The sequence below is a fragment of the Natrix helvetica genome (genome assembly GCF_964273705.1).
Source record: "Natrix helvetica genome assembly, chromosome: 4".
Classification (NCBI taxonomy): domain Eukaryota; kingdom Metazoa; phylum Chordata; class Lepidosauria; order Squamata; family Natricidae; genus Natrix; species Natrix helvetica.
The window spans coordinates 110,033,934-110,178,112 of record NC_138550.1 but is presented as its reverse complement, the minus strand read 5'-3'; the positions used below and the strand labels follow the sequence as shown (position 1 = coordinate 110,178,112).

General features: G+C 39.2%; 1 protein-coding gene across 1 annotated transcript; it reads right to left on the bottom strand.

Annotated features, from left to right (window-relative positions):
* Nucleotides 1–31,635: 31,635 nt before the first annotated feature.
* NETO1 (neuropilin and tolloid like 1) lies at nt 31,636–140,508 on the bottom strand. Its single transcript, XM_081953093.1, has 11 exons — nt 140,101–140,508; nt 128,175–128,228; nt 123,478–123,615; nt 116,625–116,873; nt 76,770–76,811; nt 76,551–76,678; nt 62,045–62,273; nt 48,473–48,586; nt 41,141–41,699; nt 39,208–39,281; nt 31,636–32,404 (listed from the first exon to the last, which is right to left on the bottom strand). Exons 1-10 carry the CDS (start codon nt 140,126–140,128, stop codon nt 39,221–39,223), a joined length of 1,602 nt encoding a protein of 533 aa, XP_081809219.1. The 5' UTR covers nt 140,129–140,508; the 3' UTR covers nt 31,636–32,404; nt 39,208–39,220.
* Between the last annotated feature and the right edge of the window lie 3,671 nt (nt 140,509–144,179).

The following is a 144,179-nucleotide window of genomic DNA, read 5'->3' as shown; positions in this document are numbered from 1 at the left end:
CAACACCTGCAGCACAGCAAGAGGTGAGATCTTTTTTGTTTCATGAGCTTCTGCTTCATTGTTTTCAGGGAAACAAGTTCACGAAAGAAATGCCATGGAGATCTGACCTGGCTTGACGGCGCGCATGCCAGCAGAAAGGGCTGATTGAATATGATAATGGAAATATAATTTTAAAAAGGTTAAAATAGATGGAATATGGACAACTATGAAACTGTTATGTGGAGAATGTAAAGTAGAGGTAGGTGATTCACATTTATACATGATAATGAAACTGAGTTGCTAACTGATTGAATATATCAATGGAAGGACCATTAAGTATAGGTTAAAATATATGAAATCTGGACACATATAGAACTTCTAAGATGATGAACAAAGTGAGATGTGTACTGCTTGTTATTCTATATAGTAGATTAATGGAATTGTAATGAACATTGAACAGTAAGGATTGTTATTTAAAGACAATTAAGGGTAAGCTAAGTCAAGATATAGAAAAATGGAGAGGGAACATAAAATACACTTACAATGGGAAATTATTGAGATTATAAAGACAGAACTACAAATTTGGGGCGTGTAAGGATGCATAACTATATAAATATAATGATGAGAATAGCTGGGAATCTTAACCAGGTCTACATCTCGGCCAAAAATAGGCTGGGGTGGTGGTGTGTGTTTAAAAATACAATTACTATATATGTATACTTTTTTCTCTTTTAAAATAAGAAGGAGAAAGATATATGTTAAAATTAAATATGTATATTGAAATGGAATTATAAATACCACCAACATAAAATGGAGCTCGCTCAGAAGCTGAAATACACCAAGTAAATGAGATGAAGAGTGTGAAGTAGAGGAGAGAGGTAAGGGAAGAAGAGACGGAGAGGGCGGGGGAAGAGGATGAGAGAAAGAAGGAGTGGAAAGGGGATAGATGAGAAGGAGAGAGGAAGGGAAGAGAAGGACAACAGAGGGAAGAAAGGAGGTAGGGAGGAGGAGAAGAGAGGGAGAAGAAAGTGATGGATAGGGTACAAGCATGGTGTATGGAGAGCAGAAGAGCAAATAATTGTTTTGGGGAGTTGATAGTAAGGTGAATTGATGTAAACATTTAACAATATAATATGATGTTGGTTATGTAATAGTATACAAGTGGCTATGTCAGCGTTCCAAATACCATGCAGATATAAATCAAAGTCCGAGGCAGAATCATCCTTAAAGGTACGATTTAATATACAGGTATGTTGGCACATCTGTAGAATTCCAACTCTGATTTACATCCTGAGAGTTCACGCAGTTGAAAGTTCATGATCTATCCCCACACCCATAATCAATCACATGCCCCAATCCTTTTCTTCCACGCTGGCATCTCCATCCAGCTTCTTCCGGTCAAATGTCGAGGTGCGGAGACCTTGGCTTCTAGAAAAGAATCACAACAACACATTCCACAATCCTACTCCTTTCTACTCCCCCCTCCCAATTACTACACTAATGAAACAGCATAGGAAATTATAAGAAAGTGTGGCAGGCCAAAGATTCTTAAAGGAACCTCTGCAGGCCTGACAGGCTATTCGTTATGAAAATGAAATATATATTCATTCACTGTCAAGTTCCCAGACCTGTTTTGCCAACAGGTCTGGGAACCCTAGAATAAGATGGAGTCCATTAAGTGGTTTATTTGACTGACTGACTGACTGACTGACTGATCAATTGTAGTTGCCAGGGTGTAGTAATTATTGCTTTTTATTGTTTTTATATTGGGTTTTTATCTTTGCAAACTGTGTGGAGGCACTGAGAGTGAATTAGGTAGCCATATTAATTTTCTTACACAAATAAACAAATACCGAAAATTGCTAAAACAAAGGAGAAGATACTTTCACATATTCCAGCTACTGCAAAATGCTCTCCTTTTTGTCAGTGGACAAATTTGGAATTTTTAGAGCACATTCTGGGTGCCCTCCCAAAATGGCTACGACTTATTTATTTATATGATTTTTATAGCCACCCATCTCGGGAAATGACACTACCATAGTGGACATGATCAAAAACACCTTTCTAAAAAGTAACATCCCTGTTTTCTATTTATTTTTATTTTTTCCAGCCCACTAGGATACCTTAAAATGTGCACATTTCTGTTTAGATTCTGTCCTTTCAGAGTACATGTTGAATTAACCCCCAACCGAGAATAAGTATTTCTGTTAAACTATAACATTGGTTTAATTCAGGTTTAAAAGTACTGGCCATTAGGACAGAAATCAGAGAAAATAAGTGTTTCTCTTGCTAAAATAAATCCCCATCTCGTTTGGCAAAGTTACATATTTTAGCAAAGTATAACTAAAGCAAGACACACAGCAGCCGATAATTAATCTCAGCCTGTGGCTAGCAAAGGCAAGAGAAGACAATTATTCCTTGGAATAGCACCACAGCAGTTGTTATATAAATGGCAATCAATGCGCTAGTTGCTGAACTTCTGTTGGGAAATTCCAAAGGAACATTTTAGAAATATTTTTTTCAGGGTTTATTAGCAATAGTCGGACCAAGAAGAGAGATAGCAGGCTTTATACTGGAGAAAACGCCCAGCTAGAATTACATGTCCCAAATGCTAAAAAAATGTTACATTTGCTTGCTGAATCATAACATTGCTTATCCAGTAGTTTCCATTTTATCAACCAATGATTCAGCACCTTAAATAAGCTTGAGAGCCAAAAGTTGGAAGTGAGCTCTGATTTTTTTAGATGTTCACTATTCTGCTATGTTCAGAACAGCTGTTTTCATTATCTTACCAGTTAGAGACAAAGCTAGAAATATTGAAGGGCCCTACAAATTTGTCACATTGTTTGAGTCCGGCAGCCTTATAAATATAGTAAATATTTTTCCTGGTGTATGTGTCAAGCATGCTGTGTAATACTTTAACTTTAAAGCAGGGATGTCAATCTCCATTTCATTGAGGGCCGCACCAGGGGTGGGCATGGCCAAGCTTGATGTTACTTGTGTCGGGGACACCTGTGGTGGCCCAAGCACACTGCCAGTGAAAACGGGCTTCCGGTCTCCGTTTTCGGCTGGAAGGGCCTCCTGCAACCCTCTGCCATCAAAAATGGAGCCCTTGAGGGCTGCACGTTTTTGCTGGCAGAGGCACCACTGGCGGTCCTTCATGGTTTCCAGAGCGGCCCTGTGGGCCACATCTAAGCACCCTACAGGCTGGATCTGGCCTGCGGGCCTTGAGTTTGATACCCCTGCTTTGAAGTATTCTTTGAACAAAATCAATCTCTTCTCTCTCTTTTTCTTCCGCTGTATTGAATCCCCTGAAAGCAAACATATTGTGTCAGCATCAGAATCAATATGAAAGTTTTAAGATCAGTAGCTGGCTCTAGAAAAGCATTCAGATAATCAGAGAAGTTATAATGTACATTTCTAGATAAATATGCCAATTAGGAGCATGCAAAAGTTTGAAAGGCTGTTTTTGGCTCAATGAAAGTTTGCACCAAAGTATGTACACCTTTTCAAAGCTGTTTCATGTGCTGACATCACAGCATTAGTTTATGATTCTTTAAACATCTTAAATTGTCTAGTGCTTGTAATATGGTACCATCCAGCAGTCACAAAATTGGCATCAGGATCAACCCTTCTTTGTCTCAACTAGACTCGTGCCAATTGAAGCACGTGTTCAGCACATAGCCATGGAAATATTCCCAGCTGCTCCATTTCCAAAACAGGGGGGGGGGGGGGAAGTATTTTTGTCTTCTACATTCAAAGAAGAATCTGGAAACCTGGGGATAAAATGGAGCTAAAGTAATGGAGCTTCTCTGATTAAAAGTTACTATAAGAATCTGCAAATCGAGGGAAGAAAAGAGGGTTTTTTTTGGCTTCAGGAATTCCATTTGTCTCTAAGCAATCGATAAACAATATCACTTAGAAAACCCAGGATTTTATTTCTTACTAGCTGGATACCCGTGCTTCACGACGAAAGTATGTGATTCACTAGGTTATGCAGGAGAAATTCAGTTCACAATCCATTGGCTCAGTGGTAGCTGTTGATTGAAATACATATGGGAATATTGCTCCCACCGCCTTGAGTCTGGAAGCAGTTCCATAGGTGTAGACATTTTGGTGAGGTACTGACGTTTAGTACTGTAAGGAGCCCAGACCTCTCCTTAGTGAAAGCGTGGAACATCTGCCAGTTTGAACTGAGGTAACAGAAGGACGGTATATATAATGTTATTTATTATTATCAGATCATTTAATCCTATGATCTGTCCCAAGCTTATCTTCTGCGCTATAATTCTATAAAGCAGCTTTCTCTCTAATGCTGCCTATAATTCCTCTGTAATACTGATTTCAACAGTGCCGTGTTTAGTCCAATGTTTTTTTTTTTTGCAGGACCATTTAATGCTAAAAATAAACTTTTATATTTCATCTTTTTTTCTTTTCAAAATATTTACTTTTAATTATCTCTTGTGAGACTGATTCTCAGAAGGAAGGAGAGATGATTTCTTCAGACACCCAGCTCAATTCTCCATAGCCAGTAGATGGCACTATAGCATTTTATGAAAAACTTTTTCTTAAAGTTTATATTCTTCTCAGTAAGGGATTCATTAGATGCAAGGGTTAAGGCATTTCCCTGAGGGTAATTAACTACCAAACAGCTACCGTACATTAAGGCAGGAAAAGTACAATACAATCAACATAAACGGATTCTGCAAAAGGAGACTTATAATCTCAGTCTTGATACTACAATACTATGGTCTGGTTCTTCCTTGGCTTTTAGCAATTCTTCTCAAAACTTCTCATGTCTTCACATCTCCATGCTTCATACTATTAACTGGGCTGTGCAAAGCCTCAGAACCTGAAAGGATATGGTTATGTATTTTCTAGGGATCAAAGAAAATATTATGCAGTTAAGAACGCTTTTTTTTTTTTTGGTCTGCTTTTGCTTTACCAAAAATTCTAGAACAATTACAAGTAGTCTTCAACTTATGACCAGTTATTTTTCAGAGTTACAACAACCTCATGACCCATAAAGCACTTCTGGCTTCTGTGGTTACATCACTGCATTTCAGGCACTTAGCAATCAGTTTCTAACAGATTAACAGAGTTGGAAGAGACCTTGCAGATCATCTAGTCCAGTGATGGCGAACCTATGGCACGCGTGCCACAGGTGGCACGCGGAGCCATTTGTCAGGGCACGCGAGGCGCTGCCCTGTTAGCTGACCAGCGCGCATGTCCACGCTGGCCAGCTGAGTTCACCCTTTTTTAAAGCCATTTTTCCGCTTCCCCAGGCTCCAGAGCCTTTATAGGAGCCTGGGGAGGGCGAAAAGAGCCTCCCCCGCCCCCCCCCCCGGAGGCCCTCCGGAGGCTTCATGAGCTTCCCTGAAGCCTCCGGAGCACAAAAAACCAGCCCTACGGGCAAACCGGAGGTTCGGTAACGGACTTCGGGTTTGCTTGAAGGTTCGTTTTGACTGCTCCGGAGGCTTCAAGGAAGTGTCCTGAAGGTCCCTGAAGCCTCCAGAGGGCTTCCGGGGGGCGGGGAAGACTGTTTTTGCCCTCCCCAGGCTCCTATAAAGCCTCTGGAGCCTGGGAGGGCAAAAAAAGCATGCAAAAAATTGGGGGAGCGTCTGTAGTGCGTGCATGCGCACTGGGGGGGTGTCGCGCATTGCATTATGGGTGTGGCACGCCCGCACACTCCCCCCTGCGCTCCCCCCACTTATGGCACGCTAGCCAAAAAAGGTTCGCCATCGCTGATCTAGTCCAACCCTCTGCCCAGGCAGGAGACCCTACACCATTTCTGACAAATGGCAGTCCAGTCTCTTCTTGAAAGTTTCCAGTGATGAAGTTCCCACAACTTCTGAAGGCAAGCTGTTCCATTGGTTGATTGCTCTGTCAGAAAATTTCTCCTTATTTCTAAGTTGGATCTGTCTTTGATCAGTTTCCATCCATTATTCCTTATCTGGCCTTCGGATGCTTTGGAAAATAGCTTGACATAGTTTGATCCCTCCTCTCTGTGGCAGCCCCTCAAATATTGGAACACTGCTATCATGTCTCTCCTGGTTCTTCTCTTCACTAGATTAGCCATGCCCAGTTCCTGCAACCATTCATCATATGTTTTAGCCTCCAGTCCCCTAATCATCCTGGTTGCTCTCTCCTCTGCACTTTTTCTAGAGTGTCAACACCTTTTATATAGTGTGATGGCCAAAACTGGAGACACTACTCTAGGTGTGGTGTTACTAAGGCTTTCTAGAGTGGTATTAGTACATCCCTTGATCTTGATTATATCCTTCTGTTAATTGGCTTTTTTGGTTGCCACCACACACTGTTGATTCATATTTAATTGTCCACTAAGACTTCAAGATCCCTCTCACAGTTACTGCTGTTTCACCCAGTTTATATGTGTATTTTTGGTTTTTCTTGCCTGTAAGACTTTTCTCTACATTGAATTTCATTTTGTTAGATAGGCCCCAATGTTCAAGTCTGTCAAGATCCATCTGGATCTTGAGCCTATCATCTAGGGCAGTGGTGGGCAACCTTTTTTTTCAACTGAGCCAAATCTCGCCAAAACCACGATTGAAATTTACTTTGAGAGCCACATTTTTAAAACCGAAAATACATAGGATGGTACACTGTTTTTAGTTTCAATAAGTTTTTATTGAGAATATTCTGCATGCAAGTATCCACATAGGTCGGGAGGATACAAATAACACAACTAATAAAACAAAAACTTTAGAACGATATTATTTATTGATAACGTTAAATTCCGTAAAATTTGCCTTACAATGTAGAGAAAATTACATCCTGACATTGACTGACAAAGTCACAACCACTAATGTGAACATTGGCCTTGCATTTCCTTGGATAGTTTGAGTAAGTCAGGTTTGTATGTTGTTGTTTTTAATTTCATCTCTCTCTCCCACTTTCTTTCTTTTTTTCTTTTTCTTTCTCTCTCTCTCTCTCTGGCTCTTTGTCTCTCTCTCCCTCCCTCCCCCATCTCTGTCACTCTGTGTGTGTCTGTCTGTCTGTCTGTCTCTCACTCACTCTGTGTGTGTGTGTGTCTGTCTCTGTCTCTCCCTCTGTCTCTCTCCCCTCCCTTCCTCTCTCTCTGTCACTCTGTGTATGTGGGTGTGTCTGTCTCTCACTCATTCACTTAATCACTCACTGTGTGTGTCTCTCTCTCTGTCTGTCTATCTTTCTCTCCCTCCCTCCCCCTCTCTGTCTCTGTCTGTGTGTGTCTGTCTGTCTGTCAGTCTCTCTCTGATTCCCTCCCTCACTCCCTCTCTCTGTTCCTCTCTCTGTCTTACTCACACACACACACACACACTGTGGTCACCTTGTTGAATGTTCCAATCACATTTGAAACACTCAACAACTGGCCTGCATTTATGGTATTTTGCAGCATTCTGCAGTCATAGGACCAAAATTGGTTGTCACTTGCCCGGGCTTTTGCAGAAGCTTCCCTCCGAAGCCCGAGAGGAGGGAGGGGAGCGGGCACCCGGCACACAGAAGAGCCGCATTAAAGGGTGTAAAGAGCCGCATGTGGCTCCCGAGCAGCGGGTTGCCCACCACTGATCTAGGGTGTTGGCTATTCCTGCCAGTTTAGTATCATCCACAAATCTGATAAGCTCCCCTTCTATTCGCTCATAAAGTTTCCCTTTATGACATGTGGCTGTATTCCATAATCACATAATTTGTCATTGTGGCTGGTTTCTGGTTTAAAATGTCATTGATTCACTTAAATGGCCAGATTGTTCTCTTAAAGACCTTGTGATTTGCTTAACAACTGAAATCATTCACTTAATGACTGCCATGAATAATATTTAAAAAAATTGAGTCTTATCGTAAAAGTTTCCTCAACTTTTGAGTGCAATTACATACAACCAGATGGCATTACAAATAATAACAACCCCTGCCAAGTGAAGTTCATCACAGGATGGGTATTTTCTTTCCATCAGAGGTGGGCTGCACTTAGCTTAACAACTGGTTCGCTGGTTGTGAGCATGCATGCTTCGCTGTCATGCGCTTTACTCATACGCGCCTCTTCGGGGCTGAAACGGAACTTCAAACTTGCAGCTAATCAACTCATGCAGCTCCAGTGAGTACAGCACTTGTGGTACAGAATTCAGCTGGGCAGGAGGAACGAGTCAGAAAGTTAGTTATAAATGGAAAGAATAGTGCAGGGGCAGGTGGGCGAGCCCAGCCAGCAATCAAAACTACCGGTTCGCCCGAACTGGTCCGATCAGGCAGCAGCCCCTCACAGCTTCCCATCTATACTTCTGTAAAGATTCTTAAAGAATTAATGGAGAAAAAAGTGAACTTTATTAGCATGCGTGACATTCATTTCAGCTGCTTTTTTTCCAGCTGCTTTTGTTGATTTGGATTGTCATGTAGGTCTTCTGCACAGTTTTATTTTTTCCGAGTAGTGAGAATTTTAAATTTAGGGAGAACTGCTATTTTTAACCTAAAGAAAGTCCATTCAGAAGCAGCTTCTTATCTATTAGAGCTAAAGAGACCCTTTCTAGTCAAGCTTGGCTCCTGGCATCTTCATTCAATTTTCTTTTCAACAATAGAGAAGCAACACTACCCTCTTCCCCCAGCCCCCCACATATGCCGACATGCTATTTGGAATATTTGTTTTACTGATGCAGCCAAAGGACCATTTTTATGGAAGAAAAATGAATATAGGCTAATGTTCTAGATACTGTTTGAGAAAGCTGTTACTGCCATCTAGTGGAAGATTATGTGGTTATTAACAAAGTTTCTTCCTTCCTCCCTCCCTATCCCCGCCCCTCTCCTTCTTTCAATATCAGTTTGCCTAATTGAGACAGGGAATTAAGATAGGGTGATGAATAATATGAAAGGTCTTTGGTGCTCTGTGAAGTGGGTTGTTTTCTTGCAGATGTTTCATTATCCAAACTATGAAAAGATATGAAGAAGGGTTGCAGGAATTGGGTATATCAGTTTAATGAAAAGAAGGGCTAGGGAGTGACATGATAGCAGTGTTCCAACATCTAAGGGGATGCCACAAAGAAGAGGGGGGCAAGCTATCCTCCAAAGCACCTGAAGGCAGGACAAGAAGCAATGGATGATAACTATTAATTATTAATTCAATTTATAGGCCGTACCCTCTCCAATCAAACTAATCAAAGAGAGAACCAACCTAAAATGAAGGAGAAATTTCCTGACAGAATTATTCAGTTAAACAAGGTGCCCCAGAAGTTGTGCATACTCCAACACTGGAGGATTTTAAGAAGAGATTGGACAACCATTTGTCTGAAATAGTATAGGGTTTCCTGCTTGAGCAGACCATTGGATCAGAAGACCTCCAAGGTCCCCTCCAACTGTGTTATTCCATTAAACTAGTAACATCATCAGTGATCGTGAGCAGTGGGGTTTGTTCTTAGTGCCCTGCAATTCATGTAATCTCCATTTGCAATCTTCGCTGCCAGCTTTCTCAGACAGTCAATGAAGAAGCTGGCACAGAAGATTGCATGGGGAGTGGATGTTGGATTTGAGGTCCATCCCCCAGAAATCACTGAGGGATTTCCAATCCCCTCCATGAAGGGAGGGGAAATCCTCCCGCACACTTTAGGAATGAAGTTCAAATCTGGCAAAAACACTAATGGAGGCTGTGATTTGAGCCTTTCAGAAAGATGGTTTTGCCTCTTTTTCCCATCCAAAGGGAAAAGTACAAAGCTCAGCATTTTGAGCCTTTCAGAATGCTGCGTTTGGTAGGGTTTTTTACTCCAAAGGGAAGGAGAAAATGCTACTGAAGGTAAATATTCTGAACATGCCACAATGATGGTGCTCCCTAGCATTTTCACCAGAGGTTCATTCTTCCAGTACACTAAAACAATTTCCCACAAATTCCTCAGCATTCCTCAGGTGGAGGAACTAACCTCAAATCTGGCAAAAATACTTGCCAATGCCACAGTTCTCAGAATTGTTCTTCCTGGTGCAGTGGGGAGAGGCCTAGACCTCCTGGGTGTGATAGGAGGCACATGCCGTCTCCTCAACCTATTAGACCCTGGACCTTCTCCCTAGCACTCTGCTTAATGACAACTGGGAGAGCTGGTTTTCTGGTCCTTCAGCAAAGCAGTCACCTGGTGTATTGCTCAATGAATGCTTCACTCAATGACCAAGATTTTGGAGCCAGTTGTGGTATCAGTAGAGGACTACACGTATGTGCAGATTTTGCTACATAATATGCCCATTTATTTCAAATGGCAAGAACTAGCCAATGTTTATGTTTATGTACATATACACATATACACATACATACACACATACACTAGGTGTGTCAAATTGGTGGCCCATAGGCCGGATGTGTCACCCGCCCAAGCTCCACAAAGGGAAAAAACGTGATACATCATGTGATGGCAATGTGACATTGCAAGTTTGACACCCATGGCCTATGCAATCTTTCCTTAAATTTATTGTAAATATATATTTTAAAAAAATAATCCAACACTATAAATAAATCCTTAAAATGTCTGGTGCTGCCAACTTAAGTTATGATAGAACTAGAAATAAAGAAAGAGAAAAAATGTGGCAAACTGCTATCACTTTTCTCAACAAAATAATTTGCTCAGAATTTTTGATTCTGAATGAATTAAGTGTAGTCTCTTCTTTGCCTTTAGATGTCTCTGTTCTGCTTCAGAAAGAGGAGTTTTATCCCACCTGCATAGCTATACTGAGTCTTCTTAAATACAGCTTTTATTTAATTTTGAAATCCATTGAGAAATAGCTTGTGCTAATACTTTATGCACACACACACACACACACACACACACACACACACACACACACACAGAGAGACAGAGAGACAGAGAGAGACACACACAGAGAGAGAGAGTGAGTCGGGGAGAGAGAGAGAGAGAGAGAGAGAGAGAGAGAGACAGAGACAGAGACAGAGACAGAGACAGAGACACAGAGAGAGAGAGAGTTTAAAGTTTATATGTATGCATGACACAAATAAAGTTTAATCTTCAGTTTGGTCATTAGCTTCATTTTTACCTAAATAAGACCAGACTAAAGAAACAATAGAAACAAACAAAGATTTAAGTTTCCAACCTGGAGCTAATTGAATAAAAATGTAGTGCCTGCATAACTGTTATGAGAGTGAAGATGAGAAAATATATACAGATGTGTGTATGTGTGTGTATACACTGTGTGAATGTATATGAATATATATGTATGTATGTATGTGGTATGTATACTGTATGTATACTATACTAATAACATACCATACCATACCTATACCTATACTATAGATATGTGATATGACATATGATATATTGCGTATTACACACACACACACACACACACTTGATAATTCAATTAATCAATGCAATAGTTTTCCTTCTGGGGTTGTGGGTGATCCATCTCTGGAGGTTTTCCAAAATATACTACACAACCACTTAACTGGGTTGGTGCAAGGCTTCTGCCTTGAACAGAAGTTGTCCTTTTGGAGAGACAGGCGACATACATTAAAATAAATAAATGAACTGAACAATTTATTTTAGTTGTTCAAAGTTGCAGTTATAATTATACATGAATTATTTGAGCTAATAACCATATCCCCATGCTTTACATATAAATAAACCCTAAACATTCTGCTTTTGCTTTTATTTCCATTGCAATATTCGTGCAAGTTCCAGCCAGCTTCAAAACTGTTCCTCATGACAACTTAACAATATTCCCTCCATTATTCCAGTTTTTAATCCCCAAACCCAAATTGAAATAATTTAACAATGCTATGAAACAAAGTAAAGCCATTGTTTTCAGGAAGCATCTGAGTATTACCCAGGCATTTATCTTCAGAAAAGTAGAGTCAAACTCAATTAGCCATGCAGACCAGTGAAATATATATGCATTATTTTTTTTAGGAGTCTCCATAGAAAAATAATTATGGCTATATAACTCTGTTTCCTTTTCAACACATTGCAGTTGGGTCTATGGATTTTCTGACACATATTGTTTCTTAAGGTTAGCAGTCCATTGTGGCAAAAATATGTTCTACTAGTTTTAAAATCTTTAATACTTGGTACTCAAAACTAATGATTTGAAAAATTGGTTTACTTTTTTCCTTCTTTCAAAAGTATAAGGTTTACACAAAGACTAAGAAGAGCTTCATTAGACAAAGAGAATTAGGATTTTTATGAAGAGAATTATTGACGTGTGATAAAGGCCTCTGACCTTTGAAGCTGCCGCTATCTTAAGTAATAGTTCTATTCTGTTTTTCACAGCACAGATCTCACCTCAAGTATGACATTCAGTTATATTACCCATTAATTTATATTGGATCATTTGCATCATTTTGTGTGTCATTTTCAATAACCAAAGATGTTCAGAATATGCTGTTCCAGACCAGTAAGCAGATTTGCATGCAAAAAAATCCTGCTCATAAAAATGACAAAATCATATTTCCCCTGAAAGCACAGCATATTGAAACTTAGCTCTTTATTCACACATTTGTGTGTCAAAGCAATTAAGAGAAGCTTCTTTTTAAAAAAAACCTGCTTTTACTCATATGGACTTATCCACTCTGCCTGGATGTCCTGTCACCAGAATGACCGAAGAAGCATTTCTGGAGAACAGGAATGGATGAAGTTGCTGTGTATTTGAATCCCTCCCACTGCACATGTGATTCTGAGGTATTTTATAGCTGTGGTTTTCTCCCTTATGTCACGTCACTCCCAGTTTCTCATCTTGGCTGGTGCACTGAACTTCAATAAAAGCTAATCCCAGCATTTTACTGGTTACCTCAGAGAGACAGGAACAGGATCCTATTGCAGCCTGAAGTTCAGCTGCTGGTTCTGGGCTCCAAGAATCCAGTTCACTAGAGTTGTAGCTTGCTGCCATCTTGGTCCCTACTGAAGCTGCCTGCCACATTCGTCCAGACTCTATTGGTTGGTTGGTTTGTGGGTTTAAAACTAAAGACTGAACTGACCAAGATGCCTAAGCTGGCAGGCCCCAAAGTGGTCACTATTTCTGCCTGAGTATATAGGCAGTTCTGAGTAGGGTATTTTTTTGCATGTTGTTGTTATTGTTGTTACATTATTAAGTAGCATCTAAGAATATAGGCAGTTCCCAATAAACTGTTTTAAACTCAAGAGTTGGGTGATTAGACCAAGACCCAATATCAAATCTGAAAAGGCCCAATAGTTCCATCCATGACACCCATTTATACTCCTTTGGCATATTTTTCTTTTCCCCACCCCCCTCTACCCTTCCCCCAGAAAGACAAGACAAGGAGCCAATTCTCCCTTGATGGGCAAAGTGCAGACCAAATGAAATTGGCAAGAAAGCCAATTTGAAAGGTCAAATCTCATTGATCATGAACTAAATCTTTATGACTAATGGAGACTGTAAAGCTCATGAGATGACCTTCATAGTTTGTTTCCAAGCCTCCCTATTTTCTTTTACTAATTTATTAAAAGTCCTGGTCTTCATTTCAAAACCCATTGCCGATTCGTATAGCCTTCTGTACCCTAATTTAGCATACTGAGCACTACAAATAGACAGTGCCAATCTAGGCAAGACTGAATAAAGAAGAAGAAGAAGAAGAAGAAGAAGAAGAAGAAGAAGAAGAAGAAGAAGAAGAAGAAGAAGAAGAAGAAGAAGAAGAAGAAGAAGAAGAAGAAGAAGAAGAAGAAGAGTAGTAGTAGTAGTAGTAGTAGTAGTAGTAGTAGTAGTAGTAGTAGTTTGGTTCATTGACATTGCAATACCTGGTGATGCATGAATTGAAGATAAGCAGCAAGAAAAAAATCACAAAGTACCGGGACTTGCAAATTGAAGTTGAGCGACTGTAGAAAAAGAAATCATGTGTTGTCCCAATTGTAAATGGAGCCCTTGTAGCAATAGCCAAAGGGCTACCTCACTATTTGGAAATTCTAAATTTATCAGATTTGAACATTCTGATTCTACAAAAAAACATCCTACTTGGAACATCTTATATCCCCCGACATTACCTTAATAGTTCCTAGGTCCTTGGTTAGGACTCGAGCTGTTGAGCTACCAATCAGCCCCAAAGGCTGTGAATCTCACCAAAGATTAACCACATAATAATAATGTTGTGGAGGCCAAAACGTACAATTTATTGACATCACGGTACCAGGAGATGCCAGAGTCAAAGAAAAAGAACTGGGAAAAAATCACAAAATACTGTGACCTGGCCATCGAAACTACCTGATTATGGATGAAACATGTAACAGTGATACCCATTGTCATGGGGGCACTTGGTACCATATCCAAGAATTTTACAAGATACATCAACAAATTGCAGCTTCCTGCAATAACACCAGCAGAACTGCAAAAACCTGCGCTACTTGGAACATCTTATATTTTAAGAAGGTACTTGGTTGATACCTAGGATACCTGGCAGCAATCTGTATCAATCATTAGCACCAGTCAATGGTATTTGTGATGCATTTTTGAATGTTCAGTTGACTGAGTTTAATGTTTAATGAATAAAGTATAATAATAATGCCACCAGTGAAACTGCAAAAAACTGTGCTACTAGAAACATTATATATTTTAAGATACTTGGTTGATACCTAGGATGCTGGCAGCAACCCTTAGCACCAGTCAATGGTATTTGTGACACATCTTTAAATGTTCAGTTGACTGAGTTTCATGTTTAATGAATAAAAGAAATAACAACAACAACAACATTACCTTTTGCAGTTATAGTGCTCATCTATCATCTGTGGTTGATATCTTTTTCTGACTGAAATGGAAGTGAAGATAGAGCAACTGTTGAACATTTCATCACTTCTTTAAGTAACAATGTATGGCAAACATTGTAGGTTGTAATCTGTCTCTCACTTTGTCAATGTATATGCACATGGATATACACATAGATAGAAGATTAATAGAAGATAGATAGATAGATAGATAGATAGATAGATAGATAGATAGATAGATAGATGATAGATAGATGATAGATAGATAGATAGATAGATAGATAGATAGATAGATAGATAGATAGATAAAAAGGTGGTCACTACTGACCAAATGACTATCAGTTTTTCAAAGAAGAAACCACACATTCATAAAAGATGTTACGAAACGATTTTTTCTTCATAAGCTGAACACAGAATAAAACAACCTAGCATCTTAGGCATTGGGTAAGACTGGATAACCTGCAGTCTATAGGCTAAGGTAATCTGGTTTTATTTTCTGCTGTTACAGTTTCAGGTATTGTAGAAATTGTATTACTGAAATTGAAGGGAAATTTGACACTTTTCAAAAGAAAGGTTAATCTTTAAATAGATTTAATAAACCTTTCCAAATTGTGAAAATCAACCCTCTCCCAAAAATAACTGAACAGAATGCATAAAGATGAACAGAAATGTGTAAAGATCCTGAAAAACTACAAGGATGATCATTAGAGATTTATTTAAGCAACTTGTAGAATAGCTTTTAGCTCCAGGTCCCAGATCTAAAGGTTCATATATTTTTGGGTAGGCATATACATTTTTACAGTAGCAACTCTTCTAAGTGTGTACTCCATGGACAAAATAAACAGAAAAGTAGGATAACTTCAAAAGATGCCAAATGTTCATGGGTATCCCATATATTTTATTTTCTCTGTCATTTATCTGTGACATCATATGTATTCATTCACATCTCTATCCTGAACAAATTTCAAATGAAACTAGCAAAGGAAGAAACTCTTACAACATTCCAGGACAAAAGCTAAAACCTTAATTTCCTTCAAGAAATGTTAGTTTCCAAAAAAGCCGTGATCTAAATAATAGTATAGGCTGATGTGCTTCTTGTAAGTGCATCTACTACTACTATTAGTATTAATAGAGAATCAATATCAATTATAGCTGAATGGGTATTTAATACAGAACACAAATATAATTATCCTCATAACTTTTCTTAACATATATTTTCTCTCAGACTAATTATTCCATAATCAAATCAGCATTATAGCTATAATACAGCCAGATACAGTAAAGCAACTAAACGTAGAATATCTATCTATCTATCATCTATCTATCTATCTATCTATCTATCTATCTATCTATCTATCTATCTATCTATCTATCTATCATCTATCTATCTATCATCTATCTATCTATCTATCTATCTCTATCTATCTATCTATCTATCTATCTATCTATCTATCTATCTATCATCTATCTATCTATCTATCCATCATCTATCTTGGCCTGTTCCCTTCACTGCGGTCTTACCATCTAGTGGAGCCTCAGAAGTATGTCTTTTCCATGGATCATCCCACACCCCAGTAATCTGACAGGCTCTCACAAATATAAATCTCTAGCACCATTTTCCTGTGATGTGGGTGCTTTTTAGAGCAGGGATCCACGGGGTAATATATTACTTTCAAACCTCCCAAATTCTATTTTTAATGTGCTAAAGAGGGAAATACCTACAAGGATACAAACCCTTTTAACTGCATCAATTTAATTAGATCCAATTTAAATATTATTAAAATGTAAAATGATTTAGATGTAGCTTTTGTTCTGCCCTATTTTTTATGGACATTTTGAAGATCAGCTCATAGCCACCCTCTCAATATGCAAGGAAAGCTTTCAGTTTGAGAACATTTGTGCAGAGACTGGTTTAGAAAATGGAAACTAAATAAGTCTGCATGCATGCTTTTATTTATTTTTTGCTGGCATTCCAGCTTTGAAGTGTCAAGACAGGTGTAACTGATGACAATGAAACGTTTATTCTGATTTTACATAGCAAGATGTTGTCAAAGAGCTTGGGGCACAAAGAGGAAGCATTTAAAATGAAATTTGTTTTGTTCACAGAAAATAGGCAGAACACAGCAAGAATCTATTTCATTGTCATGTACAACAACGATAGCTCATGGTGGCTTTCTCTTCCAATTGTTTGTCTTTTGATTGCTACACAGAAGCTATGAAACATTCTTTTTCATAAAGGATTCTTATCCTTGAACCTGATTTCTTATGCCATCCTTTTATATGCTTGATTATATGTATATTTGGCTCCCAAAGAATCTTCACTGATGTTTTCACTCTCTCACTCCTATTCATTCACCATGCCTTGATCCTTTCTGATATTAGTTTATTCCAGTGTAGAAGGGGTTTGGAATTTTAACACAAAAGTTGTATTGTGAGTCTTTAACCCAGCCAGTTCATTCGACATGTAGACGGAGTCATAAGAACAGCCATTCTATGCATTTCAAGCCCCATGTGGTCATTGCCACTCCAACTGCAAAATGTATTGTAGCTTCTCTCTGCTGTTCCAAGTGCTCTGTTGCTAAATCTTCCAATGGTAATCAGATTGTTTGAATGCCCCATTGATGTAGAAAAACAGAATAGAGTTAAAACACTACAAATTTTAAATAGAATTAGCTGTTCTGTTGGTGTATTCTAAACTTTTTAGAAGACCAATATCATTGTCAGGCATGAAATATTGTCCTTTACATATCACAACCTGTAAGAATATAATTCATATATTAATGTACGCAAAGCTGAAGTACATCTCTCACAGTGTTGTCGAACCAACATCATCAGGAGGTTTCTACATTATGTGGCACAAATAAGCAGCACAGATCATATTTGGCTTTTGAAATTTTCCTGTGGTTTCTTATTTGCCTGATTAATTAGCTAGGAAGAAATAAAGAATAAGAGTTCACAAATGGGCAAACATTCTAATCTAATTTCCTAACCATTCCCCTTTAAAAAAATGTTCCTGATCATCAGTGCAGGATAAGGAGTGTCTCTATTCAAAACAATTTAACTTATTTTGGAATTTCTAAAACGTACTTCATCATTCCCATCTGCATCTTTGAGTAATGTGTATTGAATGCCTCTTTTGAGTTTCCGCACTTTTAATCATACAATAACCTATTTACTTTATAAAGCTTGTATTGTGTAGTTGTTGAAGCTTTGACCTACAACTGGGAAATTCAAATCTTCCTTAAGCCATGAAAAATCAAAATATGATTTTGATCCAGTCACTATCACAACCTATGACAAAGGATTATTAGGGGGAAAGAGAAACATGCTATATATACTGCTATGAAGGAAGGTAATATAAAATAAAGCAGGGTATAAATATAACTAATGATCTTTATCATCAACAAAGATAGACAACTTTTCTAAGTGGTAGCTTGATGATGAAAAATGTCAATAGGAAATACAGAACAATCAGGACTTTCGAAGTTCTTCTGAGACTCCTTGAAAGTTTTTGTCTTTTAATTCACTGAATGTTCTTTTTGTGTGTGTCGAAATACATATATCATTATTCCCAATGAGATCAAAATAATGTAGCAAAAATTGTCAATTATATTCCAGGATTTATCTTAGCTCATTAAAGGTTTCCTATGTACTGATCTTCTAGGAAATATAAAGAAGTAGGTTTTAACTGTACCCTTTATGCTGAGATCTCATCTTGGAATTGCATTGTTCATTCATCTATCATTTTGTTCTCTTTAAAATACAATTTTGTTCACATCTGTCACTTCCCTTTCCACTTTTCATTTGAGAATACGGATAAGAATTCCTAGTTTAAAACAAAAAATTACTAGTGGTTTTTTTTTTTAAAGATCTATATAAATTGTATGAAGCAAAGATTTGTCAGAACTACTTTATAGTTAATTGGTAACTCTCAATACCTTCTTTTTGGTGTAGAAGTCCTTTGAGTCCTATTTTTCAGCTCTGATCAAATGGTTTCACCTTTGAGAATTCATTAGCTCTATATAAATTATCTGTCAGGAAGAGAAAATGACCCTAGAAGGAATTCAGGTGGAAATAGAGCTCTACTGAAATAGACATCTCCTTAATACTGCTGATCAATATTAATAATTAGCTTCCTTATTAACATTCATATTGCACAAATCCTTGAACCTATTCTAGGCCGACCTTACGGGTGACTCAGAAAGAGAAGAAATTCAAATAGACATCAACTGTAGGAAAACTAGATTTGAGTGAATGTAATCAATGTGTCATTTTTGTTATCTCTTTGGACCTCAAAGTGAAATTTGGTATCTATCTTTTCTTTCCTACAAAATTCCCACCAGTGGAGTTTTTATTTAGATGTCAGAATTATATGTAAGAGAATCTCCTATTGCTAAGAAAGCAGCTTTGTACAAGGGAATAGGGAATCCAATTTCACAGTTCAGCTTCCCATAGCTTCTCCTGGTATTAATTTAGTTTGGTCTAATTGAAATAATTAAACAATTAAGCATAGGATGTAGTGTAAATTATTAAACAAAGTAAACTATTCAAATGAAGCAGTAAAACCATTGTAAATATCAGTGTATTAATTCAGGTTTTCAAAGTCTTTGCTCCCTTCAGATATCTCTGATAAATGTGAATTTACACCAGCTTTCAATTTCAGGGTCAGATTTAAAGCCTACTAATGCCCTAAACTTAGCCCAACAGTGGTGCCCCTTGACCCTTCCATTTCTTAAACTGACATTAAGATTCAATAAGTGCTGAAAGTGAAATAAGAGATTAAAAATTCAATTTCCTTAATGCTATCCCCCACATTAGATCTCTATATTACACATTAAAAAGCATTTTAAACTATACTTATTTTTAAAAAAATATTTAACACTAAATAGCAATATATACATATGTGTGTGTGTGTGTGTGTGTATGTTGTATTTGTGCTGATAAATAAATAAAGGGAGACTAGTATGGATCCATTTCAAGCTATTTAGCTCTCATCAGCTAGCCATACCCTTACTGGGATTTGAACCTGAGCATACCATTATAAAATAAATAAAAATTATTTATTATAAATAGGGCAACATAAAAATGCACATTTTAAAATTTGTTAAAATTTGGTAATTAAAATTTTAAAGTAAATTTAATATTTTATTTAAAATATTGTAATCATGCCCCATAAAGATTATATGATAACACAAGATTCAATATTATATTTCTTGAAATTACATGATCTAGAGAACATTGTTTTCAATTCTGAAAAGCCTTTAAACCAAACTTAATCTTTTGTTACTCACAGTAATCTTTTGTTACTATACTTCTTTTAAAGAAGTTATATCAACTTCTTTAAAAAAAAACAAATTAAAATTGAACATTGTCCTGCTTCTGGTTTCAAATACTGACTCATACACAGTTGCTATAGTATCTGACAGTTTACTCAAGATCAAGAGGTAATAACAGTCAAAGCACACAAACCAAATGGTCTCAGATGTTTTCCATAATTTTTTTCTTTTAAAATAGGAGCGTGCAAAAGAAAAATCCAAAATCATTCCAAAGTTCCGTGACTTGACTCAGAATTGTCACTCTGTTCAGAGATTGAAGGTTTCTTATACAACATTATTCATAGGAACATTGTTGAAGAGCCAGGTATGAGGTAGTTGTTTCTAGCAAAGGAACATGTCAGAACTGCCTCTCAAATCAGGCTGCAACCAGCTTCAATAATCACTTGAAATTTCAGAGAATTGCTGTGCTCTGCTCGCCTTTCTACTCACTGGTTATAGGATCTGGAAGGCATTATATCATCCTTATCTGACTGTTCCAGCTATCCAGGTGATGATGTTTTGATCATCCAGCCTTGTGTGACTCTTGGTTGGTGTCCGGTGACATCCCACAGATTTCAGTTGGAGCAGTTTCTTCAGGTTCAGAAATTGATTCCTGAGACTGAGTCATGACAAACATGATAAATAAGGACAATTGAAAACAATTCAACTAGAGTATGGAAGAGCTAAAGGCATAATTGCTAGGAAAGAAAATTCCGTGGTGCTCCTCTATTCCCTTGGATTCTTAAACACATGCTTATTTTGCTTAATGATTAATCTAGGACTGGGTGAGTAAGACAGAATATTGGCAAGCATGATAACACATAATGGCAATCATAATCACAGAATACTGACTTAAGCATCAATTTGGACGAATCTTTTTCAAAAAATGGAATACAGTTGGAACTTTAGCTTTTCTGTTGTTGACCAATAACTTTGGGCTGCTTAGCTAATGACCTCTAAGAACACTTCTAACTCCATACCAGCTTCATACAGGTTTGCCTTTATTCATCATGCACAGCTCTGCCCTTCAAATATTAGCATTCTAGATGCATAACAAATATTTCTGAAACAAAACAATTTCCAATATATAATTAAATAATAATCAACACAAAAAACCACTGGATACACATATAGTAGTGCCATAACTACATAACGCCGTAGTAGTTTGAATGATTATAATAGTACCTAACATATAGAAGACTCACCCTTTCATCTTCAGTATCACTGCAAGGATTGTAGGAGAGAAAGAATAGAATGGATAAATGTTCAAAATATTGTTGACTATATTTTGAACCATATTGTTAAAAAGCATATTCATGCATTGGTTTTTTAAATTGTTATTGCTTGCATAAGAAACTGTTTTCCAAAACTTCCAAATAATTTTAATAAATCTCAATTTCCCCTCACCGAATATTTTCAAACAGCACATTGTGGTTGGAAATCATTTGTATATGCTGAACATCAAAGGACTTTCTGTTTAGATTCCTTTCTTTCATTTCATCATCAAGTGATGAACTAACATTTCTTGGCTTACTCAAGTATCATTTCATTTGTTCCCTCTTTAGTCTCTTGTATACCTTAACTACACCTTATTGAAAAAATTCCTTCTGGGAAAAATGTGAATTAAGTTATGGGATTATGCTCTAATGTCCAAAGTAATCTCCTATTTAATAAGTAAATTTGATGTAGAATTCAAATCTAATTGGAAACCAGTCTTGGATCACACTTTATGCTGTGTATTGTACCACATTTTAAATCTGAGTTTTTCTAGGTTTACCACTTACACTTGAATTTTATAAATTGGATTACTACTGTGTTAATTGATAATTTGTTTGAAGCTTTATCTGTAACTTTTGGACTCTAATAAGTAATATAGCATATCATGACTATATAAACAGTGAAGAGTATATTGAAAACCTATAACCTATGACATTTTAGATTCACGTTTAGTTACGGAGGAGGAGAAAGCAGAGGGGGAGGATTAGTACTAGTTTAGGAACAGGTAAAGAATCCTCAAATAAATAGTCTTAATTTTAACACTTTTAATTTATAAAGTGGATGACTAAATGAAACAGGATTTTGATTTCACCATATATCATCAGCAATATCTACTTTTAAAACTGAGGAAATGAATACAATGCATCTCCAGCAAACGCAAGAATAAAATAGATTTAGGTCAAGTACTAAGTTAGCAGATACATTTAAAGAAAGGGTTGAATAAAGTGGAATCATTGGCTGACCACATTGTCCATTAAATATATGCTTGTTAAGAACTGGCTGCCTTATTCCTTATTATATTCAAGTCAGATAACATAAAAGACTTTAAATTTGTCTTTTATTCAATAATTTATTATGGAATTATTCTGAAAATAATTCAGAATAAAAAGGTTCTTGTAGTGGCATAAAGATATATGTTTCGTGTCTTTAAACATGGAATTTTCCACTTTAGTCTCCCAATCACCCATTATATTGACTGTTAGATAATACATATTATATATATATTTTATTTTGAGAACCATACCATTTTCCTTTAACTGGCAACATGGATATTTTTGCTTTGTTAACTGAAATTGCTTGCTCAACTACTGCCCAACATCTCTTCTCGCTACTTTTGATTCTCAGTATAGGTTATAGTTTAGGTAACATCAGGAGAGATAAAAATTCAAATTAGCCATTTTCTTGGGCCAGACAGAAGGCATACTAAAAAAACAAAAACAAAAAAAACCTTATAATCAGCCAGAGATGAGCTGTCACTTGGTAGGGGAATAGCATAAGATGTATTGCTGATTCTTGGGTATTGCAGTAGATCAGGTTTTTTTCCACCAAATTCAAGAATTCCAAGAACGAACCTGGATACAAAGCCACTCTATTCCTTTAAGGCAGAGGTCTCTAAACTTAGCAGCTTTAAGACTTGTGAACTTCAGGTCACAGAATTCTTCAGTCAACTATTCTTTAAGGGTCAGTGGAAAGTGACAGTAGGTGGGAAGAAGGAATCAAAGCCATATTCTATTGTTCAAATTTGGGCCTCTGTCTTTAAAAAGAAGATAAGTACAGTAATCTTACTGCCTTCTAAATATTCACATCAAGCTTTCTGTTTGGGTTTCTAATATTTCTGAAAGAAATTTTAAACCATTATCATTTTGCAGTTTTATTTTCAGAGCACAACTTACTAGTCTACTCTATCCCCCACTTAGTCTTTTTTTTTTTTTTCATTGCTGTCTTGGTACGATTCTTACAGAAGACTGAAATCACATTAAAAAGCACTTTAAACTTCCATACTGCATGCTAATATGGATAAATGATTTTTAGACCAATAGCAGAGTTTTGAGTGCATTATTATGTGCTAATGGGTATGCTAATGAACATTTAAAAAATAAGTGTTTTTTGAAGTGCTAGTTCTGAACAATGTTGTGCCTAATCACCGTGCTATATTTTTTATTAAAAAAGCCGATATTTCCCTATTCCAATCACTGCCCATTCCAAAAAGTACTATTCCAAACAGTGCAATTTTATCAGGTGCAACTCACCATTAAATACAGCTAGGAATGAATTGAACAACAAAAGACACATTGTTTTTTTTTACTTTTTAAAGAATTAGATTATATTATCTATAATCGAGAAGAAAAAGACAATCACAATAAAGTTGTGGATAAATATATTTACTTTGTAAAATGCAAAATTAGGAAAAGAAACAGGTTGTTTAAAGAATCTGAATTTGAATTTAGAAAGATGGATAGGAGAAAAAAGGATGTTTTAAAATTTGTTGGGCTTGAATTTAAAAAACTAATCAGAACTGACAGATTTATCAACATGAACAACAAAATGAACAATCAGTACTGAAAGATATACACAAAAAGGTAATTTTCTTGAACAAAACATACACATGGAGTTTCCATATAGATGGTGAATACAAGGTAATGCCACTTGTCTAGTTTATGGATTATCAGGAAAACTTACCTTGGTAGCAAATATTGTCAAATATAGTTGTTATTTCTGTTATTTCCAAATTTTGAAAACTATTTCAAAATATTTAGAAATGATTCATTTATGACCAATTGGTCCAAAATATGACCAATCATATCCTGCCCCAGACATCCCTTCGGCCGATTCGCTCACACAGAGAGGGACTCCTCCGGGTGCTGTCCACTAGGCTGTGCCAGCGGGCGATGCCCAGGGGAAGGGCCTTCTCTGTGATGGGCCCGACCCTCTGGAATGATCTTCCCCCTGATATTAGAACAACCACGGACCTCCGCTCCTTCCGTAAGAAGCTCAAAACTCACCTGTTTAATCTAGCCGGCTTGGCCTAATTCCAGCTCTCCCACCCCAGTCTGTATTTTTAAATTTTGGTCTTAGGCTTAGTTTTTAATTTTTATAAATTTGTACAGGGGTTTAAAGTTTAATTCGTTTTTAACTATATTTATGATTATTTGTAAGGTTTTTTTAATTTGGTACCTGTGCACCGCCCCGAGTCCCTTCAGGGAGAGGGGGCGGTCTAGAAATCAAATAAAATAATAATAAATAAATAATAAATAAATTTTGGTCCCAAGTCATTATGCTTGCAACCTTAATCATCATGTGACTAGACTTGATTTTTTTTTACTATTGTGATAGTTGTAAAATAAGTCACTGTGGTTATTAAACAAGTCATTGGATTGTTAAGTGAATCCAAAATATCCAATGGGTTCCCCCCCTTATTTTCAGCCAGTAAATAACAAAAAGACAGTTGTGTATCATGGATCACAGAGCTTTGCAACCAGTCATAAATGTGATCCAGTTACCTGGTGCCCAAAATTTAATCACATCGCCGCAGGGAGTGAGGATAGTTGTACTTTATAGCTTTGAAAACTCGTGACATTATTTCAAATGGTTACTAAACAACCGGTTGTAAGTTGTAGATTACCTGCTCTTATATAAAGTTGAAAAAAAATCCATCCATGAGGCACTTGTATATCTAGCCAGTGAAAGATGCTTTATTGCCATATGAAGGCAAATTTGCAGATGGTTTCACATAGCTCAGAAATAAAAGATTGTCTCTAGAACAGGGGTGTCACGCTCACAACCGGTGTGCTAGTTACATCATGTGTGCCCCCGCCCCACCCAGTTTAGTGAAGGGGGGGAAAAGTCCCGATACGTTATGTGACAATGCTGTGACGACATACATTTGACACTTGTTCTAGAATAACTCTTCCTGAAAATACCTATTAATAGCTAACCCTGTTCTGATTGTGTAGTGGGGAGATTTATAGCCCAAAGAAGTACTTCTAGCCTGACTGACATATTTTCTACTTTTTCAGGGGAGCTACAGACACTGCATTAGTGTCCAAGGGCTGGTTTGTTCTTTTACCATTTTAGTATGTCTTCAAGTGCTACCTTCATATGTGGGACCCTGCAGAAGGATTTGTTTCCTACTATATAGTAACGTCAAAGGATTATAAAGCAGAAATCCATACCATCTTATTTCTGCAAAAGGAAATGCTATCAGGAAAGGAACGGGCCTTTCTTATGACAACATACTTTTTTTGAACATCTATGGCAATTCTCAGTCATCCAGGTCATGGTTGTCCCAAAGGTGCTTTTCTCAAGAGGCAACTAGACTTTCGGATTTTTCTTTGAAGATGTTTCGCTTCTCATCCAAGAAGCTTCTTTATCTTCCTTTAAACATTGTTGAACAAAACCAGTAAGTAATTGTGTTGCAGCACTATCATACAGCTTATCCAAGAACTTGGTGTGTTCTATTCAACCATCAGAACTCTGACTTCCTTATTTATTTGTTAGGTTTATATCTCATCTTATACTTAATGTCGGAATATCATTTGAGAAGATTCAAAAACAAATGTTCCTTGTTGAAGATGTGAGAATAAGGAATTACTGCTGTAATTGATGCTTTTTGCAAAAGGCAGCTGGACTTTCTTGTTTTTTTTTGTTTGAAAACATTTTGCTTTTTATCCAAGAAGCTTCTTTAGTTCATGAGAACATTGGCTTTTAGAAAAAGCATGACCTAGGTGATTGAGAATCTTCATAGATACTATGGTAATTGCATTTCAAGAATACTTGTAATAACGCATGGGGTACAAAAAAGATACACATGAACCCAAAAAAGAACAGCCCTGAATTTTTGCAAGTGAATATTTAAATGGCAAAAAAAGCTTATGTAAAGCTCATCATATTTATAGTTCACAGTTATGATGTCAGTTCTTCCTTGAATTCTTCTGGATCCTTGTGACAATTTGTGGATCAACCAACAAATGAGTTCATAATCCATGAGAATTGGCATGTGTAGCATTAGCACTCAGGATAAAGCATTGTACATTATAGGTTGTGTAAAGTTTTGCAATGAAGAGTATGCAACAAATAATCTTGTGTCTTCGTGGTTTGCAATGCCATATTTATGCCACTGGTTTTTATGCCAAGTCAACATATGTATATTATATTGAAACATAAAACAATTAAACAATTAAAAATAATGGATAACGTTTCTTTGGTTTTCATTTTCATATGACCTAGAATAATTGCACGAGCTAATACAAAACCTGAAATTTAATTGTCCTTCGCTGTTTTTCACCTGTCTACTGCTGTGATGTTGGGAGAAACCTTAGAGTATTTTTTTAAAGTAAATATTGAAAGAATTTATGTGCAGAATAAATACAATTTTTGTGAGCACTTTAAAAATTCATACTGACTGAAAATGAGATAGAACGTGATATGATAAGTATAAAAGTCTAATTTGCCCTTCCCTTAAAACAAAAATTAATATGAAATGCATGAGAAAACCACCAATAAACATTTGTGATATAGGGAAGAATGAAGTCTCTGTAGCATGTAACACACTGGCATCTATCACATAAGGATTTACATCAGCCTGATTAGTTGCACAGTCAAAATTTACCTTTAAACTGGATTTGGCTATGATTAATATTTAAGCTAAGCCAACACGCTTGGATAATATAACTGCAATAAAAATAATTAATTTTAGTTTTATTAATTTCCTGACTCTTAAATACATAGGTGTTTATGAATTTGGTAATGGCAAAGTCAGACAGTTGGATGTTATAGGAAAACAAAATTAAAACTGCTGCTGCAAAACAACAGCATGCTTAGACAAAACTTGAGGTACTTTGAAATATCAAACATTATAACCATTTTCGTTTTTCCAAGCAATAGCAATATCACTTCACAGTGCTTTGCACCCCTCGCTAAGCAGTTTACATAGTCAGCATATTGTCACCAACAATCTGGCTCCTCATTTTACCCATCCAGCGAGCGAGCGAGGCAGCGAGATCTTCGGTCACTCGTCCACTGGACTGCCTCAGCGCCATTCTGGCTACCTCCGTCCGGCCGCGCCCGGGAGCCGCGGAGGCAGAAATGTTATCGGCCTCCCGATGACGAAAGCAAGCGACTGGTTCGTCATCCGGAGGCGCCGACAACATTTCTGCCTCCACAGCTCCCGGGCGCGGATGGACGGAGGTAGCCAGAATGGCGCCGAAGCAGTCCGGTGAGCGAGCGAGCGACGCAGCCTGATCTTCGGTCGCTTCCAGAGCCGGAGCGGGATGGAACAGCCACCGCCTTGGAAGTGAGTCGCGCGGACGGAGCTTTGGGGCTGAGGAGAGAGGAAGGGACGGAGGGAGTGGGGGGAGAGGAGCCGCCCCCCCTCACCCCCCAGGCAATGGGGAAAGCTTTCCCGAAATTTATTTTATTTATTTATTTTATTATTCGTATTTATAGACCACCCCCTCTCCCGAAAGGGACTCTTAAATGCGTTATAAAATACATACATAAAACAGTTAAATAATTAAATACGTAGGTGGAGGAGGTTGCAAGACTGTATATAGAATAATAAATATAGTACATTAAAAACTCTAATAACCCAGGAGTTAAAATATTACCCAAAATTACCCATTAAAATATATCCACCGGGAGGTAAAAAACTAAGAATGTGCCAGGCCAGCTAATCGAAACAGGTGAGTCTTTAATTTTTGACGGAAGGAACGGAAGTCAGTGGTAGTTCTAATGTCGGGGGGGAGGTCATTCCAGAGGGTTGGGCCCGTCACAGAGAAGGTCCTACCCCTAGGCGTCGCCCACTGGCACTGCCTAGTGGACGGCACCAGTAGTAGTCCCTCCCTGTGAGAGCGGATTGGTCGTAGGGATGTGTGCGGGAGGATACGATCCCGCAGGTAACTGGGTCCTGTGCCATGGAGCGCTTTAAAGATGGTAATCAATACCTTGAAACGCACCTGAAAAACCACAGGTAGCCAGTGCAGCAGTGCAGAAATGGGGGGGTGTCGCGGGAAATAAAAAGGGCGCACGCTGGGGGGGGGACGAAGGAGGCTTTGGCGTGCCTTAGAGGCGGGCGGGCAAGCAACGAAAGGGGCAGCGAGGGGGGGCGGTGGCTTCAGGCGGCAAGGCTTGAGCGGGGTGAAAGCGCAGCCCCTTTCATTGCTTTCCCATTCACCCCACTCAAACCTTGCCCGAGGGAGCTGGGGATCGGGCTTTGGGTTGGTGGGAGACCTTGAAGGAGTGGGGGGCGGAAGGGACTGGTGCCGGTGGAGGAAGCAATGCTACGCCGCGGTCCCCTTAATGTTCACTCAGGAAGGCGGAGAATGAGACCACGTGTGCTGCACACGTGGTCCCATTCCCCGCCTTCCTGATGACGTCACCAGCCTCCCCAGCCATAACCCTCACCGCACATCACTGACCTTGAGCCAATGAGAATCAGACTCCTGGCAGTTGGTAAAAATAGCCTGCAATAGTGCATTCTAACCGCTGCGCCACCATGGCTCAGCTAAATAAGGTTGTGATTATCATGCTAACTCGGACTTTCAAAACTACATAGAGGGGAGTCAGTTCTGAGAGATAGCTAAACCACTGCTTCTACAGACATCTTTACATGTGGAATTGGAATGGCCAGACTGCAAGTTTAGGCATTTCAATCTCCTCCCCCCTATGCCTGTGCAAACTGAAGGGGAGAGTAAACCGTAACCTAAGTCTATATCCACAATTCTCCATTGCAGGTCAGTATGGTTCTACTTCCAGCCAAGGCTGGAAGCCAAGTGCCAAACCAGGGCAAGTTTAGTTAAACCGAAAGGTATGGTTACAGGGTTTTCAGCAGCTTCCAAAAGTCGTAGAAAGTTCTATGGAAATGAGAAGTAGAAAACTCAGAAGATGGATGCAGAAAAACTGATCTGTGTGAGATACCATCCCACAGGACAATATGGCTGGCTGCTTTAATATTATCCTAACTGATAACAAAGAAGAGGTTCTTCTTATATTTACAGATGGTTCGTCTGTTTATGCAGTTTTAACCAATGATCAGCAACTAGTTAACCATAGAAGGCTTTTGTTTATATAAAGGTATTTTTAATCTGAGTTACTGTTGGCATGTAAATGCATCATAATGAAAACATGTTTTCTCCAGACAGTTACATGACATTATTTTTTTCTCAAATAAAATCAAAGTTTTTGTAAACAATTCCATGGGGTTTAAACATTCATTGTCAAGTTAGCCCTCACCACAAAAAAGTGCACAAACATGCATGAGCATGGATGAAACTACTTACCATACTTAAACATCTTCATTTAAATTCTTGACTAGGCTACCCAGCAGTCCAAGAGACAATAGACTTTCTCTTTCTTTAATTGATTAAAGGATAACCCATCTGGCTCCTTTTTCTCAAAGTCTTCTTGTTGCTTTGCCTTGGCAATGTTCTGAATGATTAAAAAGTTCCTGTTTTTTGAGAAGCCAGAGCGAACTAGAGGAGCATTGATGAAATGAGTTTGTTGTTTCTTCTTGTTATGAGAGCTTGGTTTAATCAAATCAAACTTAAGGAAACTTCTCTTCACATTGTAGCCATCTTTCATGATATGACATAGCATCAAAGACTTGTAATACATGACACCATACATTTTAAACACTGAATAGTGATCACCAGAGTCCATCAGAAATATAAAGTGCACTTCAGTATTATTCCAAGATTACCAGCAATTCCATAACTCCCAACTTCACCGATCTATGCAATATTCAGTTTAAATGCAAGCAAATTGACTATTTAAAAGAGGGGTTTCTTTGCAGTAGAAGCTTCAAAACTTAAGTCAATGTTACTGCTAATAAAATTTACATAAATACACACAAATATATCCATTCTTTCCTCCTCCAGTGTAATTCCTACTCTATACTGGAAGTGTAATCACATGTCACAGACTTTGAGATTAAGTGCCAATGAATATCATGAGATTTGTTTGTGAATATATATTTTTAAAGTTATTTTGAATGCCTTCTGTTCTTTGAGGCCAATGAGGGAAACACTTTTTAGTCAACTGCTTTGTTTATAAAAGTAGTTACTCCAAAGTACACATTAAAAAATATGCTATTCGAGGTAATAGAAATTTACTTTAAAAAATTACAAATATTAAATAATTGCAATCAATCTATAATAACTTTCAACACTGGACTACATTTAGCAATTTACAATACTTGATAGTTTACCATCAGTTTTAATTTGAATCTGACAGCTGTCACCCATCTGTGTGCACCCTTCAACGCCACGATGATTCTGAAATTTCAACATCTGTGAACTTCAGCTTTTGAGCTTTCAATATTTCAGATAATATGTCACATTGATAAAGTGAATAAAGAGCTTCTTATGTGACATTTGGGGTGGTTAAATAAAAGTCCTAGCAACATTGTTCTTCAACACTGAGATAATGAGATAGAAATGTTTAGCAAATGACATGTGACTTCTGTAATTAATAAGGAACAAGGCTTACGGTATTTGACATTATACATCATTCCTAATGTAATCTATCAGAAAGTACTAAGTGCAATAGTCTTTAAAATAACAAGCAAACAAACAAATATACTGCAGAAATCTCATCTAACTTGGTTTTTGGGAGAAATTAAAGATAAAGTTTAGTACAGTGATGGCGAAACTTTTTTGGCTCGCGTGCCAGAAGTGGGGGGACCGCAGGGGGGTCGTGTGTGGGAGTGCTGTACCCATAATGCAATGCGTGACCCCCCAGTGGGCATGCACGCACAACGCGCGACCCCCCCTATTTTACATGCTTTTTTCACCCTCCCCAGGCTCCAGAGGCTTTATAGGAGCATGGGGAGGGTGAAAAGAGCCCCCCCCGGAGGCCCTCCAGAGGCTTCAGGGACTGTCCAGAGGCTTCCCTGAAGCCTTCAGAGCGCTCAAAAGGATCCTCCGAGCAAACCGGAAGTGACTTCCGGGTTGCTCAGAGGGTTGTTTTAAGCACTCCAAAGGCCTCAGGGAAGCCTCCGGACAGTCCTTGAAGCCTTAGGAACGCTTAAAACGACCCTCCGAGCAAACCGGAAGTCACTTCTGGTTTGCTCGGAGGGTCGTTTTAAGCATTCCGAAGGCTTCAGGGAAGCCTCCGGACTGTCCCTGAAGCCTCCAGAGGCCCTCTGGGAGGCTGGGGGAGGCTCTTTTCACCCTCCCCAGGCTCCTATAAAGCCTCTGGAGCCTGGGGAGGGCGAAAAATGGCTTTTAAAAAGGTGAACTCAGTTGGCCAGTGCACGCATGCGCTCTGGCCAGCTGACAGGGCAGCGCCTCGCGTGCCCTGACAAATGGCTCCGCGTGCCATAGGTTCGCCATCACTGGTTTAGTATTTATTCACACTTGTTTCATTCCCTTCTTAGGTGAGGGGTATTCAAACATGGCAACTTTGAGACTTGTATGCTGACTGGGGAATTCTGGGAGTAGAAATCCACAAGTCTTAAAGTTGGCAAGTTTGGAGACCCCTGTTCTAGATGACTTTCAGAATTTCAGCTACTAAAAACGATTCATCATTGAGATGTGATCCAGCGAATGTACTATAAATCCTTACTTAACTGCTAGAGTAAATAAAAGACTACTGCAAAACTCAGTTTAAGAAATTATTATACATTGTTTTATATATCATTATATAAAAACTTACAATTAGCAAGCATATGACACAAAGAAATGGATTGGAATAGCAGTAAGTATGAATGCATGCTTTTTACAATGAATCTCAAACATTTTTTTTTTTACTGATTGAAATATTCAGCAACATACATGCAGATCAATTTCTCAGCGTGACCTTCTGCCACATCATTAGATATGTTTTCAACTGATACTTCTGTTGAAATGGTTATGAATTCATAAATACCTGATTTAATCATTTGTTCCTGAAAGTGGATAACTTTTTTGTAATCAAATAGCAAAATAAATAACAATATAAAAGAAAAATATGATTACAATAAATCATAGTAATAAGGGTCTTATTGCCATTCATTAATTTTGATTATTATTGACTGATGATTCCCTCCCCCAACCCAGAAATCGTAGTAGTTCGTTGGAGTCCAGAATATCTCTAGCTTGTAGTTCCAGAGTTGATACTTTCGTAAGTCACTGTTGTATATTCAAAATCATCCCGGATGCACTATTCTGAAGCAATCTACATAATGAAAACAACGAACATATAACGTTAAATGGAAAGAATCTTATATGACACAATATGTAAAATATTGTAACATAAGAAGGATATTATATAGATAAGATACCATGGATTCAACCATGAAAAGAAATGGTTTATTTGGAAGTTCTGTGCAAAATGATGAAAATTGCTCAGATGGGTGTGTTTTTGTACCTTAGGTCCAAAAATCCATAACTCCAACCATCCATCCACTCACTGATAGGGATTTAATGAAATTCCATGGAAAAGATAGAGCAAAGGTTTTTGTCCATTGGAAGAGTTGGGAATTTTTTTAAGGGTTTAAGCACCGAAACTACTTGTGATTGGCTGTATGATACACTCCTCCCAGGTGTGTGTGGGTGTGCGCGTGCGCGTACACACACACACAAATTCACATATAAAAACTGGATCATATAGATGCAGACAAACTAACAAAATATTTAAAATATTGGTTTAGCTACCATTATTAATCAATTTCCAAGTAAATTCTACTTCAAATAAGAATAAATCACATATAAACAAATTTCATTTCAGCCACGTTTTAAAAAAATAATGGAAATATGAAAGTATCTTCTTTAGGAAAGATCTTTTCACAATCATCAGCAGCATTAAAATTAAACATTTTTCATTTTGGCATGCATGAAACAATGGCCTTTGCCCCTTCCTTTCCCGAAATAAGCCTCTAGGTGTATCTTACTAATCAGTGATAACCACAACGTTAAACTTCACTTAAATCACATAGTTTGAAACTGCCTACAAATTCTGTGCCGTATATGCTACCTCTGAAGTGTATGGTGATCTCCTTGATTTATTATCAGTAATAGGAGAAATTAAGTGTATAGAATTCTCCTGATAGCTTAAAATAATTGACTGTGTCACCATTTCAGGTATAGTTTTGAACACAAAGTCAATAGGCAATTGTGGAAAAATTAAATGACAAAATATAAACCTTTTTTGAACTCTTAAAAAAAAGTATTTTAGGAAGGAGGAGCCAACGTCACGACGAAACAACGTGCGGTCTCGACTGTCAGAGACCACCGTTGATACTTTTACCGCTGTGTGGTCCATATGGACCTAAATCATCCCGCAGAGATGGTGAACAGGGAGACAAATCCTTGCTGGTCTCAGGTACATCGCAAAGTCCCTGATTGACCCAAGGGAAGCTCTCCAAGCCGGCGGTAAACAGACAGCCCCAAGCTGACGAAGTCGGAGAAGGCTCCGGAAAGAAGGAAGTGAAAGTGAGTCCATCTGGTGAGGTTTTTTTCTTTGAGAATGACTGTCCAAAGAAACTTTTTTTTAAAAGATAAATTAGTCCCTTAAGTAAAAGAATAAAGCGGCGAAATTTATCTTTATTGGACTGCCTTAGATAGCTTCCTCCCCTTTCTTTGTAATGATGTTTTGTGGATTGAAGTGATTGTAACGCTTCCTGTTTCTCCTCTTAAGTGAACAAATTGATTTTTTTCCCTATTCCTTGCTACCTTATTTTTTGGCTTGAACTAAAACCTTTTTTTTTATTATTTTAACAATTCTTCCTACTATTTCTTATTAAATTCTATTAAAGACATTTAAAGACCTTTGTTTTCCATACGTTTGTGAAAAATAGGTGAAAGTCAAATCTGCCACTCGGAAGTCAGAATTTGGTGTTGTTGTTTTTTGAAACAATGTATTCTTTGTTCGCTTTTCTTGGATTTCACTGACTTTGTAACTGAAGGGTTTGCAACTTGTTTATAGAAACTGATAAAGAGCCAAGGGCACGGATTGTTTTCACAGGTGCCTTTGTGAAATCTCTTGTCAAGGGAAGGAAAAGAAAAGAAAAGACAGATCCCTTCCTTTTTGAAGAGTATAAAAGAACTTGTGCTTATGTCAACTTAAAATAAATATATTTATATACAAAAAAGAGACTTTGACGGCTAGAGTGGCAGTGGATATTTGACTCTTTTTTTCTTTTTCCCCCTTCTTTCTTTTCTTCTTGGAAACATGTATCAATATGCAGATGAGGAATGGCTGGAATTCAAAATATATTGGAAGGATTTGGGAGATTTGAGAGGAAGTTGGATAGACTATTATTTCCCACAACAAATGACGGGGTTGGAGCCCCAAAAATTAAAGAAGAGAATGAAGATATAGAAGACAAAGATAAGATAACAGATGAACTTACTAATGGAGCAAACATTTTATTTTATTTATTTATTTATTTATTTATATTTGGTGCTTCTAGACCGCCCCCTCTCCCAAAAGGGACCCGGGGCAATGTACAGTCCATAGAAATATCAGAAAATACAGTAAAAAAGTTAAATATGTACAGTTTGGAGGAGGTTAAAATGCAATTAAAAGAACTGTACAAAGCTATATAAAGACAAATTTTAAATCCCTAAAACAGACACAACGAATTAAAAAAACCCTAAGATAACCAGATAATAATACATTTGCCAGGAGGGACAGTTGTAATTATGCCAGGCCTGCTAATCGGAACAGGTGAGTCTTCAATTTTTGCCGGAAGGAGCGGAGGTCAGAAGTGGTTCTAATGTCGGGGGGGAGGTCATTCCAGAGGGTTGGGCCCATCACAGAGAAGGCCCTACTCCTTGGTGTTGCCCGTTGGCATTGCCTAGTGGACGGCACCAGGAGAAGTCCCTCCCTGTGTGAGCGAATTGGCCGCAGGGATGTATGTGGGAGGATGCGATCCCGCAAGTAACTAGGTCCCGTGCCATGGAGCGCTTTAAAGATGGTAATCAGCACCTTGAAACGCACCCGAAAAACCACAGGCAGCCAGTGCAGCTCGCGCAGGAGAAGTGTTACGTGGGAGTACCTCGTACTCCCCATCACAGCCCGAGCGGCTGCCTTCTGAACTAACTGCAGTCTCCGGGCGCGTCCCAAGGGCAGCCCCATGTAGAGAGCGTTGCAGTAATCCAGGCGGGACGTCACCAGCGCATGAGTGACTGTGCGTAGGGCATCCCGGTCCAGTAGGGGGCGCAATTGGCGCACCAGGCGAACCTGGTGGAACGCCCCCCTCACCACGGCTGCCACATGGTCATCCACTGACAGCCGGGCATCAAGGAGGACGTCCAAATTGCGCGCCCGTTCCACAGGGGGCAATTGTTCGCCCCCTATGGCCAGCAATGGAATCAGCTGGCTGAACCGAGGTGCCGGTAGCCACAGCCACTCAGTCTTGGAGGGGTTGAGTTTAAGTCTGTTGTCCCCCATCCAGACCCCGTCGGCTTCCAAGCACCGGGACATCACTTCGACAGCCTCGTTGGGGTGGTTTGGGGTTGAAATATACAGCTGAGTATCATCAGCATAGAGGTGATACTCAACCCCAAAACCACGGATGATCTCACCCAGCGGCTTCACATATGTGTTGAACAGGAGAGGCGAGAGGACCGACCCCTGTGGCACTCCACAAGTGAGTGGCCTCGGGGTCGACCTCTGTCCCCCTGTCAACACACATTGCCTCCGGTCGGAGAGGTAGGAGCCGAACCACCGCAAAACGGTACCTCCGACTCCTATCCCCTCCAACCGGCGCAATAGGATACCATGGTCGATGGTATCAAAAGCCGCCGAGAGGTCTAATAGGACCAGGATAGAGGAACAACCTCTATCTCTGGCCCTCCAGAGATCATCAACCAACGCGACCAAGGCTGTCTCTGTGCTGTGCCCGGGTCGGAAGCCGGACTGGCGTGAGTCTAGATACTCGGATTCGTCAAGGTGTCGTGGGAACTGCTGCGCCACCACATTCTCAACAACCTTCGCTAGAAACGGAAGGTTGGAGACTGGACGATAGTTAGCTAGCTCCATTGGGTCGAGTGAAGGCCTCTTAAGTAAGGGCCTCACCACCGCCTCCTTCAAGGCGGTTGGTAAGGATCCCTCACCCAATGAGGCATTCACCAGGCCCAGAAGCCAGCCTCGGGTCACCTCCCAAGATGCCCGTACCAACCAGGAGGGACACGGGTCCATTAAACATGTGGTGGGTCGTAGCATGGGTGAAAGTGGAAAGAAAGGAATACGGAAAAGGGAATTTGACAATCTGGAGCTCTATCCCTCTCTTCAGGATATAGGAGGGAAAAAAAGGCTGATGATGATGGAGATAAGAAGAGAAACAGTTTCAGAAATACATCTGATAATCAAAGATATACTAATTTTAATACCAGTTCAAGGAAAATGAGATTACCTGAGAGATTTTTTAAGCAATAAAGTGCGGAGAGAAGTTTATAAAAACCTTATAAAGGAGTTAATAAGAGAAGTGACACAACAGCTGGCAAAAGAGATAAGACTGTTTTGTTACTGGAAAGATACAGGCTGACAATGAATGTTGATAATAAAAAAAATAGTTAATTTTTGGTGATTAACAAGTAGGAACTTTAGTACTTTGTAGATTCTTTTAGATTGTTCTTAAATGTTTATTCGTTAACAAGTAATTCATTACGATAGTAATTCATTACGAAATAATAATCTCAACTAATAAAAGCAACTTGGATATAAATTGCAAATTTATCTGGGAAAAAGACTTATACATTTTATTAATAAATTTTTGTTTAGACTTTGTTATAAAGATGTAATCTTTTTTGAGTCTGATGAGAGGAGATGTGATATAAATAGTAAATAATTTTTACTAACCACAATAACAAGGAAATGTTAATGGATAATGTTCAATGATATCTATATCTGTTTGTTTGTGTGTGTGTGTGTGTGTGTGTGTGTGTGTGTTGGTATTGGTAAAAGCAAATTAGATATAAGCTCTAAATAATGAGTTGGAGAAAAAAAGGGGGGAAATGCTTAGATATTTTATTAATTGATTTTTATCAATAAGTAGGAACTTTAGTACTTTGTAGATTCTTTTAGATTGTTCTTAAATGTTTATTCATTAACAAGTAATTCATTACGATAATAATAATAAAATAATAATTTTAACTAGTAAAAGCAACTTGAAAATAAATTGAACCTGGGAAAAAGACATAAATTTTATTAACAAATTTTTATTTAGATTTTGTTATAAAGATGTAATCTTTTTGGGGCCTGATGAGAGGAGGTGTGATATAAATAATAAATAATTTTTACTAACCACAATAACAAGGAAATGTTAATGGATAATGTTCAATGATATCTACATGTATTGGTATTGGTAAAAGCAATTAGATACAAGCTCTAAATAGTGAGTTGGGGGGGAAAGGGGGGGAAATGCTTAGATATTTTATTGATTTCTTTTTCATATGTTATAAAGGTGTAATGTTATTGGACATTTATTGAAATTGCTAATGAATTCCAGTAGGTGGTTGTGTCTTTAAATACAAATGATTTCAGATAAAAGCATGTTTAAATAATTTTAGTTAAATGAGAATGGTGGTACATTGATAGTAAAATACATAAAGATTTTTGATTTAAAATGTACAATTCAATATGAATGAAGTATAAGTAATGATTGTGGTAGAAATGCACGAAATCCATTTGTAACCAATCGACACGCTTTCTACAAGATGTAACGAAGGATGAATCTTTTTTTGTGTTTTTGTTTAATTAAAGCATTAAAAAAAATTAAAAAAATATAAACCCTTTTTGAACTCTTCAAGAAAAAGTATTTTAAACTGCAAGTTTGTATAAATGGAATAGGTGAGTTACATTTTCACATGGCAACTGCTTCCTACGTCATTCTCTGATATCATTAAGTACTTGCTGAAAACACAGTAAAATGTATCCATACCTTAATCTGACAATACATTTAATTGGTATTAACCAAACAGACTGATTGATACCTGTGTACAGCATAGTGAGAAGTAGGATACATTCAAGATGGGATGTTTTTCCTGCTGAGTCTCAGAAATTAATTTTCTGCACTTCCTTTGTAGTTCATTATCCAAGTCAGACATTTAGTTACAGATTCTTGTTTTCTTCATCTTTTCAACAATCATGAATCATGTGTTTAGAACCTGAACTCTGGGGTCACATGCAGCCACCAAATCCTTGGATATGGGCCAAACATTTGTGCTTTGCAAAGTGACATATGACAAAAATATTACATTTATAGGGACAAGGAATTTATTAAATCTATTATATTAATTTATTGTAATGAGATTAAATAAAATAAACTTTGTTTTTGGCCTAACGATCTTGGACTACAGCCAAATGTGGTTGTATATTGTTGGGAGAGGACATTCACTGTAGTTTATCAGTAAGTGCCACTCATAATACTCAAAATATCAAAGATATAATGGAGAATGGAAAAATGAATAAGAGTGCTAGGATTTAAATAAGAAACAAGTTCAAACTCCTACTTCATGAAGATGCCCAATAGGCCTTGCTTCAGTGAATTATAAGGATAAATAAGAAATCATCTGCATATTAACTCAACTTCCCTAAAATAAGCATGCCATCAATCATGACTATGCATAGATCAAAAAGATAGGTTCTCTATTATCCTATAGTGGGATAAACTGCAGGCTGGAAGTCATTACCTTTTGAAACATTTTAAAAACTGGAATTTAAAAGAATAACAAAGTGAATGGCCATGCCAAACCTCTGCTTAAAAATCAAGCTTAAAATTCAGAATCATATTTTGCAGGATGTTATAATGGAACAGAGGAAAGTGACTGCATAAGTTATACGTGATATTAAAATTACAGCATACCTTTTTTAAATCTTTGTTTTTCAGGGAATAGCAACATTTTTCAAACAAGCCAAAACATACAATCACAAAAACCAAATCATAAAAAGATCTCAGATTTTTTTTCCCCAAAGAAAGCAAATGAAATGCAAGGATGGTGAATTGGGAACAATATATTCAGTTGTTCACTTACCTTCAGTTGTCTGTTACACCCTAGTTGTGTTGTACTCAGATTCATGTTTGTTTAGCGACCCAATGAGGCAGAACCTGGAATATTATGGCTGTTTCATTCAACATAATAATGTTTGCATAGAAAAAAAAGAAATACATGCATATACATTCTTTACTGAAGCATATCTAAAGATTCAGGCAATTTAAGATACCTGAAAAAACGGTAGGCTGGTAGGCAAAAATAATGCTCTTGCAAACTTTGTCAAACCTTTAAAATTAGTCCACTAAAATGGATTGGTGCAACTAATTGACAAACTGTTCTGAGTTTTGGATTGGGGTGTTTGCATTGAGGAGGAGTATTTGCAGAAAAAAGATAATAATGGGGGCTCCGATCACATGGCTGTATCCACCAATTTAACTTGTTTTATTCCTCCTGTGTCTTGTAGACACCCTGGATTTGGCTAGCTTTTATGTAGATGGAAAAGACTGAATATATGAACATAATATGGAGAATAATAAAATACATGTGTAAAGCCTAAACCTATTACAAAGCTTCTGGCAGTTTCCAAGTACATTGTAAATATTTTTCACTTCCTATTTACCCATAATGTTTTAAGCATTTTTATTAACAAGCATGCAGGGTGCATTTCACAGCAAAAGAGTCCCCATAATTTCCGTTGAAACAGTAATTCTGCCAGATTTGATTTAGAAAGCTTTTGCTGTGCTACTTTTTTTTCATAAGCAAATCTAAAAGAATATCAAGCTAAAGCATAAAAATTATCCCCTAGCCTAAATTGCAAATAAACAAGACAAGTAATGATATATCAAGTACAGAAATCACCATATCATATTTCAAAATATTGTGTTTTGCTGTATAAAAGAAACATGATCAATGAGGGGAAGGGGAAGGGATTTTTTTCATTGGTTTATCCCTCCCTACAATCTGGAAGGAGAAAATATTACATTCATGCTCTCTAGGAAATCAGCTCTGCATGCTGATTTTTCAAAGAAAACTGCCCTTAATTAAATCAAAAGTATCTTTGGTAGGTAAACTTCTATCTACCCTTTCATACATTTTTATATTTAATGAAATTTAAATAATAAGACACCATACCCCACTCTTGAAAACATTAGAGACAAGCAAACAAACAAAGAAAAAAACGAAGTCAGACAGGTAATGGAATATTTGCAATTAGAATTTTCCACAAAATAAGTATATCTACTGTACATTGAAAACCTAACTTAATTATAATCAACAGTGTTCTTTAGCCGCTTTAAAAATTAAATAAGCCTCCCTAGGAATAGCTGCTTAACTTTTTCCTTGTTTGACCTTTCTGCTATAAATTCCTCCATACAATTTGCTCTTGAGTACGTCAATGTATGGAAAGGCTGCACTTCAAAACTAAAACTATTTTAGAGCCTAGATTAGTGATCGGTTTCATTTAAACTTCATTATTTCTTCATTATCAAAGCCAGACAGTAAAGCCTGACACTGTAATGGTCTCCTTGGCTACTTTATGCCAAATAGCAGGTAAATATAAATAGAAAGAACCTATTTTCATCTGCAAAAAATTGCCAGGGAATACTGCCATGGATTGTATTGTGTTAGAAGTTGTAGTAAATGCCTAAAAATATAAATAAGGGAAATTTTGGAATCTTAGGAAGCAGCATCACTGACTTGCTAAGTGATTCTTGACTATTTTCATGGGATGGTACCAAAAGCACCTTCTCTTCCTCCACTCCCTTTTCATCAAAACAAAAACATAAACAAAAAAACAACCCTCTTTAGAATACTTATCCACCATGCATAAATGCATCCTGGAAAAAGAAGAATGTTAGCTCACAAACAATGGCAGGACTGTAAACGGATATGCATATTAGAAAAAATAAATAGAAAATAGAGCTGAACCCAGTCTTCATGCAAAAGTCCTCATCAAAAATCTATTGCTACTGACCGCTGAACAGCTTTATCATGTCTGGAAAGCCTGTGACTCGTAGTTGGCACCTCTTCAATTTCATCTATCTCACACACATCTGTAGCTTCCTGTGAGTAGCTATGCTTCATGACAAGGATGTTTCTTCTGTTCATAGGCTGGATTAGGGGCTTTGCAGGCTGGGGTTGAATTTCTGTCAAGATAGGTGTATCTCTTGTGCTAAGATTACTATGGCTGCCCTTAGTGCTAGATAGTTGTGATCCACAGTGGTGGTCATGAATGCATTTCGAAGATGATCTACGGAGTTTATGATAATTTTCAAAGTCATCTGCAATATCTGCAAGGTCCACTGAAGTTCCTGTCCCTCTGAGAGTACATAACTCATAATGAGGAGGTTCAAAGACCTCTTGGAACACTGTTTGATCAAAGTCTGCTTTCTTCTGGACAAATCTTTTACGAGGCTGTTTGATCTGGACTATAACAGAGATAATGAGAAGGAGGATCACAATGCAAGAAGTCACCCCAATGATTGTCCCACTGGTATTTGTAAGCTGGTCCCACAGGCTGGCTTTTGTCTTTTCTGTGAGATGAGGAAGGGAAATAAACAAATAAAACAGAAAATTAAAATCCACCATTTTTTTAAAAAAAAATGACCATTAGTTTTATGATTGTTACCATGATTATTATTTCTCAATCTTTCTAAACAGGATACTGTCCAGATGTGTTGCAACTGCATGTTTCAATAGATTTCATGGCTATACACCTTTGTTAATTATGTCCCTAATACATCTGCAGACTATAGAACTGATATAAGAAAGAATGCAAAAAACACAGAATTCTATAGCAGGACAGCATTTTGCTGATCAGGGACTGATTTCAATTCCCTGGAATTGCTCCAGCCTTATAAACCTCAACTAGTTAAATAGTTGGATATAAAGTCATTCTACAGTCAGAAGTCAATTATAATATGCATTTCTGTAAAGTACAAATCAAGCATTTTAAAATACATACAAAATAACAAAATTGGTGGTATAATAATATTTTGTGAAATGTGATGAAAACTAAGATTTTTTAAAAATCTATTTAACCAAATCGTTGAAAGTGCTATGAGTGATTTTCCAAACTTTTCCATTATGTTCTCCAACATCCCTAACAGAGGATAGCTAGTCTTTTATCATGAATTCCCTAAAATAATAACCTGGTTCTCTGAGTGAAAAGTTAATTTGTTAACTTTTCCTTGTTGGGGATTGGAATGTTCATATCCATGGACAAATCTTTTTTTTAAGCTGGTCCTGGAATCTGAAAGTAGATCAAATAATTTACTTTCATTGATATCTTAAGAGTGAAAATGAAACTAAGCACAGAGTGAAAATGAAATGAAGTGCATGTGCATTCAGCTCAATGGACAGTTGAGTCCAAATCCAAATCCAATTGAACAAAACCCTCCTGATAAAGCTAAAGCAATTGCTATGGATTTAATTGTTTTATTGCTAATTGGATTAGATCAAGAGTCAATCTAGATAAACCACAATTTACAGCCATGGTCATTCAGATGCTTCAACACATTTAATAACCAAGTCGCTCTCATATGCCTTCCACCTATAGTATGAAATGGGTGCTTCTTTCTAATTCCATTCTACTAATTATCAACATAAGTATTCATGTCCCGATATGATTTTAGACTAAACCTCTAGAAAGCTTAGGAAATAATCTTGTATCTCATTGGAAGCTGGGCCTTACAAAAGGTAGGATTAAAACTCCAGCTTAATGTCCACCTTCCTCTAGAACAGGGGTGTAAAACTCAAGGTCCAGGGGCCAGATCTGGCCCATGGGATGCTTAGATTTGACCTGCAGGGCCACCCTGGAAACAGTCCATTTTCATTGGCAGAGCTTTCGGGCCACCACAGGCACCCCTGACATGAGTGACATATAGCTGGCCACCGCCTCCCAAGGTCAAACACAATGCTGATGTGGCCCTCAATGAAATCGAGTTTGACACCCTTGCCCTAGAAGAAGTGTGAAATATAAATAAATACATATTTTTTTAGGATCGTATCCATTAAAAAGAAACTTGTTCAGAATATGTTTTGACAAAAGTTAAAGTCAATCACTTTGCTGACCCTAAAGCAACTTTTTAACTATTTCAAATACTTTTAAGAGGCCAGCCATTTACTGGGGGGTTGGGGAAGGATCAAGATTCATTAAGCAACTTGAAACTAGGATATAGTAAAACTATATGTTATACTATCGGAGAATTTAAAGGGAGAAAAGTTTGGAATATATTATTGTTTTTGTATATTTTATTATTGTTTTTGTTGTATTTTTATATTATACTTCATTCTAAAAGAAAATTATGAACACGTGTTGTTGTTAGATGTTTCTATTGTGGATCTGTAATTGTTCGTATAAATTGTTCTTATACCAAGAATGTATATAATATGGACAGATTATTTTTTAATGTTTAATAAAACATCTAATAATAGGAAACCACTTTTGCCTATACAACGGTTACATTTTCAATTGATGACTGCAATTACTGTATGAATAATATGATGGGATAAATGGTCTGAATCAATGCTTGTGTTTAAATATAATACAGTACATGATAGATTATCTTATATATTCCCATCATTATAGCTTCAATATTTTACTAGCAAAGAAATGCATCTTTCATTTGAAAATTGAAGGCTTTCCAGACCGCTTGTAATCAAGCCTTTGTGCAATAAATTGAAATGGTAAAGATTTTCTATTCATTGAAGTCACCTTGTGACATGATAATATATACCACAAAAATGTTTTCAATTTAAGAAAAATAGCAAGCCTCAAAATGCCAGGAAAATTTTCTTTTCCTTCCAGGAGGGATAAAATCAATTGTTTGCCACAGGGCAATTTATTACTCAAAAGTTAGGGGGAAGAGAGATAATGTAGTTCAAAGTGGACTGAGATAAATCATGTCTATCAATGTACTTAGCATATATGAAAATCCACCAGATTTTCAAATATGGAGCATGTGTGAAAATTAAAGCACATCCTGAGAAAGTTGAGAATACATACTATAAAGAAATTAAAAAGGATGGGTTAGCCCCGGAATGGTGAACCTATTGCACGCGTGCCACTGGTGGCACACGGAGCCATTTGTCAGGGCACACGAGGCTTTGGCCTTCTTTTGAGGCCATTTTTTGCCTCCCCAGGCTCCAGAGGCTTTATAGGAGCCTGGGGAGGTGAAAAAAGCTCCCATCCCCGGAGACTCTCTGGAGGCTTCAGGAGCTTTCCTGATGCCTCCGGAGTGCAAAAAACTGGCCCTACGGGTAAACCAGAAGTTGGGGAACGGACTTCCGGTTTGTCTGTAGGGCTGGTTTTAGTCCTCTGAATCCTTCAGGAAGTCCCTGAAGGCTCCAGAGGACTAAAACAAGCCCTACGAGCAAACCAGAAGTCCGCTTCCCAACTTCCGGTTGTTTTTTGCGCGTCGGAGGCTTCAGGGAAGCTCATAAAGCCTTCAGAGGCCTCTAGGGGGGCAGGGGAGGCTGTTTTCTCCTTCCCCAGGCTCCTATAAAGCTTCTGGAGCCTGGGGAGGGCAAAAAAAGCATGCCAAAATGGGGGGAGTGCTGGTCGTGTGCGCATGCGTACTAGGATTGTGTGCAATGCATTATGGGTGTGGCACACCTGCGCACGACCCCCTTGCGCTACCCTGCTTTTGGCACGAGCCAAAAAAAGGTTCACCATCACTGGCTTAGCCTATCCTTTCCTCACACATTTTTTTCTGATTCCCATGGGAGATGAGCTTATAATAACTGTTACAATAAAATACAAAATACAACAGCAAAAAGAGAGGGATTATTTCACTGGTGTTAACAAGATGATAAATTCTTGTACTGATTTTAAAGAGTTAAAATGAAATCTGAGATTATAATCATTCAAACATCCACAATCTACTTTTAGGGCAAAGTAACCCACCCTTACTTCAGTTATTATTATTATTGTACGCCTGTAGAAATTGCCAATTTTTTTTCCTGAACTAGGGCAATGAAAAGAAACAGTTATGAGTTTATGGAATTAGATGAAATAAAGTATAGAGATTATCCAAGTTATTTTAGTAGTGAGATAATGTGTTCCTTACATCTTTACCAGTGTAAAAGATTAAGCAATCCTGTGCAGGTTATAAAACATTTGCTTTCATAAATGAAAGACCACACCTACTGGACCTACTTGTGACACCTGAATGAATATTCAGTGACATTGTCTAGTTTTGGATCTTTGCCTAGTTTTAGATTATTTTCTCTTGCTGTAGAAGAAGAAGCACTTGCATTAGTTGTTTCTCTTTTTGGTTAATAAATGTCAGGATGGTCTTCAAGAATATTCAGAAACTACAACTGGTGCAGAATTTGGCAGCCCTTATGCAATTAATCAACTGTATTACTCCATTTCATATTGAATCAATTTTCCTCTAAATTATTTCTGAGTTAGGACTCAAGATCTTACTTTCTCTAATATTTAGAAAAAGGAAGAGGCTAATTTATCAAACGGTGTTGAGTGGATATTTCTCACAACATAAAGCAAATCCACCTTTTAATATTAATAGCCAAAGAAGAGATATACAGATAGTCCTTGATTTATGACCACCATTGGGATGGAAACTTCTAAGTTGCTAAGCAGTGCATTTGTTAAATGAGTCATCAAATTAACATGCCTTATGTTATGACTTTTCTTGTCATCGTTATTAAGCAAATCACCATGGTCATTAAGCAAAGTTGGCTTCTTCCTCTTGTGGAGAAGCCAGTTGGGAGGGTTGAAATGGGGGGTTGTTTGCTGAAAGCCATCTGGGAAGTTTGAAAAGGTGGTCATGTCATAAATATATGCCAGTTGTCAAGTGCCAAAATTTTGATCACATGACTGTGGGGACTGTGGTCATAGGTGTGAGGGCCAGTTGTTAGTCACTTTTTCTTAGCACCATTGTAACTTCAAACAATCATTAGACAAGTGGCTCTATGTTGAGAAATGCCTGCATTACAATAGTTGCTGAGGTGGAAAGAAGTGACATCTGAGAAGAAATTGCGTGTTTCTATGCCTTGTTTGTAACTTTCTTAGATGCATCTGACTGGCCAATATAAAATAAATTCTGGGTAACATGAGTATTAGTCAGATATAAGTGTGCTTGTCTTTTCTATTAATTCTAAATTCAGAACCATAGTTTTATTCTTACGTTCACTACAGAGATTAATAGAGACAATTTCCCATAATGTGAAGATAAGCAAGCAATACCACCAAGCACTGGAAGGTTTCAGGGTTAATTGGGAAAAGCAAAATCTATTTATTTCTTATTTTTATTAGAAGTAGCCAACTTTCCTCCATTGCGGGCAATAGGTCCATTTAGAGGTAACAGCTTCTTAAAAGGGTTTTGCTTGTGTCGTCCTGCATTGTTGTCAGCACTGCTCAATCTTGTGGAGAATAATTCACCTGTTCTTTGACATTTTATGAAACATTTTTGTTTCCAAAAGAACTCTTCCATAAAAGCCATCCCTCTCAAATCTTCTCTAAATGCAACTAGTTATAGAACTAATATAGTTCAAAAACAATCCAGGATCAAGATTCAAATCTCTTTAATGAAATTTTTTTCCTCTTCCCTTTATATACACTTCTTGATTAAAATTAGTAATACGCTGATGATTTGTCACTTGTCCTGGCATGCTATGAATATGTGTTGAGGTTTTATTCAGCTTGGTATCCCAAGGAGACAGAGAGAAAGCTTTGAAATAAAATTAGTATTCAGAATAAATACTGATCGCTTCTCACTTGCTAGCAGGGACTTCTGCTTCTGATCAGTGCCATATTTAGAAATGCTCTTCATAATCTAGTAGCCTACAGCATTTGGTGGTAAAAATTAATCTGCTTTTATTTCAACTGTTTCATAAGACTATAGAAATATTGTTGCCACCACTTTTGAAAAGATGAAGGTAAAAAGTCAAGGCTTGATTGGCAATTCTTCACTCATTAATTGCCTAAGGAAACTCACATGTTGAAAAGGACAATAAAACTGTATATTTATTCCAACGTTTGAAACACATGTTTGCCCAGACCTGCGCCTTATCTATTCATTGAATCAAACATTTGAGTCAAATTCACAATCATGCATAGATAGGTACTTTATGTAGAATTCAAAATGTGTAGGCCACCCATACTTTCTGGGAAGATATTGGTAGAACAGACCTAACAAACCACACCAGACATTGATGTCTTTCTCATAACATTAATATTGAACAGTTAGGCATGGAAAAAAGCTATCTAATAGAACTGCCTCACCACAATCATTCTGGCACTTAAAACTATCAATTAGTGGACAGATTATTTGCATTTACAACAAAGAAAACATAAAATTATAACTCTTTTTTTCTGAGAGATTATTTGCTATTTTAAAATCCTCTGTTAGAATTACACTTCAATTTCTTCTGCTTGGCTCATTATGCTGGCTATGAATTAAGGCTAAGCATTTTGCAAGCTTTTTCCATTTCTTCCTAAATGAATGATGCCCTATGTTCTTTACCCTTCTCCAAAAAGCTTTCAAAGGCATAATAACCATGGAAGCTGTTGCTGAAATAAATTATCACTCTTGTTCTTTATAATGAAGACAAATGCAGATACAGAAATCTCCAAATCTAGAGGGCTATGGCAAAACAATTGTTATCAAACTGTACTATAAAGCTTGCGTTTGAAATTCGAGTTTGGATTTCTATTTTTCACAATAGAAACCAATGAATTATAGAAAATTTCATTTAAACATGGTATCATTAATTATACAGTTAGTTGTCATTGGAAGTTGGATTTTTATCTTAAGAAATATTTGGCTTTATTTCCCATAACAATGCAAAGAAATGAGTTGTTCTGCTGTTTTTGAGTTATTTCCTCATGAAACCAAGTCAGGTTTACACAAGGGCAAGTGCATACATTTTATTATTCACATTCAAGACACACAGAAGTATGTATGTTTTTACTTTTCATACATATACATTCTTCATTGAATGTTTTCTAATGCTATTGTGTTATATATTTTATTTTTAACATATCAATGCTCTGGTTTTGTCCCATATAGCCATGAATAGATCAAAACATTGCAATTTCACAAATCAACCCTTGTATCTCATTATAACTGTAAGTTTATATTGCAAAAATATACAACTTTTTCACTCAAGCCATTAAACACTCTATTTATTTTGTAATAACTTTTGAAACAAGTTCTAACAAATTTTATAGCGAGGTGATAAGCAGCCTTATGTATTCATTGAAAAGCATGAGAATAATTATTCTGTGAGTTTCAAATAATTAAACTAAAACTATTGTGGCATTAATTTGAAGCATTACCTTTGCAGTGGTTTTCATCCCATGGATATACACAGTTCTGGAGTCCATTGCAGACCAATGTATTATTAATACACATATTACTATGGCAAAAAAATGCATTGGCTTCACAGGGGGCTAGAAAGAGAAGGAAAGAATGCATTAGAAGGACTGCACAATAAATTTACTCTTCTCCTACTCAGTAGCAATAGAGCTATTAGTAAATCTAATACAAAACCAAGCAAAGGAGTCTGCAATATTGGATCTAAAAAACTTTATATTTTGAATGTAGGCCAGATGGCTGCAATTCTATGTAATCAGCATAATTGCTTCACTGTTTATTGTATAAACAAAATTTAGGATTTAAAGTGCAGTTTTCACACCTGCAGTCAAAGACATTCATGTCTTCATTACAAATCACTGCAATGTGTGTATCTAAATGTAAGAGAGAGATACAGGAAGATGGCATTATCTAACATAGTTAATATGCATTTTTTAAAAAGCCATCAGCTTCAGTACAACGATGCTTATAGATATAAATGAGGGTTGGTAATGAAGAAAATTTCAGTGATATGTTCAAGCACATATACTTTTTAAAAAATAAGTAGGTAAGGAATTGCAGAAACCCTTGCCTTTCTGATATTGAATTTTCAGAGTCCCTGAACAGGAGGTAAAGTGTAATTGCCTAAGGCTCACAAACTAGTAAAATCAAGTTGCTAATATTACTAAAGCCCCAGAATGAAAGTGTAACTGGAGGCTATATATTCTATATCAGGCTTCACAGGGAAATCCAAAATCCTCAAGAAGTTTACAACCCGGTGGAGATTATTCAGTCACTGAACATTTCTAAATTCAACTCAATAATGATATATTTTTATGTTCCCACAACTAGATGGCTATCTGTATAATTATCCCAACACTGCTATTCGAATATATAAGTGGCACTAAGACAAAAAATGATGTATTTTAAAGCTATATTAACCTCTCTGAAGACTTTAACATATATCTGCAAGTACCCTTGTACTGGATTGAAGGACAGTGAACTCCCTATGATCGTTTCTGTTTTTATTTAGTCATACAGTGTAGAGGCTGCCTGATTTCAGATGATTCTGGGAGATTTGCACTTTAAAAGCAAGAACAAGTAAATTCAAAACTCACAGGTCATATGCATGCAGAAGAAAAACCATGCACAACAACAAAAACCGTACAGGAGTCAACAACCATTGAATCTCAAGGCATGAGAGAGTAACTTTGTCAACACCAATGGAAAAGGGAGAGGAGACATATGAATATCTGGAAGAATGCTATCCCAAATATAGATAGCATTTTTAAAGCAGTGTTTGCGTTTAAGATTGAGATAGGAGAATAGAGATAGATAGATAGATGATTTTGCTGTCTGAAATAAATGGCATTTCTCTATAATCTTTCATAGATAACCTATTATCATAGATCCTGATATGAAAGTTTGTTGTTAAGAATAACATCAAAGCAATAATAATAATTTTAACTTTTAGTGAGGTCAGGCTCTTCATGTAATGAAATTGGGGGGAAAAGCACTAATACATCTGCTGCAATGCTCCTTTTCAGTTCCTACTGGACATCCCAGTAGTTGAGGACTATGGAATTGTATTATTAGTACTTGTAAAAACAACATGGGAAGAATAGTAAAGCGAGTTCTAAAAGCAGTCTTGCGTCCTACATTTGAACAAAATAACTCCCACCCACATCCACACACCACCAAGACTCAAAAATCAGGAATGGGAGTTGAGGTTCCTCTACACCTTTTCCTGAAAGTAAATCCTACTAAAGGGCATTTAACAAATAGACATGCTTAGAAAGGTGCTCTGCACATGCCAACAATTTTCATGTTTAGTTTGTTTAGTTTAAAGGGAATATCTGCCATCTCCCATGTTTCTTCAGCCTGCTGCTCACTCATTTTCTATACCTGTGTTTCCTGCTGTCAATACAGGACCATCTATCAAAAGCTACTGCCTTGCCAGCTTCACTTCAATCTTCTTCTTTTGCAAATTGGACAAAATAAATAATGGAGACGTAACAACATCTAATGAGAAAAACAGGGATCAAAGCTATTTTTCTGGACAATGGCAGGAGTGCCCACGCAAGGAAAGTGAGATTATGATAATAATTCCTAGCAGGCCTGCAAGTTTAGAAAAAACCAAGTAGAATCAAAGTAAGAGAAGGAAAAATACTGTAGCAAAAAAGTGATAAATTCAGGAAATTTTGTAGATTCTTTTCATTTGAAAAAAAGATCTGAACGTGTCCCACTGTGTCTAGAAATAGAGCAGCAGTTCAAAGGCAAGCAATATTCTAATAAGAAAATGCTTATTCCACGGGGAATTGTAGGTGATTATTTGAAATGTTCAGAGCTCATGAGAAAAATCTAATAGATCAGGGTAATCTGATCTAATGCAACAATAAAAATTATGATTTTCTGTTGCAAACACTGGTCACAAGGTGGCAACCTAAGTCTAAAGGAGCTAGGCGTATGATTTAAACCCAAGGATATGAATTAATTTTACTATCAGGTTTCAAGGAAAACAGCAGATGTTTCCTGTTTAAATCATGGTAAATGATTGAGGACAAGAATATAGAACCACCACTCAAATATATAAGGATGTGTGTAAAAAAAAAATTAGAAAGTCAGAATATTGTTGCATACCAACAACTAACTTTAGGTTCCAAAATCACTGATTCCAAAAGTTCCTGAAATAATTATCTTCATGTCATTTGCTTTGCTTCCTCAAAAGTTCTCTGGGACCACAAGGCCTTATTTAAGGATGTAAATTCTTAAGTTGCATGAAGTAGTTAAAGAGAGGAATACCATATGAAGGATTTTTTCTCATCTTTTATGCAACTCACCTTGTGATGTGGCAATGAAGTACTTGAAATAAGAAACCAACCCAGCTTTTACTGGTGTTGTGAATGGCAAATTGTGCTGCAAACTTATCTTTTTCAGGCATGTATGTGATAGTGTGATATATATAGAAAAAGGGTGGGACAAGTGTTACAACCCAACTCTATTTTCATTAGTCTGACCTCTTTTGCCCTTCTGCAGACAGCACTTATCCAAAATCACCCAATGGTGATACTGCCATTTTAACAGTTCATTAAAATTATTAATAAAATATATATAGTTGTGTTGTTGCCACAAGATATAACGCAATAATGTTAAGTTTTAAAAAATCAACTTAAAATTATAATTAAAATTAACTTGATGATAAATGTTTGTGCCATTGCAGAAGATTGCAGATATAATTTTGATCAAGATATGCAGGAGCATTTAAGGCAAAACAAAACACATCCGACAATGGGGAAGACATGATGAGAAAGACATAAAAGTAAAAGCCTTGGTTCTGTAGGGTGTAAGATGCAAAGAAGAAAATTCTGACAGATATTCAAGATGTTGTCAGTCTATATATCAATGAAGTAGCAGTCCTGTAATCTTTGTGATATACTATTATATATAATATAGTCAAGAGCGTTGTATCATTAGTTTTAAGACATACTATCTTTATTTTCAAAATATTCTGGGTGGAAATTGTGACAATTAAAAAAGCAATTAAAGAGAATTATTAGAAAGTCTGTATAACTATGATAAAAAAAACCTGCTGTGATGTCACCCTCATTAGTTTGGATAGAATACGACAGGAAATATGAACAAATAAAATGCAATAACATCTATTTCTAGCTTGTAATCGAAGAACAATGATTAGATAGAGCTTGAAGCCACTGTTTGTTTGTTTATTTGTTGGATTTATGTGCCTCCCATCTCATCTGGAGGCAACTCTGAGCAGCTTACTAACCTTAAAACCAGAAACGTTGAAAGAAAAAAAGCAGTGATAACAAAAATCATAGTTATATTAAAATTTATCATTAAAAGATTAAAAGATGAGGTTGGGAAAGGGACATGAAGAACATGGTGTGATATGGAGTCTTCTCTCAATCTACTAACCACCTACAGAGTGATACACTACCCACCCACCCCATTCCCATTGGTGGCCCACGGCCCACTAGCAGAGCCAAGTCTTGAAGTCCCTTATGGAAGATCAGGAGGGTTGGTGCAGATCTCATCTGGGGAATTTGGTATGATGTTCCAAAGGAGAAGGATTAAAAAACTGTTTAACATTTGCAAAAGAAAATTGTCCTAGTCTTTTCCAATTTGTTACTATCCAAAGTATCAGAAGGAAAATTTAGCTTCTTTAACAATGAAAAGCTGTATAAAGAAGAAATATTTTAAAGTAAATATAGACATTTATTTTTAAAAAAATATGCAATTGAGTAATTATATGCCCTCAAGTCAATGCTAATTCTTAGTTAAGAAGTAGCTAGATTTTCTCTAGAAGGATCTGCTCCAAGTTTGATTTTTCAGGTCTTACAACAGTACACTCCTTCCCATTGGAACGGAGTCGATCCACCTTATTGCTAGTTATCTCCTTCTCATATTTCCTTCCAGCTTTCCCAACCTTAAATACTTTTCCAAATAGTTAAGTCTTCACATAATGTATCAAAAATATGATAATGTGAACCTGGTCATGTGTGTCCTACTGAGCTCCCGTGTTTGTTTTCCTAGCTATTCAGTTAATTCTCCTCCAACATCAAAGTTTCTTTCCTGTTTCTTCAAAATCCAAATTTCACTTCCATGGAATACCTCAGAGAAAGCCATCAGTTATACTATTTTAATCTGTACCTTTGTAGGTGTAGTCATACTCCTTGGCTAATCCAGGGCCACTATGTTTCATTATGCTCTTTCCATACTGTGGATTCCTGACCTGTAGATAGGTTTTCCATGAGGATAATGAGATGTTCCTGGATTCCCCCCTTTCTAAGCATATTCCATAGTTTGACATGATTGACACAACCAAAGGATTATTAAAAAAATAATCAGTGAAGTACATTTTGATTTAGTGATATTATGTAGTCATATTTCCCCCCTAATATTTGCCCATGTAATTCATATTTTTAAAGCTTTGAAAGCTTAATTTTTTTCCTACACAATGATTCTCCAAAAATCATAGTTTTATAACCCCTTGCGGGTCCCTTGGGCAACGGTGATGTCATTCTAACCCAGAAGTGCCTAGGTAGGTGCTTCCGACACGAGCATAGTAGTATAAAATTATTATATCTATCTAAACCAGTGTTTCTCAAACTTGGCGACTTTAAGTCCTGTGGACTTCAACTCCCAGAATCCCCCAGCCAGCATAGCTGGCTGGGGAATTCTGGGAGTTGAAGTCCACAGGACTTAAAGTCGCCAAGTTTGAGAAACACTGATCTAAACATACAGCATCCATATACTAGAATGAAATGAAATGAACAATGAGTTCAAGAAGAACATAAACATCTTTTAGGAACCAACTTACCCGCAAGAATAATATAAAACCGCCATATACAAACATTGTTGCTGCAATGCTCATCATTAGTAAACTCATTCTAATGTATTATTTTGACAAATGCAGCTATGAAATGAAATTACAATGATTCAATAACTCAGAAATTCTCTAACTGTATAATATTGCATTTCCCTAAAATGTAAAATCAATTTGTATATTTCTCTGCAATGCCCACCTAATGATTTCAATACAGACTGATTTGAGAAAGAAATAAAATCACTGCATATACCAATCATTTCAATAGCGGCCTTTAATATATGTATCAAGTAAAAGAGTGTAGATCCTTACAGTTTTATAAAATAAAATATGGACATAGATATGATAAAGTTTTACACTGATATATACATGTCTACAAAGACTCGACAGATTACAATACACTACTTATAGGTAGACCTCGGTTAACCATTCATTCAGCAACTAGTCAAAGTTACAATGAGACGACTTATAGCCAGTCCTCAGTTTCAGCTGTCCCAGCACCCCTGCAATTATGTGATCACAATTTGGATGCTTGGCAACCAATTCATAATTATGACAGTCATAGCATCTGTAGTCACGTGATCATCATTTGCGACCTTCGTTGCTTTTTTCCAACAAGCAAAGTCAATGTGGAAGCCAGCAAAGGGTTGCAAATAGCAATCATATGATTTCATGTGTAACAACAAGTGGAACTGCCTTTGCAAGATGGCATGGTCATGTGATATCACACTTTAAACTAAATTGTTTGATGACAAAGTTCCCAGTCCAAATTACCATTGTTAACCAAGGATTACTTGCATATGGTATACTGGTGGTAATGATTCCAAAGAAACACAAATACAGTGGGGCAAAAAAGTATTTAGTCAGCCACCAATTGTGCAAGTTCTCCCACTTAAAAAGATGAGAGAGGCCTGTAATTGGCATCATAGGTAGACCTCAACTATGAGAGACAAAATGTAAAAAAAAACACCAAACAATCACATCGGCTGATTTGGAAAGAATTTATTTGCAAATTATGGTGGAAAATAAGTATTTGGTCACCTACAAACAAGCAAGATTTTTGGCTCTCACAGACCTGTACCTTCTTCTTTAAGAGGCTCCTCTGTCCTGCACTCATTACCTGTATCAATGGCACCTATTTGAATTTGTTATCAGTATAAAAGACACCTGTCCACAACCTCAAACAGGCACACTCCAAACTGCACTATGGTGAAGACCAAAGAGCTGTCAAAGGACACCAGAAACAAAATTGTAGACCTGCACCAGGCTGGGAAGACTGAATCTGCAATAGGCAAGCAGCTTGGTGTGAATAAATCAACTGTGGGAGCAATAATTAGAAAATGGAAGACATACAAGACCACTGATAATCTCCCTTGATCTGGGGCTCTCACCCCATGGAGTCAAAATGATCACAAGAACGGTGAGCAAAAATCCCAGGACCACATGGGGGGACCTAGTGAATGACCTGCAGAGAGCTGGGACCAACGTAACAAAGGCTACCATCAGTAACACACTATGTCGCCAGGGACTCAGATCCTGCAGTGCCAGACATGTCCCCCTGCTTAAGCCAGTACATATCCAGGCCCATCTGAAGTTTGCTAGAGAGCATTTGGATGATCCAGAAGAGGATTGGGAGAATATCATATGGTCAGATGAAACCAAAATAGAACCGTTTGGTAGAAACACAACTTGTCGTGTTTGGAGGAGAGAGAATGCTGAGTTGCATCCAAAGAACACCATACCTACTGTGAAGCATGGGGGTTGCAACATCATTCTTTGGGGCTGTTTCTCTGCAAAGGGACCAGGACGACTGATCCATGTACAAGACAGAATGAATGGGGCCATGTATCGTGAGATTTTGAGTGCAAACCTCCTTCCATCAGCAAGGGCATTGAAGATGAAAAGTGGCTGGGTCTGTTAACATGATAATGATCCCAAAAATACCACCCGGGCAACGAAGGAGTGGTTTCGTAAGAAGCATTTCAAGGTCCTGGAGTGGCCTAGCCAGTCTCCAGATCTCAACCCCATAGAAAACCTTTGGAGGGAGTTGAAAGTCCGTGTTGCCCAGAGACAGCTCCAAAACATCCCTGCTCTAGAGGAGATCTACATGGAGGAATGGGCCAACATATCAGCAACAGTGTGTGCCAACCTTGTGAAGACTTACAGGAAATGTTTGACCTCTGTCATTGCCAACAAAGGATATATAACGAAGTATTGAGATGAACTTTTGATATTGACCAAATACTTATTTTCCACCATAATTTGCAAATAAATTATTTCCAAATCAGCCAATGTGATTGTTTTTTTTTTTTTTACATTTTGTCTCTCATAGTTGAGGTCTACCTATGATACCAATTACAGGCCTCTCTCATCTTTTTAAGTGGGATAACTTGCACAATTGGTGGCTGACTAAATACTTTTTTGCCTCACTGTATATACAAGAGAGTCTAAACCCAGTTACTAGTGGTCAGAGCAACAGATTACCATTATCCAATAATAATCATATTATTATAGATGCCCCTTGCTGCACATGAGAAAAATGAGAAGATATGGGCAAATGGATGGCATATTAAGTTGGATGGATGGATGGATGGATGGATGGATGGATGGATGGATGGATGGATAGATAGATAGATAGATAGATAGATAGATAGATAGATACATACATACATAGATACATCCTTGACTTATGACCACACTGAGTCCAAAATTTCTGCTGCTAAGCAAGACAGTTGTTAAGTGAGTTTTGCCCCATTTTACCACCTTTCTTGTCACATTGCTAAGTAAATCCCTGCAGTTTTTAAATTTGTAACACGGGCGTTAGGTGAATCTGGCTTCCCCATTGACTAGACTTGTCAGAAAGTCACAAAAGATGATCACATAAATACATACCAGTTGCCAAGCATTTGAATTTTGATCACCTGACCATGGGGATGTTGGGTTGTAAGTGTGAAAAATGATCATAGGTCACGTGTTTCAGTCCCATTGTAATTTCAGATCATAATTAAACAATGGTTGTAAATCAAGGATTACTTGTAAATAAATAAATACATGCAACAGCATGATACAACCCTACTTTCATCATTCTGTCCTTTCCTCTTTCCCACTGTGGAGGAGCTTCTGTATACATGTATGTATATCATTTCTCAGTTGTAGTAAAAGAAAAAAAACCTACATTAGATAAGTTGTGAAAATTCTTGTGATGCGGAATTTTGTTAATTCATTACAGCAGTTTGGTGTAGTGGTTAAGGCACCAGGCTAGAAACCAAGAAACTAGAAGTTCTAGTCCTACTTTGGGCCGCTGGGCCTATCATTCTCTCTCAGTCCAACTTAACTTACAAGGTTGGTGTGGGGGAACAGAAGGAATATTAAATACTTTAGCTGCCCCAAGTTATTTATCAAGGTAGTCAAGGCAATACATAAATAATAAAATATTTTCTTTAAAAACAGAACAAAATGAATTTTGTTTAAATCATGTTAATAAGGACATATAGGGATGAGGAGCATCAAGACTAATGGCCATGATCTAATTTGGTAACCTGACATTTTGCCAGTATTGTCAGTGTTGAAAGTCTTTTTGGTAGCTCACCAGCAACTGAGCAGGAATCAACAGAATTCTTGCTTCTTTTAATAGGGCTATTTAGACTATGTCATTGGATTTTTGGAAAGTCTGCATTGATATATTAATGACAATTTTCAGTTTCATAACTAACCTGTGAAAATTTGATTGAATCTCTTATTACACACAGTAAAACAACTTCTTTGTGTGTGTTATGTACATTGATATCTTAATGTTGTGCACTCTTGCTGTCTGTTGAATAGAATAGAATAGAATAGAATTCTTTATTGGCCAAGTGTGATTGGACACACAAGGAATTTGTCTTTAGTGCATGGTTTAGCTGGCCAACAACGGTAGACGTAGAAGTCTTTAACTAACAGAACCTCCATCCTACTTCACTTGTAAATTATTTTTCTCTTTTAACACTAGATTCTTGTTACGTGCCAAAAAACTGTTTCTTCGCATTAAGGTTCACAATTCAATACTATCTTCTGATACAAAATATCTGGGCACAAAATTCCAATTCTTGTCTCTTTGGTTTCATTATTAAGCTCCAATTAAAAGTAATATGTAAAAAGTGCAGCCCATAGCTGAATAAATGTCACTGCTTCACTCCTATACATTGTAGATTTTTTACACATGGACACTTCACATTACCTCTATTTTGTTTCTGTTGGGCTCAAAAAACTTAAAGATGGACATAAAGCCTTCTGTAGTAGAGGAGAGCAGGGCCTGATGTGCTATGGTTCTTCAAATTACTTTCATTAACATTACCAGAGTGTTAAAATTAGTAGGATAAAGGCAGGTTGCCATCTATTTTAAAATAACAATAGAAACAGCTTTCCCTGCCATCCTGTCATAATATATAGTTCCTTCTTTTCTAGCAAAATGAACTTGCTAAATGTAGTGATTTATGAATATGATGTACAACACAGTGAAATGCCATCTGTCTATGCTGTTGAATTTTCATTTAATGTTCTGTTTGTTTAGACCAACTACATATACATTTCTCAAAATGTTGATATAATATTCTTCAGTGATATAATATTCTTCAGAACAGTCTATAGTTTGGGAAGTAAAAAATCCCACCATATCTTTAACCCATTGTAATTATTACCATATTTTTCATAAGTAATTTAATGTGTCACTGCATTATATGCCATTACTATTTTTATCTACCATATTTAATGTAACTAGTGTGGAATGGATAAGCAATTCATAGCCTAGTTCAAAACTTGCCTTAGAATTTAAACTATGCTTCAAGGTTGTAGAATAAATGAATATCTTAACTATCTTAAACTCCAAAATTTGGCTTGGTAAACATCCAGCAAAGTACCTCAGAAACATCTTAAGATTCCCTGAACAGAAATCACAAAAATACATCTGGCAGATCCTTAGGTAAACAGAAAGCTTCCTTGCATTAGTTGTTACACAGCCTATAATGTAGCTGAAAAATAAACCCAATCACTCAGACAATATGGTTGTAAAAGGCAGAAAGAATGGTGTCATTTTTTTGAACTATACTTCTAGAAAATACTGAATCCTCAATGTTTTCAGTTGTTTCTAAGGTAACAAGACACAATGTCTTTGATTTAAATAAATAAAACTGAATATTAAACAATGTTTTGATCATAGAAAAAATATTTAGGAACAGCATCAGAGTTATGCAGAGATAAAGGTCAGCTTGATTTATGAACTTGGGAACTGTAATTTATCATTTAAGCTTTATCATGTAAACTAACAATCTCTTCTCGGAATGCATCAAAATTTTGTTAACCTAACCGAAATTATACAGAAAACTTTTCTCCATACATTTTCAGAGTTCTACTCTAAATGGCATCTTCTGTATCACAAGACAGTATGTCAAATAATTATTGGGTTTTTTTTCAGAAATAAGCAGCTTTCCTAGCACATTCCTAACTGCTGATTCTTCATTTTCTTTTTATCAATCTCTTCCAGAAAAACATTTACCCCTTTCCATTCTGTAATATGCACTCAGTTGTATTAGTAGATTTTAAAAAGATGAGTAGAGATTTGCATTTGAAAAAAAGGGATGGGGAACTTTAAACCATATACATTTAATTTCACTTGATAAATCACTTTCTGTTAATCAATTGTTTTCTTCCAGTCTTTGGCAATCAATACCTCGGAAGGGAATTCTTCCTGACTATTTGTCTTCTATAAATCAGGTTTATTCGATGTATGTACAATTACATTAATAAATCTTACCATGTGAATATTGGTTATTTCTAGTTATTTGGTACTGACATTTCAATAATTTTGATTGTAGAGACTTAAGTGCATTTAATTAGCTTGTAAACATCACGTTGATATATGCAATTCAATATGCAAAAGAAAACAGCTTTCTCAAGATTGCATGAGGAGGATTTCAGAGTTTTTACCCATTCCTCAGTAAAGATCACTGAGTCTTACCTACTGCTTAGTAAAGAAATACAATTTAAATTACCCATGACAAGCAGTCATTCTCCTTCTGCTTACCCTATCAACTGAAAGAGATCCCACATCCTCTTTGAATAACAACACTAGCTCCAATGTCATAATAAAAGCTTTAAGGGCTTTTTTTTTTTTTTGAAATAAAATGGAATCTGTCTTTCTAGCGCTTACATCCATTAATCTGTGCCCTGAAGACTAAAAAACAAATTTGATTTTCAATGAAGTTCCTTCTTTGTTATTTGGCGAGTACTATCATCTAGTATTCTTCTTGTCTTCTTGTTTTGAAGACTAGACATTCCAAATTCCTTCATTTTCTTTTCATGGGAATATGCATAACTCCATATTCTGGCTTTTCTGGAGGTCCTCCAGAACTTAAGTTATCACAGGGATGTTCTACAATTTTCTCGTATGATTTAGAATTTCTAGCCTGATGAACGCCTCATTGGGTGAGGGATACTTACCTACCGCCTTGAAAGAGGCGGTGGTGAGACCCTTGCTCAAGAGACCTTCGCTCGACCCAATGGAGCTAGCTAATTATCGTCCAGTCTCCAACCTCCCCTTCTTGGCGAAGGTTGTTGAGAATGTGGTGGCGCAGCAATTTCCACGACACCTAGACGAATCCGACTATCTAGACCCACGCCAGTCCGGCTTCCGACCCGGGCACAGCACTGAGACAGCCTTGGTCGCGTTGGTTGATGATCTCTGGAGGGCCAGAGATAGGGGTTGTTCCTCTATCCTGGTCCTATTAGACCTCTCGGCGGCTTTCGATACCATCGACCATGGTATCCTATTGCGCCGGTTGGAGGGGATGGGAGTCGGAGGCACCGTTTTGCGGTGGTTCGGCTCCTACCTCTCCGACCGGAAGCAATGTGTGTTGACAGGGGGGCAGAGGTCGTCCCTGAGGCCACTCACTTGTGGGGTGCCACAGGGGTCGGTCCTCTCGCCTCTCCTGTTCAACGCATATGTGAAGCCGCTGGGCGAGATCATCCGTGGTTTTGGGGTTGAGTACCATCTTTACGCTGATGATACTCAGCTGTATATTTCAACCCCAAACCACCCCAACGAGGCTGTCGAAGTGATGTCCCGGTGTTTGGAAGCCGTCGGGGTCTGGATGGGGGACAACAGACTTAAACTCAACCCCTCCAAGACTGAGTGGCTGTGGGTACCGGCACCTCGGTTCAGCCAGCTGACTCCATCGCTGGCCATAGGGGGCGAACAGCTGTCCCCTGTGGAGCGGGCGCGCAATTTGGGTGTCCTCCTCGATGCCCGGCTGTCAATGGAGGACCATGTGGCAGCCGTGGCAAGGGGGGCGTTCCACCAGGTTCGCCTGGTGCGCCAATTGCGCCCCCTACTGGACCGGAGTGCCCTGCGCACGGTCACTCATGCGCTGGTGACGTCTCGCCTGGACTACTGCAATGCTCTCTACATGGGGCTTCCCTTGGGACGCATCCGGAGACTGCAGCTAGTTCAGAACGCAGCCGCGCGGGTTATTATGGGAAGTACTCGTTACTCCCACGTAACACCTCTCCTGCGCGAGCTGCACTGGCTACCTGTGGCCTTTCGGGTGCGTTTCAAGGTACTGATTACCATCTTTAAAGCGCTCCATGGCATAGGACCTAGGTATCTGCAGGATCGCATCCTACCACACACGTCCCTGCGACCTATCCGCTCACACAGAGAGGGGCTCCTCTTGGTGCCGTCTGCTAGGCAATGCCAGCGGGCGACACCTAGGAGTAGATCCTTCTCTGTGATGGGCCCAACCCTCTGGAATGACCTCCCCCCAGACATTCGAACTACCACCGACCTCCGTTCCTTCCGGCAAAAGTTAAAGACTCACCTATTTCAATCAGCTGGCCTGGCACTTTCTTAGTTTTACCTCCCGGGGATTTATTCATTTTAATTGGGTTTGGGGTTTTAATAAGCTTTTAATGTACTATATTTATTATTCTATATACAGTCTTGCAACCTCCTCCACCTACGTATTTAATTATTTAACTGTTTTATGTATGTATTTTATAACGTATTTTAGTGACTGTACACCGCCCCGAGTCCCTTTCGGGAGAAGGGGCGGTCTATAAATATGAATAATAAATAAATAAATAAATAAAAATAAACATAAAGTATCAACATATTTATTTGGTATGAAAGAAAACACCATTAAATGTTAGATGGCAATGGAATTCTTATTAAGTATCTTACGTTCTTGGAAAGATGTGAAGAGCATCTGGAATCGGCTATTTCGACTGCCTTCATCTGCCCACATGCGAATTACTCCAAGACCTGTTCGCAGCATCACATCATTAGCAACAGTACTGCAAAACTTTGCTTTTAAGTCCTCCACTGAGCTACTTCCATCATAGACAGCCACAAAGTTCCTTTTGCATTCATTAGAATTCTGCATTTCATAGTCCAAGAATCGTAAATATATCTATAAAAAAGAGAACAGGGAACATGACGGCATAGACCAACACTTGCATTTCCACATCAGTTTTTTGCTTTTCAAAGAATTCCAATGCTCTACAGCAAAACAGTGAACAATGATCACATTTATGTTCCTGAATGGTAGCATGAACAAGAAAACAGGATCATGAACGGAACTGAGAATCCTTTTTCTAACAATTTATTTGTCCTTGGAAGAATTTTCTCGGGTATGCTTATCACAAACTCATTATGATCAAGTCTATGTATGCACATAGCAATAATCAAAGGTCTTTATATTACTCAGAACAGAATAGAAAATGAGTATGCTTCTTCATATAGTTTCACCACGCCACATTATTTACAGAAAAGGGAAAAGCATAAGAAATATTTTGTCCTTTTTTCTTCTGTTTGTCCTCTCTTTTCTGACTGTCTCAAAACGAGTAGATCAGTTGTTTTAAAATCCGGGAATGTTTAAGAGCAAAAAAGGTTTTGGCATTCTTCTCTTATTTCTTTAAGTAGTGAGAACAAAACCCGCTTATTTTTAAATAATAAAATAAAACCATCTAGAATTTGTTAACTTTTCTATAGTTTAATTGTGAAATATCAAAATTCCTCAACAGGTGTTATCTCTCTCTGCACTTCAAACTTTAATGGTCCAGAGCAATGCATAGCAGAATCGATCAATGCCTAATGAAACCTAAGGCAGGATCATCAATTAAAATAATGAATCCAAAATAATGTAATAAAATTCATGTCCAAACGACAATAGGCCCGTGATGATGAACCTATGGCACGCATGCCCAAAGTGGCACACTGAGCCATGTCTCCTGGCATGTGTGGCGTCGCCCATTCCTCTTCCGGGTTTCTGGCACGTATGTGCGCGTGATGATCAGCTGGCCTCCTATTGCTGGAAACTGGAAGAGCTAGATCAGCCAGCCAGCTGATCGTCACACGTACATGTGCCCCAGTAACTGGAAGACTAGTTTGCTGGCGTGCATGCATGCATTGGAAATCGGAAGTTCATTTTTCGGCATGTGCATTTTTCGGCATGGGCAGCTCCTCTTCCCCTGACAAACGAGAGCATTCGGCATTTGGTGCCGAAAAGGTTCACCACCACTGTAATAGGACATAGGACATTGAAGTTTGAGAAATGAGACATTCTACCATTGGAGGGAAAAAAAATTACTGCCTTCCCATTTAATTTCTTTATAATTACAATAATGACAAATAGTGTCTAACATGCTGGATAAAACACAAAAAAAGGACAAAGAGTTATCTTATTTTGCTCATCTTCTTGATTATACTCAAAAATGTTTAGGATGATAGGAAGACAAAGAAATATACAAACTGATAGGGCAGAAGCAAAGGAGGTACAGCCCAACAGAACAATGGAAGGAAAATATTTTTCGCTTATGCAACATTGTAAATATCAAAATTTCATACCCAAGGATCTAATTATTTCTAAAAAGTTCTTCTGCTGCAGAAATAAATGTTTCTTTAAAAAACAAAAACACAAATTAAGCATATCAATCTTTGCTGCAACCTTTATGCATCAAAGCATCGAATAGCTTTTGATATACATTTGGTTTGCAATGTATTTGGAAACTAGATCTTAAAATTTGTGTTGGACCATTTCCAAAAGAACAATTTTATAGTACTTTATAAACTGGGTCTAACAACTGAGCAAGGTCTTTAGCTTCGAATAACCTTAAATCTTCAAGAAAATACTGTGCATTTCTAATTGAAAAGGAGCTTTTCTGAATACTAAGTTGAGGTTATGGGGCCACATATTCAGTTTTATTTTTGGCTCCAAAAAAGATGAAAAATGACCCACAGCTATTTGAGGTGAATGTTCTTCTCAAGCCAAAACAAATAGCAACATCATCAAAATAAAACAGTATAATTTGCTGGACAATCAGATGTTTTAGGTGAATGGAAATGTTGTAAAGTTTATTTTCTAATCAGTTAAGAAATTCAAAAGTGATGGAAACAAAATGTATTTTATTTCAGTCTTCTTAAACTAGGAATTGTTGCTATCCACTGTGAATGTTGTATGTATAGCCTTGATGTTAATAAAGCAAGACTGAAATTTTCTTCAGGTGGTCGAAACAATCATCTGCTGGCTGAATTCAGTGTTTACTAATAGGTGAGTCCTTCTTCTCACAAAAAAAGCAGAAAAGAGATACAGAGAGAACATGATACTCCATATTCAAACTTGACAAACAGACAGCAGACAGACAACAGACAGACAGACATATAAAAAGAGGTGTAGCTTTGATCATCCCATTATGCTTACCTGTAGATTATATTTCAGTAAATGCAGACTTTTATTGTGAATCTCACATACGATCAATCTACTACAACTAACTCAAGCATTGTGGCATTTCTAGTAATTTCATTCTCCTAATACATATAGTACTTTTCAAAGTAATCTAAATCACTTCTGACATTTCTGCAACAAACTCATTATACTCACAGTTACCTGTCATAATTACAACAGCCGTAACAACATTTAGCAAGGTTCAAAAACTTACAGAACTAAAAAAGGAAACAGAAAATATCTAAGCTAATTGATTGTCACTAATTAACTTCACTTTTAATCAAGTATATCTCCTTTATGTTTTAAAGTCATACATGGTATGATTTTTTTAAAAAAAACTACCTCATCATGAAACACCATCCTGTCAACTTAAGAAACTACCTCACTTCTGAGTTGATAAGCTCTAAATTTGGCTATTTTAGCACTTATAATAAGATGAAAATTAATTATCCAAATCAAAAATATTACTTTCTGGAAAGAGACCTAAAAGCAGTGGTTTTCGTCTATAAATTGAATCAGGGTTAAATAACGGTTGACCTAGTAATGCATGTGATATAAAACAGCTTGCTAAAAGAGTTCAGTCTGGATTACTATCTTTAAAAAACCCAATCCTTCCTTTGGGCTCCTCTTATTTTGCTGAAGCCTATAGAAGCCTGTAGAGGCCCGAAATGGAATGTTTTAAATATCAATACTTTTTCATTGGAGTTCTTCAGTGGGTTCTTAAGATTTTTTTTTTCAGTCTTGATTTTATTTTCCAATTCCTTAGATACAGACCATTTATCGCTTACAAATAGAAAACAGGGCTTTAGGGAGTTTTAACCTGGTTTTACTCAAATACTAACGGGTTGTAGTGGGGCTCTTTAACTTTCCAATCAAATAATTATTAGCTACTACTTGAAAGCACTCTTTGTTATATCCTATACAGCAGAAAAGGAAAAAAAGATATTTTACCGTTATTGTTTCTCTGTCAATAAGTCAGTTTTTAAAAAGAAATATTTTGTGTTTCATCTTATTATTTTTTTAAATAGGAAAATAGCAAGATTTAAGTTGAAGTTCTTTGTATATGTTTTGTGATCAAAGTTCTTTGATCATTATGATCAAGTTCCAGAAACTTAGAGAACTGATAAAGAAAATTTCCCACTGGACAAGAAATGTAGAGAGTATGCTTTTCCTCACACATGTTAGTCAGAGAAAAGAAAGAGACTAAGGATGCATGTTTTGCTATCATTTGAAATGAAACCGAACAATGGAGACCCATTTGTTTCTTTTTTATTTTGTTTATTTGTATCCTGCCTTTCTTATTTTACAAATAACTCAAGGCTGCAAACATATCCAACACACCCTTTGTCCTCCTTTCTTCCCCACAACAACATCTCACAGAGATGGGAGTCAGACTTGGTCTGCGACCTAAAGGCAAGGGTGATAGTCAAACGGAACCAACGATGAAAGGTGGAAGAAGTGACTCATTCACCTAGCAACGAAGGCTGAAAAGACAAAACCAAAAATCTCTGACCTCCAGAGGCTCGCTGTCTGTTTCAAGAACAGACGTAGGGCCTGTCTCACGCCTGGATGGTGCCACCCACGTCCCGTTCCCCAACCGAGATCGGACCGAATCCAGAAGGATCGTCCCTGGAAATGGTGAAAAATGGGATTTTCTTCAGGCAAACCCCTGGTTCCAACGAAGCTCAACCCTGTTGCTGTGAAACACCCCAAACTATCCTGGGAGGCAGGGCCTCCGAGTCCAACACGTGCCTCGCTGAAGTGACTGCTACTAAAACACCACCGTGAAGTTGAGAAGCCTCAGACTGGCCATTCTCAATGATTCAACGGGCTCTGACATAGGGACCTGCAACACTGTGCAGAGGTTCCATGTGGGAACCATGGACCACAGGGGGACGTAAGTCGAGACCCCCCTAAAAAACCCCTTAACCACTGGCAACCAGGATAAAGAAGCAGAGCTTCTGCAGCTGGAAGAACTGTGTCAAGCGCAGTAAGCTGCCGCATCATTGTATCATGGGAAAAAAGCCCTAGCTAACCCCTTCTGGACGAAGTCTAGGACCCATGGGAATGAAGGCCTAGTGGGCACTACCTGGACAGATCAACACCAGGTACCGAAGGAGGACCAGGTGGAACCACTAAACCCCGTTGTGGACTGCCTATGAGAAACCCCAATGGACCTGACCACCCGGTGAGACAAATGAGCTCCCATCAGGTGCTCCCGCTCGATCTCCACATGGCTAGCTGCAGCCAGAGTGGCTCTGTGGGTACCAGGTACCCCTGATGCAACTCTATCTCCTCCATGGGGGCGGAACCAACAGGTCCATGAGGTCCGAAAACCAGGATGATCTCCGCCTGTTCCCTGACTACCCTCTGAATGACCCCAGGAGTGAGGGAAAGGGGAGGAAAAGCATACAGGTGTCCGTCTGGCCATCTCATGTGAAGGGCATTGACCCCCTCCGTTCCCCGAGCTGGGAACCGAGTAGTACCGGGGAAGCTGCGCGTTGGACGGAGTGATGACAGGTCCACCACCAGTCTCCTGGGCCTCTGACATATACTCCGGAACAGCTCCTGGGAGGAAATTCCACTCCTTATTGGTCACCGTCCCTCGACTCAACCAGTCGGCCTGATGATTGTCGATGCCGGTAATGTGCTTCACCCGAATGGAACACAGATGCCTCTCCGCCCAGGATCCCAGCGACCTCATCTCAATGAGCATTGCCTTGGAATGCGTGCCGCCTGCCGACTTATGTGGCCACTGCCACAATGTTGACACAATGTTGACGGTCAAGACCAGGATATGATGAACCTCGGCAGCACTCCAGAAGTGCCGTAGGCCCCTGAGCTCCAGCCCATTCACGTTGTGCCAGAGGGCCATGACCACTGGCCTTGTGCCAAATGAGAATCCAGGGAGCCTCCCAGCCGAACCAACTAGCGTCCGTGTGAGGACAAGGCGTTCCTGTACCCAGAAGTCGAAAACCTTGAACAAGGTTGGGGACAACCACCGCTAGAAGGGAACCAGTACCTGTAAAGAGGCCGGGATCCTGGACATCCAGTTGCTGATGTTGGATCTCTTTATGGGCAGAGCTGCCAACGAAGGGTCCTGGCATGTAGCCGCGCCCACAGCACCACCTCAGCGCAATGATGGGCATCACAAACAATCTGGCAAAAGAGTTATGGGAACAAAATAGCCCCTACGGACCTGCTTGACCATGTTAACCAGCCGGATCCATGGTCCGGGGGAAGGAAAACCTTACCCGACGGAAAACTATAACCACCCCCAAAGGAAGAATTTAAGTTGACGGGAGAGGAACTATCCTTGAAATGAACATAAAACGAAACCTCAAACGCTGAAAGGTGTCTATGACCCATAAGATGTCCACCCTCGTGTGGCGAGGCTATGCCCTCCGGACGAGGAAGCCATCCAGGTAGCAGTGTGGACTAATGGAAACCTCCCTCAGGTAGGCTGCTATCCCTGCCAGCCCCTTGGAGAAAAACCTGGGTACTAAGGTCAAATCAAACGCCAGGCCCTGGACTGGTAATAGACTCCCAGGTAAAGGAACCAGAAAAAACGCCTATGCTTTGGGAGAAAGGAAATATGAAGGCAGGTCTCTGTTAGGTCAATGGAACCATGTAGTCACCCTCCCGTACGTCCACCAAATGGATCTAAGGGAGGCCATCCTGAATCTTCCACAAACTAAAACTGGTGCGAGATCTTCAGCCAGAATAGCTCTCCAAGCCCGCAAGCCTGCATCATAAGGACAGGTTTGAAGAAGTCCCGGCCTGCTTGGACCGGGGAAACCATCTCTACTGCTGCCATAACAAGCAGGTGTTGGAGAACCTGACGCATTAGCCTGCGTTTCCCAATACACTTGGCCGAGGGCCTAAATGGAAGGAGTCCGGGGGGAGAGAAGGAACACTAACGAAGCCCAGATGAAACCATGTGAAGCACCCAAGCATCCTACGACATCTTCGCCAACCAGGCGACCACCAATGTGCGGGTGGTTGAAGCCGACCTACCTGTCCCGGTGAAAAAGGGAGACCACCTTTCCTTCTAAAAGGACACATACACTGCGATTGGAAACGGGGCCTATCCCAGTTGCAATTCCTCCCAGGTCGCCCCAACCAGGCGAAAGAATACCTGCCTTGCTGGGCCCACAGTTTCTCCACCCTCGAATGACTTGTGAGGCCTTATGCCTCCTCAGTCGTCCCTCTGGAAGGCACAAGAGGAACGAAAGGCAGCAGATGCCCTTAAGCCTCCTAGAGGAGGCTGCAGGGCGCTGCCTTGGGGAGGGGCCCTACCAGGGCAAAACGGAGGGGAAGGGAATCTCCAGCACCCCCCCCCCGCCAGCTTGACCATGCGCTCGCTTCTACTTACAATCCTCCTTGCCGCCGCCTCCACTTGCCAATAACAAAGGGAGAAGCCTTCCTGAACTTCGCAGGCAGCCCCAATGCGAACGAGTCAGAAGGATGGAGCACAGAGTCAGGGCTTCAGCTTCATCCCAGTCTTGAGGCCAATTGGGCGTGATGTATTCTACTGGACAATCCAGCCTCTCACTCCGGAAAAAAAACTGGTTCTGTTCCCAGGCCCTGGAGTTGAGTATTTGGTAGATCCCTGTTGGGCAGGGGTGAGCAACTATGGCCACTTTATGACCTGTAGACTTCAACTCCTGGAGTTGACTAAGGAATTCTAGGAGTTCAAGTTCACAGGTTGTAAAGTGGCCACTGATACCTACCCCTCCTGTTGGTTGTTCTGTGTAGTATATATGGAGTGTGCTAAGTCTGGACATACATGGTTTCTTTTATCCATTTTTAAAAATATTTTATAATGTGAGCCACAAAAAAATATCCGTCCTTAAGTCAAATAAAAAAATGAATCCAAAAAGCATTTTTGTTTATTTGATATTACTTCAAATGGAGCAAGATGGTATCTTCTTATATTAGAAAACCTCACTTGTATGTCCTGCATTGTAAGTACTTTTTTATGAAACATTGTTATGTGTTTGAGGAAAGCAAAAACACCCTGTTCTACATTTTTGTTTTAAAATGTTAGAAAAATCCACTTTTTGAACCATTTGATCTTATTATAATTTTGACCGAAATAAAGGACAGCATTTCAGAGGTGTTTCAGCTTTGGAATGTCACTACAAAATGGCAGGGCTGTTACCAACAAGAATAAAATAACCTCACCGCAGCTCTGACATATGTAATTAATAGCCCTGATTGTATTACAGTTTTAAATTACTGTCTTGCCACTTTTAAAGTTGGTATTTTTAAATAATAAAAAAGCAATGCAGATTGAACTGAAAGGGGTTTTTTTTTAAGTTTTAATTTGAACACAATAACCCTTGATGACATATATTAATTAAGAAAAAAATAATTAGTCCAAATTCTGAATAACATATAACTTCAAAAAAAGCTCTCTCATAAGCTCTTCCTAGTGAATCATTTTTGATAAATCCTGTTTCATCAGTCACTGTACATTTGTTTTGACAAGATTGATTGGGCAAGTCAGAAAGCCATCATAAGAGCCTGTCTGTATTCAAGCAAAGTTCACCACAGTTTTGCACTTTTCATTTGTAGGCAAAAAGAGAGAGAAAAATCACATTGAAGCTAGCAAAAGCGTATCTATTGGAAAAGTAATAAATCTCCCCTCAAATATATTAAAAGACTTTGAAATCTGACAAAAACAAAACCCCACAGTTAAGAAGGAGAAATTGTTTATTTGTTTCTAAGTGAAGAGAGGCTTATATACTCATAAAGAATTTGTTCCTGGTCTGGATGACCTGCCCACCTTTCTTATATGTTATGACATGAGCAATAGATTTTGTACAACCCCTATGGTGCTCTTGACATGACATACTGTTAGAAAATGCATCAGTTATGTTAAGTCAGTTTATTTATTAAATTTATATGTTTCCAAGGAATGGGAGAAGAACATTATTTCCCTTTTACCTTCCTTTTCCATTCCAGCTTTGGAGCAGCAGCATTAAAAGTGGAAACGTGAAAAAAAATCTCTGGGTGGCTTCCTTCTCATATTCATAACCTTAATCTTGGGGGGGGGGGCGCTCCTGGTATTCATCCTCTTTGTTATCCGAAGTCGTATTTGCTAACTCAGGGTCTTAAAGGATTATATGTAGTCCACCCCAATATTTCTTATTGTACTAATATAGTTGCATATTCACCTCCATCTTTTACATAATTAGAATTCCACGTCTTCATAATTATTTTGCTTGGTCATCTACTACTAGAAAGAAAAAAAATGTGTATATAACTAACTCTTTTAGGTTAGATCAGGGTGTCCAAACTTGGGAACTTTAAGACTTGTGGACTTCAACTCCCAGAATTCCCCAGCCGACTGGCTGGGGAATTCTGGGAGTTGAAGTCCACAAGTCTTAAAGTTCCCAAGTTTGGACACCCCTGGGTTAGATAATCCAATCTGATGAAAAATTATGTCTGAACAAACACGATTGCAATAAGGTATATGGCATGCCAGCCTTGCCTATTCCAACCACAATCTTTGCACACTCAAAGCAGTGTCTACTGGGCAAATCACACCGTATTTTTTAATAGTAAAGGATGCATGAAAACAAATGAAGTTCTATGTTTGATTAAAAAAAAAGTTCTCAAAGAAATAGGGAATGTCTGGAACTCTCTTTATCCATACTTTTAAAATAAGTTCCTATTATATATTTTAGTCCTGTATCATCATTTTTAGATTGACAAATAAAAGAAAATTTCCTCCAAATCAGCTGACTACCCTTAAATCTGTTTTATCTTAACTTTATTAAATTACACATATTATTTTAAAAATCAATATCTTCATAATAATTAAAACTAGAGTTTACATATATGTAAAATATCAATAAAAATAAAGGCAACATACTATAGAAGAAGAAATATATTAGAATAATTATTCACGGAATCCCATCTTCACATGTACATACATTATATATGACTAATGTGATATCCTATTGTTGGTATGTAGAGAATATGAATTTGTATGTCACATTATCAAAGTATAGTTTCATGGTTCCAGAATCATACATGGTATCTGCATCTTTTCGTTATGGCCAATAATCAACAGCAACTATGTAAATATTTTTAAAACAGCAAAAATACCTGCTCCATAACAACTTACTCAAACCTGGGGAAAAACAAATTATCCTGATCCTGCCAATAATACTATATCTGGACCCAATGTGCCCCTTAATCCTACTCTCTACAACAAAGGACAACAATGTCATCAACAATGTCAATTTAATAAGGTAACTATTTGCAGGCCTCACTCAAAATGTCTAATGAGAGTGCATAAGTGCAACATTTATGTCATTACATCACACATCATTTGTCATCATTTGTCTTCCTCATCACTCCCAATGTCTACCCTTGGAAACATAAGAACCGCTTCTCAAAATCTCTCCATCATACATTCAGTAAAGAAAATCAGGAAACCATGGGTACATTAATTGCCTCCTGAATCAACAGCACTAACTATATAGGGAATCTAAACCATCTTATCTAAAGTACTTAATTAATGTAAAATGTGCTTACTCTTTTTGTACAACTTAGGCAAGAAAATGTATATAACATACTGTAGTTCATATATATGTACATTTCAAACTATTTTAAATGCAATTTACTTCCGTCTGGATTCAAGCACTTGTTGGTATTTTTACTAACTTAAAGACAAACACATTTTTCTTTGGGACTCAAATGTATTATTTTTATTTTTAAGTTAAAAAGGAGAACCTGTTAATAATTGATTCATCTTGTGCAATATACTGTAATTGAAGTTGTAAAGTTTAAACAAAGTGTTTCTTTTTTGCTTTCTGTTAAAAAATTGGTTACAGTGTTTATTTCAATTTTAATTACTAAATTATTTATTATTAGTTGCTAGACAAATGTGTATGTGAGATAGGCAGCCATATACATAAATAAATAAATGTCAACAACAGAATTTTAAAAATATTTTCCTCCAATATACCAGGGGTATCAAACTCAAGGTCTGGAGGCCGAATCTGGCCCACGAGGTGCTTAGATCTGAGCTGTAGGGCTACCCTGGAAACAACAAAGGCCCGCAGTTGCCTCTGCCAGCGAAAACGGAGCTCCAGAGGGCTGCCTGTGGCTCTTGTGAGCTCCATTTTTGCTGGCAGATGGTTGCAGAAGGCCATTGCAGCCAAAAATGGAGCCTCAGAGCTCCATTTTCGCTGGCAGAGGGTTGCAGGAGGCCATCACAGCCAAAAATGGAGCTCAGAACCCGTTTTCGTTGGCAGAGTGCTCAGGCCACCACAGATTCCCCCCAACATGAGTGATGTTGAGCTGGCCATGTCCATCCTGGTAACACGCACCCTGGCCCCTCAACATCAAACACAACTTTGATGAGGCCCTCAATGAAATTGAGTTTGACACCCTGACATACACACATTTTGCAGTTTATTCTCCAATTGCCTTTACCTGTTTTATTGATGATTAAAACCTCTGATGCTGTAATGGAAGCCTCAGAGTGCAGCTTCATTTTCCTCTCACATTGTAAGGACCTATGATCATTGGGGACTTGTAGGGATGAGGTCTTTCAGAAAATTAGCACAGGAAGCATTAGGAAAGTGGAGAAACAATGGGGGAGGGGATATTTCCTTCTCTAGCAGTCCCATTGTATCAGCATTGATTCTTCTATCACTCTACCCAGCTATAAGGGGAAAAAAGCTGTAATTGAAAAGGGATATGCTTTATATGTGCATGCTTGATGTTATGTGGGAATGACCTTGGAAGACAGAAGGAAGACCCGCAGCCAAGTCAACAATCAGATCAGGCAGTTCAGTACACAAGCGGGGGAAGCATTTCAGAAGAGACCATTCCTAGTTTTTCAAAGACTAAAAATAAAGAAGGGGAAGAATACTTTCAGATTCTATTTAATGTCACTTCCAATAAAGACGTTCCTGGGTTGTGTTTCTTGTCTGAATTGCCATGAAGTAATTTATAATGTAGTTTATAGCATGACATTGTATAGTGGATTATAATTATGCATATGGGTATGCATGAACATAGGTATCCATCTGGTGGCATGGCTGCCTCAGGTCCCTAATACATCCGTCTGAATTTCAGAAGCCTACTTCAGCTCTGTAAATGTACTGGAAGTATATTGTGTGTGTGAGTATATATGCATGGATTGTGTTCTTAATTGGGGTTTATTCTACAGAAAGAGACAGAGAAGTGCAAGTATGGGCATGGCCAACTTCATCTTTATATATTAGTCTCAAAATCCACTATCATTGTCAGGCAAAAACTGGGTTCAGAAAGAAATGGAAAATTAACATAAATAGAATTTTCGGATAGCTACAGAAGGTGACATCTGATGACATCAGTATAGACACTTCCTAAACTGCTGAAAAGTTATTATGGATAGGAAGGATAGTGTAGAAGATGACTAAGCTGAGCCCAAGGGAAAGGTCAAATGTGTCATCAGTCTTGAGTCCTTTTGTGCTCACAAGAGATCTAAGTCCAGCCACCTTAAATTCTGTTGACTCTTATATACCCCTAATTTGCTTTGGATCCTTGTAGAGCACTTTAGCATGCAATAAACTTTTATTTATTTGAACTGTCTAGATTCCTTATTTCCTACACTTGACAGACAGAATTGCAACAAAATAATGAGAGAAAGAAGGATCAGTAAGGACCAGGTGAGAATGGCTGAAGCAGAGAATGAACTGAGGTTTGCAAGAAATGCCCAAGGAATAAAAAAACATTTCAGATATCTCTGAAAAAAAGGAAAAGAAACAAAAAAAACACAATGTACTGTAGGTCTGTTGAAGAAACAAAGCAAGGGACAGGTTATGGATGACGGCAGAAGCCAGAATGTTTTATTGTGTTTTTTAGGTCTGTCTCCTCTCTGAAGAGAAATGAAGCTCTAGCTAGCCATGGTACTACTGGTAGAAGGTGGGAAATGCATCTCAGGCCAAACAAGATCACTCAGCTAATTTAAGTTGCTTGACTTTTTTTGGAGCCAAATGAACTTCCAAAGGAAGTTTTAGAGGTGATAGCAGAACCATTAATTGTAATCCTAGAAAACTCCCAGGGAACTGTTAAGTTTTAGAAGGTTGAACAAGCATAAACAATGTCTATTTTCAGAAAAGAGAAGAACCTGCAAAATTACAGACCTCTCAGCTTGATATCTACACCAAGCAAGATCCCTTAGCAGATAATTGAACAGAATATCTGGGAGTCTTTGAATAAGCATGCAACAGTTAAAAGGAGTCATTGTGGATCTGTCATAAACAAGTCATGCAATGCTACTGTCATCTCTTTTTTTGACAGAGTGACTAACTTAATATTGACCTCAGCAAAAAGTTCAACAAAGTTTCTAATGATGTCCTCATTAATAAAATGATAATGTAAGTAGAAAATGATACAAGTGTAGACATTTATAATTGTCTGAGATATGGTAAAGGGAATACTCTTAAATGGCTCCATATCAAATTAGCTACTAGTACCGAATGGAGTGGTAAAGGTCCCAAACAGAGTTCTGTGCTGTGCTGTTCAACATTTTAATCATCACATCTGAAGATGACACAAAATTAGGAGGATGGACCTACACTTAAAAAAAAAAAGATTCAAAAAGCTCCACAGATAAGACTTGAACAATGGGATGAAATGGACAAAATATATTTAATAGGGAGAAATATGAAGCTCTACATCTGGGTAAAAATATGAAATAGCAAAACCTGGCTGTACATATGAAAAGATTCTGGGTGGGTAAGTAGATCACAGGTTGAATATGAACCAATAGCATGATGCAGTTGCTAAAAAAAGGCATGCAATTTTACAATGTGTTAATAGGAACACAGATTGAAGACCATGGAAAGTAATTGTCCCATCTACTCCATCCTGATCAGGTACCCATCTGAATTCCATATCCAATTCTGGACATCACTAAAATGAAAGTTGACAAATTGGAATGTCTGCAGAGGACAGTGAAAGTTGCATTTTAGCATACTGGGGATAATTAGAAGATGGAAGGTCAATTAGAAAGTGTGGATCTGCCCTTTCTTCCAAAACATTGCTTTTTGATTCTGGAAAAGTGATGCTTATACTACTGAATTACTAATTGAAAGTTTTGGAGTCCTTGAAAATATTCAACAACGATATGTTTGCTATAATATAAGCTAATACATAGAAAAGGGCCCAAACCTAAAAATTGCCTAGGCACCAAATTCAGGGGTGGGTTCTTGCCAGTTCTAACCTCTTCTATAGAAGGGGTTCCATAAATCTACCGTGCCATTTAGAACCGGTCCCAGCTCTCTCCCCGCCCATCTGCACCACGCTTGCCCCGCCCGCCGCTCACTGTTTGGCTGGCTCACCAATCACCCCACCCGCCTCAAAGAGTCCTATCTAAACCTTAAAGTTTTAAAGCTGTCAAGTTTGAACACCCCTGGGTTTTTTTCTAAAGGATTAGGGGTGCAAAGGTCTTGTAACTTGTTAGATTTAAGATTTGCATGCATCAAATGTCAGAGTTTCTAAGCCAATATTTTGGTTGCTAAGCAAGAGTGTTGTTAAGTGAGTTTCACAACATTTTACAAGTTGGCCATGCCCACCCAGTCACATGACTGCCAAGCCACTCCCACTCGGTCACATGGCTGGCAGCCACTCCCACCCGGTCACATGGCCAGCAAGCCACTCCCACCCAGTCACATGGCTGGCAAGCCACTCCCACAAAGCAGGCCACATCTACAGAAGAGGTTCTAAAAAAATTTGAAACCCACCACTGACCAAATTGCTCTAAATCTACCATACTATTCAAAATATTTAGACTGATAATTACTTTTTCCACATAGCAAATGTAAGTTTACAGGTTACATAGATAATGCTTATTAAACAAAAGCTATTTGCAGAAAGCAATACATTGCTGTATTAATGTAGTCACTTGCTTAAATGATGACCCCCCAAATCAAAGAATGGAACAGAACTGACCTTGGATCGTGGTGGTGCTCGGATGTACCATTTACAATCAACAGCCTCGGAATCAGAAGCTTTCCCTTCTTTTCCAATCTGCACCGATTCCACAATTCCTTCAGATCCTCCCATTTGAAACTCACAAACTGAATAACAACAAAACATAAGATCAAGCAAGAAGAAAATCAGATCAAATACAAAGGTTTTGAAGTGCTATGGAAAACTGAACATACCGACCTGGCAATGGTTTCAAAACCCCGAGATCCTTGAATTCGGGATCTGAAAGTGAAACCAAGGAAAAAACAAATTAGCCTGTTTGCCCAACACTCTTAGAAATATTATAATGTAGCTTAATCTTAATTATGGGGATCTGAAGAGAACAATTAAGTTGAATTTTTAAAATGATATTTGTTCTTTTAAAAAGCAAAGTTACCCTCAGGTGGTTAATTTGCTAATTTACTGAATTTCTACTCTGCTTTTCCAACAAAGGGTAATGACTAACAAAAGCAAATACATTTAAGCACACAAGAAAAACTCAATTAAAACGACGCCCATAATACAGACTAAATTCAACTAATTATAACTCATCTGAACCAACCCAGCGGCTGCAGCTAAGGTCTACCCAACTATATAATAGCTACCTGCTGGCACAAGAAAGTAACAAAGAAACGAGCTTCATTTCCTTTTTCACTAAAAATGCATATTATCTGCACTCTTTAAAAAAGTCAGGGCTAATATAAAAATTAAATGAGATTTAACTGCTGTATACATTTTATTAAATGAAAAAGACTTTAAATTGTTAATTTAAATGATTGTCCTCCTTGAATATAATTATTTTGTCCTTCTGTCATGTTAAAACATTGCAATTTAGATGCCAGGGCTCTGGAGGCTTCATTCAACTCTCAAGGGAATCACAATTTAACCAGGACTGGTGTAAAGAATATGAAGTCAGATTCTCTTTAAATGTTCTACCAATATCACTCTAGCTCAGTGATGGCTAACCTCTTTGTTGTCGTGTGCCGAAATTGCACATGTGCGTGACATCAAGCTCGTGTGCATGGCCTCACCCACAATGCAATGTGCCCTGCCCCCCTGTGCATGTGCGCATGACTCCCCCATGCCCCGCACATGCACGGGACCCTATGTCACGCGTGCAACCCTCCATGCCCTGTTTTGGGCCTAGCAGGCCTCCCTGAAGCTTCCTGGGATCAAAAGTGGGCCATATGAAGGGTGCACCCCAGTCCCCTGGGGCCAGGTTTGGGCCTAGCAGGCCTCCCTGAAGCCTCCTGAAAGCAAAAACAGGGTGTGTGTGGGTACACCACGGTAGAGCTGACCTGGGCAACAGCTCACGTGCCTACAGAGAGGGCTCTGCGTGCCACCTGTGGCATGCATGCTATAGGTTCACCATCACAGCTCTAGCTCCTTCATTCATTTTATTCCCTTGAATATTCCCTTGAAAAATAGTTCTAATACTTAAGACTCTTCCCTCTTTCCTATTCCAAAAGATTTTGAAGAATTGTCTGCCTTGATGCCTTTCAGTTCCAAGAACCATCAAGAAACTATTCAAATCTATCAGCCTGAACATGTAACAAAGAGTTGTCAAAACAAGTAGAATTATATAGCATTTGTTCACAGTTCACTAAACAACTAAGGGTTTACTACATCAAATGGAGGATCCTTCTGCCTTTCTATCTTCAAGAAAACTAAATAATCAGACATAAATGAATAACACATCAGCACCCCTCTAGATTTACAAACCTTGAGCATGCTGCAAGTGCTACTTTTCTTGTGTCAAAAATATTCCATATATTTTATGATTAAGGCAAGAATTAGTTTGGGTTGGTAGTTAAGGCATCAGATTAGAAACCTTACGCGCAAAGCCAGCTGGGTGATCTAGGAAGGCAGTGATGGCAAATCATTTCTGAAAAACTTTACCAAGAACACTACAGGGACCAGTCAATCAATTGCCAGGAGTCAATTGCTGGAAGCACAGTCTTCCAAAACAACAAATGACATAAAATGTATTGAGTTCAGAGGAAATAAACTAAGATTTTAACCAACTGTGTTATTATGACTACTTTGAGTATCTAATACTCAATGGTCATTTTATCCTTGAATCTTTGAAATTGTTAGAAAATGTACCATCAGGATATGGTACAATTAAAAAATAGAAGGAAATGGAAAATATACACTGAAATATTTACAAATAACATACAATATCCTTCTATTTTGTACATATGCTAAAACTGGGTTTAATACCATGTTTAATGTTGTATATGATCTTCTGTTTTATAGAAGAACACAGTGCTTGGACCAAAAGACTGAGAGGAAACTGGGAACCAATAGGAGAAAGAAGGTTAAGAAGTTTTCTCTCAGTCTAATGGACCAATCAGGCTGTGTTAAACCTGCACGTGACCCCCTCCCTCTACTCTACTGGAAAACTGGAAATTGTAATGTATTATTTTTGTTATAAAATTATTTTAGTATTTCTTGTTTTCTTTTTAGTTTGCATTTTTTTAGCTTTTTAAATGTATAATTTTTTATTCAATGGTTTTACATAAAATTTAAATAAGTTTTTCTTAATTATATTACTGAAACAATTTTGGCTGAATATTTTTTTAATTATTACATTTTAAAAATGGCCCACTAATTTCATTTGCACCTTTCTCTTCCAACAATGGACTCAGCTATTCACACATGAAATAATGTCACTTTATACTCCCAAAACATTATTATGTGGCTTGGACTTGACCTGTATGATACTATCCAGACAAAGTAACAAGTGTACATAAAGGAAAATAATGGCAACCACTACAGAGCAAATAACATGAGTGGTTAGGTTCTGACTATATCATTCTACTCAATATTTGCAACATCGCCTTGTTGAAATTATCATTACTAACTATTCTTCCAGAACAACCACATGTTGAATTTGTAATATCAATAAGATTTGGACATGATCAACTGTAACCAAGGTATGTCATTGTCATGTTTAATTTGGCTACAACAAAGTTAAATTGATAACTCTTTACATATTTTTGTACTTTGCTTATCTTTGATGTTGATCAAAGCTTCTTATAGATCAGATACAATCATATTGTAATAGTTACATATGCTATAATAAATATAGTTATATGTTACACTAAAAGAAAAACTGGGGATAATTGACCAATTTCAAGGAAAGCCTTTCAATCTCAAGATAATTATTTTCCAGTTCAAAAGATACAATAATGAGTACCAGTACACTTTGCTTACCGAATGCCTCATGCATAAATAATTCAAAGTTAAAATTGTTCTGAAAACATAACTTTGCAACCAGCCTCTTTCTTTCTCTAAGTTAAATGTTCACAATTACAGTCATCACAGTCAGTTAGTAAGTACTATTCTGTGCCTGACCTGGTGTCTTACATCTTGCCCAGCTGAGATATTGGAGAGAAAGGGATTACAAGAGGATAAGCAGGCATATAATGGGAAATACACATCAAAAGGAATTTGCTAGCAATGGCTATTTGCCTGGTGTGTATAGACCTGGAAGACAACCCGAACAATAACAATCAAGCTCAAAGAGCACCAATGACTCCATGGTTCAAATCTGAACTACATATATTACCTTCTATTAAAATTGCCCAGAGGTTTAGCTGGGGAGGACTGAATCTAGCACAGTCAAGAAGTGATGTGGACTGTATCATACAGCATGAGACCCAACTCAGAAAAAAAGATCAAGTTTCAGAAAGACGGAGAAAAAAAAACTTTATGTGAGACTTCCATAACCAGTTGTGGCTTTGCACATTTTGCTTGGAAAAGGAAAGAGATGATTCAATATGTTCTGTAATTTGTTAATTATATTTGTGTCATGACCCATAGAAGTTGTTCCATTGATATCCCATAGCTCAAAAATGAAGGTATTTCAACCCAGGGGTAATGTGGAATTCAAATGAGATCCCCTCACCACTAACTGTATTGCTTTTTGAGTTAGATACAGGTCACCTTCAAGAGTTGGCTGACAAAGAGCACACTGCAAGTCTTGAATCACTGGTCTGTTTCCTCCCAGATGGGACACACTGCTGTATCAACTGAGTCTAATAAATGACTATCTCCTTCACTGAAATTATATGGCTGTTGAGCTGGAGAATCCACAGACTGCAGAGATGTTCCTCGGGGATGCAGTCCCATCCAGAAAAGGTGCATCTCACATATCCTGACATTCAGCTCCTAGAATCAATAAAAGTGTAGTCTTTGCTCTAAACACAGCTTCACCTTATTTTATTTTACAGTCCTTTATGTTCAGGGTAGCTCAAGCACCATCTAGCTGAGTTCTCAGAAAGAATAATTATAGCTAAGTGTCATTAGCATAGTAATGGAACTAGTCCTAGACAGGAAATTTCATTTCCAATAACTTCATGTCGATATCAATATTGAGGGAAACAAATCAGAATCTTGTGGGACAATCTACTTCCCCTCCAGCAGAAGTCTCTCAATATTACTTTGTAACCCAAACAGAAAGGAATGGAAACAACACATTTCTGATACTATAATTGTGTCCACCTGCCTATTGCCCCCTCCCTTCTTATTTCAAATGCAGATGATGGCATTTACCACATTGGAAGATGAACATATGAGTTAAGGAGTTGTGGATGAAAATGGAAGGCCATGAAATATATTCCAGATATGTTCACACATTGGGCATTTGTGTCTGTCACATTCTAGTTGTGAGTCTGTATCTGTTTCTTACTGGCAAATAGCAATTTTCAATTAGAACTTGATAAGCAAGATATAAACGCCTATATCAAAATCTATGAATTTTATCAACCCAAGTAAGTCATGGGAACTCAATTCTATGTTTTAATAATGCTATTACTACAATTCCAAGTTAATAAGAAGCACGGCATTTTCTGTTTCAATTCTCTCATTCCTGGGTCTCAGACTGTGCTTCATTATTATTTTCACTTTTCTGTGAATGCTGTAGGCTGATAAATATTTTTCAGTCTATGTTATGACCCAGGTGGGCAAAACTAGGCAAGCCTTTTATTTCTCCTCAAAAGGGTTAAACAATTGATCCTCCATACTGACACTCAGAGGCTCCACCCTCAGTCCCCCCAAAACAGCCCATAAATTACCCAACCAGTCTACAAAGCAAAAGTCCAGACAGAAAGCAAGGGTAAGGCTCAGAGCAAGGAAAAGGTCCAAGACAAGGAACAGTTTTCCCAAAGGGCACAGTGAAACAACAGGCCAACGCAGTTCACAAATAAGGACACAGTTCAAACCAAAAGGCCAAGAGCACTTCTCACAACAGGATGGGAAAGGCAGGTCTAAAAGGAGAATCTTCAGGGCTTGGGCAAGCCAAGAACAGTCCTCAAAAAAGGGCAAAAGCAATCTTTGAAACAAAGCAGTTTGAGTCACCGCCGAGGGAGTGTAATCTGAAACCAAACACTTGTTCCTGGCAAAAGCCCCTCCTCATGGCATCTCCTTAAGTGTTACACTCCAGTGAACCTCGTGAGGAGGGGTGGGGTGCCCTCCTACCGAGTAGTCTGATCGCCCTGTGCGCCCTGTTCTCTCCATTCTTCACACTTGGGGATCAGGCAAGGAAAGTATTTGCTCATCTGCAGAGCTCTGTCACTCCTCTGCCCCAGTGCCTTCCCTTTTCATCTCCTCCTACCCCTTCCTTGATCAGCCTGAGCCCTCTCTTCCTCCCTGCCTACTTTTCTGAGGCCTGATGGACCTGGGACTGCCTTGTCCTAATTCTCAGGTCGTTCCTCCTGAGCTATAGGGACTGCACCATCCTCTGAGCCGGCCCCAGACCCATCTCCTCTTCCTCAGACCCAAGCTCCGAAGGTGGCCATGACAGTGTGATAAGTGGGAGCAGATATACAGACCTTGGTTTCAGAGAACACAATTAGTCTCCTGGAACCTGGCATGGCCACTGGAATCAGGAAGTGATGGTGACAGAAGAGTTTTAATACCCTGCATTCCACAACGGCAGTAATGGGCTGTTTCTCTGTGTCAGTTTTGGAGAAAGTTTTAATCATAAAGTCCACCTAGCTCCTCTCCAAATGAATAGTTTTTAAAACTATTTGATCCAAATACTTCTTTTCCCAATCTAAAATAATGTCATTATCCCTCTGGCTTCGAGAAATCAGACCTTGTTGTTTTACACAAGCACTTCAAAAGAGGCAATCCCAAATTGGATCCTCAACTCACAAACAATGAATTCTCCCATTTCTCTCAGGATATGCCCAAAATACCATCTTTGAGATGATTACTTCCAGTTTAATAACCACCATTTCTGAAAGATGGGGGAAACAAGTGGATTAAACAAGAGGGTGGAAGGACTAATATAACACCTAAAAGGGAGGAAAACTGTAATTATCTATTGAAAAGAAGGTCAAAAGTGATTCGTATATTTATTAACTTTAGGGGATATTTTTTTCTCTTTTTTTGTTTCTGGCGGATTTCCATTTTTCTTCAATTTGTTTTTATTCTATGAAAACATCTTAATATAAATAAATAAAAACATTACTCCAGGAAAAGGGAGTAATAGAAGGAGAACATTCTGCTCTTCTTGGGCCATCCCTGTAGCATTTCTTGATCTCACCAAACTGTAACGCAGAGAGTGACATAAAAAGCCCCATACAATAAGTACCCCTTTGTATGGAATGTAGTCTAATGAAAGCAATGCAGGATTTCCCTTTTCTACATTTGACATAATATCACCATCATATCTAAAAGGTCTCTTTTGACAAAAGCATCCAGAGCAGTGGATGCTTGTGGCCCTGTGGCCTTTTGGAACTAAAGATTGTCAAAGCTCTGGATTAGTTCAGTCCTTTGTAAAGATATCTTTCTATAGCTTATACAGCAGGAAGTGCTGTGAATCATTTATGCTCCTCTTTCCTGCTCAGTGGTATCTTCCTTGTTACAATTGGTATCAATTATTCTACAATGACATAATTTGTAATATTTTTAGTTGTCTCCACCTGCCTAGCTTTACCTTTATTTGTCTGACTGAACCTGACATATCCCAACTGCTTCTGCTTGATTCAGCTTCTTTCTCCCCTTGTGGGCCTTACAGAAAGGACTGGGGTGAGCTTAGGAAAATAATTGAAGGGGAAAGTATAGAACAAACCTGAGGCAAAATAATTAAATGACACAAGACCCAGGAGACCTAAAGCCCATCTGCAGTGCTGCAGGATTCCAGGTAAATATTTGAGCAGATACAAGAATAGACCAAAAGAAGAGTCTCGAGAATCTTTTAGCAGGTAGCTGAGGCTAGAAACTGATACCATGCCAGCAGTGATAGGCAGTTAAGTTGGAAGATCAGGCCAGCTGCAAAAGGAAGAAGGAACTATGCTATCCAAGAGAGATCAATTCAACATGGATATCAATATTATCAGCAACATCAGCAGCATTATGTATTTGCATATGATATCTACAAACTATCCCAGTCATACAATTCTGGGTAGTAGAAATGGTTTTTCACTGTATTCCTTAATGACTATTTTTAGACTTGCTTTTTTACTCTAAGCCTTGGCATTCTCTGGAGGTCTCATTTCTATATAACTAACAACACTGACTGTTTGACTTCCTAGTTCAGAGAAGGTTGGTCAGATGCAACTACATAAAGGAAATATGTACCCCACAAAAATCTAAGTCTTATTTTACATGCCAGTCACACTTGTAGATCTAATCCTATCAGCAACTAAAGTACATGTTACATTGCATATTGCTGCCCTTTTTTCCTGCTTTTAGTCTTTTTTCTGGTGGAAAGACTGGAATCTTAACCCAGATCTTAACACACGTATTGATCGTGGGGCCTAATCATTCCTACTTCTTATTTTAAATAAAGTAGAACAGTACATTTGTATTGATTAGGTTGGAATCCATATAATGATAGCAGTAACAAGCAGTGAAACCCTGGTTCATCACTCTCCACCATAATGTAACTAGACATCATGAGGTGTTTGGATACCAATAATCAATAGCAGCATAAAATAGATTTATAGTCACTTTCCACCAAGAGTGTCCTTACTATGCCAGTCTTTAGCATCCTAAACATGATGAGGGCTGATAGTATAGAGAACATTAACATGGAATTAATCAATTGTGCTACATCTAAATTGTATCAACTGAAATGTACATTCTTTGACCCCTTCCTATTCCATTCTGTAAATTAAAGTACAGAGCTAATGCTGGTAGCATAGGTCAGGGAAGATTAAGTGACAAGGAAAGCAAAATTATTTTCAAATGTCTAAAATCAGAGGGCGAAAAAAAAATCAAAGAGAAGAAACCAAGTACACAAAGGAAGAAGGCTTTGAGATCACAAAAACATCCCTGACTTCTTTCAAAAGCAAAGCTTTCTTGTAGATTCATTGAAAGATGAAAGTGCTTGAAGAAGTATGAAACATCTTAAACTATTAATGAAATAACCAAACCAACCTTGTAAAGAGCTACTAACTTAGATTTTATAATAATACAAGTAGATTAATTTATCTACTTAGTGTTTTTCAATGATTTTTTTTTAAAAAAACCTCTTTGTTATACACAAAACCAATCTCCTAAGAATTAATTTGCATTCAGTCATAACTACAAATAATTAGAAATAATTGCTACTGTTAAGGCCATTTCTGTCCCCATCTGTTCCCTAAAAAAAAATATCCCTTTGCAGTGAAGCTATATATTTAGATTTGTACTTGGTATTGCTCTCTTCCTCCTGTTCAATTCTGATATAAAATATTACTAAGTTTACCAGTGACAACCATCTCTTGATTGTCAGTCCTCTAGATTTTGCAGACCTCACATGATCTAATCTAAGCTCCTTGCCTTGCTTATTGTTTCACAGCTTTCTGACCACAAAAATATCTGATAGAATAAGAGGAATCAATCACTGTCAATGTTTTGCTACTCCAGATAAATATTCTCTGTTTATTTTTGATCACTCAATGGATTCCAAAAACAAGACTCATGAGTCTTGCAAAATACAGATTTGACTAGCAGCATGCAACACAAAATATACCTCACCATGGATATTCGGTTTTGGTTCACTTCCCTCCAAGAAATGATAAAATATTCAAGGGTTGAAAAATCAACACAAGTATAGGTGAGCCTTGAAATGATAAATTATTATCGCAGCAGAACATTCAGAATGACAGAATATTCTAGTCTAGCTATTACAAATCTTCTTGAATAAGGAATAATACTCTTTTTTTTCCTGAAGCCTGAGAAATTCTGCAGACAGGTGCTTATCTCATCAATAGTGTGCGTGCCTGTCACAGATTACACTAAGAAGTTAAAGCAAAGGAAGACATGGCAAGATCAACCTGCAAGAAACTACTCTGTCCTTGAAGTCACAAAACACACATCTCTCCTTACATACTTTGCAAGCAGATCAAACACTTACAAAAAATTCAGATAAATCACTCCAAACTAAACTGCTCAGCGTAATGGCAGCTTTCAACCATTCATAAATCATTCCTTCTTTAAGCTACAAAGGCAGTGTCCTACCAGAAAATTCTACCCTCAATCAGAAACTGAATATTGTAGTACCAATGTTTTGTATTTTGTATTGTAGTAGTATTGTTGTAATACCAACAATTTAGAATTGAACTGATTTTGTTAATTAAAATTATTGAATGCTGTTTTATTTACATCTATATTGTATGTGTAAATAAATGTATTTACAATACATTTATTTACACATACCTGAATCAACTTTCAGGGCAGCTAATAGTAGGCAAAGGTATGTAACAATAAATTGCACCGGGGAATTTTATACTTTGCCAAATATGATATAGCTACTCAGAAATCTCTCAAATTTTACTCCATAAAAACTGCTGATTAGAGTAATTTCCTCTATGCCAGACAAGATCATCATTACATCTACCATATATACTGACAGGTATGCTGAAAAATGTAGGCCAAACTCAGTGGTGGTTTCCGGATCCCGTTCCAACCGGTATGGTTGGAATGGGCCCGGTGGCGTCCACATAGATGCATGCAGCATGCACGCACATGTGCACAGCGCACACATGTATCTTAGTGCCTCTGCGATGCTCCAGCTGCTCTGCGTAGCATTGTGCAGGCATTGTATGCACCATGCACATGCACGGAAGCGCAGAAGCCTTAAAAGACAGGTAAGGAGCTCGGGCGGGCGGGTAGACCCTCTGGAGCACTGTATCAGAACGGTATCCAGTGCTCCAGGCAGGCTCCGGTATGCCTGTACCGGGGCATACCGCTTGCAACCCACCACTGGTCAAACTGCAACCCAAAAATTGGGTTCATCTTATCTACAGAAGGGCTTGTCCTACGGTATATACAGTAATTTCTTTCCTTCAGCTTTATAAAAGTACCAGCATAACCTATATATCTGCTTGTTGATAAGCCCATCCATGGGTAAGCAGTTTTTAATCACAATATTATGAAAAACTGCCACTTCTGGACAAGCCAATTGTGAAAATTAAAGAGATATGAACATTTTGAAGCCCAGCTTATCCGTAGAAACTAATTGAATTTGGTACTCAGAATTTTGATGAAAACATTTTGCCCCATCGTTCTTTGGTACTCAATGCACAAGGTAGAACTTGTTGGTTTTATCTGCTTTGTAACTCACTACATTATTCCATATGAGAAAAAATTGTTTGGTACTCATCATTTTTGTTACTCATCATGCTTCCCAGAACCAATTAACCATGAGTAGTGAGGTACTACTATATACTTACATTATTTACTCCAAGGCAGATATTTTTGTGTCTTTTTACTTATTAAAGGTACATATAGCATCCTCTCTAGGATAATATTTTTGCTGAAACCTCTGAAATCTAAACAATAATACATAATAAATATTTTTTGATAAAGATGCCACACAGGGCATCTTTAATGACCCTGGCATCCAGCCAAACATACTTTATTCCTTTGCATATATTACATATTTGTTTCTAGCCATGTTTAGTTTAAACTATTGCTTGGATTTCTTATGGATAAACTAATAGTAAAATAAAATCCCAGGAACAATGAAGATAGAAGCTAAGAAAGCTTTTGTAGGAGTGGCAGAACCTAGGGGTAGGTTAAAAGAAGAATCTGCCTAGAGTCTCTATGTAGCAACAAACAGACTAAATCGAACCCCTTTTGAATTTCACTGATCCTTGTCTAACACCAACGTAGAGAGGAAATCTTGTACACTACACTGGAGGAACGAAGCTCAAATCTGATGAAAATGCTGGCAAACACCATCATATTCATGATCAAACTCTCCAATTGGTGAGAAAAGGGCTTGTGCCTCCTGGGTATGGTTGAAGGCCCATGTCCTCGCCCCTACTCCACCATAGGAGGCATGCATAGCTGCTTAATGATCACAACTGTGAGAAGTAGGATACCAGTCATTGAATCATATTGCTTAATCACTGCTTTGCTTAACGATCAAGATTCAAGGTCCAATTGTCATAAGTGGAAGATTCTTTATGTGAAAACAACTGATAGTTAAATGTAGCTGCAGCCTGATTACATTCTAGCATCATTAAAACAACATTTATAATTTTTAGAGATAGTCTCAATGGATCTGAGAAAATCAGCAAATTTCTCCACAAACACAATATCAAGACAGCCTTCAACATTGACCAAAAAATAGCCAACGTCTTAAGAAACCCCAAAGACAAAATCCAGCTAGAAAACCAAGGAGTCTACAAAATACCATGCAAAATCTGTCCTGCAACATATATAGGACAAACTAATAGGAGAATAAATGCACGCATCACAGAACACAAGAACGCAGTAAGAAATGCGCACTCCACAGATGCCATTTCTTCTGCATAAGGATTTATACTTATCCCTGAGCTTAACAAATGGGGCCCAGAAAACCACCACCGGGGAAGGCAGCCTTGGCGCCTGCCTCCTCTGCATCTAGCCCAACGACCCAACAGACAAAAGCTTTATCATTCTTACAACAAGAAGTAGCTGGAGAGAGCACAAAGGACTTATCAGTTGCCCAAATGTTTCAGGCTATTATGAAGGGACAGGAAGAACTGAAAAAAGAACTGACAGATTTTAAAGAGCAGCTCAGAGATGCACAGCAGCAAACAATAGAAAATAAGCAGAGGGTTGGAGTACTGGAGGAGGGCGTGGTTGGGCTGAGGGAGGAAGTGAAGACAACTCAGAAGGGGAATAGAGAACTGGAAAACTTCATGGTAAAAATGGAACTTGAAAGATTGTCCCTTTTTCTCTGATTCCAGAACCTACCCGAGACAGAAGATGAAGACCTTAAGGATATTATGTGTACAATCTTAGCAGAATACATTAAGAGAGATAAAGAACAGTTGTGGTGGGATATGGACCTGGTTTATAGAATCAATTCAGAATATGCCAGAACACATAATGTTCCAAGGGAAGTCCATGTTAAATTTTTTAGGAAGACCACGAGGGATGAGGTTTTGGGAGCCCAAAGGGTGGGGGGGGGAACCATTAAAATATAAAGATAAAGAAATTGCCATTCTTAAACAAATTCCGAAAAAAATAAGAGAAAAGAGGAGGAAGTATTCCTCCTTATCAAAGAAATTATATAATAAAGGAATTTGGTTTAGATGGTTATTGCCAGAAGGAATGTTGGGTTTCTGGGAGGGAAATAGAATTAGAATTAATTCAGTTATGGAGGCACAGGCCTTCATGAAAAAACACAGTTCTCTCCTAGAGGATGAAACTATAAGAGGTAGCGAAAAAGGTGATAATATACAAGATATGAGGGAGGGAGGGGCTGCGGCTCCGACAGGGGCCAGACGGGAGGGAGCAATATTGAAAAGACTCAGGTCACAAAAATAAATGTATTTGAAATATTATTGTAATTGTTGATATATTAGAAAGTGGTAAAAGAGATGATTGAACATATGGTTGATGCAATGTATAATAAGATGCTGTTTTTGCTTATCTTTTATCTTTTGTTTTTCTTCTTGTAAAAGTTGTGAGATTTAGAGATTTCTACTTTCAGCACGATGTAGCTGCCAAAACTTTTTGTATATCGACCTACCCTTCCCTATAAATGTTTAAAAACCAATAAAATCGTTTTTTAAAAAAGAAGGCAGTACGAAAAAAAGAAAAAACATCCTCCCTTTTCCAGCACCTTAAAGCTACAGGACATGAAATAGATTTTGAAGGAACCAAATTAATCTCCAAATCTGAACACTTCAACAAGAGAATAATTATGGAAGCTATCGAAATAGAGAAACACCCCACAACATGAATAAATGTGACGATACCTCCCGCCTACCAGACATCTGGAAACCAGCCCTAGTCAATGAGCTCCACCCACCACCTAGGCCATTACAACACAAAACAACAACAGACACACAGCCAGCACCAATCAGCACCAATCTACCAATCATGATACAACTACACAGCCAATCAATCCACTTACTGAAACAAAGCCAGCACTCCACACCCCACCACTAAGATTTATAGAAAGACGGCAGCTCCAACCACACTTTATTCACACAAACACGAAGCCGAAAACACAAGCCTGAAGATGGCAAGTGAGACCTCACCGAAACGTTGCCAAGACAATCTCAATCTTACATGGGAAAAGAACCGAACACAAGACCAGCATGCATGCGTGCACACACACACACACACACACACACGCAAATTACAGCAAAAGACTAATTTATTAGAAGTAAAATCAAAATAATACAGTGAAGTGTTGGGAAAAGAAAAATATTATCGGCCCAGACTTATGATGTAATGTCATTCTAGTTGGACAAATTTCATTTCTGGGCTCTGAATTTTGAATTCAGACCTTTTACTAATCAAATAAACCAGATCAGATCCAAATTTTATTAAGATCAGGAGCCATTTTACTATTCCTTACATTTGGCCATAATAGCAAGATCTATTAGGTATTATCATTCAAAAGTCAGACAATATAATGATACATACTGAATAACGCACTGTATATATTTGTTTTCAGCTTGTCAACTTCACCCTTGAGTCAAAAGGGATGAAAGAAATAATGAGCAATATAACCATCTTGTTAGCATGGAAACAATTTCAATTACGATATAAATAAACTCAGTCTTCAGAATCTGGATAAGTACAAAATGAATAGAACTGCAAACAAGAGCAAATATTTGCTGGATTGCTATCGAGAAACATGTTAATCATAGAAAAAATATGTTGCCTCTGCTTTCTAAGCTCAAGAATAGTTCCACTGACAGCAATATTACAACATATGTTTGTACGTACCTCTAATACTTCTGAATGAAGCCATATGGATAGCCCTGTGCATTATAGACTGCCAACCAGCACAGAAATATTTCTGACAGGCAAGAATAGATGAGCATTTAACACATGAATGGGCTCACAGATAAAATGAAAGCACATACACCACATGGAAGGTCTTTTTCATTCATTCTTTATATGCTCCCCACCCCCCACCCCATTCTAAAAATAAAAATTTACTGGAGTCAAATTCATTACTGGAAACGCTACTGCAGTGATACATTGCCCAATGGAATTGAACCCACTCGTGATAGTATACAACTTGTTTGACTCATGTTTTGTGTCATAATGATTCATGGAAAAATTCAAAAAATGAAAGGGCCTACCTCATTTCTTTATAACAGCCCGATGATTCAAACGCTTCTAAAGCTAGGCTAAGAAACTAAGTATGCATGTATTCACAATAATAGGAGTCATAGAAACGAGAATGATAATTATATATGCTGAAGAGAAGTTATTTATAAGAGAAGATAAATTAGTTATAAAGCCTAATTCCTGATTTATGTTGGCATTGTAACTTTTGGTTAGACAATTCCTCCAAAGGAGGATAAATTCTCCAGTAAGAGTTTCCTTTGCTAAAACCACTGAATTAATAATGTGAACAGAAGATCCATATAGAAGAAGAAAGTTGAGGAGGTCAGTCTTTCTTCTTTAGAACAAACTTCACACAGTTCAGACCTTTTAATGTACAATTATCTTCTTTTGTCACCAAGGAGAAATCTGTTTAAATATTACATGCTGAATCAAGGGTTCTAGAGATTTTGCTTTGGCTGTGGCATACCAATATATCACAGTAATAAAATACTTGTTCTGTACAATTATCACGTTTAATAAACTTTTTATCTTATCATAGACATATAATGATTCTTTGATTTATTTCCCTGACACAGCAAACTTGCTACTGTATTCAGGAGACTGCTGGTCTTGGAAGCAGAACAGAAACAATAATATTAAAATTTCTTACCCACATTTAAGTAGTATAAGAATCAGGAAAAACAAGACTGCATTTTCTAGTAGCAGTTGTTTGAAAAAACTAGCAGTGCTTTTTCAGTACACAATGGCGGATGGTATGGTTCCCGTCCTGTCATATATAACCTATGAAAGTCCAATGCTAGTTGCACACCATGTAATTACCAAGCATTAGAAATAGATACAATTTAATCTAACTTAGTCTTCTGATAAGGTGGACCATCAAGAGATTGACCATTGGCTTACCTGAAGGGTCCTTTTCTGTACACCGCGGGAGAGTCCAAGCAATGGGTTAATTCAGTCTGCTTGCCCTTAGGACTGAGGAACTTTTTTTCCTTTAGCCACACCTCCTGGTGTAGTCACTCCCCAGAATTATTTCATAGAGTCAGTACGTGAGGATGGAGCGAAGCGTCCAAGATGATATTCTGATGACACGAAGAACCCGAATCCCGGCAAAAAAACATCCAGGGCGGGTGGGACTCTCCCGCGGTGTACAGAAAAGGACGCTTCAGGTAAGCCAATGGTCATTTTCCTGTACACCGCTTGGAGAGTCCAAGCAATGGGACATACCCAAGTTATTGTCCATCCGAGTGGGCAGAAGAAGACTCCCAGGATTCGGTCGCTGACACAAACGCCTGGAGCACACGTCTGCCAAAAGACGCCTCAGCCGAGGCAAAAACTTCCAATTTGTAATGTCGCACGAAGGGCGATGGAGAAGACCACGTAGCGGCCCTGCAGATGTCCAGTATCGAGGCCTGAGTGGCCCAGGCCGCAGAGGTGGCCGCGCTCCGAGTGGAGTGCGTGGTGATGCCGCGCGGAACCGACTTGGACTGGCACTCATAAGCTGATGTTATGCAGGCTCGAAGCCACCTGCCAACTGTGGATGAAGAAACCTTCTTCCCCAAGGAGCCTGGTTGAAACGAAAGGAAGAGGGCCTCCGATTTCCGGAACTCTGCAGTCCGAGCGATGTAGACCTTCAGGGTATCCTAACATCGAGAGTGTGCCAGGAGCGCTACCTGGGGTGTGACGGGCGGGGACAGAAATTAGGCAAGACGATGTCCTGCGCCCTGTGGAACCACGAATTTATCTTCGGGGTGAAGGTTGGGTCCAGCCTCAATATAACCCTGTCGGGATGGATGACACATAGGTCCTGGCGAACTGACAGGGCCGCCAGCTCGGAAATCCGACAGGCGGTCGTAATGGCGACAAGGAAGGCTGTCTTCAGCGTCAGATGGTGGGGGGACGCCGTGCGTAGAGGCTCAAAGGGCGGGGCAGAGAGAGCCCGCAGGACCATAGACAGCTGCCAAGTAGGGTAGTGATGAACAGTGGGAGGACGGAGGTTAGAGGCACCCTTGAGGAAGAGACGCACCCTCGGAATCTTGCTAAGTGGCAAAATGGGGTCACCTGACCAGACGGTGGACAGGGCCGCCACCTGGCGCCGAAGTGTATTTGGAGCCAGAGCCTTGTTGAGTCCACCTTGCAGGAAATCTAAAACCCGGGAAACAGGTGCGGTCGTCGGTTCGATGTGCAGCTTCTCACACCACTTTGCGAAGGCGGCCCAGGACGCATCGTAAATTCTCGTGGTAGAAGGGCGTCTAGCCGCCTGTATGGTACGCACCACCTCATCTGACAAACCTTCGCCCTTCAGTTGGTCCTCCTCAAGTGCCAGGCGGCCAACTGAAGCCACTGGGGCTCCGGATGAACAACGGCCCCCTGGCTGAGGGAGATCTGGTCCGGCGGGATGCGCCATGGATGAGACACCGACAGGTGAACCAGGTCGGTGAACCACGACCTGCGGGGCCAGTGGGGAGCTATTAGAAGGACTTCTGCCCCTTCCGCGATGACCTTGGTGATGAATTGAGGAAGGAGAGGTAGAGGAGGAAAGGCATACAGCAGCTCGCGAGGCCACCTGCAACGCAGGGCATCCGTCCCTTCCGCCCCCGGGGTGAAGAACCGGGTGTAGAAGCGCCTGAGCTGCGCGTTGTCCTTGGACGCGAAGAGGTCGACTGCAGGGGCGCCCGAATCTGCTGGACAGCTGATGAAACAGACGAGGGTCCAGTTTCCACTCCGCGGGATCTATGGTTGTCCTGCTCAACCAGTCCGCCTGGGTGTTGTCCACTCCGGAGATGTGGACGGAGCGGAGGAATTCCAGGTGAGACTCCGCCCAGCGGCCCAGGGACTCCGCCTCTCTCATCAGTGTTCTGGACCTGGTGCCACCCTGGCGATTGATGTGTGCCTTGGTGGCCACATTGTCCGTCATCAGGAGCACATGGCGTCGATGGACAGACTGGTGGAAATGGCGCAGGGCCAGGCGGGCGGCCCGCAGCTCCAGCAGGTTGATGCTGTAGCTGGTTTCTACTTGGGACCACTTGCCTTGTACTACCAGGTGACTTATGTGGGCCCCCCAGCTGGTGAGGCTGGCGTCTGTGGTGATGATCAGCCTCTCGGACTCCTTGAAGAGGTGGCCCTTGAGGATCGCTGGAGACACCCACCAACGGAGAGACCTCTTCACCTCTGGTGGGACGCGGATCAGCATGGGCGAGTTGCTCCTGGAGGCCCTCTGATGTGGTAACAGCAGCCACTGCAGCGCCCTGGAGTGTAGGCGGCCCCACGGGACGATGGAGATGCAGGAAATCATCTTCCCCAGCAGCTGCGACAGAAGGACCACTGGAGCTTGCCTCGTGTGCATCACCTTGTGGGTCATGGACTTTAGGCCTTCCAACCTGTCCTGGGAGAGGAAAACCCTGCACAAGGTGGTATCTATCACCGCCCCCAGGTGGACCAGTCTGGTGATTGGGACGAGGTGGCTCTTCTCTATGTTGAGAGAGAAGCCATGACTTCTGAGGGACCTCATGGTGACCTGGAGATCCCGTAAGGCCTGCTGTCTGGACGACGACTGGATAAGAATGTCGTCCAGATAGCACTGCAGCCTTACAGGTCTGCGTCTTAGCTGGGCCGCCACAACCGCCAGAACTTTGGTGAACGTCCGAGGAGCGGATGAGAGGCCGAATGGAAGGGCTCTGTACTGGAAGTGGCGGCCAGCATAGAAGAAGCGCAGGAACTTCCTGTGCTGGAGATGGATAGGAATATGGAGATATGCCTCCTTTAGGTCTATAGAGGTGAGGAGGTCTCCCTGACGGATCCCCGCCAGAATGGTCTGGAGGGACTGCATCTTGAACCTCCGATAGGCGATGTGCCTGTTGAGGTTCTTGAGGTCCAAGATGGCCCTCCACCACCACCCCGAGCTTTTGGGTACCAGGAAGAGGATGGAGTAAAAACCCCTACCCTCCTCGTCCCATGGGACGGGTTCCACGGCCCTGATGTCTAAGAGGTGCCTGACCTCCTGGTCCATACGCTCCCTTTTTTGAGGGCAGGTTGGGGTGGGGCACCGGATGAAGTTAGGATAGGGGGCAGCCTTGCGGTCCTGTTTTTTGTTTAGAGAAAGAAGGACCTTCCTCTTGTCTTTGGACTCTATGAGGAGAGGGTCCAGAGACTTGCCAAACAATTTAGACCCCTTAAAGGGGGCGGAAGCCAATTTCCATTTATTTTTCTGGTCCGCCTGCCAATGCCTGAGCCAGATTAAGCGGCGAGATGTGACATTGGACGCCAGGGCCCTGGGGGCAAACTTAGTGGTGTTGAGAGATGCGTCCGCGGCGTATTGGGAGGCCGCTATTATTTTAGACACATCCTGGTGGAGACGGACGTCCCCCGCCGGGAGTTTAGCTAGCAGCTCGCGCAGCCAGATTACAGAGGCCCTGTTGAAGAAGGACGCGGACGAAGAAGCCCTAATGGCCCAGGCGGCCACAAGATGGGTTTTGTGGCACGCCTTCTCCGCCTTCTTGTCCTCTGCCTTGAGGCCTTCCAGGAGGTCAGCCGGTAGGGAGGAGTTAGAAGTGAGGGCTGCTATGGGCGGATCGACAGTAGGCAGGACCAGAAGGTCCTCCAGTACCGGCTCCATAGTGTAAAGCTTTTTGTCCACTCCGCTGGACTGCGTGGCTGGCTGAGCCCACTGGCGCTGGATAAGATCGAGGAACAACCCAGGGACAGGAACCAACTCCTGTTGAGGAGTGGGCACGTCAAACATGACCGCGTTGGGGTTGACCGGGGTCGATTCCGCCATTGGCGCGGCCGGTTTGGGCTTGATCCCCACCCTGGTGGCAGCCTTGACTTTATGGAGGACTGACTTGAAGAGGCTGGGTTTGAAGAGACCCGCAAAGGCGGGTGCCTCGGGAGGGAGGTCCTCGTCTTCTGACAACCCTAGGGCCTCCGGGTCAGGGTCCTCAAGGGCTGAGGTCTCACTGACCACAGAAGATTCCAGTGAAGGGTGTCGAGCTCGCTTAGCCGGAGGGGGAGAGGCCTGGTCGGATCTGGAGCCCTTAGGGGCCACTGCAGGGGGATCCTTAAATTTCATGGCCTCGGTAATGCCCTTGGCAATGGCACATGCCATCAGCTCTTGCATTCGGGGGGAGAGCTCATCTTGATCTGAATCAGGATCTAGGGCCTCCTCTAGAGGAGGGTGAGCTTCTCCTGGCATGTCATCTATGCTAGCATCCCCAGGGGGAGGGGCTTGTTCGCAGGCCCAGGAGGGGGCTGGGGAAGCCGGCTCCGTGAGTGACCTGTTTGGGGACAGGTCCTGGGACTCCACCTCCTCGGAAAGGACCCTTTGGAGATCTTCCCGGGATGAAGGAAATTCGGAGTGGGATGGTTCCCTGCCTGCCTGGCGTCTGGCCTTTTCAAATTGCTTGTCAAGGGCACGCTGGCGTCTTAATAATAATAATAATAATAATATATTTATTTCTTAGCCGCACCCTCTCCCGAAGGACTCGGGGCGGCGTACAACAAAACATACGAAATAAATATGTACACAAAACAAACATAAAGCAAAAACATACACTGAGACATACACAAGGAGGAGGTCGATTGATAAAAACAATTAAAATACAAAATATAAAACCCCTAAAAATTAAATATAATTAAAATACCCGGTTAAAAACCCGTCAGGAGCGATATGGTTAGATCAAAGTTGAGCCAGGCCAGCTGCTTGGAATAGGTGGGTCTTTCAGCATCCTTGGCCTCTGCCACTGATGGGGTCCTGGAACGATGTTTCCCAGATCCTCCCCCACCACTCTTGCCCGCACCCCCACTCCCCGAAGAGGAGGAACCCTTGCTAGGGGCCTGAGAGAGGCCTGGCCTAGTATCTTGGGAATAAGGGGGACTGGGCAGCTCCATAGTCAATGACAACATGGTGCAAGGCTATGACAAGGCAGTGGAAGTAGAAGCGAAACTGGTCTGCTGCAAAGGGGAAAAAAGAAAAAATCAAGGATTAGTGAATGAACAGTGTAGAAATCATTCGAGTTATAAAAATATCCAACCATAACAAAAACCCTTGCATAAAGACCAGTAGGATGGCCTAGGAGTAGGATCGAGGCCTGCACCCAGGTGCAAGGCCCCGCAGGAGAGACAGGGAGGAGAATGACTAAGCAAAAAAATGGTCTCGGCCTGCACCTTACAGAGGCCTCCTCCCTGAGCCGGTATGGTGACCGTTGCACGGCCCAGGAACCAGCACCGCTCGGAAAAAAGGGAAAATGGAGGCTGGTGGGCTGGCCTGGAGACCCTTGCCAGGTCCCCCCAACCTCCAGCGGTCTCCTGTATAGCGTGGCTGAAGCGCAATGGCAGCCAGAAAAGAGCGCGAACTTTTCGCGCCTAAAATGGCTGCCGCAACAGCGTGGGGGCAGAGGGAGACTGGAGGGGCGACCGCGCCTCAGTGGCAACCATCGCCCACTCCTCCCTGCGGCAGAGGTCCTCTAGCAGGCCGGGGACACGAAAAAACTCTGTCTAAAACAACAAACGAGGGGCCTGGGGGATCAGGGACCTCGCTGCTGCAGCCGCGTCGTTTTAAAGACAAGCGGCAGGCCTCCGAAGCCGTCCCTTTTCGGATCGGCTGAGGAGCACACACCCCCCACCTTCCGACTTACCTCCTGGCCTTCTAGAGCGAAGATCTGCTGGGAAATACACAGCAACGAAGAGAGGAAAAGCACACAATAATAGGGGAGACTTTAGGAAAAAAGAAAAGTAAAAATAGAGAGTCCAAGCCAAAAAAAGGATTAATTCAGCTGGGAGCTCAAGCTAATTGCATCCAAATTGGGCTGACTGAGGAATAATTCTGGGGAGTGACTACACCAGGAGGTGTGGCTAAAGGGAAAAAAGTTCCTCAGTCCTAAGGGCAAGCAGACTGAATTAACACATTGCTTGGACTCTCCAAGCGGTGTACAGGAAAATCCAGTGATACAGGCCAGATTGGGAAGTTAGAAAAATAAAATAAAACACAGATGAAAGCAACAGCAAATCCTTCAATATTGTTGCCAGAAAATGAAGAAGCACATAATGTGATCATACCATGTCATGTTCAACTTGAGGGAGATGTTATATCTTTTATACAAACTAAGTAGATACAAGCCTTTAGGAAGCAATTAGGGCAGAAGGTTAACTCATCTACTTGCAGCTTGTACTTACCCTGAGGGTCAACATAGCTAGAAAGTTATGTACGGTGACGGATCCTTTTAAATCCAATTGTATAAAGTTCTGACACCAAAACCTGCTTCCAGTTCAGGTTTGGATTCATTGCTAAAACTAGTGATTGCTTTATTAGATTAGTGGATAGCACAGAAAAGTTCCTGTATAGGATTTTAAAGAATTCTCCACTAAACTAAATCACAAGAAAGGAGGTGATGAAAGCACAGTCTCAGGTAGAAAAAAATTGTACATTAGGAACTAAGTCAGTAGAAGGCAAGAAAGGATCATGGGAAATTCCCAACACATTGATAGGGAGATCAGCAAATAGTAATATGTCCGGATGCCAACACTGGGCATCACATATGATCTGATGAATACAGGTAGTTCTCCACTTATGACAACTGAAACAAGAACTCTAAGCGATGGACTCAGTAAGGGAGTTGCGCCCTATTTTACAATCTTTTTGCTGCAATTGTTAAAGCAAATCACCATTAAATGGTCATTAAATGAATCTGTTTTGTCCCATTGATTTTGCTTGTCTGAAATTCCTTGAAAATGATCCCAGTGTCATGGTGATCACATGACACTGGGATGCTGAATCGTCATAAATACATGCTAATCACCCCAATTTTGATCATGTGATTGTGAGGATGCTGCCATGGTTGTAAAGGTGAGAACTAGTTATAAGTCTCTTTTCCAGTATTGTCATAACATTGAAAAGTCATTAAATTAATGGTTGTAAGTTGAGGACTATTTGTATCATAGAATGAGTCGGGACTAAAACACCAAATCCAAATGGATGGATTTTTTAAAAAAGTGGAGTTAATGTAGCACTAAATATCAAAAGACCCTACATCTATGAAGAAATCTATAAATATAGTAACCTTTTTAAAAGCATGGGGATAAAAAAAATCAATACCATTGTTCAGCTCACTATATGTTACTAAACCAATTGCTGGAAATCCTCCTAGGTGTATTTTCCTATATTAACTCACCCAATTCTCCAAAGAGCAAGCTATACTAATAGGAGACTTCGATACTTGCCAAGTTTTTCTTTTTCCCAATAGAAGTAGAAAGTCTAACAGATTTCTGATCACTCTGCCAATTTCATTTTTCAAAATATGCTATAAAAAACAAGGATAAAGTTATCCTGGACATGGTCAAACATCATGTCTGTGACCACTTAGACAATATCAGTACAATTTCCAGGTACCAGCAATGTTTTATCAAGAGCAAGTCTTTTCAGACTAACCTCATTTATTTTTATGACTGAATGAATACTTGGTAGGTTAAGGAATACAATAAAGGATGTGAGAAAGTTTCTTATGGTATTTTTGGAGAGACTATGAATAAATGTGCATTAGAGGATAATTTGATTCAATCGATTAACAACTGGTTGAACAATTGGATCCATATGATGGTTGAAATTTAGTTCTGGGCTGACCCACAGAAAAGAATCAAATCTTCTGGCATTCAATAACTTTGTATGAAGAGATGGCCATATGACAGGAAGCTTTTCAAAATAATTTCAACATGATCTGGACAGAATTAATCATTGGGGCAACTCCAAGGTGTTCGTATTCAGTGTGCAAGAGTCTGCAATTAGTAAGAAAAACAAAATGCATAGTTTGAAGTCCATAGTTTGTCAATGGTTCACATGAGCAGAATCTAGAGATCTTTGTGGGCAAACAGCAGGTAAAAGAGCAACAACTAAAAATGTCAATAAAATTTTGAATTACTTTACCAAAGAGTTGCACCTAGATCAGTAAAGGTGTTGTGTTCTGTGTTACCCAGATTGAGTAAATTTATTTTTCTAAATGCTACATTTTAAAAAGGAGAAGCTGGATCAACACAGAAAAAAAGGAACCCAGTAACCAAACTCTATGACAAACAATTAAAAGGATAGGGTATCTGCAGCTTGCAAAAGGAAAGACGAAGGGAAGATACCCCAACAGTTGACAGATATCTAAGGTACAGATATTCTCTTTGTGACTGAGGGCAGGATGATGTCCAAAGAGATGAAATATAAGAAATGAGATTTGGGTTCAATATTAGCACAAATTCCCTAGTATTAAGCAAAGAAACTCTCTTCCTTGAATCTATAATTTGGATCTTTTAGAACAGAGCAAGATGGGCCATCTGTCAGGGATGCTTCATTGGATTCCTGCACCGAGCAGGGAGTTGGTACAATCCCTGCAACTTTCCTTCCAACTCATGCATTCAGTAATTCTATCATTCTAATCTAGGCCTGAAATCAAGATGTGAATCATTAACAATGGAGGTGCCATAGATATAAATGATGTCTTTTTCTTATAATGTCAGCCCTTAATAATGGTCACTTCCAAATTACATAGAAGATATGGCATAATTCAGTAATAAAATGGCTGAGGATGTATTTCTCACAGGAGAAATATTTTATTATTCAATAAAGCTTCTGCATTTTAGTTTATAAACAAACAAATGTTGCCAGTTTGGACAGTGGTGAAATTCAAATTCTTTTGCTACCAGTTCTGTGGGCGTTGCTTGGTGAGCATGGCAGAAGGATACTGCAAAATCCCCATTCCCACCCCACTCTGGGGCCAGCCAGAGGTGGTATTTGCCGGTTCTCCAAACTACTCAAAATTTCTGCTACTGGTTCTCCAGAACATGCAGAACATGCTGAATTTCATCCCTCAGTTTGGATGATTAGATGGAAAAAGAAAGGCAAATATCTTTATAGTATTTTTTGAGGCATAATTTGCACTGGAGTAGCATGCACACACACACAAAGAGGGAGGGTGTCACAGGGAGACGAGAAGTGTTCTGAAACAGTACATGAATTAATACAGAATTCAGGTGCTAATGACATCCTTTAAATGTCACTGTATTTGTGTTTGAGAAACTTCAGTTATATGCATTGATTAAAATAGTTCAATAAAGCTATCATACAAATTAACAGATGAACATTTCTGAAGATATAATCACATTTGTACTTTCAGCAAGCATATTTCTTGGAGTTTGACCCAATTCAAGAGCCAATCTCATTAGGATGAATGAGGCTTAATTCCCAATAATTATGCTTAGGTTGGAAGCCCCAGCTACAGTGATTTAAAATGAATTTATCTGTAGAAAATCAAGCTCATATTTAAATGTTTTCTGGAATCAAATTCCATGTTGCATTTGTTGTACCTTTTACATTGCCAATACAAGGATTATATTAGAGGTTTCTCAGTTGCAGATGTTTGCGCTGAGAACACAAAGGCCTTTTTAAAAAAGGATGTGGCTGGAGCAAAATGATAAGAGAGGCAGGCTTATGCATCTGTAAACAGAGTTACTGATTCTACTGAACTATTATTGCATGGCCTGGGAAAATTACAAGCTTTTCAAAAAAAATCATCCTGAAATTTCAGCTTTTTTTTCTTACAGAATTTCATTCTCCAAACTGCAGAAACAAAACAAACCATATTCTGATATTACTAATATGCCAGAGGTCTAATCATTGATATTATTATCTACACAAATATATGAAAATGCAGCTATCACTTCTTTAGCTGTTGTTGGCTTTCATATGCATTGGCTTCTTCACAAGAACCTAGATTGTTGTAATATATCGGCAGTAATATAGCATCGTCAGTAATATAGAATCAGCAGATCCAAACAGTGGGGTCTTTTGGAATTGACAGATGGAAAATGTGTCACTACCATTATTACTCTCTATGCCTACCAGATAGTGTTGACTCCTGGCAACTGCCTCGGCAAGTCCCTGAAGTTTTCTTGACAATATTTCAGAAGTGATTTGCTACTGTTTCTTTTAGGACGACGAGAGAGTGATTGACCAAAGGACACCCAACTGACTTTTTGCCCAAGATGGAATTAAAACTAGTCTCCCAATTTCTAGCCTGATGCCTTAACCATTACACCAAATAGCTCCACTACCCTACACCACTACACCAAACGTATGCCAATCTAGACCTGACCCAGTCCTTCATATATTCTAATGGTATACCTATCATCGATGTAATTGAATCCATCTTGACGGGTTCTTGGTGCTCTCTGAGCTTGGTTGTTTTCTTGCAGATGTTTCCAAACTATGTAACATCATTTGGGTAATGAAACATCTGCAAGAAAGCAACCAAGTTCAGAGAGCATCAAGGAGCCCTCATTTCAACTCTGAGCTACAAATATTCCCCTTTATTGAAGCTGTCCTTTTCTCATCTTTCTTTCCATCTTTCCCAGCATTGTAACCTTCTCTAGAGACCCAGTTTTCACATAATGTGCCCAAAGTGGCATAATTTGAGGCTGATCATGTGTGTGTGTAGTGATTTGTGTGTCGATCTGCTGAATGATCCATTGGTTTCTTTTCTTGGCTGTCAATGGTATTCTCCATAGCAGAGTTAAGTTCCACATTTAATTTAAATTTAATTTAATTAGCACTTCTAGACCGCCCCCTCTCCCAAAGGGACTCGGGGCGGTGTACAGTCCATATCAAAAACATCATACATAATAACAATTAAAAATTATTAAATGGATAAATACATAAATAAGAGGAGGATAAAATAGACAGAACTGTAATTGCTAAATAAATAATTTAAAATATACAAAATTTAAAACCCCAGTGTCCAATAAAATTAAGTCCCCTAAGAAACCAGTAGGAAATATATATGCCAGGAGGTAGACGTTAAGAATTATGCCAGACCAGCCAGTCGGAACAGGTGTGTCTTCAGTTTCTGCCGGAAGGAGTGGAAGTCAGTGGTGGTTCTAATGTCGGGGGGGGAGGTCATTCCAGAGGGTTGGGCCCATCACAGAGAAGGCCCTACTCCTTGGTGTCGCCCGTTGGCATTGCCTAGTGGACGGCACCAGGAGAAGCCCCTCCCTGTGAGAGCGAATTGGCCGCAGGGATGTATGTGGGAGGATGCGATCCCGCAGGTAACTAGGCCCTATACCATGGAGCGCTTTAAAGATGGTGGTCAAAACCTTGAAACGCACCCGAAAGACCACAGGTAGCCAGTGCAGCTCGCACAGGAGCGGTGTTACGTGGGAGTACCTAGTACTCCCCATGACTGCCCGCGCGGCTGCGTTCTGGACTAGCTGCAGTCTTCGTGCACGTCCCAAGGGAAGCCCCATGTAGAGAGCATTACAGTAGTCCAGGCGAGACGTCACCAGTGCATGAGTGACCGTGCGTAGGGCATCCCGGTCCAGAAGGGGGCGCAATTGGCGCACCAGGCGGACCTGGTGGAACGCCCCCCTAGCCACGGCTGCCACATGGTCATCCATTGACAGCCAGGCATCTAGGAGGACGCCCAAATTGCGCGCCCGTTCCACAGGGGGCAGTTGTTCGCTCCCTATGGCCAGCGTTGGAGTCAGCTGACTGAACCGAGGTGCCAGTAGCCACAGCCACTCAGTCTTGGAGGGGTTGAGTTTGAGTCCGTTGTCCCCCATCCAGACCCCGACGGCTTCCAAACACCGGGACATCACTTCGACAGCCTCGCTGGGGTGATTTGGGGTTGAAACGTACAGCTGAGTAGCATCAGCGTACAGATGGTATTCAACCCCAAAACCACGGATGATCTCTCCCAGCGGCTTCACATATGTGTTGAACAGGAGGGGCGAGAGGACCGACCCCTGTGGCACCCCACAAGTGAGTGACCTCAGGGTCGACCTCTGCCCCCGTCAACACACATTGCGACCGGTCGGAGAGGTAGGAGCCGAACCACCGTAAAACGGTGCCTCCGACTCCCATCTGGACTGGCGTGGGTCTAGATATTCGGATTCGTCAAGGTGTCGTGGAAATTGCTGTGCCACCACATTCTCAACAACCTTCGCTAAAAAGGGAAGGTTGGAGACTGGACGATAATTAGCCAGCTCCATTGGGTCCAGTGAAGGCCTCTTGAGCAAGGGCCTCACCACCGCCTCTTTCAAGGCAGTTGGTAGGAAGCCCTCACCCAATGAGGCGTTCACCAGGCCCAGAAGCCAGCCTCGTGTCACCTCCCAGGATGCCAGTACCAGCCAGGAGGGACACGGGTCCATTGAACATGTGGTGGGTCGCAGCCGTCCACGCAACCTGTCCAAATCCTCGGGGGCAACAGAGTCAAACTCCTCCCAGAATGGTCTCACAAGACTCACTGTTGACGGCTTGTCCGGCCCACTGGAGGGGGCCCATCCGCTCCGGATCTGAGCGACTTTATTCTGCAGATATTCTCCAAACTCCTCTGCTCTACCCTGCAAGGGTGCCCCCCGCGTCCCCTGTGACAGGAGAGAGCGGGTCACCCTAAACAGGGCAGCAGGGCGGTTATCCGCGGACGCAATAAGAGTGGCACAGTGTCTACGTTTGGCCGCTCTCAATGCCACAAGGTAGGTCCGTAAATAGGCTCTTACCTGTGTTCGGTCAGACTCGGAGCGTGAGGATCTCCACCTGCTCTCTAGACGTCTCCTATGGCGCTTCATCACCCTCAGCTCCTCGGTATACCAAGGAGCTCGTGTGGATCGCTGCCGTAGGAGAGGTCGCAAAGGCGCAACCCGGTCCAAGGCCCCAGCCACCTCCGTATTCCAGGCGGCCACTAGGTCCTCCGACCGAGCGCGGGTCAGGGCTACAGGTAGTGGCCCAAGTTCCGTCTGGAACCTATCCGGTTCCATCAGGTGCTTGGGGCGGTACCAGCTTGGACAGGCTGGCTCCGCCTCCTCGCGGTGGGGGGTAGCGGAAGGGAAGTCGAGCCGGAGACATGAGTGATCTGACCATGACAGGGGAGTAATGACTAAGTCCCCTATTCCCAGATCACTCGTCCACTGTTCAGATACAAAAATAAGGTCCAGTGTGTGACCACCCTCGTGTGTGGGGCCCTGAATTAATTGGGTCAGGCCCATGGCTGTCATGGAAGCCATGAACTCCCGAGCCACCTCAGATGCTGCTCCCGTCGACGGCAGGTTGAAGTCCCCCATGACCAAAAGCCTGGGGATCTCAACCGCCGTCTCTGAGATCAGCTCGAGGAGCTCAGGCAGGGCCGCTGATGTATAGCGAGGAGCCAAGTATACAATCAGCAGGCCCAACTACCTCCCTGGGCCCCATTTCACACCTAGGGACTCACAACCGGGTATCTGAGGAACAGTGAACTCTCTCGGTTCCAGACCATCCCGTATAACTACCGCCACCCCACCACCCTTACCCAGGGCCCGAGGCTGATGGAATGCATGGAAACCCGGTGGGCACATTTCCACGAGGGGTAAACCACCCTCGTGGCCCAACCAGGTCTCCGTTATCCCTGCAAGATCCAGCTCCCCCTCCGAGATCAGCTCGCTAATGAGGGGGGCCTTGTTGGTTATGGACCTTGCATTGCAAAGCATCAGCCGCAGGCCCTGGCTCTGTAGTTCCTGACCACCTAGGCTGCGGGGGTTGGTACAAATGACCGGGCGTAGCCAACAGCCACGGTCTCCCAACCGACCTTGTGATCTCCTCCTGTCCTCGCATCCCCCCCTCCCCGCGACCGATGTAATAAAACAACCCTCTACCGGAATAATTTGTTCCCTTTCCCCCCCCACCCCGCTCACTTCCCTCCTGGACTCACCTGTTCGACTGGTGCTGGCTTCCCTCCCGGCCTGGTTAACCCACCCCCCCTCCCTGGAACCCCCTAAAAACAATGTAAAACATTTGACTAAAAATCCCCTCAGCTTCCGTTTCTTCCACCTCTCGGGGTTCACAAACCCGTCATCAAGGCAGGCCCTTGTAAGAGCCAAGGGCCATACCTGCGAGAGAGGGGCCTCCCGCAGGCGGAGCAGGTCTAACCTTGAATAAATTGATAGAATATTAAAGCCCAATTGGGTAAGGGTGCTGGTAGTAAAAGTCAATAGCCGGTGCTGGTAGTAAAAGTCAATAGCCGGAGGGCTAAGGTCTTAATGGTAGTACTTGGAAAGAAGGCGGGGGGGGGGGGAAATGTTCAAATATTCCCAAATAGTGGAGCAAGGCAGAGATGTCATAAAAATGGGAGACAGTCTAAGGTGGTTGAGGATAGATATAATCACAGATGTGGGATCCTTAGTGGGTGGGGGGGGCATTCTGAGCCCAGCTGTTTTTAATCTAGGCAGTCAGTCAGGCCCATCCATAGCCCTGAAACGGGCCTCCAGTGGCCTCTGAAGTTCTAGGCCATCCCCAGCCGTTATTTTAGTTCCTCTCCTCACTTCTGGTTCCCCAACACATTCATCTTGGTCCCCATCCGGCGCCTCAGTGATCATTGCAATTTGGGTAAAGCTCTCAAAAATTATAGGAACATTCTCCAGGTTCCCGGGAGCATGGGAGCAGCCAGGCTACGGCCAAATGTCATAGAGAGGAGTCCCTGGCTGCAGCTCTTTCCACACCTCCGACGCTGCAGCCATCTCCCTTTGCCGTTCCCGACTGTCTCCCTGATCTGCTCACCTCTCCGGAGCCTCCAGTGCCTCGTTGTCTTCTCTGGTGTCGTAGGGTGGCTCTGGTACCTCCGGTGCCACCTTGTTCTCTTTAGTGCCATTCTCTTGCTTTTTCCCATTTTTTTGCATTTTTTTCGCAACGCACATCTTATTGCATCTATCTTTCTGAGTGTATTAACTTATTTCTCTAGAAGTTATTGAGATATAAATGTTTTTGTAAGCAAACTCTGTCCACTGCCAGGAGTTCGGTTCTGACCAGCTCAAGGTAAGTAAAATGACCCAGGCTGGTTTTGTTGGGGGGGGGGGGGGGCAGGAGGCTAACTCTGTAAACTGCTTAGAGAAGGCTATAAAGCACTGTAAAGCGGTATATAAGTCTAAGTGCTATTGCTATTGATAATTTTATATGTGCTACTATTACGAACCCCATTTTTATAATTAATATGCTACCTATTACAGTAAAAATAAATGTGCATGTTCTAATGTTGTGTATCCTATGTGGACATTTGGGGAGTGGGGAAGGATTGAAAATAATCTTAGAATTATATGAATGTTGGCAAAGTGGTGGCCAGCAGACTATTAGTGTTTACTATAGTTTGCTATTATTCACCTTTTGCCTTGAAAAGTACCGTATATGTAATGCCTAACATGGCAATGTGTCTTTTTTCAACAGGAAAGTAGAAAACGTTCTCAAATCTCGTGCATCTTTACATTTAATGACAAATTTACTGCTGCAGATTTTCTCATGCAGTACTGTTGCCATAAGCAGTAAGGATTTCCCCCCCTGCAAACTTGCTTGGGAAGCAGCCTAGAACAAAAGATCATGGATATCACTTCTGCATCATCAGCACCCTTTCAAATATGAAATAGAACAGAAATATACCTTTGGGACAGTTGCAAAGACGCAAAATGAGTGTTACAGAAGCTATCATAGATCTACAGAAACATTTCCTCTGATTATACCAATATGTTACTATTGATTAATTAAGATTATGTAATCAAGAACAAATAACCTGTTCTTATCCTCTCTTTTTTTTTGTTACATTTCTAATCTGCCAACAACCAAAATTGTACAGGAATTACAAAGTAGTTTAAAAGAACAAAAATAATGGCATAATGCATCTTTTTTATTTTTCTCAATGGAATTATGGGTGAAAGATTGATCTTTTTTTAAAAAAAAACTGTTCTCTGATGTGTTTGATGTATTCTAAGACCTATAAATGCAAAACCACATCCACTTATCAAATACCTAAGGGATTCTGCACATGAATTAGTATGACAGAAATATATCAATAAGAGAATCCCAAGACAGATGTGAATAAAAATGAATGAGTTTGTATCCCGCAAGCAGTTAATCCAATAATCCTAAACAAATATCAGCTTTGGAAATACAAATCAAAACAAAGTAAAGCAGTTATTTAAATACCCAGCATGCAATAACAAGCCTAAGAAGTAAATGCATAAAAAAGCTAGATATAAACAATGATATCTGTAATCTAGCTCCAGATGCACATGGGATAATTCCAATAATCATTGCACTTAGAAATATTAACAGTTTCACATTCCATTCCCACATAAAAAGTAGCACAGGATTATTCCTAAACCACATATGAGTTGTTTTCTGCAATATAATCCAAATTATATATTTTTTAATTTCCTGAATTTCAGCTGTTTCCCAGGTTCACTATCAACATTCTTTTGAGAATTCCAACAACTGCGACTGCAGTATTATTCAGAAACTTATACTAAAAAAGGTCACTTTTTTCTACTATCCAATTTTTTTCTAACCATCCAAACCAAAAACATATGTGCATTTTCTGTCTCAGAAAAAGTCTATACAGCTAGTCCTTGATTTATGATTATTCATTCAGTGACCATTCAAAATTACCATGCTGTTGAAAAAAAATGGACTTACGAAATGTGCCTAAAGTTATGGCAGTTGCAGTGTCCCTGTGGTCATGTGATCAAAATTTGGATGTTTGGCAGCCCACTCAGACTTAAGACCGCACTTCAATTTCCCACACGTACATCTGTGTCCCCACCCATCAATGTCCTTTTGGCCTCCTGCTTCCCTGTCTTGCAGAGAAGCAAGAAGCCTCAGAACTGCACAAGCTCTGGGGCTGCTTGCTATAAACTGTTCTATATGGGCTGCTCTAAGAAATGTTCAGAAGCTTCAAGTTGTCCAGTATGGGTAGTTTTTAATGTTCCATAACACACCCATATAATACCACTGTTCTGCAAGCTGCATTGGCTTCCAGTGCACCAGATGCAATTCATGGTGTTGGTTTTCATCTGTAGAACCCTACATGGCACAGGGCCAGGTAATTTACAGGACTGCCGGTCTCCAATGGTTTCTGCTTACCCAACCAAAACCGACAGGATGGGCATATTCCAAGTCTATTAATCAATGCCAACTTCAGGGAACCCAAGAGTAGTGTCTTCTCTGTTGTAATGTCAGTCCTAGAAATCTGCTAAAGGAACCTAGTTGTTCCTTCAAACATTTGGAACAGGCTGTTAAGATTGGTTTGTGGTTGTTGCTTTGTTTACTGACTGTACAAAGCAATAATTTTTTGGACATGTTATACTGATTATAGTTAAACTGTTTTAATTAACTAAGTTAGTCTACTATTTTCTGGTTTTAATTATTTATTTACTGCCTACACTACAGCAAAATGTATGGCTATAGGAACATATTTAAATAAAAACCAATCAATTCATTAATTAATACAAACAGAAGGTTCAATGCTAGAGAATTATTTTTATTCAGAGGAACATGACCAGGACCCAAAGTGATTAACTATTAAAAAAAATTGGATACAAATGTTGAATGAATTGCTGTTCCTCCTAACTTCTACAGGGGATTCCAAAATGCAAAAGAAATACCATAGCATCCTCATTGCAGACACAAAGAAGAGAACGACACTGCTATTCGTCTGATTTCTTACATTAGCTAAAACAGTTCTAAGTTGAATTTTTTAAAAAGTATAAAATGCAGAAGATGGGAATATAGTTATATATTTTCTTTTAAAAATACTCTGCAAGCTACTTATATCTTGACTCATCTGTTTACAAACAGAATGTATGCACACACACAAAGGCAGAATATGAGTTTATGTTCATGCAATTTCCTAGAAATTATTCCTCCCACCTTCCTCCTCATGTGACACACATTGTTTTTGTTTTCAAAGGCAAACCGTACATTGTTGTCATTCATATCAATGAAGCCAAATGCAAACACAGATGGTTTCCACCAGTGAATAGAACTGAATTTAATAGTGTGCCATCTGAGGCTACATACTTACAGATTCCAAGAGGAGAAAACCAAGATAAAAAGAAATCTGATTATTTCAGATGAATCAAAGTGATCAGCTTAAAGCACAGTTTATTCTGTCTGGCCCTCTGTCTGCAGAACTACAAAATTGATTCAGCTCTGAGCAACATATGCCCTCAAACCATTTCTTTGTGTAGTTTGGAGAAAATAGCATTCCATGCCATTAAAAGTAGAAACTTGCTAATAAATTTTTTAAACATTTCACCAATGGGCCAATTTCCCCTAAAATGTGGAAAACTGAATAAGCTATATTATTCCTCTAATATTTCAAATGTATGACATAATACCTTTTTTAAAAGAAAATTATAAAAGTGAAAGGTATGCTATATATCATGTCATGCCTGCTATTATTATCAAAGTAATAATCTGCTTCTGTAAATTTTTTACAAAGGAACAGGAGACAATTCAGAAATGTACGGGGTCAGTAGTCAAATTCCTATTGTGGAAGAGAGGCATATCACACTTGCTTCCATTCTTTCACACACGATGAAAGACATGGTTTCTTTAGGAAATGCATATGCTTACAACATGCTCGTACGATAATCAGTGAAAACACACAAATCAAACTATGCAATTTAACTATGGACAGTCTGGTTTGGGTTGTCAAAAGGAATGATTGCCCATTGTAACTACACCAATCAGACCAAACTCCTATTATTATTTTGCTTTGCAGAAACTGAAAAACCATCATACGAACTACTGCATCAAGTAGACCAGGGGTGTCAAACTCAATTTTCCTGAGGACCGCATCAGGATTGTGTTTGACCTTGGGGGGCCAGGGTGAGTGTTACCAGGGTGGGCATGGCCAGTTCGGCATCACTTGTGATGCGGGCACCTGTGGTGGCCCAAGTGCTCTGCAAACGAAAAGAGGCTCCCAAACTGTTTTCGGCTGCCATGGCTTCCTGCAACCCTCTGCCAGTGAAAATGGAACTTGAGAGGGCTGACCGCGGCCCATGTGAGCTCCGTTTTTGGCTATGATTGCATCCTGCAACCTTCTGCCAACAAAAACAGAGGGCGGGCATTCCATTTTTGCTGGCAGAGGCACAGTGGGCCGGTATTTTGCTGTTTCCAGGACACCCCCACGGGCCAGATCTAAGCACACATGGGATGGATACAGGTCCTGGGCCTTGAGTTTGACACCCCTGAAATAGACCTATGTAAATTGAGATTTATTTAGTCCAACAAAGCAACACAAGCCACGAAGGCACAGTTGCTTGTTTTATCAATGCAAAGAAACCACCTGAATTAAGCCACTCAAGACAGCCAATGATACATATCATGGATGCCCAGTGTTTGGCATGTGTTCAGGGTACCACATGCTTCCTTTGGCTTTCTTCCATATTGTGAATTCTGAAGAGAAGCTGAGAAGAGGTCCAATGCAGAGTGGGGAGAGAAAACTTTGTCATTCCTCTTAGAAGTGAAAGGATCGTGTTGTTGCATGAAACAGATTCAAAAGGATTCAAGATTCAGTTGATTAAAGGAAGCACGCTTTCAAAGTTTCTCTCAGCCCTACTGTCAGATATCACCCATTGGAATAGTAACTACAGGGTATGAGTGCTCAAAGGGGCAACTTTTTTTTAAAAAAATGGAGAAAACAACAAGCTTTTAGGGATTCCAATGTTTCCCATGGATGGGAAAGCAAAAAGCAAAAAAAATCAAATTATTGGAGATAATTGGGAAAAATAAAGTATCTTGTTTAAATCTACATCTGCAGTAACTAACACTGTAATTATTTGCTATTGTAGATGTAGGTGTACCATATACAGAATATGGAATAAGTTGAAGCTTCTCATCTACATGCACTCCTGTGAATTCCTTTATTTGCTAATTCTCTTAAAATGATGGGAATTAAAGTCCAACCCACCTGTGAAATATCACAGCGATTATGACTTCCTATATTATATCCAATGAGATTGGTCAGGACTACTTCATAATGCACTGAAACTAAGTTTCCTAATTCTGAATTTATTTACAAGTCGATCTTATTGGGAGCCATTTCCAGAACATTTTATATTTTGAGCATTAATGCCAGACACATAAATTATTTAAACTAAAGCTAATCTGGGCACACAATACTGCCAATGTACAGGAATATCTGGCATTCAGAAATCTGGTTGACATTACATATCCTTATTTCACATCAGAGAGAGACCAAGAGAGAGAGGGAGAGAGGGAATGAGGGATGCACAAAGGGAAAGAGGGGAAGGCACCAAAAGGAAACCTAGTCCCACCTTGTGTACAAAGCCAGTTGGGTGGATATTGGTTTAGTTAGTCCCACTCAGTCTTAGAAAGAAGGCAATAGCAAATGATTCTGAAAATCTTGCCCAGGTAACTGAAGGACTTAGTCCAGAAAGGGAGGGATGGAAAGAGAGGTAGAAACATGATAATGAAATATAACATGAAAATGAAATAATGAAATATAGATACATAATCTATACTTCATAGTGGTAGATGAAAAAACACCTAGTGATTGTCAAAATTATAGCTAAAATAAGCCTGATAACACATAGTTCTTCCATGGAAAAGCAACAAATCAAAATTTATAACAATAGCATACATTGTCAAAAGTATTTTTCTACCGACAAAACAATAACATATACTATTCATATATAATTACATACTATTCATACATATTCATCTAACCACACCATTTCATGGTAAGTAACGCTGTACAAAGAAGTAATAAACAATAAGCCAAATATATTAAATGAAATATAAACAAATTTAGTTACACCATTACTATTCATTTTATTTCTCCATACATTTCTATCCTAGCAACGATTCTTGCTTCTACCACTCTATTTACCAGTACATACATACTTTTTCTTCTTTAAACCTCTCAACTCTCACATTTTTGAGGATGCCATCAAGTCCAATTAGCTATGATTTCTCCATCTTTTATTTCTCACAATCCTTTCATTTCTCTATCATACGTTTGTTTGGAAATTCTGCCATCATTCTCTCTCTGCATATGACTAAACTATCTGAACATATGCATTTCTGATATTCTGATAATGTCTGATATTGATATTCCTTATACACTTGGCTATAATATTCACTAATATTCCTTATACACTTAGCTATAAATACATTTATTCCTTGTTCAATGTTGAACCAGTAACTAAGCATTTCATATACTAAACTATTAAGTAACACAACTACTCCCAGAAGCAAAGAAATTTTAATGCTTCTTAACATGCATCTGGAGCCTTACCATTTTCAATGTTCTCATAGCATTTAGAACTTTCTTCTTTATTTATTTTTTATTAAACATTCTTTTTGTTACAGTTCCAGGAAGCAATGTACCATTATTGTTCCCTAATAAAATACTCCTTTTTAGAGTTAATTTCAGTTTCATCTTAAATTATTTCACCACTTTTATTCTTGATTCCATTCACTCTACTGGATGCTCCTTACTTAGTTCTTTCACCAAATTCCAAAACAAATTTCCTTCTATCAATATTGCTCTGCATTTTCATTGCTGCTTTAAATTTTGGTTCTGGTTTACTTTGACTGCATTCTTTGGAAGTACATTTTTCTTTCTATACACATTGTGCAATATATTTCCTTGTCATTTTTGCACCCATCGTTTTTCTATGTTCTTTTTTTCCTCATTCATAGTCTTGTCCACTTCATCTTCCAGCAGACTGTTGTGACAGTCTGTAACTTTTCTTTTATTCTTTTCCAAGTAACTTCTACATGCTTTTTCCTTATGTCTACTCCCAGTTATTGTGATATTAATCTATTTTCCTTTGTTCCTTGCAGATTTACACTTTCTCTTCTTGCAGTCTTATTTTATTCTAGATTCTTTAACATCTTTTCTTCTCTTAGATATCAAATTTGTACAAACATTATTCTGTTAGAACCTCTTGTCCTGGTATACTTTTAGTCTTTTATCATAAACTAAAATATACCATGCTTTTCAAAGCAATCCTTTTTCATGTGTAGGTTTAAGGTCATCAGGCTTAAGGTTTAACCATGTACTCCAAAGACACTTTTTCTTAAAGCCAATATACACCAAATAATCAGACATTCATTATTGGGTGTCAAAATAGCCTAGTCATTTTTTTAAAAATGATGCATTCTTTTCTCATTCAATTCAGCTAACAAAAAAGCACTTTTTCCCTTGGTTCAAATTCATTCAGAATGTTGTACATTTCTCTTCCTCTCCGCATAATTCATCCTTGGTTCCTGCCCCCCTCCCCCAATTTTTCATTATAACAATTCACTGGAATTTAACATGAAAGTATCACCAACCTACGGATTCTACCTTCACTCTCATCCACAATAATTATAGCCATTCATATTCTCTGACATATCTTTTAGCACTTTTATTCATGGTTAAACCTCTACCTTCACTTCTCTGCTTGTATTTATTAACTCCATCTTTATTCAGCTCTGTTGCACCTCTTCTTTTTCTTAGTTTCACAGGAAACATACTTTTTTTAAAAAAATCAGTAATTTACTGCTGTCTACCCTCTTCTGTGGCATTGATGAAATTGAAGCTTTCAAATGTATGCCTTCTAATAAGACAGAAAAGGTATATACTAGATTATCAATCTTAATGATACCCAAGCTGTATACATTAGGGAATATCAGTCATTTTGGCTACAACTGGAATGAAAATCCAGCCTTACCCCTTATAAATAAATCTATTCTACACAAGCTACAATCTTTATTCTAGATACTACCTTGGAAGCCAGCATATTGATGCTCGCAGTTCTCCAACTAGGAGATATATATGGAGGATATTGACATACATCCAGAATGTAGCACTACTCACTCCATGTAATAAATCTTTTAGAAATTTCTGATAGTTCCTACAAGTTACTGCGAAGTTTCATCACAAACCTGACTGCAGATACTCGTTTTGCTTTCAGAAATAAAATCAGACAATTTGATGAAAGACAGAATTGAAAGGCAGCAATTAAGATGATTTCACAGAACTGCTTAATTGAAAGCATCCTATGCTTTGGATCTTGGATTCCTCTAGCAAAACCATTTGCAGGTTTTAAAAGACAGAAAAAAATTACGACAGTAGTTTTTTGTTTGTAATAAAAGACAATTTTCAAACGAGAGAAGAACAGCAGGAGCTGAAATCCATTTTTTTCCTTGGTAGAATGTACAACATTTCTTGAGATGATGTTAAAACATATTTCCACTTCTAATGAGGGGAATATTACTTACTGAAAATACATTCATATAATTAATTGCACTTATAACTTCTTAGCTGACTGTGATGTTGACAAGATCGACATATACAAAATGAATATGTTATGACGAGGACTAATACATAGTGAACATTTCAATTATTTTCCTTCTGCATGATCATAATTCTCCCAGCATAAATATATAAATATATTGCACTCCATCAATGATTACTACCCAGATAAAATCATAGTACAGTTAAACTTGCTTCAATGGTCCATGGCTTAACAGGTATAGGATTCATGTTTTTCATGGGCTCCCAATCCCACTAAAAGATAGTTAAAATGACAGTCTGCTTGTTAAATGGACATTTTACTGCAAATGATGCTTTTTATACCAATTATGTAAATTACTTACATTTGTATTTAATGGACAACTGGAATTAATGGATATCCCTCTATCTCAATGGTTCATTAAATCAGAATGCTACTTTGGCTTCTGTTTTGCTTTTTTTTATATAAAAAAAATTCCACTAGCCAGGTCCTCTCTTAGGTTACTGCAACAGTCTAGATAATTATCTCAATTTATACTACTTGCCCAGAATTTGCAACTACCATTGGAAATTTCTACTGTCATGATTCAGCCTGGCACAATTCCAAATCCAAAATCTTCCCTTATTCTAGAATTGGCACCACTTAGCCAGTGTAGATACTTTAGTGCAGAGAAGAATGAAGCCAACTACAATAAAATAAAATAAAGTAAAATAAAATAAGCCACCTCCATGCTGCAGGAGAGAATCACAGCCTATATATGCCTGTGCTACAGGGATTAAGTGTGAAGCTTTTTCCTCTTGTCTTTTCAAGTTAACAGTTCTTTGGCTGTTGTCTTCAAGGTCATAAAAAAACCAGATTTGTTGACATAATGATCATTACCAGCCTGAGAAATTTTGGACCCAGCTTTATTTCTAACATCTGTGCATCCAGGATTTCAACATTGTTAGAAACGCTGCCGTTATAAAATCACTTCCTGGATTGGGATCACAACAACATTTCCTTTATTATGCTTCATTAGGCATCATAATTGCAGGTTTAAAAAAAAGACTTTTAATGTAATGAAAGCTTTGGCTCCTATTTTTGTATTTTTATTTTGCTTTATTGCTTTATTTATTTTTTGTATGTATATATATGTGTGTGTATGTATGTATGTATGTATGTATGTATGTATGTATCACCATGAGTGGGATGATTTATAAATATATCAGTTAATTAAATAAAATAAATAATTATTTAAAAAGAGCCAGTTAAAATCACTCAGTATAAATGCAAAGTGCAGATTAAAAGAAGTATCTATTTTCTGAGAGGGAAAAGAGCATTTTCATTTCCATTACCAATACATTAAAATTTTGGCATTTTAATTTTACTATATTGTTACATAACTTTATAATATTTCTAAAGTCTATCATTATAAATACTAACATATTTTCCTCAAAAATTATTGAAAATTTTACTTACCACGTGTGAAATTGTACTGTGCAGAAAATCCTACAGATTCAAGTTCGCCATCAGCAAAAAATTTAATCCACAAGAATCTGCCACTGGATTTTATTTTAGGTGGATTTTGCTGTCCACAGAAACGACCAATTATTGGAGAAAATCCAAAAGGTCCATCTCGCACTTCAATATGATCAAATTTACACTCCCAAGAAGGCTCTATGGAATATTTCTCATCAAAGTGCAACTCAATACATTGTCTTGGGGCAGCTGAAAAATAAAACAAAGTATTTCCATAATTTTATACACTGAAATGTATTTGTTTCCAAACCAAATGTTTTTAAACGTATGTACCGCAGTATTTTATGGGTCTCGAGGTTTTGTTCAGGCTAAGTAACTTACTCTACTCAGAGCTATTATTACTAAGCATAAACAGAACATATTTCAATAATAATATCAGTGGTTTTCCTACTAAGCTTACTTAAAAAAAAAACTTTGATTCTACATTATAGGATAAGTAAAATTGGGAACAGTATGGCCTAGTTGCTAAAAAAAATGTGCATAGGCGTCTAACTCTTCCTTTACTGCTTCTTTTGCTGCAATTATTATTATTTTTTTAAAGATATTTACAAAGCAAAGAAAATGTATATTTGTTTATTTGAAAAACTGGTGGCGCAGGAGTTAAAATTCAGTATTGCAGGCTAATTCTGCCCACTGCCAGGAGTTTGATTCTGACTGGATCAAGATCAGTAAAATGAGGACCCAGATTGTTGGGGGCAATAAGCTGACTCTGTAAACTGCTTAGAAAGGGCTGTAAAGCTCTGTGAAGTGGTACAAGTGATATTGCTAGTGTTATTTGTAATGGCTGGCCTAAGTAGCAACTACATTCAGAAACATCTGTTTATGTTTTTGTTGTAGCAGTAGATTCCTACCGTGATAAAACAGTTTGTGAACCTTTTAGATCTACTTTTAATCTTGCTGTACTGTGACCTTCTGTGATCTTGAGCGTCATCTAAATCTCATTCATGCATAAGATATTCCAGTTAAACAAACAAGACCCAAAACTATCCATTATGGTGTCATGTTCTCACTAAATTTCAAATAGTTCTAAAAGGTTCATAAAGTCTGCTCCTCTCCTATAAATATATATTAGCGCCATAGTGCAGCACTATTTTGTCAAACTCTGCTGAAATTTCCCAACTTACAGAATTTCAGCATATTTTCTGATCCATTAAACAGCATAGGAATTTAAATCCTATTCTGCAATGGTAAAGCAGAAGTAATGTTGAAAGAAAACTCAAATATTGGCTCTTTAGCTTTTTAAAAAAAAATTGTAACCCAAATATAGCTGCCTAATGAGCTTGCTTTCACAAATTTGCATGCTTTCATGTTTAACCAAATGGAAACATTAAAAGTGATTAAAGAGATGTTAACTTGGTAGCATTGTAGATTAGACTTAAGGTCTATTTCTGCTGGGGACTTGTAGAGAATTCATCCCTTTATCTAAAGCTTAATGTGAAAAGCAACATCTATTTTTTGAACTGGCTGCATCCTATTCCCACATACAGGTTACACCTGTCATTTGTCAAATGCAGAAGCCAAAACCATTCTTTGCATCCTTTTGCATTACATTCTTTGGCTTTTGCAATCTATTTGGTAATGAAAAACAGAGCAAATACACTGACATTTTGAGTCACTAATGAATCACGCAAAATGTGCTGCGCTAACAATGGAAGAATTTTCAAACAATGGAAGATGTCCATATATGGAAATGCCATTTGTTCTCCTCATTCTCCTGCTTCCTTTTGTGACCCATTTGTTCTTGAGAATTAGGAAACCCTCTACAACTGCAAGGTACAGTAGATGTCATTGGGAATCACCGCAGGGTATGGAAATTTCATACTAGTTTCATGTCAGCTTAAGTATTCTGGAAGATCTTAAGCATTGTTCAAGAAGAACTTCAATGGAAACAAGGTTTGCATTTACTAGGTAAAGGTTCCTCTCGTATATATGTGTTAGGCATTCCCGACTCTAGGGATGCTCATCTCCATTTCAAAGCCGAAGAGCCAGCACTGTCCGAAGAAGTCTCTGTAGTCATGTGGCCGACATGACTAAACACCGAAGGTGCACCGAACACCAATGGTGTCCCCTATTTTTCTACTTCCATTTTTACATGCTTTCGAACTGCTAGGTTGGCAGAAGCTGGGGCAAGACGCTCAGCATCTTAGCCACTTTGAATTTAATACTTCAAGTTAAAAATGCATTTTAAATACCAGGATGTTATCGCTGACGGATAAACCAAAGCAGACATACTGCACACACTAGTGTTTATTGAATAGACATGCACAGAGCTGCATTCTAGAGAGTTTAACTATCAAAGTATTTCAACTTTCACATGTAAAATCTGTTCAATTAAAAACTGAACTTCTGGATAAACAAAACAGATTGAATTACCCTGAAACACTAAGAACCTTCTATGCTCTCAGTCAAGGAATAGGTTCACACACAAAATGATAAGCAAGACACAGATATTAGATTTGTTCTAGAAAGCTTTCTCTTTTTATCACTCAAATTTGGAGTTTTTTTTTTTAATCACAAAAAGAATATCTATTTTAATGAGGACAATCATTTTTTTTCTTTTTATGCAAAATAATACTAGGCTCAAAATAATTATGTGATGATTAATGCAAATCTTCAGTAGTTAGTTGATTGCAGCAAAGTTGGGAGTTCAATGCAGTTTAGTGATTATGCTGATTTTGCAGTTCAGGTACAGGAGACTATCCTAAGAAATCTTGCTAAGGTTTTACTTAATTACCTTTCCTAAACATCATCTCTAGTTCTCCAAGAGCAATTTTACCACCCTGAAAGAAAATCACTGCAGATATTTGCACACATCTGTAACATGGGCCAGTACATACACACACGCACAAACACATTTATCTATTCATATTTATTCATTCATTCCACCGGCCCTTATTGCCAGGGTCATCTCAGAAAAAATATATGCGATCGTTTCTTCTTTCTTTATCTCTCTTGTAATAGTAAAAGCAAATAGACAAGAAAATGTTGCGAACTGCAGTGGTTGTGTGGTACAGCTGTTCTGCAATGAGCTTTTACTACTTGAATTGTTAGCAGTCTTTTTAATTTAGGTTCTAATTACCTTTCTTCAAAGAGTCCTAATAACATGGACAAGATTGCTTAATGCCTGCATGTCTTGTCATCTTTTTCATCTAATTATCTTATAGAAGTGCTGCCTTGAGGTTTTACATCTGCTTAAAAAGACTTGGGGTTCTAACAAGAAGCAGAGAAATAGATGCAATGAAAGAGGTCCATACAATTAAGGCTTTAATTTTTATCAGCCTGAAATTTCATGAAGCTGACAGCTGAAGCTAAGCAAAAAAAATCTATTTCATTTTAACAGAATGTCTGGAAATGAAAGATTGATCTAAACATCTTTCCTGCATAACCGGGAGCCAGTATCACACAAATGGGTTGGAATAATTCTTGATATCTCCCATTACTCAGCAGTGAGCAACCTAATAGAAGCTATTTGGGATCTAAAATACTTCATTGCTAAATGAATCTCAAAATCTAAATCAGCAATAAAAATCCATTTTGACACAATTTAGATTAGTTACAACGGACAGAATTAAATCCCCCTCTCTTTTTTGCAACAGTCTGAAGTTAGAACCCAAGCTCTTTTATTTTTAATGCATTTTAAGCAAATATTAAATTCTTATTTAGTATTTACATGTGGGTATTACAGCAAAATTATGCAGACTGTTACTAAACTTTAACGTGGATAACAATGAAAGGTTAAAGTATGGAAAATTGAATTAGGAGTTAAATTGAGGTAAGGATAAATTTTTCACTCTTTCAGGAGCCCTATTTCCTTTATTTACAAAATATAAAAAAAGCATCCCAGACCAAGTTATTTCTTCGTATACACATTTTCACATCATATAAAAAATGAAAACTTTTTTTTAGAATGTATGATGTTATAACATACTGTTGTCTTTATCTAGATATGACTGAGAAAATCAGGACCAATATTTCAGCTAGGACTTTTAAAATTATTATTTATTTATTACTTTTTAAATTCTACATTTATTACTTCATACGTAATTCAAGCTGGCAAACATACTTATTTATTCCTCCCTCATCCTATTTTCCCCACAACAACTCAGGCAGGTTGGACTGATAGTGAGTAACTAGCCCAAAGTCACTCTGCCAGTTTTCTAGCTAAGGTGGAACTAGAACTCATAGCCTCAAAGCAGAGAACTAATATATTTTTTATGAGCCAGCAGTGTGCAGCAGCTGCCAAAAAAGCCAACACAGTCCTAGGCTGCATAAATAGAGGGATAGGATCAAGATCACGCGAAGTGTTAATACCACTTTATAATGCCTTGGTAAGGCCACACTTGGAATACTGCATTCAGTTTTGGTCACCACGATGTAGAAAAGATGTGGAGACTCTAGAAAGAGTGCAGAGAAGAGCAACAAAGATGATTAGGGGACTGGAGACTAAAACATATGAAGAACGGTTGCAGGAACTGGGTATGTTTAGCTTAAGAGAAAGAAGGACTAGGGGAGACATGATAGCATTGTTCCAATATCTCAGGGGTTGCCACAAAGAAGAGGGAGTCAAACTATTCTCCAAGGCACCTGAGGGTAGAACAAGAAGCAATGGATGGAAAGTAATCAAGGAGAGAAGCAACTTAGAACTGAGGAGAAATTTCCTGACAGTTAGAACAATTAATCAGTAGAACAAATTGCCTTCAGAAGTTGTGAATGCCCCAACACTGGAAGTCTTTAAGAAGATGTTGGATAGCTATTTGTCTGAAACGGTATAGGGTTTCCTGCCTAGGCAGGGGGTTGGACTAGAAGACCTCCAAGGCCCCTTCCAACTCTAATATTGTATTATTATAAAGGGCTGAAGTTCTTTGGCTGAAGTTGTTCAAGCCCAACTACAGAAATAAAGGACAGAATCAGTATTATAAAAAGGTGAATCCTAAGGCTTTGTGAAAAATATAATTTATGAATTACAATCATAGCAAATAAGATTTGCTCCGGGGTCATGTGATCACCATTTATAACCTTCCCAGCTGGCTTCTGACAAGCAAAGTCAATAGTAAAAACCAGATTTGCTTAACAACTGCATGAGTCACTTAACAATTGCAGTGACTCACTGAACCATGGCAAAAAAAGGACATACAATGGAGCAAAACTCACTTAACAACTGTGTTGTTAGCAATAGAAATTTTGGGCTGAAATTTTGGGCTCAGGAATTACCTGTAATAATTTTCAAATTTATACTTTTTCTTAAAATATAATTGAACAAGAAGAGTCAAAATAATATTTGGAACAAGTTTGTGTCTTTTTCAAATAGTCAAGATATCTATTACCTAAAGAAATTTAGAAACTTTGCTAATAAAAAAAATAAAAATTAGTACATCTTCAAAGTTACTATATGGATAATGTAACTGACTAACCCTACAGGTGTAGTCCTCGACTTACAACCATTATTTAGTGACCATTCGAAGTTACAAGTTAAGAGCCGTGGTGGCACAGTGGTTAGAATGCAGTATTGCAGGCTAACACACTGCCCACTGCCAGGAGTTCGATCCTGACCAGCTCAAGGTTGACTCAATCTTCCATCCTTCTGAGGTCAGTAAATTAAGGACCCAGAGTCAATATGCTGACTCTGTAAATCGACTGTTGCAGTATCCCTACAATCACATGTTCAAAATTTGGGTGCTTGGTAACTGGCATGTATTTATGACAGTTGCAATGCTCCGGGGTCATGTGATCACCATTTATAACCTTCCCAGCTGGCTTCTGACAAGCAAAGTCAATGGTGAAAACCAGATTTGCTTAACAACTGCATGAGTCACTTAACAATTGCAGTAACTCACTGAACCATGGCAAAAAAAGGACATAAAATGGAGCAAAACTCACTTACCAACTGTGTTGTTAGCAATAGAAATTTTGGGCTGAAATTTTGGGCTCAGGAATTACCTGTAATAATTTTCAAATTTATACTTTTTCTTAAAATATAATTGAACAAGAGGAGTCAAAATAATATTTGTTTCAAATAATATTATTTCCCCCTTTATATGTGAGAGGAATGAGCGAATTATCGTTTAAGTAGATAATTTTATATATGTGCATTTAAATTAACAAGCCTCCATCATAATGTCCACAAACGTAAAAGAATAAGTACCATAAAAACATGATGGTCTGCTAATTATATATAGCTTCCAATCTATAAGGGGCCTCTATTTTGTAATAAAATCAGTATAAGGAATTTAAATCAGTCCATGTAAGGACAAATAATGTTACGTATCACATTTTTAAAAATACTTTAAATGTTTTAACAACCCTGGAACTATATAATGTGAACATCATACAAACATATTTCTTACAAAGAATGATTTGGCTACAACTTCCTGTTGATACACTTTGTGACTGACCTGGATTTGCTGCCAACAATTCTGAAATATTGCCAAAAATCTAACCATATTATGAAACATCCCATTTCTTATAACTCAAGAACCACCACAAAAAATTAGTGTGATGTGTAACAGCATTAATCTTATTGTCAAATTACTGAGTCTAAAAATGGAAAAGAATGCTTTCTATTTAATTATCAGCTTACAAGCTTCTGCGGTCTTTCAGAAATGTATGCATTTTCTATGAATACAAAGTTTTCATACGATGTCCCTCTCCAAATATGAACATTTATACAATCTTACTAGATTGTCTTACTAATAGATTAAGCTCTTGTTTTTGAAACAGTTAAGTTTAATAATCATTGCCGAAAGTAGAACAATGGGAAAAAGAGAGAGAGAGAGAGATGAATGTTTTTGATTACCTTCTATAATATAGACACATTCTCTGTCAGGAGGATATTTGTTGGGATAATTCGGGGAAGTGAAAATACCTCCTTCTGCGTATTTTGTCCACACTCCACACTGAACTGTCTTTTGTCCTTCTGAACTGCTTTGCTTTTCTGGAAAAGAAGGGGGGAAAAGAAGATGAGAAGATGAGATCATGTTTTGGCTTAAATGCACAATGTGCAATCACTTGTTTTCACCTGTAGTCTGCTACAACTTCCTACGTATACCATAGGATCAGGGTCTATGTTTATTAATCCAATCTCAAAGATGATATCTTCTTTTTCCACAGTTACACAAGAGGGAAGAAATTCCAAGTGTAAACTTTTAGAAATGCTTTGGGACATTAAACAGTTTATTAGTAGAGCCTGATAGGGCAGTCAAAAGTATACTGACTACCAGAAAGGGCACTTCAAAGGAATATGGGGTAGTTAGTGCTCTCTGAGCTTGGCTGTTTTCTTGCAGACGTTTCATTATGAAACTAGGTAACATCATCAGTGCTAACACAATGCCTATACCACTGATGATATTACCTAGTTTGGTAATGAAATGTTCATTACAAGCTCAGAGAGCACCAAAGATCCCTCAGTTTAACAAATATTTTCTTAAAGCAATACAAGATATCAAACAGAATTTTAAAACAATAATAACAATGTCAGAATCTGCAAGAACAAAACACAGTAGGATAGGATGTTATAGAGTTATAGCCTTATTTTTCTGCCTGAAAATAACATAGTAGTATGCATGTATAACAGATGCACAATTATGGCATTTCTAGAAAAAATAATTACTGAGTACTGATACTCTCACTTATAACAAAGTATCAAAATTTCATCATACTCCAGAAACTCAATTGCACTGTATGTTGAAGAAGGAATTACATCATAATTTTTTTAAAAAAATCTCTACCTATATAAAATCCCCCTCCCCCCCCCCCCAAAAAAAATAGCATGGCAACACGACTGAAATGATCTGATTATCAACCATCTAATCAGGAAAAGCCATGGATGACATTTTCCAAAATCAAATTAGAGAATGTTGTAATGGTAATGAGAAGATTTAATCACAATGTTATCTTGTAAGATGCAATTGCTGGATTTCCAGGAAATTCCTGTTGAGTTTTGGTTACAAGATTTTATTTAAAAAGTGGAAAGCAATTGGATTTCTTTGATTTGATGTAATGTGATTTAACCACTAGGGGAAAAAATAGTTATATGAAATCAGTAATATGAAAGGATTTATTGGGGGAGGCAACTATATGATGGTAGAATATTTGACTTAAGAAATACAAAGACAAGTGAGAAAAATATTCCTTGGGCTGCAAGGAAAGGTGAGTTGAATAAACTCAGAACAATGATAATAGACTGTTCTTGCATGAAAAATTAATAGAATAAAAGTTTGATATTAATGGAAGTTTCTAAAAAAGGAAATATTAAATAGGCAATCATAAAAAAATCCAATTAGAGAGGAAAGGGGGAAATAAAGGAAGTCAATGCAGCAGCACAAAAAGCTCATACGTAATCAAAGAAATGAGAAAGGACACATATAGAAGGGACAGGAAAGACTAATTATGAAAGAAGCAGATACAAGAAACCCAGAATTGCAAAGATTAAACGTGATGGCCAGAAAAAGTTGTCTTTACATACATGCAATTAAAAAAGGAGCAGAAAACTGATTGTGTAAGAAATTGACAAATTGTTCGGAGGTAATGTATTTTTTTTCCCACAGAAAAGGATCTGTTTCTATTAAGTAAGCAAAATGAGGAGATTGCAGGGGCAGGCCAAAAATTTCAAAATGACAGAAAAAATTTAATATTTTTAGAGTATCTAAGAACTTTTGAATAAAGTCCGTTTCTTTTGTTCCAAATGGCGTTGAAGGAATCTGCTCATAGATTCTTAGACTGCATTTTGAATTTAGGAAAAACTGCAAAACATAAAATGTCAGAAACCAAAAAAAGGGGGAAAAAACTATCTCTGTCTTCAAAAAGAGTGAAACAGAGAACATCCGGGATATTGGTAGATCAGTAAATCTCATGTCAGTAGGTTGGAAAACTCTATGGCACATAAAAGAATTCAATTCCTAGAAATCCTACAGGAAACATGGACTGTTAATAATAAAGCCTACCAGGTTAATTACAGGAAATCATGGGAAAGCTGAGGACATAATATATATTTAATTCAGTAAAATATTTTATAAAGTACCTAACAACATTCTGAATAACAAGCTAACTGTGTTATGTGTGGCAATAGTATGAGATAAATTACATATAGGTGAAAAAAACTACTCAAAATATGCCAAGGAAACAAGTATTGAAAACAATTTATACCTCCTAGTTTCTTGCTGTAATCTGTATCTGTAGCCAGGAAGGAGAATGGGTTACTTTATACACGTGGTTCTTGAGTTATGACCACTCATTCAGTGACCATTCAAACTTGTGACAGCACTGAACACAAGGAGGACTTATGTATCCTTGAAGTTCTGATTGCTGCAAAATCCCCAGGTCATGTAATTGTGATCTGAGCCTTCAACATCTAGCTCATGTCTCTGTTTCTGACATTATCTGCCAGCTTCCCACAGCAAAGTCAATACAGACGCTTGCAGGAAATCATAAATTTCATTCACATGAAGTCCTTGCTTAATGATGGAAACCGAATGCTGGGACTTTTGTCACTAGGTGATGAAGTCATGTGATTCACACTTTACTAATGGATCAATTAGCAGCAGCAGTCCTAGTTCTAATTGCTGTTGCATTCTGAGGACAATCTATAGCAGCGATGGCGAACCTTTTTTGGCTCGCGTGCCATAAGTGGGGGGAGCACAGGGGGGGGTCGTGTGCGGGTGTGCCGCACCCATAATGCAATGTGCAACCCCCCAGTGCGCATGCGCACACTACAGGCGCTTCCCCCCCCCCCATTTTTACATGCTTTTTTGCCCTCCCCAGGCTCCAGGGGCTTTATAGGAGCCTGGGGAGGGCGAAAACAGCCTCCGAGCAAACCCGGAAGTCACTTCCTGTTTGCTCAGAGGATCGTTTTAAGCATTCCGAAGGCTTCAGGGAAGCCTCCGGACGGTCCCTGAAGCCTTCGGAACGCTCAAAACGATCCTCTGAGCAAACAGGAAGTGACTTACGGGTTTGCTCGGAGGGTCATTTTGAGCGCTCCGAAGGCGTCAGGGAAGCTCATGAAGCCTCCGAAAGGCCTCCGGGGGGCGGGGGGCTCTTTTCACCCTCCCCAGGCTCCTATAAAGCCTCTGGAGCCTGGGGAAGGCGAAAAATGGCTTTAAAAAAGGGTGAACTCAGCTGGCCAGCGCACACATGCGCGCTGGCCAGCTGACAGGGCAGCGCCTCACGTGCCCTGACAAATGGCTCCAGGTGCCACCTGTGGCCCACGTACCATGGGTTCGCCATCACTGATCTTTAGCAATTTACTTATTAAGAAGTTTCTTTTTTTCTTGGGCTTTCGTAGAAATTTGACTAGCTGTATTTCATAGACTTATAAATTATATCAGATTAGAATTACATTGGATATTTAGGATTCCAACTGCACTAAAATAGCATCAAACATGTAAATTATTTTTTTTCCTATTACTTGTTAAGAAAGCTTCATATCTGTGTTATGTTTGCAATTTTTGATTCTGTCAGAATCATTTTTCAGCAATTCTATACCTTTAGGAACCCATCTTTTAGATGAGCTGATAGGCAATACTGGTTGTATAGTAATTAATATTTAAAGTTGGCTGAGTTCACATATCACATTAATCCAGAATATGGTAGGTTTAGTTTTCATGGTGATTTGTAAGTTCAGACTTTTCAAAGGAGGCTTTATAGCTAAACACATGTTCTAAATCAGTCAGTTGTTTCCTCCATAAACTTTGGTAGAACAAGATTTGGCTCAGTGAAATTTGTGAATCAGATCAGAAAATGGTAGTTACTTAATATTCCAGTCAACTACTAACAGCATTTTTAAAAAAATTATCTGTGAGTTAGGAATTCCATTTGTATTCTTAGCCAGAAAGGAACCGTTGGAGATGAAATGCTTGTTTTGCATTTGAAAGTAGCAGCAGCACCTGTTCATTCATATTTCCAAGCCAAGAAGCATAAATGTTTGCAATGTCACCAATCCATCTTTTTACAGAAATGTCTGCAAGCAAATATCCAAGCTCAGACAGTAGCAAAGACGCCATAGTTCAACCGTAAACTACAAATATTCTCTTCTATTTGTACTAGATCACTTTCTATGTCTTCTGAGCTTGAAATTCATTGCTTCCATAAATGTAACCACCCGTTTCTAAGTTTACCAACTGTAATATAACTGTTGGCCAGGATGTGATTGAAATGTTACTCTTATTTTAGGATCCAATTTTTACCATATTATTTTATGTTTTGGCCTTCTGATTTAAACAAAAACATGCTAGACCTACAGTTGCATGGAATTAAAAAAAATATTCATTAGTTTTTGGTTAACATGTTTCAGTGCTGATCTACATTTGGAAACAAGACATGTGTTTTCAATATTGAATGTCATAGCCTGCCTTGACTATTTTAAACCTGTTCAGAACACTAAACACTACAATCTCCCCCTCATTACTAAATTGTTTGAGGGAAAACGTAAATCATTTTAAGTTTTAAACATTTTTAGACAAAACCAGCTCATAGGAATATTTTCTTCTAAAAACATACCTGCTCCTTTTTTTGTTGCCCCAGCCCAGTGTAGGATGGTAAAACTTGCTACAACTGGAAAATAAAAACACATTAGTTGTAGTGAGAAATTAGTTAGGATAGCCCTATCCTTAACCTTAATCCAAAGTAGGAAATGCTAAAGGAAGAACAAACAGTATATGTTCTTTGGTTGCACTTATTTTTTATAACAACATAGTAATCGTGAACAGAGTGACTACATATTCATAGTAAAAGCTACACAGCAACAAGAATAAATGGATTTATCTTTTAAGCATGAATCGTTTTGATTCATGAGTCCTCAGAAGTTAGTAAGAGATACATTGAGATGACACCACTTAAATACTGTATATAGCCAGAGTTGCAATCCCATTTTATTTTCATGGGATAAGTCTCAGGAAAATCAGTGGAATTTACTTCTGCAAATCTACACTACAGATTTGAAAGAAAAAAACCTGGATGATATTTTATGAGCTTTTGCTATTAACTATGTCAGTTATGTGCAAATCAAATAGTTATACTGGTTATAGCTATGGTTATACTTAGTGATAGGTGACATTTAACTAGCCATAGTGTTGAAGAAAATCAGGAGATTTGGACTGCGAGATCAAGATAAGCTTTATTTTGGCCAAAAGGTCCAGGCAAAGATAACAATTTCTAACATCTGGACCGCGTTCTAATCCAAACACACATTTTTATATTGTATTCAAAGCATCAAAAACACGGAAATATTTTAAAGCATTCTTATTGGCTAAATTCCTTAATTCTAAGCAGAAAAGCATACAGGAAACACTAGCTTCATTCTGACATAGGTGGTTAAGCTATATGCCTGACTTGTAGGCGAGACTCTGACTTGGCATTCTTAGAACAGATGTTATGGTCTGACATTTGTATTTCCAGAGTTCAAGTTTATGGTTGAAGACTCAGTAAATGTATAACAAAATAGAAGGGACAGATGGGGCCCCCAGAAGGTCTTATAGTCTGACCCTGTTTCATGTTATGTCCAAATCTCGCTTTATGTCCTGCCTTAGTTCCCCCTTCAAGACTATTTTTAGCTACAATTGAGTCTTGCCTCTTATAGTGCCTTATTATAACATTTGACATTGCATATGGCAAGGTTAATATCTCAGGACTACATATTAGCAATGCAAACATATAATACAATCACGTTCAGGATGATGATATATAGCAGTGAGAAGAAAAAGACAAGTAAAACATATAGAATGATTCTCAGATCTTACTCTTTGAAGGCACATTCTCCAGTCCCTAGGGTGTAAGTTCCATGTATCCAAGAAAACCACATGTCCGTTCTTTGTAACCGCTGTCCAATCTTGGAGGCCCGGTCCTGCAAATCTTGGGCAACCTAACTACCCCTGATTTATTCATATAGAAGCAACAATTTTTACCCAGGAACACACATAGCCCACCTTTCTCAGCTGTCAAGAGGTCTATGGCACGCCGGTTCTGTAAGACCACTGCTGCCAAAGAATCAATTTGGTCTTGGACCTCCACTAAAGATCCAGCAATTTGATTCAAGCTTTCTTAGAATTCCTCAGATAATTGCTTAAACTGTATCATGGAGTGTGCCATTCCACCCACGCATGTACCAACTGCTGTTCCTATCCCCAGGACTACTAATAGTGGGATTAAAAGTGGCACCCTTTTCTGAACATGACCCATCAGAGGGATAGGAATAGTATGTTCGCCACTGACCACACCCATTTTGGGAAAAAGATGTACTAGGGTGCATATTCCAGTCCAATCGCTAGGTAAGCATAAATATACATTTTTCCCACATAAGAAGATAACTCCATTTTCTCCTACACACACACCTATATTCATGGAAAAGGCTTGGGCTCGGAGGTTCTTTTCATTAGTCCAAGCTTGCAAAGTTCCTGCCAGGAACATGCCAGTAAATGGTTATAATGGAGCTTAATGGTTAGGGTCCTCTTGCTTATCCCTGAGGACTAGACCTTCAAAAAGATAGTGGGAACTGGTGTGTCTAGGGGGAAAATGAATACAAAATCCTGTGGTGGATTGAATCGAGAGCCAAATTGGGAAGGCTGAAATGGCCTTGGGCATCTTCCAGTAGTCAAATTTTCTTCCCAACGGTTAAAAACGAGGGGGTGGCGGAAGCAAGAAGGTAAACTTCTCTTGGAAGAGGTTGTGGGCAGATGGAGACATACTGCGGGTTAATTTTACGTCCACAAGTGTCTTTCTAGGGGCAAGGTACATTTCGGATGGACATTGTTCTTCTGACAGTGACCCCACAGGAATGCCAGGTTCCTGATAACGTTTGACGCACAAGGAGAGTGACCCTATGATTTCCCCACCCATGCCTATGGGGCCAACAATGGGTAGGTGACCCATCCCCAGGCCTTTTAGGTGCATTATAAAAGTCACCTTGCAACTTGGCTTCTGCTGCTTTGGTTCTCCATCTACCACCTTTGTCAAGGACCATTGTAGCTCTGGTTTTTCCCCAAAGATCTGGCTCAACTGGAACTGCATTGTAAGATGAAGGGCCATCAGACAAGCACAACCAGCATTTTTTTTTTACCTAGGCAGGGTCAGACTAATTAATTAGGCTTTGACCCAATTCCAATATTTTTAACATGTACAGTAGTTCCCTTTTCTCAATTGTTGCAGGGGCCCGTTCTCTCTGTTCTATCCCACTTTTTAATGGTATTGTCAGGCGCTTGTCTACAGGACTTGGGGTTGGCTTAGGTCCAGGGTATCAACCCTACTGATCAATAATGCGTCTTTGGTGGGAGCGGACCTGTCCCAAAGCGTCTATACCCTGTGCCTTGATCCTGCTCTGTTCCTTGGGGATCTCAACATCCCCTCAAGGGCAAGGGGGTCACTCGGGCATTCTCACAACACTGGGAACTACTGTTCAGGATGTTATCACTCAACAGACCCTTTGCCAATAACAGCCAAAGCCACAAAACAAAACTCATAACTGTCCTTTACACAAAACCTACCCAATCACAATTCTCTTAATCTACAAAATCACATCAGGAAGAAGGTTAGGGTTATATGTGACTTGGGAAAGGGCAATTTCCGTCTTAGGTGTTCCACAAAACCTCCTCTTGTTTGCAACATATAATGTCCACAATCCCAGGACCAATATAGCACTACAGAGAGCACACTCCCAGATTTCCTCAAACATAAGTGTTTCCAGGGGTTTCATACTGCTCTCTGTTACAATCAATGATTTTTTACTTGGCACCTGCCTTTCTGGGGAGGGAGTGATTCCAGTAGAATGAATATCCAACAAGGCAATTCACAATAAGGTCAAGCACACTCACTAAAGCAATGCAAAGTGCAATTATGGCTATGTATGCTCGACTATCCATCCTCTGACAGATGCCCAGACTTCCTAATACATCTTATATCTTAATAAATGGAACGTTGCCTTCCTCCTCCAAATCTTCGGCCATACATAAAGACGTCAGCTTCCAGGGGTGATGCCAGTAAGGCCTCTCCTGCCCCATATGTATCTGCCCATTGCCAGTAGGATAGTTATAGGGGGCGCTTTCTCAAGCGTATCATTAAAAGACGGGCTTCATCCTGGTCTGTCTCCCAATACTCATCAGCAGCTGGCTTAACTCAAGTCCAGTGAATCCAAAACTTGGATTCCAACACTCTTACTGCAAGTGGAGAACACCTAACCACAGTATACAGGCCCTTCCACTTGGGTTTCAAGTTCTTCTCCTTTCTAGTGTTTTACCTATACTTTCTCCCACCTGAATATTATGACTAGAGGTGCTCAGAAATGGTGGGCTAAGGGACACACAATATTGTTGGATTTCTTGTGTCTGTTTAATTCTCCCACCATTTGACTCACCCATGAGGCCCCTAGTTAGGCAAGAGGGTGGCTAGATTTAGGGCATTTGTCTGTGTTTCAAACACTTGTTTCTGTTCCCGCTTCCCAACAAAGGATTCTTTTTCACCCCCCTTTGCAAATTCATAGGATATTTTGGCTAGTTGTGCAAAATTTGGCATCCATTCCATCCTGTCTTTAGGTTGTTTTGTGCACAACAGAGACGGGCACTTTCTTTCCAAATAGCCCCATGAGCATGTAAAACTCTAAATACATATTTTCTGTCAAAAGGCCTTGGTGAGGAAAAATGTGTTTCCTCTGGTCTTTTAAAGTTCCTTCTTCTCTGAAATTTCAGCCCAATTAATATATGCTTTGTATATATGCTTTGTATGCTAATTCCACAAGTTCAGAGATGCCTTTCCTGGGGACCTCTTGGTCTTCTGTAATTTGGCTCTAATATCATCTGCAAACTGACCAATGAAGATCATATTGACCATTCTCTTGTTTTCTTCAGCCTCAGGATCTAATTTGGTATATTGCCTAAAGGTTTGATAAATGCATTCTAGGATTTCCTCTGGCTTTTCATCCTGTTTCTGTTGAATTTAATAGACCTTCCCTAAGTTCTTAACTTTTGTTTGAGTCCTAACAAAACTAAGGTCCAATAGTTTTGCAGCTGAATGGACTAGGTTCCCAATCTGGTTCCTTTAGTAACCATGTCCAGTCTGATCTTTTGCATGGTTCCCTTCACCAGCCTTCTTTTCTCTGGGGTTAATAAAATTTCCATCAGACTTTGCCCAAGTAGACTGGTGAGTTCAGAAAAATGGATGAAAAAGGACATGTATCTCATCTAGATTTTCTCTATAATTAGGAATTTGATTTTTCCAATTATATAAATTAGCTATTGAGAATGGAGCATATATCCATACCTTACGTAGCTCCCCCTCAACTCCTGGCAATAAAATTGCCTTAGGGGCAATTTGAGTTTTTGTCTCAACTGCTCCCTTGGACCGGGTTTGTGGTCCACTTGATCTGTCCCTTTGGTAACCTTTTTGGTTTTCTTCCTGGGTCTCCTACTTCTTCAGTGTCAACCATTTCATATCAAAGATACATAGGTGGAGGGTATTGGTGTCAGAGACTTTCTCTTAACAAAAACAAAAAATAACACTTACACATATCAACAAAGACAAACACGCAAGAACTAAATGTTTCATTGAGACTCTCTTTTTCTTTTTTCTTTTCTTTCTTCCTTGAGGCTTGTTACTCATCCTGGTAACTGACTATATCTCAGTTTTTTTTTTCTTTCTAAGAGTGTTGTATCCTGTCCACCCAGGACTACACACATTACAACACTTTTTTTTCTTTGTTCTGGGGTGTTCAGTGTCTTCTTTTCTATTTTTTTTAAATCTCCCAGCAAGTGCTGGCCTATTTTTAAAGATCAAGATGTATAGAGTAACATGTATTGAAGAGGCATTCGAGAAATGCTTCTTCACCACCAATGTTCTATTTCTAAGACACTGTCACCGACCTGGGGTGCCGGAGTATCACCGTCGCCTTCAGGAACTGAGGTGACTTAACCACCCACACAAATCTAGAGCCTCATTAGGATACGCCGGTTCCATTAGGAAGGGATGCTATTCCGGGCTCAGGAGGGTGATCGGGCCCCTTCTTCCACTCTCAACCAAGTGGATCTACAATCCCCACAATTTTTGCCTGCAGACGTCTTCTTTTCTCAGCCGGCGTTATTTATGAGCTTGTCTTGATCTCGTGGTAGTTCTTGGATTGATCGGTGACCACCAAGTGCCAAAGGGGAACCGTGTGTCTCCTTCCAGAGAAATACTCTCTGAGGCTCCTGAAGGTAGGGTTAGACGGCCCCAATCAGGCACTGGTCGGTCTGTGCCGTCCTCAGTGAAATATCGCTCCTCAATCTCCTGGGTGGCTCGCCACAAATGTTGCAGAAAATCAGGAGATTTGGACTGCGAAGTCAAGATAAGCTTTATTTTGGCCAAAAGGTCCAGACAGAGATAACTATTTCTAACATCTGGACCGCGTTCTAATCCAAACGCACATTTTTATATTGTATTCAAAGCATCAAAAACATGGAAATGTTTTGAAGCATTCTGATTGGCTAAATTCCTTAATTCTAAGCAGAAAAGCATACGGGAAACACTAATTTCATTCTGACATATGTGGTTAAGCTATATGGCTGACTCGTAGGCGAGACCTCTAACTGACTTGGCCTTCTTAGAACAGATGTTGTGGTCTGACATTTGCATTTCCAGAGTTCAAGTTTCTGGTTCAAGGCTCAGTAAATGTATAACAAAATAGAAGGGGTAGATGGGGCTCCAATAGGTCTTATAGTCTGACCCTGTTTCATGTTATGTCCAAATCTCGCTTTATGTCCTGCCTTAATAGGAATATTGAATAATATTGATGGATTTAGCCAGGCAATCTGTCCTCTCTCAGATGTTCCTGATATACAATTCTCATACTACTGACAAAGTTAACCAGACTATTGAGAGCATAGTCACCTGCAGCAAACCAAGACAGTGTCAAAATGACAACACACAAACATAATTATATAAAGAGACAAACTTCATTCTTACAAGTTTTCATTCCAACATCTTGCATTATTGCCATCATGACACCATCAACTGTTATTGCCATGTAGCCCAATACATTTTGGATAATCTCACTCAAATCTGGAAAAGATTACAAACTGATGGCCATGTTCAACAATTTCACATATCTGGCCCTCCTAATTATTTTACACTGGCCATTGTATCTTCATTTTCTTTTGCTCTGCAGTTAGATTATGGTATACCATAATTTACCATATGCATAATGGTAAATTGTTTTGCACCCAGCCTTCTGAACTAGATTTAATAATCCAGACTGCAAAAAACTGGTTAACTATAAATGGAAGTTAATATTTCTTGTTTTTTCTATTTCCTTTCTCTCATCTAGTAGTATCCAGAGCTTTGAAGCTCAGATCTGGTAGTCCTATACAGTAATGAACATACACTTAGAAGAAACCAATTTGAGGTAGGAAGCTAGCAAACCTTAGCAAAGACAATACTTGACAAGAGGAACAAAGTAATGGTTGCATAAGCACCATTTCTGTAGACTGGTATGTCTTTTGATATTATAGTCAAAGAGTCATTTTCACCAAATAGCTGCTTACTGAATATCATTTGCATTAGGATATGCAATGTACAAATGACACTTGCATTCTTTATATATAGAAGGATTGTCTATGATCTTCAAAGATGTATTGTTGCAGTGAATGGGAGTTACTAAGCTACAAAGCTATTACAATTGGAAATGCAAGAGCTGTAAAGTTGCCCATTTACTAATATGTATTTTATGTGAAAAGAAAGCACTATTGCATGCATTTGCATTTTAAAACAGAGCTTCAATTATTGTGAACCAATGCCAGCTTCAATTTGAGAGCTTTAAAAACTGGTCATTCATACAAATCATTCATTATATAGTTTCCTACAATCAAAATTTGTAATAATCCCATGAATGGTTTAACTCTTTCTATGGCTTACATTTTGGTATTTTGCATTTCTTAAATGTCATCCAATAAAATGAATTTAATAACCAAGAAACTTTATTTCATATATTTACAGCAGAATCAAGCTGGGTATTTAGAAAATTAGGTGAATAATAATAATGCACCTATTCAGTTCTAACATCTAGAGTCCACTGACATTGTTACACCAACTCTGTTGTGCCTTCATTGAGCATAATTTCCCCCTTTCCCCATTTATACAGGTATGCCAATCAAGAAATATGTGCACCTAATACAAAATAGGGTATATGCTGCTAAAGTTCAAAACTTATCTCTGATATTCTGTACATCTTATGATCATAGTATTTTTTTTTATTTTTGATGCATTTAAGCTACTTAGAAGCATTAATTTAAGGAAATCCTAGAGAAAAATAACCTGCAGAATGTCTTCCCCTATGTATCCACTAGTGGCTTCATAGAATTAGCTGCCCCATAACTACTGGGAACTTAAATGTATCATTTATGAATTTTCTTTAGTTACAATCTTAGAATCCCATTACCACTTTTTCCTAGATCTTCCTCTCAGGATGCCTTGCAACAGATCAGCAAGCATTATTTAAAAACGACAGCAACTGCTAAGAAAAAGGAGGATAAGCAATATTCAAATAGCAGTAGCACTTAGACTTATATACCACTTCATAGTGCTTTACAGCCCTCTCTAAGTGGTTTCCAGAGTCAGCATATTGCCCCCAACAATCTGGGTCATTTTACCAACCTCGGAAGGATAAAAGGTTGAGTCAACCAGATCTTACTTAGCTGATTTTGTATGGCCATACTAGGCACTTCACTAATTTCATTACCATTTACAAATATTTTTCATTGGAAACTTGGTACATTGATTTACTTTCCACTAGTAGTTGTTATGAATAAGGCTGAATTGAAGCTTGATAGTACTATAAAACTTACAAATTCCTCCATTTGTAAATATTAAAAGATAAATTACTGAGAAGAGGGGGTCAACCTATTCTCCAAAGCACCTTAAGACATGACAGATAAAACAAGGAGACAACCAACCTAGAACTAGGGAGAAATTTCCTGTCAGGGAGAACAATTAATCAGTGGAATGGCTTGCTGTCAGAAGTTGTGGGTGTTCCATCACTAGAAGTGTTTAAGAAGAGATGGACAGTCATTTGGTATAATCTCTTCCTTGGACAAGGGGTTGGACTAGAACACCTCCAATGTCCCTTCCAAACTCTGTTTCAAAGTTATGTTATTTTGGTTCTGAAGAAGTCCTGAAGCCTGACAGGTTATTGTCCCTCAACCATCTACTCTTCACATTTTTCCTCAAACCACTGTGGATACGTCTAGGATTCTAACAGCTTCTGTCTTGCTATCTTATACTCTAAAACTTCAAATTCCCTTGCCTTCTAATAGTACCATAACAACTGAAGTGGTTTTCTATTTTAAAACAGACTTAGTTATGCTTGATCAGTTCACATATGATCCTCAGTAATTTTTGATATTACCTGCTATCTCGTTGTTTTATTTATTATCCTCCTCTTAAAATGTTGGAATCACAATGTTTTGTCATGCCCAGTTCTTGTGCTTTTAATTCTGTTTCATAATCCTACCTTGGGATTGTAAGGGTTGTAAAAAGATAATAAACTGTGCAGATAAGAACATGATATTCTGAGTTAAATATTGTTTATTTTATATTTCATAATACCAACATAACCCACTTTTCTTTGAAAGAAAAGTTTTGTTTTGGAAGTCAGCAATATATTCTGAGACAAACACCACTGTATAATAAATTGATTGAACAAAAAGGTTTCTGTCCTGTCAAAAATGTATTTAGTAAGAAATACTGTTAAGAGAAAATGCTGCTATTAGCTAAATGCATTATTCATCTTGGATTTCCAAAACACTTTAAAGAAATTTCAGGGTTTTGAAATTATATCAGTACATTTAAGAAACAGAGGAAGGAGAAAAATTGTGTATTTAGACAGAGGCCATAGGGGTGAGAATATACTTGAAATCTACTGTTGTCATTTTATTTTCTTCTTCCTAAACAATAGCTGCCATCATGGTATATACTAAGTATTTAAATTTTATTTTTAAATAGGCAGACTGAGCATATGATATTTCCACAATTCCAAAACCAGAAAGAGAAAACCATGATTTATATGTTGTTCTTTCAAAGACAGATTTTGACACATACTATGAACTGGGAAACTTCAAACAGAACTTTTTGTATTACCAATCAAAAACCATTTAGCTTTCCTACTTCCTTATGCTTGTCTTTAGTGAATGATTTGTGGCAAGAAAAGGAAGGAAGTTGAGGTGAGAAAGTAAAGACACAAACAAAATTCTATACTAAAGTAGGAAACCTGTGATCAGTTGTTTATGCCTAACTCCATTCACTGATATGAATCAAATTGACGCTGTAAGCCATTAAGTCACCTGTTACATTCTTAATGTTTTGAAACTTGATCAGCAATAAGCATCATGGATTTGTAGTCCAAAACATCCAGAAAATATGTTTGCCTTCTTTAATGGATATTTAGATGAAGGTATACATTTGTATAGTGAAAGATAATTCAGTGTATATAGATGACATAAGATTTATTTAGATGTTCATAAGAGAAGCTGGTGAGTAGTTTGCTATTGAATCACGTACTACATATTAGTAATCATACCATAATATTCTTTTCAGGTTTACTTTGCAGAATGTTCTACCATGTTTATTCCAAAGCGTTAACAGAATTTAACCCCAAATTCCTGAATTAGAATTACTGAAATAGCTACAATAATTCAAAGCCAGGAAGAAATCCCTCAGCTTCATCTATTTCTGAAAAAATGGGCATAGTAATAACCAATACACTTTAGATGACTATTGATATGATGTAAATTAAAAGATATGGACACACCCAATTAAATTTAATGGCAGAATTATTTAATAGTAATCAAATGAGATTAATATTGTTTAACATATGAATCTATTTGCACATTATTGGAGAAATTATGAATCTTATTAGCTACTGAGCACTTGAATATTAACCAGATGGTTTTAACTACAAATAACTTTTTCAATTAAATTATTCACTTGACTAGAAATGAATTAATGCTAAATCCCTTTCCTTTCATCTAATTATTTTCTATGACCTCTATCAAATACAGAAAAGGAGAAAATGAACATCTTACCTACTACCATCCTGACTCAAAAAAATTCCATTCATTATGCTTTGAAAGAAAGCAGTTTTCTTTTAAAGCCAAAATTAAGAATAGTACTGTCTCTATTTTCACATCCCATTAAGGTTTTTGATTCACATCCTCCTTCAAGATACTAATGCTTGTCTGTACTGTATCCAGTGAGAACAGAAACAATAAACTGAAAAACAAATTTATCTAGGGACCCATCACTGACCCTTCAAAAAAAATGTATTAGAGGCAGCTTTGTACTACGTTTGCTGAGATGTCTATTATGTTTGAACATATTTAAATTCATTATTTAACCTGGGTTATAAATAAAGTTATTTCTGAATTTGTTTAGTAAATTGTTATGGAATTGGACATATAAGTACCATTAAATGAAAAAAAATTTCCCAGTTCCACTAGTATTTGTGAAAACAGGTAGATTAGTAAAGGATTATACCACACGACTTGAGAATTTTAAATACTGAAAGAAACCTAAGGAAAACTGTAATTTTAGAATTAAGAGTAACCACTAGCCAGTGATTTTAATGTAATAACAGGGTTTCCTGGAGGAGGAGGAAGAGAACTACTCAAATCGGGCTGCCTTTGTTTTAATCCTGAATGATGTCAGTAGTTAATGAGTTTGGATTAATTTAGACAGCTGGCTCCAGGGATATTTGCCATTCATTCGGTGAAAATCTCATCCTCACGCCTACCTGGGACTCAATCTAACCTGGAACTGAAGATGAGGGGAAGGGACAGGGCCATTCTGATTTTGAACCTGGTTACACAGAAGTAAGTTCCAGTGAATTTCAGAGAACCGGATTCCCAACGAGAGCAAGTAGTAAGCTATAGTCTCCCCCCACCGCCGACATGGCCAGAATTGGCCAAATTCCAGAATGCAACGACTTCTTGCGCGGTTTAAAAATCTCGGTTAGCTTAACTGTTATAAAGGGTTTTTTTTTTCCCCAAAAGAGAAGTTTTATAGCGGGCAAGGTCTCTCAGCCCCCATCCGCCCTCCTCCTTCCGCATATGGGTTTGTGGGGCAGGTTTGCCTAACACTGGATTCTTCTAGATCGCAACCCGGATCCAAGAGCCAGGAGTTTTCCTCACGGCTGTAGTTCAAGGTTTCAGGGTGTCCGGCCCCTGGATTGGCGATTCCGATGGGGGGGGCAACGGGAAGCGGGGGAAGCGTCTGAGGCGGCGGCAGTGGGGAGATTTACACCTACGCCATTCATCTTTTCCGCAACTGATCTCCTTTCTCCTAGTTTGCAACAACCTTTTGCCGGAGGGAGGGGGAGGAGGAGGGAAAGAAGGGGAGAGGGTTGGCCGACGCCGAGTGCCGGCAGAGCGCGTTCCAAGTCGGAGTCCAAGGCGGGCGGCGGGGAAGCGGTACTCACTGTGAAACAAGCTGCGTCCATGGATCATGTCTGTTCCTTACACAAGGGGCTGCGCTCTCCACTAATTCCATCTAGAGACGGGAGGGCTTCCACGGCGGAGAGCCAAGCAGCCCGGGAGCCCACGCGCGCGGCACACGCTCAACCCAGAAGCTCGACGTCCCCCTCTGCACTCGCTCGCGCTCTCGCCCCGCCGTTTGGCAAGGAGCGACCATTTCCACCGCTCGGCTCCAGAGCAGCCAGCTTCGGGGGCTAGCAGCGGTCGCCGCCACAGCAGCAGCAGCCGGGAGTCTGCATAACCAGCCAAGAAAGGCGAGGGAGGAAGGAGACGCAAAAGCTGGACTCCGGGCGACGACAAACGGCCGCCAACAGGGAGCTTTCAGGCTCCGGCGCGGGAGGGAGGCGGGCTTTTCTCCTCCCGCTTTAATCGCCAGTTTCCCACACAGCAACCAGTCTTTGGGAGAGAATTTGGAGGCCGAGGTCGTCCGGCCTTTTAGAGTTATTAAGGCGTCCAGAAACGAAGAAGCCGGGTGGGCCTGTCATCAGTTCCCGGGTGGGACAAGGTGGGGGGAGGCCCCCAAAGTGGGAAGAAAGGGGCTTCTCCGGGGTGGGAGGAAGAGAACAAGGGAAGGAGGCAGAGGGCAAAAATGGGCTCACCCAATGGGGGATTTAATCATCTATGGGGTCCCGCCGCGCAATCCTTATTAAAGGAGAAGCCCTTTAAAGTCAGCTAAGCTCATGTCGCCCGCCTCGCGGCAGCACATCAAACCAAAATAAAAGTGCGTCTCCTCCGGCCGAGGTAGTAGGACCAGTAAAGGAGAGAGAGAGCGAGAAGGAGGGGGGGAAAACAAATTACAATTCAGCCCAGAAGCGAATTAACCCGGGAGAATCTCTCAAGCAGCGATGGGGAGCAGCCGCCGCCTGCCAAGCGCCCTTCAGTGTCTGCCCCAGGCAAGAGATGGCGTCTTTTCCACCCTCGGTCCTCCTGCGTGGCCAACCTGCGAAGGACCTTCGCTCTGCGCGCTGCAGTCTTTCTGGGTCCAAGAGCGAGAGTGGGGCGGGCTGGAGACACTGCAATAAAAGTTTAGTGTCAGGCCGGCGGCCGCGAATAATCGCTTTCCCTCCGTCCGGAGGTAGCAGGGGAATAGACCTCCTCCAGGTTCTTCATATTCTCCTCGAATAGATCCCTTTTTTCCTTCCACCCTCAAGGCACCATCCGAGACTGGGCTGCGAAGAGAGATCGCCGAGAAGGGGAGGCGGAGCCGGGATGGCGATCCTGAGCACAGCAACGGGAAAGAGGCAGATTCCCTGAAACGGATTCAACTCTCCTCTTTTTTCCCCCCCACTCGGTGGTTTCTGCGCTGAGTCCCCCGCCCCCTGCAGCCGCGCCAAAAGGACGAAGTCCGCAATAGCGGCTGCTTTATCACGCACAGGGATTTCCCAGCCTGCAGCCGCCGCTTCTTCTCTCGCGCGCCGTCAGCGGCATCCACGCAAAAAGAAGAGCCGCGTGGGGAGGGGGGAGAGGCAGAGGAGGGGCGGGGTGAGCGAGGAGAAATAGCCGCTGAATAAGGCAGGGCCGGGAAGGAGGGGATGGGGGGAGAGAAAAATCTAACCGTAGCTCCTGAGAGTGACGTTGATGATCCTCCCCACCTGCTGCTTGCGAAGGTGATGCCGGAAGGGAAAGAGTAATATATACAAGCTGAAACACGAAAATAAAGTCCACTTGCGCATCGCCCCTCCGGTAAAAGCCGAATCTATAGGTTTTTTAAAAAAAAAAACCCAGTGGGAAATTTACCAAACCTTTTGCAGCGTTTCCCCACGAAGCAAGTGGGCAGATCTGTTTGCTTTTCACCAGGAAGCTCTGCGGCGTTAAGTAGTTAGATGGCAGAGAGTCAGAAAACCCCGAGGCGGGCTAGAAAAATGGAAAAGCAAAAGTGTCCTAAGATGAAATCCTAAACGACTTCTGTATTTGTGGCGAAGAAAATATATCACCCGGAGTCGAGCTGGACAAGAAGAAGAGGAGGAGGCGGCGACTGTCGTTTGATTTAGCCCCACCGGTTACGGCGGAGATTCCCAAGTAAGCCAAAAGTCAGCCGCCTTGGCAGTAATACGCGAAGCCTCATCCAAACGATCATTTTCGGCGCGGTCCAAAAATAATGTCACGACGGATCCCATGCAGTCAGTGCCTTTGCGGGAGCGTTTTCTAAAGGGGGGGGGGGATCTTTGAGAAACAGGAAGTCACAAACGGCAAAAGCCACTTCTCCCAACCAGGAGCCCGACAGATGCGATCCGAGAGGAGGAGAAACAGATTTCTTGGAAGAGCGATAAGGGGGACGCAAAACGATGCATTGTGTATAGGTCTCCCTTCTTGCCCGGGCTTTTCGAGCCGCTGCAAAAACGTCCAACACCAGACATAGGTAACCTGACGACTTAGGACAGGCAGCGCATTGACTTGGAATTCCCGGTCCCAGATCCGCTTGTTTGCAATTTTCCGGTCACTGCCAAAGTTAGGCTTGCAGCCCCTGCCGACAACCTAACCGCCTCGAATGGATTGGAGTTTTTAGCTCCCGCTGGGCTCCCAAATCCTTTTCTTCTAAGGAAAGTGAGCCGCCTAATCTGTTTTTCGCTTCTGATGAGACACACGGCTTGTGTCTATTTCTAAACACAAAGGCGAGAAGCCTCAACCGACGATGTTCTTATTGGGAGCTGGGACTAATAATTCACGCCTCCGGTGGAATTACCCAATGCGTTAACGGGAGCCAGGCGCTTAGTCATAGCGATTGTAAGGATCCACGCACTTCGCGACGATGCCCAAGCAGGTACAAGAAGAGACCAGAGCTTATCTTGTCGGCTTGGAGAGGACTCCTTTTTCTTTAACTTTTGTTTTTGCCTGAATTCTCTGCAACCAAACGGATCTTTTCTCAAGATCAGGGATCCCTAAACTTGGCAACTTTAAGACTTGTGGACTCTGGGACTTTTAAGTCCACAAGTCTTAAAGTTGCCAAGTTTGAAGACCTCTGCTCAAGACCCACCTTTGGAAGCCACTTTCATTTTGTATCTGCGGGTTGCCCCTTGGAGGGAGTTTTCTCCCAAATTCGGCCCCAGTTGTCACTACATGCAGCTCCACCGAGTTCTCCAAATGCAACAAGGTCAAGATTTCTCTCTATCCCCTTACTACCTTGATCAATAGGGTTAGAACTGGAACAAAAGACATTTTCAGACTGATTTGTCTGAAAATGTCTTTATCTAGACTGATTTGTCTGAAAATGTCCTGCAGGAGAGTTCAGTTAATCACTGCCCTTGTAGGTAGGACCGTTTTTGGTGTGATGGTTTCTTTGCAAAGAACTACTGTACAACTTTATTTTAAGTGTAATAGAAGAAAAAGAACTAAAGGGGTTGTGCTGATTCTCTCTTCCATCTGGGTGTGAAGGGCTGAAAATAAAAGCAGCTAAGTTGGGGAATGAAATATCCAGGAGATCACACTCACTGAGCATAGACTTAATAGGATTACCTGGTTGGTACTTGGATGAGCAATTACCAAGAGGTACCAGAGCTGTAGGTTAGGCCAGGAAGATGAAAATCATTCTGAAAGAAAGCAGTTGGAAATCTATTATAGACTGTGCCAAGAATATAATTTATCTTGGTTATACGGGATGGTCTAGACCCGAGGGAGTTCACTGTTTCTCAGATACCTGGGTGTGAGTCACTTGGTGTGAAATGGGGCCCAGGGAGTCAGTGGGGTTTGCTGATTGTATACTTGGCTCCTCGCTATACGTCAGCAGCCCTGCCCGAGCTCCTCGAGCTGATCTCGGAGACGGCGGTGGAGATCCCCAAACTTTTGGTTATGGGGGATTTCAACCTGCCGTCGACGGGAGCAGCATCCGAGGTGGCTCGGGAGTTCATGGCTTCCATGACAGCCATGGGCCTGACCCAACTAATTCAGGGTCCCACACAAGAAGGTGGCCACACACTGGACCTTGTTTTTGTATCTGAGCAGTGGACGAGTGATCTGGGAATAGGGGACTTAGACATTACTCCCCTGTCATGGTCAGATCACTCTTGTCTCTGGCTAGACTTCCCTT

Coding starts and splice junctions, on each gene's coding strand:
- NETO1 (XM_081953093.1), bottom strand. CDS start 140,128: ATGATCCATGGACGCAGCTTGTTTCACA. Junction 123,616..128,174: donor GGCAACAAAAAAAGGAGCAG/GTATGTTTTTAG, acceptor CTTCTTTTCCAG/AAAAGCAAAGCAGTTCAGAA. Junction 116,874..123,477: donor ATGTGTCTATATTATAGAAG/GTAATCAAAAAC, acceptor TTTATTTTTCAG/CTGCCCCAAGACAATGTATT.